We start from the raw sequence: 110,940 nt of genomic DNA, 5'->3' as shown, positions 1-110,940 counted from the left end.
TGAATATTTTATTTTCAATCATTTTTAATGTTGCTTTATATATATATTTTTCAATTTGTTTAACATTATTGTTCACTTTCTGAGGTCAGCACTTTCTTAACTAGTTGATTTAATGAAAATAAGTGTTTACTTATCGATCCTCCTACGATCTGAAATGTATGTGTCCACTGGTGGTAATACTCACAGACCTTAATTAAGCAAGTGGCAACCACCCGTAAATTAGCGCTCTGTAGCCAGGTATATCAGGTGCCCGTCGGCTTGCATATCATTGTCCTCCGGTTCATCAGGAGGAAAAGGTGACCATATGGTACAAGGGCCCCCTTACATTCACTTTCCCAAATTCACCAGCACATTTCACTCGACAAGCATCTCTTTTCTCGATATCACCCTTTGCACACATCCCCCAACTTTCTGTTACTAGAAGTCCTCAGGCAGTGACAGGAGGAAGCCAGCAGTGATTGGTCAGTGACTGACCTGTTACCAGGTTACTTCTTCTAGTCTGTAATGGTGAGAGCGGGGGATGGAGGACCTTCTCTATCACAGCTCTTACCTGTGCACTTATCAGACCACCCTCATTATACATCCCCTGACTTTCTGTCACCACAAGTCCTCAGGCAGAGACAGGAGGAAGCCAGCAGTGAGTGATCAGTGACTGACCTGTTACCAGGTTACTTCTTCTACTCTGTAATGGTGAGAGCGGGGGATGGAGGACCTTCTCTATCACAGCTCTTACCTGTGCACTTATCAGACCACCCTCATTATACATCCCCTGACTTTCTGTCACGAGAAATCCTCAGGCAGTGACAGGAGGAAGCCGGCAGTGAGCAGTCAGTGACTGACCTGTTACCAGGTTACTTCTTCTAGTCTGTAAGAGCCACACAATGGTGAGAGCGGGGGATGGAGGACCTTCTCTATCACAGCTCTTACCTGTGCACCTATCAGACCACCCTCATTATACATCCCCTGACTTTCTGTTACTAGAAGTCCTCAGGCAGTGACAGGAGGAAGCCAGCAGTGATTGGTCAGTGACTGACCTGTTACTAGGTTACTTCCTCTAGTCTGTAATGGTGAGAGCGGGGGATGGAGGACCTTCTCTATCACAGCTCTTACCTGTGCACTTATCAGACCACCCTCATTATACATCCCCTGACTTTCTGTCACGAGAAATCCTCAGGCAGTGACAGGAGGAAGCCGGCAGTCAGCAGTCAGTGACTGACCTGTTACCAGGTTACTTCTTCTAGTCTGTAAGAGCTGCACAATGGTGAGAGCGGGGGATGGAGGAGCTTCTCTATCACAGCTCTTACCTGTGCACTTATCACACCACCCTCATTATACATGCCCTGACTTTCTGTCACCAGAAGTCCTCAGGTAGTGACAGGAGAAAGCCGGCAGTGAGTGGTCAGTGACTGACCTGTTACCAGGTTACTTCTAGTCTGCACATCTATTCTTTACACTTCACTATCACATTTTTTCCCCTTTTCGTGTGATGCCCTGGGGATGTTCCTAGGCTGGAATTTTTTGGGGTACCTTGCTTCTCGGACGTGAACCCTTTAATGTTAGGGACGCCAGTAGAGGAGCCTTGATGATGGCCTGGCGCTTATTCGTATATTTGCAAATGTATGTAACTAATACCTCTAAATCTCTATTATCATGTAGGATTTAAGTATTTTTTGTTGATATTGCTGCAGTGAGCTGAAGGGAATCTTTTTCTGTGGTTCAGTGTGAACCCCGCCCTTTACAAGCACCTGTGCTGTCATTAAGTTGATATGAGCGACCACCATACTTTTTGTTTGCAGTCTTGAGAGGCATGAAGGGAGCCAGCATTGGGAGGATGTGCTGGTCCTTATAGTGCCATGTGGAGTTTTCTGGGGTACCTCCAAGGTGAGTCAGCTCTCAGCTTATACATGTGCTGTTATTATGCAGTACACCAATTTGTGATTATATGACCCAGAGTGGGTGCTACTATTATGTAGCAATAATTATTTTGGGATGAGTGTTTGGGAGTGGGGCCCCTGGAGTTGTTCTGGCTGGACCTTTTTCAGGGCATCACCACTTAATTCACATAGATATTTTTTATCACTTTTCTAATTGTTTATCTGTCATTTTAATTATTTCTCATTTCATTAACACTTATTGATTTATCTTTACACATCTATTCTTTACACTTCACTATCACCTTTTTTTCTTCTGCCGGCAGTGAGTGGTCAGTGACTGACCTATTACCAGGTTACTTCCTTTAGTCTGTAACAGCTGCACAATGGTGAGAGCAGGGTATGGAGGACCTTCTCTATCACAGCTCTTACCTGTGCACTTATCACACCACCCTCATTATACATCCCCTGACTTCATGTCACCAGAAGTCCTCGGGCAGTGACAGGAGGAAGCCGGCAGTGATTGGTCAGTGACTGACCTGTTACCAGGTTACTTCCTTTAGTCTGTAACAGCTGCACAATGGTGAGAGCAGGGTATGGAGGACCTTCTCTATCACAGCTCTTATCTGTGCACTTATACATCCTCCGACTTTCTGTCACCAGAAGTCCTCGGGCAGTGACAGGAGGAAGCCGGCAGTGAGTGGTCAGTGACTGACCTGTTACCAGGTTACTTCCTTTAGTCTGTAACAGCTGCACAATGGTGAGAGCGGGGGATGGAGGACCTTCTCTATCACAGCTCTTATCTGTGCACTTATACATCCTCCGACTTTCTGTCACCAGAAGTCCTCGGGGAGTGACAGGAGGAAGCCGGCAGTGAGTGGTCAGTGACTGACCTATTACCAGGAGGAAACTCTGACCTGTATAGTCTGGGGTTCAGGCTTTACAATTACTTTATCTCCACCCTAATAAAGCTGTGTACACACTGGGTAATATATTGCGCATTCAGTTGAACAGCCAATATATCACGAACGTATTGGCCTGTGTGTACCCCTGATGTCTGTGAATGACATTGTTCATAGACATATCGCATCGGCTGTGCAGCACTGCAGGTGGGGGATATATATCTGCAGTTATCAGCGCATCTCTGTACGGTCAGTCTGCCGACCGCCCGTACACTTGCTGGTAGGGACTGATGTCACAGCTGGGTAGGCAAATTCAAATGCACTCCCAGCAGTGATATCAGTACAATACGTCTAGTGGGCGATCAGTAAAATGTGTACAGCTTAACTGATCATCCCGTCGGCAGTGGTTACCCATCTTAAGACTGAACTGGGAGGATCTGTACACATTACAGACTGTACACACAATGTATTACATGGATTGTGCCATGTATGTGATACACACAGATGTATCCCTCTGTAGTAGCATTAAGTAACCTCAGTGGTGCTGATATCTGATTTCCATTGTTTCCTCTTGGCACCAGCCATGCTTGTTATTACATCACACCCCCACCAGTGATGTCACACAGACCCCCTTGCTAGTGCTATCATAGACACTAGGGACAGTAATATAACAATATATCCCACATCCCTGAGTGATGACAGCCCATTAATGTAACACAAATATAATATAAAGCAATACAAAAGATGGAATAACACTAGAAGATATTACACCGTATTTATTACACTATCAGTACATATAGCATCGTCCTCTGTGCTCAGGAGAGAAACGCACAGCAGGGAGCAAGCTCTTACTATAGACACATATATATACACAGAGGCTCCACCCAGAGCATCAGGGACACCCACATATAGGGCAGTCCTTATCCCACACTTGTGGTGTCATTGTCATGGTGCCACTAACCAAAGAACGATTTGTGTTGGTCAGTCAATTTCTTTTTGGAAAACAAACCTATGACATCATGTTTCTCTGGGCACCAGGCATCCTTGTTTTATATGACAGACTATTGCTGGCAGGGAGGATTAGCCACTTAAGAACGTGTTTAATAGGTATTTAGACCAAATGTTCAATTACACATCAATATGAATTTACCCTAAGTCCTTTGAGCACTGTCCATATTCTCCTGCACTCATGCCATTTTGGGTGATACAATTGACCACACACACTGTAACGCAACATTTAGTGGATATTATCTTGTGGGATAGTAACAGAAAAGATAACAAAAAAATACAATTTGAACTGTAGCACAAACCATGTCAGCTCTGCCCTTTATATAACAAAAATAAATGAAAGTGAATGAAGAGCACATCTCTGGAAAATTATTGTGCATGAGTTTTGATCTATAGATAACAAAATATCCCTCTCAAAACAGTTTCCAGTTTAAATGTCTGTAAATATTCCACAAGATCTGACTTATGTAATTTCTCTTAATCAGAGCATTAAAATGGTTTCTCCCCTGTGTGACTTCTCTGATGTGTAACAAGGGGATATTTATGTGCAAAACATTTCCTACACTCAGGTCATGGAAAGGATTTCTCCCGTGTGACTTCTCTGATGTGTGACAAGATATGATTTCCGTGTAAAACATTGCTGACACTCAGAGCATGAAAATGGCTTCTCACCTGTGTGATGTCTCTTATGTATAACCAGATCTGATTTGTATGGAAAACATTTCCTACATTCAGAGCATGAAAAGGGCTTCAAATCTGTGTGATCTGTTTGATGTAAAATAAGAACAGATTTGGTACTAAAACATTTCCCACACTCAGAACATGGAAATGGTTTCTCACCTGTGTGACTTCTCTCATGTTGAACAAGCTGTGATTTACTTCTAAAACGTTTCCCACACTGAGAGCATGGAAATGGTTTCTCACATGTGTGCGTTCTCTGATGTGTGACAAGAGCTGTTTTCTGTGTAAAACATTTCCCACACTCAGAACATGGAAATGGTTTCTCACCTGTGTGACTTCTCTGATGTCTAATAAGATTTGATTTGTCTCTAAAGCCTTTCCCACACTGAGAGCATGGAAATGGTTTCTCCCCTGTGTGACTTCTCTGATGTGTGACAAGAGCTGTTTTCTGTGTAAAACATTTCCCACACACAGTACATGGAAAAGGCTTCTCACCTGTATGACTTCTCTGATGTGTGACAAGGTATGATTTCCATGTAAAACATTTCCCACACACAAAGCATGAATATGGCTTCTCACCTGTGTGACTTCTCTCATGTTGAACAAGATGTGATTTACTTCTAAAACTTTTCCCACACTGAGAGCATGGAAATGGTTTCTCACCTGTGTGGGTTCTCTGATGTGTGACAAGAGCTGTTTTCTGTGTAAAACATTTCCCACACTCAGAGCATGGAAATGGTTTCTCACCTGTGTGAGTTCTCTGATGTGTGACTAGATATGATTTACTTCTAAAACTTTTACCACACTGAGAACATGAAAATGGCTTCACATGTATATTAGCTGGCTGGTGGGCAATACCCTTTGTTCTCTTTGTAGAACATGTGGCATCTATATTATTGGGTAATAGATTATCTTCTCTAAGAGCTGTAATAGATGTTCTCCTAGTAACACAGATATTGGTACAAGACACATCAGAAGAATCAGATGACATATCTGTACTGTAAAGAACTGGATGTATAATTGAGGTTATAGGGGTTTCTACTGGAGAATCTTGTCTGATGTTCTCTTTTATTTCAGGATCTGGAGATATATTAGATGTTCCTGCGATATATTTCTTCTGTTACAGCCATCTGTTGGGAATATAATACATTTATGGTAATATGAATGTTTTAATGAAATAAGATTAATTTAAAAAAAAAAAACCTTCAAATTGATAAATTTAAGAAGACTAAAGGTACCATTTGTAACTGAAATTTTAGATTGCACTATACTTGTGTATCTAATTCCCATATTTCTTACCATATTTCCATGCACTCAAATATCTATATTGAAGTAAGAATATTACAAAAGGGTGGGGAACACACCCTGAAAATGGAAATCATTAATAGAATTCATACATCTGCGTGATTACACTAGTCCTAAAAACTGTAATACACTATTTTTTCTGTGTATTATGTACTAGAGTTATACTGTGGATTCTCTAGCCTATGGAAAGATATGAATATATATATATGGGCTGTAGCACTCCGATTCTGTTTGGGTAGAATCAGGTGTTAATTTGGCAGCTTTTTATCCTATTGTGCACGTCTGTACGCCCTACACTTACTGTTCTTTAACCTATTACCAATGAAGGAACCACTTAGCAGAAATACCTAACCAGATGATAAACATAACACTGCAGGCATTAACTAATCCTTTCTTTGTTGATATGATACAGGGGCGGCCAAATCTGCTTTAACATCTTCATTTATTCTCCCTCTCTGTTCAAACAATCTCTACAATAGACACAACCAGAAAGTTGCAGCAATGTCCTCTGCTTACACCAGGAGAAGTTACTATCAGTCTTTGCTTGGAGAGCATGAGCCCCTACTAATTTACTTGGCAAAGAGTTGCTCTGTAAGTGGGGCTGTATTACTAATTGCACACTAGATAGCGTGTTCTTATATATACCGAGAATAAGTATTAAAAGACTTATTAGAAACTCTTCAGAGGCTCAGGGGGTAAATTTACTAAAGTGAGGGTTTTATAAAGTGGAGATGTTGCCCATAGCAACCAGATTCTACATAACATTTAACTACATTTAACTAGCATCTTCTAGAATAGAATAGCTCAAATATGATTGGTTGCTATGGGCAACATCTCCACTTCTAAAAATTCTCACTTTAGTAAATTTACCCCTCATAGTGAACCAACCGGCGAAACCCCCAAATCCACCTAGACTTGAGTTTATTCTGTCTTAATTCGGTTTTATTCGTCTAGACTAAAAATGGGCAAGACATTGTACTAAAGTCTAATGTTGCCCCAGTTGTGGTTTAGTTACAATAAGGTAGACCAGCACCAAAAATTCCACAATATCCTTTAAGACTAGAGGCTGAACTAGGTGTGTTTCATGTTAAAAACTACTAGTTCAACACACAGATTATACAGCCTTTGTCACTCTTAAGGCAGATCTGACAGTCTATAGCAGGGGTGGGGAACCTCAGGCCCTGGGGCCGTATAAGACCCGGGGAATCATTTGGTCAGGCCCTCTGAGCTTTTTTCTGCTAGCCTCATCTGGTTAGCAGGGTTCCCAGAATGGCACCCTGCAGCCAGAATCTATGGAGCATCCTTAGGACCCTTTTGACGGTACACTGCTGTCCTTACACCTCCCTGGGGCATCCTCAGGATGCTCTGGGTATTGCTGTAATCAATGGCAATTGTGGCCCTGCCCCGTGTGACGTCAAATTGAGGGACCGCGGCCTGCACCGGGCCCGCAAATTATGTTATATATATCAAAATGGCCCTCGACAGAAAAAAGGTTCCCCGCCCCTGGTCTACAGCATTAGTCATTCCCTACTATGAAAATCCCTTTGACCTGTAGTGAACTATAAACACTGGATGTACTGCAGGTGTTCTCACACAAAAGCATGGAGATGCTAGTAGTCCTGCAGCATAGTAGGGTGCAACTAAACACAGGGGTACAATTACTCCACACGTGTTTGATAGCATTGGCAGTATATGCTCTTCTCATAGGATAGAATGATGACATAGTTTTGGCTCATGCACTTTGTATACAACTCATGTTTTATCTGTTCATTTTAATTCTCAGATATGTGTCACAGGATTACCAGATGGGAGCGAGCCCTTACAGCACCTGCAAAGTTTAACCAGAAAAAGTTGCAAAACATTGAATCCAGCCACAGTTTTACCATATAAGCCTAATGCTGTCCAGAGGGTGGAGAGGGGGAAATTCAAAGCTTGTACAGATACAGGACTGTTTGAAACATCAAGACCAGATATTGACTGCTAGACCAGATTTGACATTCAAAAAAAATTAAACTTGATATTCTATACAGATAGGAGTGGTCACAAATAGATTCTGGAGAACTCTTTTGGCCAAATCAAAACATTGACAGAAACTCAAGATCCGCATTTGGTGTAGAACATGACTTTTGATCTTTATGGCAATTTACAAAATTGCTAAGTCAAATTTTATCACTAGTTGATGTTCTGCTTTTGAAAAATCTTAATGAACAAAGACAAGTCGAGATGCAAAGATTGCGTTCCTCATAATAAAAAGGTATATGGAAGTTAAAAGGATATGGCCAGGAGTCCACTGGACAAGGATGGACAAGGTAGACCAGTAGAACACAACTCAGTTGGGATAGGATGTTCTGTAAACTGATAGGAGAATATATTGATGTGCACCCGGCTTCTATTCTCAAACAAGTAATAAAGCTGCTTTATGTCTTACATGTCTAAGGAAGAACCCAGGGAAAATAATACCAACAGAGCCATCTTACATTCCTCCTACAGAAGGGATCATTCAAGATAATACAAACTGATTGTATCCCATTTCCATAATACAGTAATCTGCAGCATATATTGGTGTGTGTAGATGTAAACTCAAATTGAGTAGAAGCATCAACAGCCACTGCAAAAACTGCAACATTTTCATCTAAGAAACTAATGCAAGAGTTTCTCTGCAGGTATGGAATCTCGGAAGTCAGTGTCAAAGACAGAAATGTTTTCCATACATTGTGTAAGCTACTGGGTATAAACAGCATATTACATACTCCATGCAGGCTACAAGAAAGCGGTAAGGTAAAATGATAATTGGTACCATCAAGAACTGAGTATAAAGCGGAGTGAATCTTTACTTCTCATCACTGTATTTTCAAAATGGTGATGATGCCTATAAAAACATATATAAATGCCTACAATAGTGCATTATCCAAATACAATCATATTTCTATATTTTAAATTGAACTTGTGAATTACATACAGGGTTTCACTAGATCCTTTCACTTCTTCTTTGCATGACAATTGTGGGGAGATTCCCTTTGGTAATGAGAAGGACAATAAAGACGCTGACATGCCCATAAAATTATAAATGTGAAGCTAGGGTCTTTAATCCTTATAAACTATGATGACGTGCAATTCTCTAACCTATGGATCTTGTCTATAAACACTGGAATAAGGAGATGAATATTCACATTTCTACGGACATTGGGTTTTTGTATTTTTAATTGGATTTGGATAATGCACTATTGTATGCATTATGTTTTTATAGGAATCATCATTTTAAAATTAAAACACTGAAGATAATAAATATTCACTCAAAATTGTATCATTTGTGGGGAATTGGTGCTGCCCTTTTATTGCTTTCTTAGCTGCAGTAAGAAGCTGCTGATTATATCATCTTACACAAATTATAAGAAAAAAGTTTAACCTTGTCTAGAGACTTTACTGCTAGTACTACGGAGTATAAGAACTACTCCTAGGCCACCTCTTATCGATCACCTTTTAAGGTTATGTTCGGGAAAGAACCAAATGTAATTTAAAGTCCAACAATAAAGTAACAATCAAATAACATTAACATGAGTAAACTAAAAAGACAGCAATAAGGTGTAAAACTCCTGTCACAAGATATGACTGAGAAGAACGGTCATGGTATTGAACCGGATTATATCATGGTTAGGAATTTGTTACATTCTGCTTGTCTGATAGATCGATGGGAAGGAACCAATTAGGTAATGCTGACTACTACTTGTCATGACCCTGTCTAGTTTTCACCCTTTTGCCTGTAGACTTACCACTGCCAACTGTCTCCATAGATCTATATGTGTAATTTGCCTAGAGGATCTGCTCTGATCATGCTTGCTGCAGCACTTCTCTGTATGCATTCCCTTCCACGGTGATTATTCACCTGGGCTCTCCTCTGTCTGTGAACATTGCTAGTCTTGATTAGAATCGCAGGTGTGGTTCTGATTCTCAGTGCTGCAGAGGTGATTACTCCCTCTGCATGTTGTGCCTTCCACCACTCAGAATGCTACTGCCAGACCACCTGACTATTTCCACCAATTCCTGCCTGACCCAAGGTATGTACATCCACTTCGGAAAGCATTCTGGGCCTGAACATCTCGTTACTTCCCGTGGTGTACAGCTTGTGTTAGCTGCCTCTCTGTGTACTAGTGTATCCCAGGCTCCTGCTGGTTCCTAGACCAGTTCAATCCCAAAGTCCTGCTTACAGCAATTCCAGGCAAATCCAGAAGTCCTGATTACAGCTATACCTGGAGTATCCAGAAATCCGGCTAGTTCCTAGGCCAGTGCAACTCGTGTGTTTCAGCATCTGCTACAAGTGAGTTCCTGTGCTCCTGACCCGAGTCTTGTGCTCCTCTGCTTACCCTACTCCTGGTTGGTCCCTGGCTCCCTGTAAACCTGCATCATGTTACCCTGCTTTGCTTCCTGCCGTGGATCAACTCCTGCTCCCCAACCTACCCATTCCTCCCTGAATCTGAAGTTCCCAAACCTACCCATTCCTCCCTGAACCTGAAGTTCCCCAACCTACCCATTCCTTACTGAACCTGTTATCTCCAATTACCTATCCAGCTTGTACCTGAGTTCCAGCCATTGTCACAGCATTTCCGGATTACCCTGTTTAGCCCTCATCTCTGCATTACCTGATTTCCTTCCAGCCATTGTCACGTCACTCCAGTCCGGAGTCAAAGCCCAAGTTCTTCAGCGCAATCCACGTTACTCCAGTCCGGAGTCAAAGCCCAAGATCTTCAGTTCAATCCACGTTACTCCAGTCCGGAGTCAAAGCCCAAGTTCTTCAGTTCAATCCACGTTACTCCAGTCTGGAGTCAAAGCCCAAGTTCTTCAGTTCAATCCACGTTACTCCAGTCTGGAGTCAAAGCCCAAGATCTTCAGTTCAATCCACGTTACTCCAGTCCGGAGTCAAAGCCCAAGTTCTTCAGTTCAATCCACGTTACTCCAGTCTGGAGTCAAAGCAAAAGTTCTTCAATTCAACTCGGCAAGTCTTCCTGCCGGTCCAAGTCCAGTTCCTCCAAGTTTTCTACTGGTTCTAAGTTCCTGTCATTTATCACCAAAGGCAGTTCTCACTGCCACATTAATCTCTGCAATAGAGCTATTCACCTCATCTGTGGTTCCTGTCATGCCGATCTCCGCTGAATCCAGTTAATCACCTGAATCAGGTAACTCCCACACTGCTACATCGCTATCAGTTGCTGAGAAATAGATTGGCATCTGTTCCGCATACTGTAAGAAGGCTACAGAGCCAGAAATTAATCCAAGTTATCGCTCCACAGCTTGAGAGCCTATTCCAGGAGGTAGAGGGTGGTTCAGTGCCAGCATAAAAATGAAACATCATAATACGTCAAACTTCTTCGGCTGTTCTCTCTTAACCTTTATGTTTTTCAACATTTTTAATTGTCTGCAACCTGTAGAGGAAAATCCTGACTGTGGTCCTGGAAATTTGGTAAATTATACTAATAATGTAACCAAATCAATATGATTATTATTATGGGTTACTACTGCATGAGTATTGTGTATGTAAGTATTTCTTCTAATATAAGTGTTTATTACTCACCTGTGCTGATAGCTGTAGGAATTGCCTCCTCCTTACACTTCTGATCACTCCTCACATACGTCTCTTCTTCTCCCTCTGCAACTGCAGCCTTCATGTCAGTCACATACTTCTCTTCTTCTCCCTCTATATCTTCTGCCTTCATATCAGTCACATACATCTCTTCTTCTCCCTCTATATCTTCTGCCTTCATATCAGTCACATACATCTCTTCTTCTCCCTCTATATCTTCTGCCTTCATATTGGTCACAAACGTCTCTTCTTCTCCCTCTATATCTTCTCCCATATTATCAGTCACATACGTCTCTTCTTCTCTCTCTACATCTTCTGCCTTTATATGAGTCACATATGTCTCTTCTTCATCCTCCATATCTTCTCCCATATTATCAGTCACATACGTCTCTTCTTCTCTCTCTACATCTTCTGCCTTTATATGAGTCACATACGTGTCTTCTCCCTGTAAAACTTCAACCTTTATAAATGCCAGACCTTCATCCTAAATAACCCACAACACAAAAAAATTATTGAAGTCTGATTAAATTACATGAAATAAAACAAAAGAATATCAGTATATTAGACACACACAGCTTCTCTACAGATCATATAGTGACAGTCACTTTGGTATATTGGAGAGACCCTAAATCCCATCTACCTGATGCTCCTGTGGGATCCTGTGATTCTCCTCTGTACAATCCTGTGAATACAGAGGGCGGGGACATCTCTCTGGGGTCTTTTTGTTACTGGGTCCATCTGTAGGAGACACACAGTGACTGAGTACATTGTATATATGTGATTATCAGGTGATGGGTGTATATAGGAGGCCCCCATACCTAATCTCCCCTGTACAATAAATGACAGTCTCCTCTTACCCAGTGATGTGAGGGGCCTGTGATTCTCCATCATCACGTCCTTGTATAGATCCCTGTGTTTCTCTATATACTCTTCCTCCTGCATGGAGACATAAGACAATGACATCCTAATACCTTATAGGAACCTGACACACACAATGATACAGTCATCACCCACACCCATCCCCTGGTGTTACTGTATAATGTCCCATTCCCAGCAGTCACCATCCAGACACATCCCCTGGTGTTACTGTATAATGTCCCATTCCCAGCGGTCACCTCTCCAGTCATCACCCAGAAACATCCTGTGGTGTTACTGTATAATGTCCCATTCCCAGCAGTCACCTCTCCAGTCATCACCTAGACACATCCCCTGGTGTTACTGTATAATGTCCCCATTCCCAGCAGTCACCTCTCCAGTCATCACCTAGACACATCCCCTGGTGTTACTGTATAATGTCCCATTACCAGCCGTCACCTCTCCAGTCATCACCCAGACACATCCCCTGGTGTTACTGTATAATGTCCCATCCCCAGCAGTCACCTCTCCAGTCATCACCCAGACACATCCCCTGGTGTTACTGTATAATATCCCATTCCCAGCAGTCACCTCTACAGTCATCACCCAGACACATCCCCTGGTGTTACTGTATAATGTTCCATCCCAGCAGTCACCTCTCCAGTCATCACCCAGACACATCCCCTGGTGTTACTGTATAATATCCCATTCCCAGCAGTCACCTCTCCAGTCATCACCCAGACACATCCCCTGGTGTTACTGTATAATGTTCCATCCCAGCAGTCACCTCTCCAGTCAGCGGCTGAATGATCTTGTTGGAGAGTTCCACGATCTTCTGGTCATTATCTCTCTCATGTATTAGTGAGTGAGATGGAGGCACCGTGATGGGGCTCTGAGTCCTGCTCAGTCCTCCTGACACATGGGGACGGCTGCTGGGTGTCTCACACTCACCAGATGTCTTTTTCACTACTGTGTAATCCTGAGTATTGGGGAGACACCATTAAATGGTCAATTAAACCTCACCTAAATGGGGCTATTCATTAATTTGCATAATATACAAGTAGACTACTGCTTAGACTTAAATGGGTGGATGATTTGGGTCCATTAGAGGATGAAGAGTGGTCTTTAATGCTGAAAAGCCACCTGTGCAGTGCGATTTCAACAGATTCAGTTCTTTTTATTACACAGGGTGTATCTTACCCCCTTATTACTGAGTAGATTTGGGTCTGGTGCATCTGGTAGGTGTCCTAAATGTTCTACTCCACAGTGCTCATTTTGGCATCTCCTCTGAGAGTGTTCTGCTGTCCGGGTGTTTTGGTCCCAAGTCACCAACTGTATCACCAACACGGGAGGTGCTATTCCCCTTATATTCCCTGAAATGCGTATTTTTGGTTTGGATCTCTTGAACAGGGTTCATCGTTTAACGGGCCAATATGTAATTAATGCATTGACTCTGGCCAAGTTTTGTATTGCCCGTACTTGGATGGCATCTAGGGGCCCTACCTTTGCTGAGTGGTGTGGGCTGATAAATGAAGTAGTGGGGCATGAACGATTTCTATATACTAGGCAGAATTGTAATCTCAAATATGATCGTATTTGGGGCCCATGGATTGCTTCTTCCCATTACGTTGCTGGTGGGAGTGAGATTTCAGACACTGATGGGTTGGCACCCAGCGGGACGGCACAATAATGTATGGAGTCTTTCCTTGTGATTTTTCTGCTGTTTTGAACGGCTGAGAATTATTTCATGCAGATATAAATTTTGTTTTATTTATTATATATTGGATATGACATACTTGTATTAATGAGTCTATATGTTAATGGCCGAATATTATGATTTTTGGCTGATATATATATATATACATACTACACACAGGTTGAGTCTCCCAAGGGGTCAAGACCAGCGGTTCCTTACCGGTAAGTTTGCGGTCTTTGCCCGTTAGGGCACTCTGGCGTGGGCCTTCCGGTGGCGGTGCTGGAGTATGGAGACTGGCACGGGGTGCATCTTGTGGTTCCTTGTTGGTAGGCCATGCCAGCATGGGAGTGTTGCGCAGCGTTTGTACTCTGCGGTTCTATAGGCACCGCCATCTTGCATTGGCCCATGTGACCTAGGGAACCAATCCCCTAAAGGTCAGCTGTTCTGTCCGGCCAATCACGCTCTGCTGTTGAGGATTTAAGGGAGTTCACAGCTCCCTTACTTTGCCTGTGCAACGTGTATCAGCCCAGTCTGTTCACATTTATCTGAGCTCCTCTACGCTGCTGACTTCGGTTCTGCCTAGCTTCCTGCCGGTTTCAGGCAGCCTCAGGAATCCCCGCACCTATCAGCAACTCCCCCTCCCACTACTGTTGGATTCCCACTCACCAACCAGACTACCTTCTTACCGCATCGACCCCTGTCTACAGCTTGTTTCCCTCTGGACATACCTAAACATTATCGCTCCACTCCTGTTACCTTCATTCAGGATTTTATTATTTGCTGCTGGACTTATTATTTGACTCTGACCCATCTTCACTTTTGTCCTGGGCTTGGTTCTTTCATGTCTACCATTCCATTCATTAAAGAACCCAAGTTTTTCTACAGTTCTGATTCTCTGTCTCCTCCTGTATCCACCCCGGGTCCACAAGAAAACCAACCCCTGACAAAGATCTAACATATTTGTGTCAGTGACAAAAAGAAAAGAACATACAATGTACTAAATCCCAACTCCAGTGAGGACTCTGGGACTGAGACTGGCTACCTGCTGCTCGGTTATTACTATAGCTAGAAGTGATATCACTGTGATACTCCCAGACCCCCTCACTTTCAAAGTCACGTCTCTGTATTATTACTATAGATATAAGTGATGTCACTGTGACACTCCCAGATCCCCTCACCTCCCCAGCCATGTCCCTGTATTATTAGTATAGATATGTGATGTCACTGTGATACTCCCAGATCCCCTCACCTCCCCAGTCATGTCTCTGTGTTATTACTATAGATATAAGTGATGTCACTGTGACACTCCCAGATCCTCTCACCTCCCCAGTCATGTCCCTGTATTATTACTATAGATATAAGTGATGTCACTGTGACACTGCGAGATCCCCCTTACCCCCCAGTCATGTCCCTGTATTATTACTACAGATATAAGTGATAACACAGTGACACTCCCAGATCCCCTCACCTCCCCAGTCATGTCCCTGTATTATTACTATAGATATAAGTGATATCACTGTGACACTCCCAGATCCCCTCACCTCCCCAGTCATGTCCCTGTATTATTACTATAGATATAAGTGATGTCAGTGTGACACTCCCAGATCCCCTCACCTCCCCAGTCATGTCCCTGTATTATTACTATAGATATAAGTGATGTCACTGTGACACCCCCAGATCCTCTCACCTCCCCAGTCATGTCCCTGTATTATTACTATAGCTATAAGTGATGTCACTGTGACACTCCCAGATCCCCTCACCTCCCCAATCATGTCTCTGTATTATTACTATAGATATAAGTGATGTCACTGTGACACTCCCAGATCCCCTCATCTCCCCAGCCATGTCCCTGTATTATTAGTATAGGGTATGCAATCGGGAAGCCGACTGCCTAAATACCGGCAGCCGGCTTCCCGACTGTCATATCCCGGCAAGGGTGAAATGCCGGGCGTCTAGACGTAGACGCCCGGCATTTCCCCGACGCCAGGAGACCGGTGCCCGGCATCCAGATCGTAGTGATGCCGGGCGCGGCCAGCGGACAGCCGCGGGGGTGGGTTAGGTTTAGGGCTCCCGGGGGAGGTTAGGGTTAGGCACCCCCCCAGGAGGGTTAGGCTAGGGGGAGGGAGGGTTAGGGTTAGGCACCCCCGGGGGGAGGTTAGGGTTAGGCACCCCCCCGGGGGACTTAGGTTTAGGCAACGGGGAAGGGGGTGGTTAGGGTTAGGCACTTAGCGGGGGGATTAGGGTTAGGCACTTGGGGTGGAGGTTAGGGTTAGGCACCCCTAAGGAGAGTTAGGGTTAGGTTAGTAGATACTCACCTATCCACGATCGGGATTTCCAGCGCTGTCGGGGTTCCGCTGCCGGGATCTCTGCTGATGTCTGGCTGCCGCGAATCGGCCGGCGGTATTTCATACCAATTCCTTAGTATAGATATGTGATGTCACTGTGATACTCCCAGATCCCCTCACCTCCACAGTCATGTCCCTGTATTATTACTATAGATATAAGTGATGTCACTGTGACACTCTCAGATCCTCTCACCTCCCCAGTCATGTCCCTGTATTATTACTATAGATATAAGTGATGTCACTGTGACACTCCCAGATCCCCTCACCTCTCCAGTTAGCTCGTAAATGATCTCCAGGATGAGATGTAAGATCCTCTCAGTCCTGTGACTCCCGTCCTTGTCCATCCTCAGTGAATCAGAGAGAATATAGAATGTGTAATAAATAATAATAAAGACTCTGGTTCCTCAGAGCAGGGCTGTCTAGGAGTAAATAGAATAAATATAACAGACATCACAGAGAACACATGTAACACAGACATGTAACACTAAGTGACCGGTAAGTCTCCCCTTTCCCCCCAGTGTCATTCCATGTCAAATCACCCAGAAAAAAATTATTATGACACCCACCGACTCATATTTTCCTGAAACTTTGTACACTTGATACTACCACATAGCAACTAACCCATGTACATTTTTTCTTCTCTAGCCCTCATAGTTTTTGAGATATAGGGGGGACAAAGTTAAAAACAATGCATCATGAGTGGTATTTCTGAGCAATTTTTTTAATGTGAGGTGTATGTGGAAAAACATTCCTATCTCAGTGCCTAATCCACATATCACTTTGAAATTTTAGCCCTTTGTCAATCAGAATATGGAGATTCCAGAAAAGAATGTTTTATCAACCTTGCCCGACTCTGAGAGTCATTATACATTCCTTTGCTAAAATAATGGGATTTTGATTGCCTGTATGAGTATTTTAATGTTTAATTAAAAATCTCTCTTTAAAAACAAAAATTACCATTAGGTATATATTTGCACATCAGGGGAGTATTTTATTTTAATTTGTATATTTCTATATACAGTATATATGTGCATGTTTCCCATTACACATAGGGGGGTATTCAATTAGCCCGCGATTACACATTTTCATGCAATAAACTGCTATTTTACAGTGAAAAACCCCTATTTAATTAGCCACAATAATTTATCAGCAGTAAAGTCTTTTTTTTGGGATGGTAAAGAGAAAAGTGATGGAATTTTGGATTCAAGGTATGGGGCAGGTATATTTGGGTGCTTTTATGAGTGAAACAAGTGTTTTTAGTCTTGCAGGTAGGAGTAGTCTTTTTGCACTTTTTTTTTTAATTCCCCTAAAATCACGTAAATATATATTTATACCCATTTTTATGTATCCTAAATGTAATGAGAGCACTTATTTTGCTGAAAAAAAAAGCTTTTTATCATTTTGTTGTATTTTTTCAAATGCAAATAACAGCCATTTGACTGAATTTAAGTATCCCAAGTCTATTTAATATGACCTCTAATACATTTCTATACTGTTATCCTACGTTAGTTTTGCAATTTTTGGGGCACAGGCTGATATCCCCATTTTTACCTACACTTTTCACAGCAAGAATGTTTACTCAAATCCTGTTTTTACGATTTTGGAAGTGAATAGGTGCGAAAACAGGAGCGAGCACACACACTAAAAGCCGTTTTAAATACATCAGCTTATTAATCTTACTTGTTTTTGACCCGAGATGCCTGATGTCTAACTGAAGATGAGACTGTACTGCCATTGTACATAATCAACTTCCTTTTCAGGGAAGTAATACATCCTCCCAGTACCCTTCATGATAGGAGGACTGACAGAGGAAATTATAGAGCACATAGGAACATAACAGATGTCTTCTTTCTTCTGTAGAGGCCAGTGAAATGATCGCGGAGGGCCATAGGTGTGCATGAACTTAACTTCAACATCACATTCCTCCTCATCTTATCCAAAAAACACAACGATTATCGTAAACACATGCTATGTATGAATCTGTACAGATCTGTGACATAATGACTGGTGTTGGATTGTTCTGATCTGAGAAATGGAAAATGGAACAGAAGTTTTTATCTGACCAGAGTCACTTTGTTCCTATGGAGACTTCAGATATAGGGGAGAAGTGATGAAATCCTCTTGTACCAGGTACGGTTTTTGCCTGGGAAAATCGGTCTTGCAGCTGCTTGCGTGTTTCTTTTGATATTAGACGTAACTTTATATTTGCAATTCTTGACTTGCAGACATGTAAGACTTTTTCAGCTGAGTCAATCAGATCACCTGTTAGTCTCTGTGGGCTCTCTCTGGCAACCAGAGGATTAATTGTTGCACCAATGCCATCACAACATTTATCGTGGCTGGTGGCAATAAAGTGCGTTTAGGAGAGACATAAAAAAGCCCTGGACTCTCATGCTCTTTCTAGTCATTTTAAACAACATAATAATTGCTCTACCTCTGCTATTAAATGCTTTTTGGGCTTGTAATGGGTGAAAGGACATTGGCTACGAAGAGATTTAACTAGCCAATTGGCCAAAGCAAGGATGAGCACAATTTATGATTTGGGAACCTTACAACCAGGAGGTCTCAACATAGATTTTGGGATAAAGTGGTTTTTATGATGCTTTTTAGATATTTATGGTTAGAAATATAGGGAATACAGAAATAATATTGGTGCTATCTTCATATTTAACATTTTATACACAGATGCTATATTATATGTACTATATTTGGATGTTTTATGTGTACTTATATTAAATTACTCTTGTTTTATATACGATGATATATATGATGCACTTTAATGAAATCCCGATCTGAGACTAAAGCTTACCTCCTCCTAAGAAAAAGGGATCAGTAGAAATATATGAAATCGAGTTAGTGATCTCTTTACATACGTGGACTGTTTGCTAACAATGTGAGAGGCAGGAGGATAAGGGACGCCTAAGAGCGCTATGGCAACAGACAGGTATCGTGAGAACTTCTCACTCTTGTGTAAAGCGTCTGACGTTTAGTATTGTGACTAGAGACCACCGAGATACAGACAAACGGCCGCGTCTAAGCCTCACCATGGCAACTATAGACGTAACATGTCACGTGATCGGGAGGAGATAGTCATGTGACCGGAGACCGCTGAGATCTAGATGAGCGGCCGCGTCTGAGCCTCACCATTGCAACTATAGACCTGTTGCTGCAGCCGGGGAGATTCTCTTGATACATACGCTCATAAGAACTGACCGTTGCCAGTTCTCACCTACAGCCGGTAATAGTTAACATTCTAGCCACATATGGATACAGTATAACCTGTGGATGACTACCATTTTATTCTGTTTTTATGTGACCTCTCTGTAATTTACCTAGATTGTTATTACATTTCTTCTTTGTCCATTTATAATACTGCACTATGTATGGTATTTTTTTATCTCTCTTTTCTCGGTTGTGAACTACATGTTTGAGAGGTGGAGTATATCAACCCTGGGAGTTGGAAATCATTAAATGGAACTAAAGAACTTATAATATGTATTGACCCTTCCAGCGCTAGTGGAGTGGTATTTCTTTTATTTGTATAGGCACTGGTTGCAAAAAATGCCCATGATGCTTTCAAAGTGAAGTCTCGACCATGGCAGCACAAGTTGAGAATTTTATTTGCAATTGTTATACTGCCCACCACACCCATGACTGAAGTAACACAATTTTTTGACGGCAGGAATGTTTTCCTTGATGTACTGAATAATTACTTACTGTGTTCTGTGCACAAATGCTACATCATGCTCCAAATCATCAGACAAGACTCAGGCACTTGTGATGACCAGGTCATCAGACTGGGGAACATGAGCGTAGATTACATCTGGGTGCAGTGTACAACCATTGTTCGTCCAATGATACCCTTGAACTTCATTCTGAATCACGTAAGAATAGTTTTCGCTGGCCCGTCGTTGCTGGGTTGGTGATGGGCTGGATGATGGATATCGATCATCCAGCACACCATGAGGGTGCAGGGCAATCAGTCAGTGATATCATTATCGCTGACTGATCGCTCCGTGTGTGCGCACCATTAGAAGCTGGGAGGAGGCATGGCCATAATTACATCCCCTGATCATGTCCATGCCTCCTCCCAGCTTCAGTGAGGAGATACGGAGCGGAGCGCTGGGCTCAGGAGGAGGTAAGTATTATGAGGCAGGGGGGTAAGTATTATGGGGCTGGGGGCCCCCAAGGAAATTTTGCTATGGGGCCCCCATACCTCTGGCTACGCCCATGTAAATAAGTAACTAGGTCCTGGTAAGTCTTTTATATATGATTTTCGTGGGTGTGCGCGCTCCCGTTTTTACACCTATTCAATTCCAAAATCACAAAAACAGGATTTGCGCAAAAGTTCTTACTCTGAAAAGTGTAGATGAAAATGGGGAAATCAGCCTGTACCCCGAAAAATGCCAAACTAACATAGGATAACGGTTTTGAAGTGTATTTTTTCAGCAAAATAAGTGCTCTCATTAAATTCAGGGTACATAAAAATGGATACAAGCATATATTTGTGTCATTTTAGGGGACTTTAAAAAAAAAAAGTGCAAAAATGGGATTTTGGCACTAACCGGTAAATCCTTTTCTCTGATTCCACAGGGGACACTGGAGGTGCTTACGCTGGGGTATAGAGGCGTGGATAGCTGGAGCTGGCACTTTAATTAATTTAGAAGTGTGAAGCTCCTCCCCCTCTATTCCCCACCAGCCCTCAGTTTAGAAAATGAAGACCGAGAGGAGATGCAGAAAAAAGGGAGTGAAAGGAAGAGAATATCACACAACAACAAAACCATACAACATATGGAACAAACGGAACAGACAGGCGAAGAGCGCTGAGGTGGGCGTCCAGTGTCCCCTGTGGAATCAGAGAAAAGGATTTACCGGTAAGTACCAAAATCCCATTTTCTCTTTCATCCACTAGGGGACACTGGAGGTGCTTACGCTGGGGACGTCCCAAAGTTTTCCCCACGGGCGGGAGCGCTCTGAGGAACCTGCAGTACAAGGCAGCAAAACATGATGCTGAAACCGCAAATGTATCAATCTATAAAACTTTACAAAAGTGAGCACCGATGACCAAGTGGTTGCACGGCACAATAGTAAAGTTGAGGCACCCCTACGTGCCTCTCACGACGTACCCACAGAACGTGTGGAATGAGCCGACACGGACATAGGAGACTGACGATCATTGCTGAGAAGAGCTTGACAGATTGTCAGTCTAAGCCAACATGCCAATCCTGTTTGGATGCTGGCCAACCCTTCCGAACAGCCTTATAAAAAGGACAACTAAGACTCGCGTAAGGACGTCGTCCAAGCAACAGAGGCGAAGAGCTCTAACCACATCTAGGGTAGAAGAAACACCAGAGTCCCGTACCAAAGAAGGTACCACAATAGGCTAATTTATGTGAAAAACAGACACAACCATAGGTAGGAAAGTAGCGTGCATCTTGAGTTCCACCCTAGCATCATGAAACACAAGGCCTATAAGACAGAGCACCCAATTCAAACTCCTGCGAGCCGTAGCTAAAGCCTGGAGGAGGACCGTCTTCCAAGACAATACTTAATATCAACCTCTTGGGAGGTTCACACATGGAAGACTGAAGAAACAAAAAATAAAAATACCAAGACTCAGGGAGCCATAGGTGGTACAAAAGGTGGCTGCACCCGCAACACCCCCTGAAGAATGACTGCATCGCCGGAAGGAGGCCCAACCTGCAGTGAAAGAAAATAGAAAGAGCAGAAATTTGCAATTTTAATGATCCTAGGCAAAGACTAGAATCTAATCTCATTTGGAAAGACGTAAAAACGGGAGAACGAAACACCCCTAACGGAAGGCCCCAACTGTAACACCCTATGCAATGATAATGCGCAGCCGAAACTGGTTTCCTGGCGCGTAGCATGGTGGGAATACCCGAGTCTGGGATGACCGTCTGTCTTAAGATATCGGATTCAAGAGCCACCACGTTACACGCAGTTGTGCTAAGTTGGGGTGGACTAAAGGACCCTGCTGCAGAAGGTCCGGACAAAGAGGAAGTGGCCCGGATCGACTGCCAAGAAAAACCGAAGAACCAACTCCTCCTAGGCCAGGTTGGTGTCACGAGAATGACTAAGGCCGATTCGTGTTTTATTAGTTTTAGTAGACGAGGAATTAGTGGAATCGGAGGAAACAGGTAAACCATGTCGTAGGTCCATGGAATTGCAGCCTCTGCCTGCGGATCCAGAGTTCTTGACACGTATCTTGGTCACTGATGTTTAAATCGAGACGCCCTGAGGTCCGCCTAAAGACGACCCCAGTGCGTGAAACGCGTGTGGATGAAGCTTAGGTAATCTGCTTTCCAGTTGTCCACTCCAAGGATGAATACTGCCGACAAGATTACTTGACTGACTCTCATCCCACTAGAGAATCTGAGATACTTCTCTCATTGCCATGCGACTACGATTGCCGGTCCGGCGTGGATGTAAGCAACGGCCGTCGCGTTGTCTGACAGAACTCGTACAGGAAGAGACCTTAGACACTGCGCTGCTTCTAGCAGAGCATGGGAAACTGCTCTGAGTTCCAACATTTATGGGCCACTGTCTTTTCTGTAGGGACCACCAATGAAAGTGATAGACGAGGACAACAGCTCCCCATCCTCGGAGGCTGGCGCCTGTCATATCCACCCAAGGAGTACCACCCTGGTTACCGGGGCCAAATGGATTAGTTGATATAGATGCAGGCGAGACCCTGACCCCTGTGTTAGCAGGGCCAGTTGGAATACTCGGAAGTAGAATTGTCCATATTGTAGTGCCTTGAAAGCAGCTAACATCCTCCCCAAGAGACGAAGACCAAGAAGCAAGGACACCCTCCTTGATCCTAGGGCTAGCTGAAAGAGCAACTGGATTTTCCGGGCCTTGTCTTCCGGAAGGAAAATCCTCTGTAATGTCATATCTAGGACCATCCCCAGAACTGGAGTCTTTCGGACGGACTCAGATTGGGTATCTAGAAATTGATGATGTCAGTAAGTCATAGTCCAAGAGAAGTGATTCCGACGGAGCCTTGATTAACTAGTCGTCATGACAGACAAACTTAGTGGAAACACGGGGAGCCGAGGATAACCCGAACAGCCACGCCCGAAACTGATTGTGAGTTTGCAAAATCGCAAAATGCTGTAAAGCCTGATGCGGTTCCCAATTTGGGACATGGTGATGCGCATCCTTTATATACAGAGAAACTCTGCCGGTTCCAAGCTTGCAATGACAGACTGAAGCGACTCCATAGTGAAATGCTACAGTTTAAGATATTGGTTTAAGACTTTAGGTTTAATAGGGGCCTTGTCTGTGGACACCGGCAGACTCGTAGAAAAGAACCGATGTGGAGTGGAAAGCTCGAAAGCTATTCGGAACCGCACGGAAAGCAAAGTCCCATCGCAGGAGATCCCAGGCGGGATGGGAGACAGTCAGCCACCTGTTGGTCGACTGGTCTTTGATCCTGTCGACGTGTAACTGTATGTGGGCAACCTTTTCCTCTGCCACCCCTAATGTGCGAGGGGGTATCTCTGGCCCTTTAACAAAAGGGATGGGCACGAAAGGAATGAAATGAGGGACCTGTAAGTCCTCCTGCGAAGCATTCAAAGGGAAGAGAGAAGACTTACTTGTCTTGGGATATCCATTTGTCCAGTTCTGGACTAAAAAGCATATGTGAACCGTAGACCCTCAACAGCCCGTTTGGATTCTGCATCCGCCTGCCAAGAGAGTAAGCAGAGAACACTGCGGGAAGAAATAGCAAAAACGGACATACGAGCACTGATCTGTCTCTCTGGAAACCCTGGTCATTTTTAAAACCCATTAAGCTGGTGCATGAAAATATTGAGACAAAACTCAGTTTTGCTTTTCTCCATGGAAATCTTTAGTAAAAGGCGAACGATTTGTGCGTTCTAAAGAGAAGCCAGAGCATGTAAACTGCTGACTCACAGAGTTCTGCTAGTAATCGTAACCCTGCTCTGGAAGTATCCAAGCCCCTAATCAACTGGTCCACCCAGCAAATTACAGCATAGATAACCGAAGCGCTAACAGGCGTAGGTCTAAATTGGGCTCCTGCTGCAGTGTAAATTGGATCGCAGTGTTGTTCCAAATCACTAGCAGAAGAGTCCTAAATTAACGTAGCACCTGGCAAAGGAAGCGTTTTCTACAGGAGGAGGTGTTTCCCAATGTTCCATCATGGATGATGGAAATGGATAGCTGGAAGGGAAATGACATGGATTTGGAGCCGCTTATCCAGTTGTTTCCAGGCCACAGAAAGCTGTTCTAGAAGCTCTAGCTGAGCTGCAGGGACTACTTCCTCAGGTACATTAAGGATCTGCCTGACCGCTAGAATTAAAAAGGCTCCACTGCCTGAGAGGCAGATTCTAAGTAGAGCGGCGCAGAGCTGTGAGGGGTTCCTCATTTGACTGGAGGACAGTCGGCAGAGGATGCTTAGTGCAGGCTTATGATAGGCAGTGGAGGACAATGTAGAAGCGGTACACAATCTGTACCAGTTCAGATAGTTGGTTAACCTCCTATTGGTCGTTAATTCAGACAATACAGCCGCCATAACTCCTGCCATGTCAGCGGCACATGCAGGAGTAGGTGAGACCGCAATAGCCACAGAGGATTATAATGGTATCTATAGTGGGAGGAAACCCACGGAAGCACAGCGAGAACACACAAACTCCACACCCCAGGGCGTAGTGCACCGTCTGCGCTGCCCCTTCGGTTACTAAACAAGCATCACATAGCGTGGTGCCAGCAGCATTCGGCTTAGTATGTTGTTACATTTGGAACAAACATTTTCTAATAAGCCATAGTCCAGACATAGGTATATACACATACAGCCACTCACACAGAATCAGACTCTATGAATAAACAGACAGAATACAGAGACAGAAGGCTAGTGAGAAACAGAGGAGTTCACACCACTCCTCCCAATAATTCAGATTCCCTGCACTTTGTACACCTCAGTCAGCCCCTTTTGGAAAGGATCCTGTAGAAGGGGTGTGTGCTAGGAGAATCAATCCTTCTGCCCAGTGTGTGGCTTCTGCACTCTCCTGTAATGAGGATAGTTGCAGTTAGTGTGTTAAAAAAAAACCGGCAGCCACGCTGTTGTAACAGCCGCTTGCCGCGTATAGAGAGATAGAGAGCCCGCCTGGTCCGCCCCTGAGGCATGCAATATGGTTGCTTAACGCTGGCCATATATTAACTATTCCTCTCTGACTGCCCCGCTACTTGCCGCTCTACTAGCGGGGGGAGGGGCGCCTGTGTAACGCTGGCTGCGGCACCTGTCAGCCCCTCTACATTGTAAACTAACGGGGAGAGGGGAGACTTGTTAGATAGAGAGCCTAGCGCTGCTCTAACCAGCGTTGTAGGGAAGAGAGCCCGCGCTGCTAAGCTCCGCCCCCCGACTTCATCCAGGCTTGCCGCGCTAACCTGGCTGCCCACCGCTTAACGGGGGAGCCCGGCGCTCACAGACTCCGTCAATTAACGGCTGCTCGCCGCGACTGAAGGAGTGAAGCAGCGCTATAGTGCTGCATACAACATAGGGCGGTTAGGCGCCGGAGGGGGGGGAGGGAGGGGGGAGACGCGCAGCCATACTCACTGCGCTCCCCGGCGGCTCTCTCAGCTGCAGCACACTCTGCTCTTGTGTTAGAGATGTGCTGTGGCGATAAAGGAGCTGTCAGTGCTTTTTTAATAAGCCCTGTGCACTCCTTCCTGTTCTTCTAAGAACAGGGCGCCAGGTACCCGGACCCCACCTTTAGAGAGGTGGCGAAGGGTACTTAGTAAATGTAAAAGATGTAGGAAAATAAATAAATAAATATCCTAAATAAAAGAAAACAATAAACATATGTGTTGCTGGAGCACAGCAAATTGTGACCAGCTCCGATGGCACATTTTGTAAACTGAGGGCTGGTGGGGAATAGAGGGGGAGGAGCTTCACACTTCTAAATTAATTAAAGTGCCAGCTCCAGCTATCCACGCCTCTATACCCCAGCGTAAGCACCTCCAGTGTCCCCTAGTGGAAGAAAGAGAAAAGACTGACTACTCCCACCTGCAAGACTAAAAACACTTGGTTCACTCATAAAGCGCCCTAATATACCTGTCCCATAGTTGAACCGAAAATTCCATAACTGTGCACTCTTTTAACCCAAAAACGACATGTCGTTATTGGCCAATTAAAAATGATTAAAAACGTCAAAGTGCCCAATTAGTCATTGGAGGGGGGGTAGCTGTCCCAGTGGTTCTGAACCAAATCCTGACATTTTTACATTAAAATAGGTATGTTTCCCAACTTTGCACCTGCTTATAGTAGGTGAAGTGAAATTTGAGGTAAAATTCACGATGATAAATTATTGCGGCAAATTGAATACGGGGTTTTCACTGTAAAATAGCAGTTTTTCCCATGACAACGTGTAATCGCAGGCTAATTGAATACACCCCAAAATATACAAATTAAAATACTCCATAGGCGAGCAAAATTATACCTAATGGTAATTTTTATTTTTAAAGAGAGATTTTTAATTAAACATTAAAATACTCATACAGGCAATCAAAATCCCATTTTCTTTCATAGGCTTATAAAATATACTTTAAGGTTCAATTTAAAAAAAAAAGGGACATAACTCATCTGCCTTAGGTTGATAATGCATATTGAACCCACCTTTTTATTAGCACCAAAAAATTATTAAGAATGAAGTAAAGGAACGTATAATGAATGTCAAAGTCGGGCAAGGTTGATAAACATTTTTTTCAGGAATATCCATATTCTGATTGACAAAGGGCCAAAATTTCAAAGTGATATGCGGATTAGGCACTGAGATAGGAATCTTTTTCCACATACACCTCACATAAAAACGGAGCATCAGGAGTGGCATTTCTGAGCAATTTTTTTTAAACTTTCACCCCCTATATCTCAAAAACTATGAGGGCTAGAGAAGAAACATTTTACATGGGTTTGTAGATATGTGTTAGTATCAAGTGTACAAAGTTTCATGAAACGCTGAGTCAGTGGGAGTCATGGCCTGGGTGAACTGACATGGAATGATTACCCTATATAATAATAATACCACATAGTGTGTGGCGGGAGCTGTGTTATTCCCTCTGATATATCACTGTACAGTCCCCTCTCCCCTATATAATAATACCACAGATCAGTGTGTGCCTGTACCTGTGTTATTCTCCCTTAAATATAACTGTATGGTCCCCACTCCCCTATATAAAATACCACATATCAGTGTGTGCCAGGGGCCGTACGGTCCTCTCCCCCCTATATAATAATATTACCACATATCAGTGTATGCCGGGAGCTGTGTTATTCCCCCTCATAGATCACTGTATGGTCCCCTCTCTCCAATATAATAATACCACATATCAGTGTGTGCCAGGGGCTGTACGGTCCCCTCCCCCCTATAAAATAATAATACCACATATCAGTGTGTGCTGGGAGCTGTGTTATTCCCCCTCATATATCACTGTACTGTCCCCTCTCCTCTATATAATAATAATATCACATATCAGTGTGTGCCGGGAGCTGTGTTATTCCCCCTTATATATCACTGTACAGTCCCCTCCCCCTATATAATAATAATACCACATATCAGTGTGTGCTGGGAGCTGTGTTATTCCCCCTCATATATCACTGTACAGTCCCCTCTCCCCTATATATGAATAATACCACATATCAGTGTGTGCTGGGAGCTGTGTTATTCCCCCTCATATCACTGTACGGTCCCCTCCCCCTATATAATAATACCACATATCAGTGTGTGCTGGGAGCTGTGTTATTCCCCTTCATATATCACTGTACAGTCCCCTCTCCCCTATATAATAATACCACATATCAGTGTGTGCTGGGAGCTGTGTTATTCCCCCTCATATATCACTGTACGGTCCCCTCTCCCCTATATAATAATAATACCACATATCAGTGTGTGCTGGGAGCTGTGTTATTCCTCCTCATATATCACTGTACAGTCCCCTCTCCCCTATATAATAATAATATAATATATACTGGACACGTTACCTGGCTGGAGGGCTGTCAGGAATGTCTATAACAAAATGGCAGCTAAAGCCCCTGTGGCCCCGCCCCCTCTGCTCTGTGACTGGGAGACTATAAGAATATGGCCGCCGGTCACCGTACATGAGGACACCATGAGACTATTCAGCTGTTACTCTAGTGATGAAGCTGTGAGCGGCAGGTGCTGGTGGCTGTTAGTTACAGGACGTCCTTCCTACTTTGTGCCGCCTGATTGGCTACTCGCTGCTGCCAATCACCGCACTGAGGGGAATGAGAGGAGGGCGGTCCCCATGAGAGGAGGGGCGGGGCAGATAGAAGCCATAACAACACGGAGAAGAGAAGGAAAGGGCGTGGCTATCTAGAGGGGCGTGTCTTCTATAGCTGCAGTTACCGGATGATCCCAGGAGGAAGAGGCAGCAGGTAATCGCATTTGTAATTGTTATACGGGGGAGTGGCCTTTGGTATCATACTATACAGGGGGAGCAGCCTGCGGTGTCCAACTATACAGGGGGTGCAGTCTGCAGCGTTCTATAAAGGAGGAGCAGTCTGTTGTATCCTAGTATGCAGGAAGGGTAGGCTGTGGTGTCCAACTATACAGGACGAGTAGCCTATGGTGTCTTTCTTTCAAGGATAGCAGCCTGTGGTGTCCTACTATACAGGTGGAGTGGCCTGTGGTGTCCTACTATACAGGTGGAGTGGCCTGTGGTGTCCTACTATACAGAGGAGCAGCCTGTGGTGTCCTACTATACAGGGGTGTAGCCTGTGGTGTCCTATACAAGGGGGGCCTGCAGTGTCCTACTATAAAGGAAATGCAGCCTGTTTTGTCCTACTATGCAGGAAGGGTAGTCTGTGGTGTCCTACTATACAGGAGGAGTAGCCTACGGTGTCTTTCTTTACAAGGGAAGTGGCCTGAGCTGTTCTACTATACAGGGGGGAGTGACCTGTGGTGTCCTACCATACAGAAGGAGTGGCCTGCAGTGTCCTACTATACAGGACCTACTATATAGGGAACTGGTCTGCGGTGTCCTACTATAAAGGGAGTGGCCTGTGATGTCCTATACAGGGGGAGCAGCGTGCACTGTCTTACAAAACAGGGAGAGCAGCATGTGGTGCAATACTGTACAGTGGGAGCAGCTTGTGGATTCCTGTTAGTAGTTATACAGGGGGAGCAGTCTGTAGTGTCCTGTTATTATTATACAGAGGGAGCAGCCTGTAGTGTCCTGTTATAGCAGCAACTGCAGAGTAATAATGAGTGGTCGAGGAATAACACATAATAGGTATAACATGTATGTACTGTATATACCAGATGATACATAACAGGAGCTGGGGAAGGATGTGTGAGAAGGACACAGACAGGACATGTAACAAAGTGCTGCACTCCCTGAGCTGAGACTGTCTGTCAGGACGTCTTGTTATCCTGAGCAATAGAGACTCTCTCAGAGACAGCCAGTGGCTGTGACAGTCCCCAGATCCTCAGAGTGTCACTGATTATCCCCCAGGACATGTCTCACCCCACCCTACGCTGCACACACACGGCCGGCAGGCTGGTCACACATGTAACATACATCTGAGGTGCGGTCATTTGTCATTTCATCATTTGTGCAGAGTGACTGATGGGATTCTGTATTGTGTAACCCTTTGTGTGTCCCCTGGGCTGCCTGCTGTCCTATCCCTGTGTTACTAACCTCTTCTGTTCCCTTCCCCCTCCCCTGTGTTACTGACACCTCTGTACAGCTGTTACACCCCCTGTTGTGCGCTCTGTATTCCTACGTTACTTCCCCTCTCCCCATATCTGCACCCCTTCTGCTCTCCTATGTACTCTCCCCTCACACCCCTGTTACCTGTATGACCTCAGTATAGTCACAGACTCTCTCCCCATATCTGCACCCCTTCTGCTCTCCTGTGTACTCCCCCCTCACACCCGTGTTATCTGTATGACCTCAGTATAGTCACAGATTCTCTCCGTATCTGGAATAAATGTAAAACAAAAGTGAAAATTCCCAACATCCCTAATTCATGTGTTTGTTAAAGATTCACGTGGAGCAAATTGCACCAAATCTGTGTCTGGGAGGAATAAGACCCCCGGCCAGGAGAGGAGCATTGGTGTAACCTTATACAGTACAGCGTTGTGTGACGGCCTCTGAGGAGCCTTATGGGGCTGGGTCACAGGAACCTCTGACAGACACTGACCAGGGCTCTATGGCTGGGGGGAAAGGGGAGACTTACTGGTCACTCAGTGTTACATGTCTGACTTTGTTACATGTGTTCCCTGTGATATTTATTATATTTATTCCTAGATAGTCCTGCTGTGAGGAACCAAAGTCTTTATTACACCTCACACATTCTGTATTCTCACTGATTCATTGAGGATGGACAAGGACGGGAGTCACAGGTCTGAGAGGATCTTACATCTCACTCTGGAGATCATCTATCTTCTGACTGGGGAGGTGAGAGGGTCTGGGGTGTCACAGTGACATCACTTATATCTATAGTAATAATACAGGGACATGACTGGGGAGGTGAGGGGATCTGGGACTGTCACAGTGACATCACTTAAATCTATAGTAATAATACAGGGACATGACTGGGGAGGTGAGAGAATCTGGGAGTGTCACGGTGACATCACTTATATCTATAGTAATAATACAGGGACATGACTGGGGAGGTGAGGGGATCTGGGAGTGTCACTGTGACATCACATATCTATAAATAATACAGGGACATGGCTGGAGAGGTGAGAGGATCTGGGAGTGTCACAGTGACATCACTTATATCTATAGTAATAATACAGGGACATGACTGGGGAGGTGAGGGGATCTGGGAGCGTCACTGTGACATCACTTATATCTATAGTAATAATACAGGGACATGACTGGGGAGGTGAGGGGATCTGGCAGCGTCACAGTGACATCACTTATATCTATAGTAATAATACAGGGACATGACTGGGGAGGTGAGAGGGTCTGGGAGCGTCACAGTGACATCACTTATATCTATAGTAATAATACAGGGACATGACTGGGGAGGTGAGGGGATCTGGGGGTGTCACACTGACATCACGTATATCTATAGTAATAATACAGGGACATGACTGGGGAGGTGAGGGGATCTGGGAGTGTCACAGTGACATCACTTATATCTATAGTAATAATACAGGGACATGACTGGGGAGGTGAGGGGATCTGGGGGTGTCACAGTGACATCACATATCTATAGTAATAATACAGGGACATGACTGGGGAGGTGAGGGGATCTGGAGGTGTCACAGTGACATCACTTATATCTATAGTAATAATACAGGGACATGACTGGGGAGGTGAGGGGATCTGGAGGTGTCACAGTGACATCACTTATATCTATAGTAATAATACAGGGACATGACTGGGGAGGTGAGGGGATCTGGAGGTGTCACAGTGACATCACTTATATCTATAGTAATAATACAGGGACATGACTGGGGAGGTGAGGGGATCTGGGAGTGTCACAGTGACATCACTTATATCTATAGTAATAATACAGGGACATGACTGGGGAGGTGAGGGGATCTGGGAGCGTCACTGTGACATCACTTATATCTATAGTAATAATACAGGGACATGACTGGGGAGGTGAGGGGATCTGGGAGCGTCACAGTGACATCACTTATATCTATAGTAATAATACAGGGACATGACTGGGGAGGTGAGAGGGTCTGGGAGCGTCACAGTGACATCACTTATATCTATAGTAATAATACATGGACATGACTGGGGAGGTGAGGGGATCTGGGAGCGTCACTGTGACATCACTTATATCTATAGTAATAATACAGGGACATGACTGGGGAGGTGAGGGGATCTGGCAGCGTCACAGTGACATCACTTATATCTATAGTAATAATACAGGGACATGACTGGGGAGGTGAGAGGGTCTGGGAGTGTCACAGTGACATCACTTATATCTATAGTAATAATACAGGGACATGACTGGGGAGGTGAGGGGATCTGGGGGTGTCACACTGACATCACGTATATCTATAGTAATAATACAGGGACATGACTGGGGAGGTGAGGGGATCTGGGAGTGTCACAGTGACATCACTTATATCTATAGTAATAATACAGGGACATGACTGGGGAGGTGAGGGGATCTGGGGGTGTCACAGTGACATCACATATCTATAGTAATAATACAGGGACATGACTGGGGAGGTGAGGGGATCTGGAGGTGTCACAGTGACATCACTTATATCTATAGTAATAATACAGGGACATGACTGGGGAGGTGAGGGGATCTGGAGGTGTCACAGTGACATCACTTATATCTATAGTAATAATACAGGGACATGACTGGGGAGGTGAGAGGGTCTGGGAGCGTCACAGTGACATCACTTATATCTATAGTAATAATACATGGACATGACTGGGGAGGTGAGGGGATCTGGGAGCGTCACAGTGACATCACTTATATCTATAGTAATAATACAGGGACATGACTGGGGAGGTGAGGGGATCTGGGAGCGTCACAGTGACATCACTTATATCTATAGTAATAATACAGGGACATGACTGGGGAGGAGAGGGGATCTGGGAGTGTCACAGTGACATCACTTATATCTATAGTAATAATACAGGGACGTGACTGGGAGGTGAGGGGATCTGGGAGTGTCACAGTGACATCACTTATATCTATAGTAATAACCGAGCAGCAGGGAGCCGGTCTCAGATATAGTATCAGTCCCACAGTCCTGGCTGGAGTTTGGATTTAGTACATTGCACAAGTATGAGGTTTACACTGACCCAAACATGTCGGAGCTGCAGGATATACTATATACTCATTTTACTGTATATAGAATATTGTTACAGGACAAGTATTTGTAAATATAGTTTTCTTGTATATTATGTAAAATGAACACCTGAATAAACAGTGTAATTTAAATGGAGTTTAACTGACCTTTCCATTGATGTTTCCCCCAATACACAGGGTTATACAGTAGTGAAGAAGACATCCGATGTGCATGAGACACCCAGCAGCCGACTCCATGTGTCAGGAGGACTGAGCAGGAACCAGAGTCCCATCACGGTGCCTCCACCTCACTCACTGATACATGAGAGACACAATGACCAGAAGATCCTGGAACTCGCCAATGAGATCATTCAGCTGCTGACTGGAGAGGTGACTGCTGGGAATGGGACATTATACAGTAAAACCAGGGGATGTGTCTGGGTGATGACTGGAGAGGTGATTGCTGGGAATGGGACATTATACAGTAACACCAGGGGATGTGTCTGGGTGATGACTGGAGAGGTGACTGCTGGGAATGGGACAATATACAGTAACACCAGGGAATGTGTCTGGGTGATGACTGGGGAGGTGACTGCTGGGAATGGGACATTATACAGTAACACCAGGGGATGTGTCTGGGTGATGACTGGAGAGGTGACTGCTGGGAATGGGACAATATACAGTAACACCAGGGAATGTGTCTGGGTGATGACTGGGGAGGTGACTGCTGGGAATGGGACATTATACAGTAACACCAGGGGATGTGCCTGGGTGATGACTGGAGAGGCGACTGCAGGGAATGGGACATTATACAGTAACACCAGGGGATGTGTCTGGGTGATGACTGTATCATTGTGTGTGTCAGGTTCCTATAAGGTGTCAGGATGTCACTGTCTATGTCTCCATGCAGAAGGGGGAGTATATAGAGGAACACAGGGGTCTGTACAAGGACGTGATGATGGAGAATCACCGGCCCCTCACATCACTGGGTAAGAGGACACTGCCATTTATTGTACAGGGGAGATTAGGTATGGGGGCTCCCTATATACACATAATATAATAATCACATATATACAATGTACTCAGTCACTGTGTGTCTCCTACAGATGGACCCAGTAACAGAAATAACACAGAGAGATGTCCCCATCCTCTTTATTCACAAGATTGTACAGAGGAGAATCACAGGACCCCACAGGAGCATCAGGTAGATGGGTTTAGGGTCTCACCAATATACCAAAGTGACTGTCACTATATGATCTGTAGAGATGCTGTGTGTGTCTTATACACTGATATTATACTGTGTAATCTCAATGCAATCAAACATTATTTAAAAAAAAAAAATTTGTTTAGGGTGCAGCTCAGGCTAATATTAAGGTAGAAGATATAGAGGGAGAAGAATAGACATATGTGACTGATATGAAGGCAGACGATACAGAGGGAGAAGAAGAGACATATGTGACTGATATGAAGGCAGACGATACAGAGGGAGAAGAAGAGACATATGTGACTGATATGAAGGCAGAAGATACAGAGGAAGAAAAAGAGACGTATTACACTGATAATAAGCCGTGGGGTGATCAGCAGTGTAAGGAGGACAAAATCCCTAAAGATATCAGTACAGGTGAGTAATAATCACTTATTACAGAATAGTCACATTCTCCTTGTCAAGTCTCCTCTTACACTCTCCTCTGTCAGTACAAACTAATGAAGTAAATGTATCTGCCCAGTGTGGAAGACGGGAGCCATCAGCCTTTATGATTCTCCTGCTATCCCCCTCACATCATGTCACTGTATGTTACCAGCCCAGAGATCTGACCAGTCTCCTCCCCACACTCTCTGGTGTATCTCAGATACTGAGATGGTGATAACAGTAGAATGCAGCTAGTTTGACTTGTGTGTGATATAATGTATAGACCATGCCTACACTCTGTTACACACACTGAGATGGAGATCCAGAGAGTGTGAGGACACAGCAGGGTGCTGCTAGTATGACCTGTGTGTGATATAATGTATAGTCCAGTGATTCCCAACCTCAGTCCTCGAGGCACACTAACGGTCCTGGTTTTAGTGATATCCATACTTAAGCACAGATGGTTAAATCAAAATAATTGAGGTACTAATTAGGTCACCTATGCTCAAGTGTGGCTAGCCTTAAAACCTGGACTGTTAGTTGCCTTGAGGACAGTGGTTGGGAATCCCTGGTATAGACCATGCCTGCACTTTGTTACGCATACTGAGATGGAGATCCGGAAAGTGTGAGGACATAGCAGGGTGCAGCTAGTATGTCCTGTGTGTGATATAATGTATGGACCATGCCTGCACTCTGTTACACATACTGAGATGGAGATATGGAGAGTGTGAGGACACAGCAGGATACAGCTAGTATGTCCTGTGTGTGATATAATGTATAGACCATGCCTGCACTCTGTTACACATACTGAGATGGAGATCTTATTATAGTTACACAGTAGGAGATGTTGGGGTACAGCCGGGCACGTCTTATTATAGTTACACAGTATGAGATGTAGGGGTACAGCCGGGCACGTCTTATTATAGTTACACAGTATGGTATAGTTCTGCAGAGAGGCTAATTCCATATAATTATTCTGTTCCCAGCAGATGGACACAGCAGCAGTAATAACTTGGGGAGACGTCTCATATTATCTCTAGATTGTGACCTGGACGATAATAACTTCTCACAGAACTCTCCAGGAGAAAACTCCATTACCCCCACTATGCATCCAGCATCTCATAAAGCAAATATATCATCTGTTCCCTCTAACCATGAGGAATGTTCCCCTGATAATCCCAGCTCAGATCACACAGGTGATAATCCATTGTCATGTTCTGAATGTGGGAAAGGATTTACCAAGCAGATCAGTCTTTCTATACATCAGAAGAGAGTTCACAAAGCTGAAAGGCCTTTTCTGTGTTCTGGGTGTGGGAAATATTTTGCACGTAAATCATATCTTGTTACACATCAGAGATGTCACACAGGTGAGAAACCATTTCCATGTCCTGAGTGTGGGAAATGTTTTACATGGAAATCAAATCTTGTTACACATCAGAGAAGTCATACACGTGAGAAACCATTTCCATGTTCTGAGTGTGGGAAATGTTTTAAACATAAATTAGCTCTTGTTACACATCAGAGACGTCACACAGGTAAGAATCTATTTCCATGTTCTGAATGTGGGAAATGTTTTATACTTAAATCATATCTTGTTATACATCAGAGACGTCACACAGGTGAAAAGCCTTTTTCATGCTCTGAGTGTGGGAAATGTTTTACACAAAAATCAAATCTTGTGAAACATCAGAGAATTCACACAGGTGAGAAACCATTTCCATGCTCTTGAGTGTGGGAAATGGTTTACACAGAAATCTGCTCTTTTTAGTCATCAGAGACATCACACATGAGAAAAACAATGTTTATGAGCATCTAGATATATATAGAAATTGCAGCGGTATTTGCAGTACTTGGGAATTATCAGAAGAAGCATAAATACAATGTTAGTCTAGATTGCTGTCCCTGCATAGTGAAGGATAAATGACATTTACATCATCACACTATGGGCCTGTTTCAGAAGCAATGTAGCTGCAGTCTCTTACAGATTGCAGGTGCTAATATATGCTAATGCCGAGGCACAGCCGCCATAACCACGCCCACTGCTGCCTTCTCATCGGTACCATTGTCGCACATCAAGCAGTCACACAGCATTTACATAAGGTCTGACCATCCACAAACACTGCAGCTCTCCTGACATGCAGAGAGGTCTCATGCTGCAGCTGCCATAGCGATTAATTTATACACTCCCATGACATGACGATCACACGGATAGACACGCCTGCAGTTTTCTGTCCATCCCAGTGTTACCTCCTCCCAAATGCTATCACCCTGCCATTCACTAAGTGATGTATTCCTCTGTGCGTCCGTAATAGCAATGTAATCGCTGTGTGTGCGCAGTGTGACTTATACGCAGGCGTGATGGCAAACATTCGCTTTAACTGTGTAACTATTGTCATTGTGTCCTCTGCTGAATCAGCCCCTATATACTAATATATTACACTTTATTATATATCCACACAGATGTCGCCAACATAGGGCTCCAACAGGTTCCTCATGTAATGGCTTTCATATTCCTTATTCTATCAGATCAGACGTTCCCAAACTCCGCTATTACAGTCCGGGTATTAAGGATATCCATGCTTGAGCACAGGTCACTTAGTGCCTCAGTCAGTTTTATTAACCATTTGGACTCAAGCATGGATATCCTTATACCCTGGCCTGTAATGGCGGAGTTTGGGAAGCTCTGTATTAGATTAGTATTGTGTTTTTGGCCTATTTGTGCAATAACAAGACCACATGATGTAATATAGGGACATAACTAATCTGTCACCATGGCCATTTACAGATTGTCCTCAGTATGTCCTGCACTGTGAACCTCCCACAGTGGTGACACCACCAGTAATGTGCAGGGTCAGGAGATGGAGATTATTTGGTAGTGACAGAAAGGACAATACAAGCTTTGTTATAATATGAAGCAAAAAAGAGAGAAGTAGAGTATATGATATGGTGCACTATAAGGATTGTTATTCCGTTTATTCTTCTGTCAATAAGTATTAAAATATATCCATCTTTATTTATATCATTAAAAATGTGTTCAAGAAAAAAGGAAAGGTGAAATATTGGTTATAATTATAGATCGTGCTTGTAGTTAGAATGTGAAATAATAAGAAATAGATTAGAATTCCCTGTCACTGCTAGTCATATATAGTATAATAATCTACCAATGTTTATTGATCTTACTATCAATGTATAAGATCAACGTTGTTACTAAATACTATACGGTATATAGCTGTTTAATTATCTCAGTGATCAAACTTATATATGTCACTGGTAGCGTAGTGTATTATACAGCTAATTATGTAATGTGATATTGTAGCTGGAGTATACATAAATATAATAGGTCCTTTGCAGTTTATAGTGAGAGCACGATATAAGGTGGTTTTCTATAAAAAGATCTGTCACACTGCAGATATATTATCAGAATGTACAACTTTGTATCTCACTGTCCCCAGTATGTAATAATGGACAGTATGTAATAAGGGACAGTATGTAATAAGGGACAGTCTGTTGTCTTTCTAAATGTTTTCTCACATCCAACCAATATATCTATCACGTTGCTGATTTATTTCCTGTAACTCAGTGTCGGCAGTCTCCCCAGTAACTATTAGTGGAATATGTTACTTTCTTTAGTACTGTCCACAGGATCTATTTATATATCTTGGAGGTTCAGACCTCTCTTATGATCCCGGCTCAACTGCGCAAAACGTCATTTTTTTCGCTCTAAGCCCAATCCTATATACTGTCTCTTCTAAATCAGATTATTATAACAATAGACAAAGGTATACTGTCAAATTACTGTATAGTAAATGGTGACTAATTGGGAAACGCCGACGCACGTTTTGCCAGAAGGCTGCTTTATCAAGGCAGTGTTTATGGTGAATTTATGTTCTTTCCACTTACGGATTATGGCCCCAACAGTGCTCAATGGAACATTCAGAAGTTTAGAAATCCTTCTTTAACCAAATGCCATCATTATGTTTTGCAACAATAAGTTTGCAAAGGTCTTCAGAGAGTGCTTTGCGGTTACCCATAATGAGATATATCTTGTGTGACACCTTGATAATGAGACACCTTTTTATAGGTGGTCAGTTGGGATTGAACCAGTTTATATTCATTTGCACTGACAAGAGGCAGGTTTGCTTTCTAATTACTGATAGATGTCAGCTGGTGTCTTGGCTTTCCATGCCTTTTTGCACCTCCCTTTCTTCATGTGTTCAATACTTTTTTCCCTGTGTCATTTCATATTATTACACATAACTTAATTTATGGACATCTATGGTTTGATTTCTTTGCATGTGTGGATTGCATGGGTTGTTGCTGACATTTGGTGAAAATTTCATTACAATAGCCCCATTACAGATATATTTCCTGAGAAAAATGTTAATGTGCGCAATACTTATTTACCCGCTGTGTGTATGTATGTATGTGTATGTATGTATGTGTGTGTATATATATATATATATATATATATATATATATATATATATTGGGGCTGCACAAGCTCTTTGTATTCCCAGGTTCTTGTTATGCAGTTTTTTATTGTTTGTGTTTTAGCTTTATCCTAACTTTGCTCTTAGTACCTTTATACTGTGACTGTCTTAGTGTCCATTTCTCATACCCAAACAAGAAAGGTTTTGTCTTACACGTGTGCCCCTCTTTCCTGTCTCCTGTCACTGTGACACCGCTCTGGTGTTGGGGATTTGCTCTCTGATGGGCACCTGCATGGATACACTGGCCTGTCCTGTTATTACCTCCTATCATGGTATATATCAGCATTTTGTTAGTACATATGTATTAGATAATATGTCATCTCTATTGTATGTGTGCCATGGAGGGAATGACAGCACTGTGCGAGTATCATATCCTGCAGCTTATAATACATGAGTAATACAGAAATGACACATTGTACACAAGCCATGAATAATAACAGGAATTGCTCTGTATGAGTAACTGGACGTTACAGGACTATTATGTGCAGGATGTTACTCTCATCATTAATGTAAGGACCATATTATACCAAAGAGAGAAAGCCAGGACAGCTATTCCTCATGGATGGCTCCTAATACGTACAGACCCCACCTGATGGAAAATGCCAGGATGCTGCACATCTCTGAGCGTTGGATGTATGATCTGTTATCTATATACAGGTGCACAGCGCAGCGTCACTACACCAGTATGCCGGGAGCCTCACATCATTACTCTGTACTGTTACCTAGCTGTATCCATGTCAGTCTTGTCTGCTCATAGTTGTAATGGAGTTACATTAACTGAAATACTCTGTGCTGCTGTTACCATTCTCTTTTTAGTTACAGATTTCCAGCACCACCCACATTATATGCTGCTTGTGTGTCTGCCCCCAGGTTTGCAGGATACAGCAGCTGCTCATTTTATAATCTGCTTTTCTTGCCGCATTCACACAATATTATAGTAATCTGTAGTATTAAATATTCAATAAATAACATTCCAAGTGTTACTACAGAAGGAAACTATATTCTTGTAATCTTGCAATAAAATGACTCTGATGTAGAAAATTCTGCCTCACTGCTGTGTTTAGTTATAACTTGTGTATAAAGGAAAAGGTGGGGTGTGGGGGGAATGAGGGAGAAGGTGATACATAATAATATAATGGTCAGTAATCAATAAATATAATTCATGGGAAAAAAAACTACAAATGTAAGTAAAGTCCATGATGTGGTGTAATGGGTACAAGGACCTGTGTATAATGTGGTGTAATGGGTACGAGGACCTGTGTATAATGTGGTGTCATGGGTACGAGGACCTGTGTATAATGTGGTGTAATGGGTACGAGGACCCATGTATAATGTGGTGTAATGGGTACGAGGACCCGTGTATAATGTGGTGTAATGGGTACGAGGACCCGTGTATAATGTGGTGTAATGGGTACGAGGACCCGTGTATAATGTGGTGTAATGGGTACGAAGACCCGTGTATAATGTGGTGTAATGAGTACGAGGACCCGTGTATAATGTGGTATAATGGGTACGAGGACCTGTGTATAATGTGGTGTAATGGGTACGAGGACCTGTGTATAATGTGGTGTAATGGGTATGAGGACCTGTGTATGATGTGGTGTAATGGGTACGAGGACTCGTGTGTACGAGGACCCGTGTGTAATGTGGTGTAACAGGTACGAGGACCCGTGTGTAATGTGGTGTAACGGGTACGAGGACCCGTGTGTAATGTGGTGTAACGGGTACGAGGACCCGTGTGTAATGTGGTGTAACGGGTACGAGGACCCGTGTGTAATGTGGTGTAACGGGTACGAGGATCCGTGTGTAATGTGTAACGGGTACGAGGACCCGTGTGTAATGTGGTGTAACGGGTACGAGGACCCGTGTGTAATGTGGTATCCTTCACAGTGGGGTAGGGGATAATGAGCTGCAGCTGATAAGACCTGCTGTCATGGCCGCCACAGGGAGGCCAATCCTGGGCCATTTTTTCAATCATGGGATCCCTGGCATTGAGTTGGTCAAGTAAAATATTTTTTTCTTTTGGGCTTTTGCTGGGCCATGAATGTACTTTTATTTTTGTATTGTTAGGGCTCAGCCAGAGGTCCCCAACACCACAGGTACTATAAAATAAACATTATTCATGGCCCAGCACAGGCCCACAGGAAAAAATAAATCTTTCATGGCCCCTGGCCGGGCCCCAACAGTCAGCAGCAGAAGTATATTAACATATATGGCCAACCCTGTCCCCAGCCTCCGACAGGAATAAATTACTTTCAGCAAAGGTCCCCAGCCCACCCTTTTCACCATATCACAGCACAGCAGGCGTATGATGAATTTGCAAATATAATGTACATCATCCTCAGAGAGGAAACTCACCTAGGCCAGTAACGCATGTATAACTCTCCAGTCTCCTCCAAACCAGCAACCAGGCAGCAAGGGGTGCTCCAGCAGGCACTGTGTGGGGGTGCAGGCTTCTTGGTGATGCAGCAGCAGGGCTCCTTTCCTGGGGGGGTGCAGCAGGGCTCCTTTCCTGGGGTGGGGGTGCAGCAGGGCTCCTTTCCTGGGGTGGGGGTGCAGCAGGGCTCCTTTCCTGGGGTGGGGATGCAGCAGGGCTCCTTTCTAGGGGTGGGGGTGCAGCAGGGCTCCTTTCCTGGGGTGGGGGTGCAGCAGGGCTCCTTTCCTGGGGTGGTGATGCAGCAGCAGGGCTCCTTTCCTGGGGTGGGGGTGCAGCAGGGCTCCTTTCCTGGGGTGGTGGTGCAGCAGGGCTCCTTTCCTGGGGTGGGGGTGCAGCAGGCTCCTTTCCTGGGGTGGTGGTGCAGCAGGACTCCTTTCCTGGGGTGGGGGTGCAGCAGGGCTCCTTTCCTGGGGGGGTGCAGCAGGGCTCCTTCCCTCCTCCTGAATAGTTTGGCCCTGGCACTTTTATTTTTGTGTCAGAGGCTTTTATTTTCACAGGGGCCAGGGCTGGCTGCCTGACACCACACTAGCCCCCTCAGCAATGCTGCTCCATCCTCCTTCACTTAAGATTGTTGCGGGCATGGCTGAAGGAAGACAGGCTGCATTGTGCTGCACTGCGCGATGCTGCGTGACCTCTGACGTCACACCAAGGTGCCGCGCACAGCCGGGCAGCATCTGAGCTGAGTGCGCAGGGCTCAGCACTGCCCGCCAATAAACAAAGACAAAGACCTTTTTTTTATATTTTGACTCAGTGCCGCCCTCCAGGGATCGGTGCTCCGGACGACGGCCCAGTTAGCCAAACCCTAGAACCGTCCCTGGTGGGTTGGTTGGTATGAACAAATATTGTAATGTGCACAATGACACAAGTGGGGCTATCTCGGACATGCAGGATGCAGCAAAACAAAACAAGTCAATGTGACAATGTCCAGTATGCACTCATACTCCCTGAGGAAGGCCCGCACTGGGCAGAAACGTGTTGGAGTTGCATCCACATCTTCTATACCAAACACTACACTATACCACAGCTAGCATGAACACCCACACCCACAGCGGGCTGTGCTACCGACCGGTCTGAGCCGATATCAACGCAGAGCACCACCCAGCAGGAATCAACCCGCAAAACCCCAGGATTGGGGAATCATGCCTCATCACACCGTGCCAGGAACGTACCTGGATGTTACAAACAAGAAGGATGGATACACCACGGTCAGGCTACATTTCAACTGCCGGAGGAAGCATCTCCTGAAGGTCCCCATTGTGCAAGATCAACATCACACGGTTACCACACAAGGCCACCCGTGCCCACGTCTCTCTGCTACACATCCACAGGTATCCAGGCACTGACCACGCATAACCAGGACGACCAGACAGGTAAGCTGGACGCTGCCCCTAACTCTAAAAAGACCGCAACACTAGGTGGAAATTACACTCTGCTTAACCACGTATTGGACTCTCTGAATACCGGAATAGACCATTCCGGGTACTGATAATACCCACTACCACCTTCCACTTTACCACACTACCATTGTTACTGGACATGCCACATTGACTTGTTTTGTTTTGCTGCATCCTGCATGTCCGAGATAGCCCCACTTGTGTCATTGTGCACATTATAATATTTGATCATACCAACCAACCCACATCTATTATTGCTACATCTCTCTGTACATAACCAATATTCTGTGTACTGCTGCTGTCTATTGAGACCAGTAAACTATTACTGTATCTTACAACATTTTGGGTCCATTCTTCTTTTACACATCACCCAATCATTTATAACAATACCACTTAGCAATATGTCTGAGCGCTACACAACCCAATTTTCTAGTATCCCCACTCATGGCAGAAGCACTTACCTTAGTTACACAAACACATACTCTGTGCGCAAGGGTATCCATCCTGAACTATTTCTTGCCTATTTATCGGAACTACTATTGTTTTGCTTTATTACACCTCATCTGCTACTAGTGGTGCTCATAATCTATATAGTACATTCCTAATTATCAATACGGGACATGGGGAAATTCCTAATCGCCCCTACCCCATGAAAAACCGTCAGAAACAAATCGGGTAAACGTGGAGATATTGCTATCCCTGCAGAGCCTTCATCGCTAGTCGTGATGTCCTCTCAGCCTTCTCAGACGTCCTCTAAGTACCACTAACTCACCACTCTCCACCCTGCCCCAAGCAGATGCTCCCCTGCATTTCCATTAGTCTATGAAGACATGGTGAGAGCAATTAAGGATACAATGGCCCCAATTATGCAACAGCAGTCTGCTACGTCTGTGGCAGCTCTGAAAGAGGTAAAATCCCAACTTGATTCCACCGGTATCTAACGAACAGAAGATTAGTGAGAATGAACAAGATATCTTCGAATTGAAACAACAGGCAGCGTCCATGCAAAAATCCAGCTACCAGCTGATCGGCAAAGTAGATGACTTGGAAAATCATTCCCGCCCGAATAATTTGCGTGAGGTAGGCCTTCCAGAAAGTCTGAGGGGCCCTGACCTCATCAAATTCCTACCCTCTGATCTACCACAGATTTTGGGAGTTGCTGATGTTATACCTGACTTTACTGTTGAAAGGGTGCACAGTTTAGGATCTTTCTCCGATTCCTCACGCCCACGCACAGTGATACTTTGTTGCTTGAACTCCTCATAAAATGACTTTTTGGTCTGCTGCTCGTAAGATGGACAGGATCCATGTGGAATGACCATCGCCTGCTCATTTTTCTAGACTAATCGGCCGAAGTCACTAGGGCCTGCAAGGAGATGAACCCTATCTGCTCAAAGCTTGTCCAGACACAGAGGAAATTCGCTCTTCTTTATCTCGCTAAGCTCAGAATCTTGCAAGGTAAAGATTTTAAAGACTTTACTGTGCCCGCCGATGCCCGAGCATACATGGAAGAGGAGGAGGAAGAGCGCATGGCTAATCCTGACTGATAGATTTCCTTTATATACCTACTAAATATCATTTTCTGCTTATTGTCAGATTCTTGTACTGGACTCTCAGATACTGCTTTGCTCTAATACAATTAATACTTTGATTCTGTTGTGTGTTTTCCGATGATGGTGTTTCTATATTATTGCACTTTTATGTTGCTGCCCTGGGATATCATTGTTGGAACTTTGCAGCATATTTAAAATTGGTTTAATTCTAACCGATTTTTCTCTTTAGACTTTTGTGCTTTTCATGTTAGAAATATTCCGGCATATTATTATTTGTACATCTGATATTGATATGCCTATGTATATATTTCTTTCTTATACTCTATATCAGTGGTGTCAAACTCGGGCCCTCCAGCTGCTGTGGGACTATATATCCCAGCATGCCCTGCCACAATTTTAGCAAGTCCTAATAGCAAAACTCTGACAGTGCATGCTGGGATGTGTAGTTCCATTGCAGCTGAAGGGCCCGAGTTTGACACCACTGCTCTATATATTTTTATCAACATTATTACGGGGGGGCGCGGCTCTTCCTTGTTCTCATATGTCTCTAACTGTATTCATACCGTGGATTATTTCTGTTTTATTTACATTTTTTCCTTTTTTTTTCTCTGGTTCCTTTTCCTTTTTTTTATTCTGTTTTCATCTTTTTTCCAAGATTGGGGAGATGTTACAACTAATAAAATCGATGTTTTTTGTTCTATAGCAATGCGATGGTGTGCTTTTTTGGGTGGGATGTCTGCGCTATTTTCTCTAAACTCCCTAAATATTGAATAATATTAGAGTGTGTTCTTGGAATGTCCAAGGCATTAAGAGCCTGATTCAGAGGCGCTCGCTGTTTGCTAGCGCTCGCTCTGAATCAGGGCGGGATTTTTATTTTTTTTCTCCTGCCCACTCGCTAAGCTGTGGGTGCCCACCCACAGCTTGTGAGAGCGGGCTGGAGATGGTTGCGATTATCACGACCATCGGCATTGCGAGGAGACCCTAAGGTAGAGTCTCAGCACTCTCAATGCCGAGTGGAAATCCTGCTGTAATAGAGCAGGAAGTCCACTACCCGCCTACAAAATGGGGCGAGTCCCTACCTCCCTATCCGCGGGTAGGGGCGAGCCCCGACCCGCCCACAAAATGGGGCGAGCTGTCGATCAACATCGACAGCTGCCCCATTTTGTTGCGAGCCCCGTAGCGAGTGAAGTTCTCACTCGCTACGGGGCTTGTGCACCGCACGTGTGCACTGGGCCACCATCGACCCGCTTGCGAGCGCTATGCTATGCGCTCGCAAGCGGGTCTGAATCAGGCCCCAATTCCCCTGTGAAATGTCACAAAATAACTTCATATCTCAATTTGAAAAAAGCCGATAAATCTTTTTTACAGGAAACACACCTGACAGATTTGGAACATGTGAAATTATCTGTGTTGCGACAACGGGTTGTAGCTTTTTCATCGTATACCTCTAAAGCGCGTGGAGTTGCTATTCTTATACGGAAAGGGCTCCCATTTGTAGTTGAAAAGCAGATATCTGACCTAAATGCCCGATTTGTTATTCCTCAGATTACGCTTTCTGGTGTTCTTTACACTTTATGTGATATTTATGCCCCTACAAATTATGATCGTTCCTTTATTAAAGTATTGAGTAATAAGTTGTATCCCCGAGGCTCACCTCTTGGACTTACTGCGGCACCTGTCACCGGTCTATGTGTATTTCATCACAGTGGATCGCCACATCCGGAGTGATGAACTTACTATTCCCTGGCTACATCTGGGATTGATATCTACACACTGACGTGGATGCTGGGCGCAGTCACTCATTGGATTTGTTACATGCTTTTTATTCATATATTTCCTGTAAGTGTACATCTGTTATTAAAACCATCGTTTTCAGGGCATACTGCACTATTATTTTACTCTCTCCTTATATTTCTCCATGTTTATGGTGTTACAAGAAGGAAGATCCAGCGGTACCTCTTTCTAGTGCTATATCAGTGGTATCCAGCCATTTGGAACTATCAAGTCCAATTTGATTTGGTGACTATTGATTGTATCTTTGTGGAAAACACATTGGTGTCCCAATACATTTTAAAAAAGCAATGAAATTCCATAGACAAGAAAACCTTACGGTTTCACATGTCCCATTAGGGCTTCTTAGACATGATCTGAAATTTCACAAAACCTATTGAATTTCTGCCACTCAAACTTTAAAAAGCAATGAAGTTATGATCATTAAGGCTGACGCATTAGTGGAAGTGTTCCTTGGGTAATACAATGGCGATGCAATTATTAGCGATCGCATATTTCACCATACCCCATACACACATTAAAAATACGCACTTTAGCGAATGCATAATATCCTGTATGCGAACGCTGTTTATTAGCTTCATGCGTACACATCTGCCCCAAGTATAAAGTCCTCACTACATAAATCTAACTAGCGTCTTTTCCCAAACCCCATACTTACACACTGCACACTCACATAAAAGGTTCCATAGCTTCAAAGTGAAATATTCAAGGTTTATTCATTTATTACTAATGTTGTGAAATAAAGACTATTTTAGATCTAAGGTTTAGTACATGATAAGCTAACCATGTTTGGTGTTGTACTGATCTACTCTGTCTCAACAGCTATCCGGTGTCATTGGGGGAGAAGATTGCAACATGCGTTCTCAACTTATGGACTGTAGAGAGTTAAAGCACTAAAATGTACTTTGTAATGTTAGCAGCTTAGATTTGCATGCGGCAGGAAAAAGGAGACAAAAGGCTGTCGGAGGCTGATCTGTGTCCATTTGAATCGACCTGTTAAATGTCCTGTAACAGAAGCACCGTGACGGAGAAGCAATGGAATCATGCCAAACTTGCCTATTGTATTGCTTATCCCTGTAAGGGTATAAATGTGCATACAGACTCCAATCTAGAGTCTTCATGCTGATGCTGTTGACGGAGGTTTCTTGTTGATGCCGGTAACTTGTCCCAGTGCGCGTGCGTATGTATAGCTGTACCTTGGGTCTGTATAATTTCTTTGCCCTAAATTGTCTTTAGATCACAGCGTGTATCCTACTGTTTTTATGTTGAATAATATCCTTTGTGCGTTGGAAACACATTTCAAAGTCTGAAGGCATTAATTTACTGTATGACTGCGTACGCAAATAGCGACAATTTTAGAAGGTATAGGCAGGAGCGTATAAAGGTTTAGAAGGTATAGGAAGGATTGTACAAAGGGCTAATTACGTTATAACACACCCTGTGGTTAATGGCAGATTCAGCACTCTCACAGAATGAGATTGCTGTCAGTCACAAAATGGTGGAGCTGCTAATTCACAGAATTGTGTGCTCATTGGAATACACCAGAGCCTTAACTAAACTTCTTGGTTCCCTTTGCCAGATAGAGCATTGGTGCCCTCCCTCCACCATTTTATAAATAGAGACATTAGATAGTGCACCTGAAAAAAAGGCCATGGCCTCATGGGGAAGGGCTAGGGAAGAGAGTGCTGCATCTGCAGTTAACCACATGGTGTGATGGCATACCATATCTGTATTACGCAAGGAACACGTCCATTAAGGCGTCAGCCTTAATGATCGTAATTTTATTGCTTTTTGAAGTTTAATGGGACATGTGAAACCGTAAGTTTTTTGTCTATGGAATATTTCTTAACAACCAAATGATAATCTCTTTCTATGCCATTTGTATCTATAGTAAAGTAACAATATAAAGTTTCTTCAATTTCTCTCTCTCTCATTTTTTCCCTTATTTTTATTTGTCCCTCTTTTTTTAATGTTGAAATATTGGTATTTGCACCTTATTTTTATGGTTGCTATGGAGTGTGAGATAGAGGATAATACTAAACCTTCTTTCGATTTTCATCATACGCCACTAATACTCCATATTGTATGATTTGCAATGATTGTTATTACTTTAATTATATACTGGTGTATTTTGTTTATACTACTGTGTTTCTAGTAAAAAAATATTCTTTTTTTAATGTATATTACCCATTATGTTGACTAATCTCCATGTTTTTTTTTTCTTTGCATTGTATTTTGGATACCAATAAAAAAAGGTTTATAAAAAAAAAAAAAAAAAAAAACATGATGGAAACCAAATGAGCCATGAATGGACCTAAAGGCTTTACCTCACCAAATATAGCTGAGTGGCTATAACACTATGGTCAGCTATAAGGTAATGATGGGAGTTGATTGGTTTGTTTTTAGTGGTTAATGGTTAATCCAAAGATGGTGAGGTTCCGATGTTTCCTCACAATAGTGTTGTACCAATGTTGGGTCACTGTAACTCGCTCCTGTGGCCTCTCCCTGCCTAATGCAGAGGATTATCAGTCAGGCATGCAGCACAGGAGCAGGGATCTTGGGTGGCGGGCAGTCACTCTGAGCCTGTCACTGTGTCTATGACGTGAGGGTGGCACTCAGCGTATCACTGCCTGCCAATGACTGAGTGCCCGGATGATTGGTTATGCTCTCAGTCTGTCAGGGCAGTCACATGGGTCGCGGAGCAATGTGTGATCACTGCAGAGCATGAAGCACAGCAGCAGCCAGTCCACCACTATTAGTAACAGGAGGAGTCAGCTCAGCCAGCCCTGAGGAGACGACGAGGAGTCTTGTGTGATAACATCGGAAACCATCGATGTTCCGGGATCAGTGCTTAGGCCTAAACAATGTTGTGTAATGAATGCTAATTACACTGACACTATGTTCTCCTTATGTCCAATCCCTACTATAATACAAACATCTGTAACACTAGTTATTAACGTTATCATGTGAGAAAATGTGATTTACCATACATGGTTCCAGCAATAATGTAACTTCCTCCAGTCCTGTAACTAAAGGTGGGGAATGTGCAGAGGGGCAGCTACATGTGTCCCTGTATAAGGTGGTATTGTCCTATTATATCTGTATGACTGACATAGAGCAGATACACATTACTGACATAGGAAGACGCTGTGACCCAGACAGGCTTATACACAGGTCCTTAACCATTACACCACATTATACACAGGTCCTCATACCCATTACACCACACTATACGCAGGTCCTTGTACCCATTACACCAACTTATACACAGGTCCTCGTACCCATTACACCACATCATACACAGGTCCTCGTACCCATTACACCAAATTATACGCAGGTCCACGTACCCATTACACCACATTATACACAGGTGCTTGTACCCATTACACCACATTATACACAGGTCCTCGTACCTATTACACCACATTACACACAGGTCCTCGTACCCATTACACCACATCATACACGGGTTCTCGTACCCATTACACCACACTATACACAGGTCCTTACCCATTACACCACATTATACACAAGTCCTCGTACACAATTCACCACATTATACACAGGTCCTCGTACCCATTACACCACACTATACGCAGGTCCTCGTACCCATTACACCACACTATACACAGGTCCTTACCCATTACACCACATTATACACAAGTCCTCGTACCCAATTCACCACATTATACACAGGTCCTCGTACCCATTACACCACACTATACGCAGGTCCTCGTACCCATTACACCACACTATACGCAGGTCCTCGTACCCATTACACCACACTATACGCAGGTCCTCGTACCCATTACACCACATTACACACGGGTCCTCGTACCCATTACACCACATTACACACGGGTCCTCGTACCCATTACACCACATTATACACGGGTCCTCGTACCCACTACACCACATTATACACGGGTCCTCGTACCCACTACACCACTTTATACACGGGTCCTCGTACCCATTACACCACTTTATACACGGGTCCTCGTACCCATTACACCACATTATACACGGGTCCTCGTACCCATTACACCACATCATACACGGGTCCTCGTACCCATTACACCACATTATACACGGGTCCTCGTACCCATTACACCACATTATACACAGGTCCTCGTACCCATTACACCACATTATACACAGGTCCTCGTACCCATTACACCACATTATACGCAGGTCCTCGTACCCACCTGTACCCGTTACACCACATTTATACACAGGTCCTCGTACCCGTTACACCACACCATACACAGGTCCTCGTACCCATTACACCACACTATACACAGGTCCTCATACCCATTACACCACACTATACACAGGTCCTCGTACCCATTACACCACACTATACGCAGGTCCTCGTACCAATTACACCACATTATACGCAGGTCCTTGTACCCATTACACCACATTATACACGGGTCCTCGTACCCATTACACCACATTACACACAGGTCCTCGTACCCATTACACCACATTATACACAGGTCCTCGTACCCATTACACCACATTATACACAGGTCCTCATACCCATTAGACCAACTTATACACAGGTCCTCCTACCCATTACACCACATTATACACAGGTCCTTGTACCCATTACCCCACATTATACACAGGTCCTCGTACCCATTACACCGCATTACACACAGGTCCTTGTACACATTACACCACATTATACACAGGTCCTCGTACCCATTACACCACATTATACACATAGTACCCATTACACCACATTATACACAGGTCCTTGTACCCATTACACCACATTATACACAGGTCCTCGTACCCATTACACCACATTATACACAGGTCCTTGTACCCATTACACCAGATTATACACAGGTCCTTGTACCCATTACACCACATTATACACAGGTCCTCGTACCCATTACACCACATTATACACAGGTCCTCCTACCCATTACACCACATTATACACAGGTCCTTGTACCCATTACCCCACATTATACACAGGTCCTCGTACCCATTACACCGCATTACACACAGGTCCTTGTACACATTACACCACATTATACACAGGTCCTCGTACCCATTACACCACATTATACACATAGTACCCATTACACCACATTATACACAGGTCCTTGTACCCATTACACCACATTATACACAGGTCCTCGTACCCATTACACCACATTATACACAGGTCCTTGTACCCATTACACCAGATTATACACAGGTCCTTGTACCCATTACACCACATTATACACAGGTCCTCGTACCCATTACACCACATTATACACAGGTCCTCGTACCCATTAGACCAACTTATACACAGGTCCTCCTACCCATTACACCACATTATACACAGGTCCTTGTACCCATTACCCCACATTATACACAGGTCCTCGTACCCATTACACCGCATTACACACAGGTCCTTGTACACATTACACCACATTATACACAGGTCCTCGTACCCATTACACCACATTATACACATAGTACCCATTACACCACATTATACACAGGTCCTTGTACCCATTACACCACATTATACACAGGTCCTCGTACCCATTACACCACATTATACACAGGTCCTTGTACCCATTACACCACATTATACACAGGTCCTTGTACCCATTACACCACATTATACACAGGTCCTTGTACCCATTACACCACATTATACACAGGTCCTTGTACCCATTACACCACATTATACACAGATCCTTGTACCTATTACACCACATTATACACAGGTCCTTGTACCCATTACACCACATTATACACAGGTCCTCGTACCTATTACACCACATTATACACAGGTCCTTGTACCCATTACACCACATTATACACAGGTCCTCGTACCCATTACACCACATTATACACAGGTCCTCGTACCCATTACACCACATTACACACAGGTCCTTGTACCCATTACACCACATTACACACAGGTCCTCGTACCCATTACACCACATTATACACAGGTCCTTGTACCCATTACACCACATTATACACAGGTCCTTGTACCCATTACACCACATTATACACAGGTCCTTGTACCTATTACACCACATTATACACAGGTCCTTGTACCCGTTACACCACGTTATACACAGGTCCTCGTACCCATTACACCACATAATACACAGGTCCTTGTACCCATTACACCACATTATACACAGGTCCTTGTACCCATTACACCACATTATACACAGATCCTTGTACCTATTACACCACATTATACACAGGTCCTTGTACCCATTACACCACATTATACACAGGTCCTCGTACCTATTACACCACATTATACACAGGTCCTTGTACCCATTACACCACATTATACACAGGTCCTCGTACCCATTACACCACATTACACACAGGTCCTTGTACCCATTACACCACATTATACACAGGTCCTCGTACCCATTACACCACATTATACACAGGTCCTTGTACCCATTACACCACATTATACACAGGTCCTTGTACCCATTACACCACATTATACACAGGTCCTTGTACCTATTACACCACATTATACACAGGTCCTTGTACCCGTTACACCACGTTATACACAGGTCCTCGTACCCATTACACCACATTATACACAGGTCCTTGTACCCATTACACCACATCATACACAGGTCCTTGTACCCATTACACCACGTTATACACAGGTCCTTGTACCCATTACACCACATTATACACAGGTCCTTGTACCCATTACACCACATTATGGGCTTTACTTACATTTGTAGATTTTTTTTTCAATTAATTATATTTCCCGATTACTGACCATTATATTATTATATATCACCCTCCCCCTCATTCCCCCCACACCTCGCCCTTTCCTTTAAGGGGCCTATCCATTAGCAGATAAATTTGAAAGATGAACTTTTTTTCGTTCAGTCGTTCAATTTATCTGCTAATGGATAGTAGGCTCTGAACGATAAAATTGCGCACTCCCGCGGCCGACAAATTTGGTCTTTTGTCTCTCCAACATGTTGGTCAATTATCGTTTATCGCTGACAGATATTAGATATATCTGTTGCGGTAAACGACGAAAGATTTTTTAATGTAAATGAATAGAAACATAAAAAAAAAAAATCCACTCCCAGAATGATGTCATGCGATATCGTTCGTCGTTTGCAAAAAATCTGTCATGTACATGTCAGATATCTGTCACAGCAGCCCCAGGAGTTTTCAAAAGATAAATCTTTTGTCTTTTGTCTATCAGAAAGATCTTCTAATGGATAGGCCCCTTTACACCCAAGTTATACTAAACACAGCAGTGAGGCAGAATTTTCTACATCAGAGTCATTTTATTGCAAGATTACAATATAGTTTCCTCCTGTAGTAACACTTGGAATGTTATTTATTGCATACGTAATAACACAGATTACTATAATATTGTGTGAATGCAAGAAAAGCAGATTATAAAATGAGCTGCTGTATCCTGCAAACCTGGGGGCAGACACACAAGCAGCAGATAATGTGGGTGGTGCTGGAAATCTGTAACTAAAAAGAGAATGGTAACAGCAGCACAGAGTATTTCAGCTCATTCAACTCCATTACAACTATGAGCAGACAAGACTGACATGGATACAGCTAGGTAACAGTACAGAGTAATGATGTGAGGCTCCCGGCATACTGGTGTAGTGACGCTGTGCTGTGCACCTGTATATAGATAACAGATCATACATCCAACGCTCAGAGATGTGCAGCATCCTGGCATTTTCGATCAGGTGGGGTCTGTACGTATTAGGAGCCATCCATGAGGAATAGCTGTCCTGGCTTTCTCTCTTTGGTATAATATGGTCCTTACATTAATGATGAGAGTAACATCCTGCACATAATAGTCCTGTAACGTCCAGTTACTTATACAGAGCAATTCCTGTTATTATTCATGGCTTGTGTACAATACGTCATTTCTGTATTACTCATGTATTATAAGCTGCAGGATATGATACTCGCACAGTGCTGTCATTCCCTCCATGGCACACATACAATAGAGATGACATAATATCTAATACATATGTACTAACAACATGCTGATATATACCATGATAGGAGGTAATAACAGGACAGGCCAGTGTATCCATGCAGGTGCCCATCAGAGAGCAAATCCCCAACACCAGAGCGGTGTCACAGTGACAGGAGACAGGAAAGAGGGGCACACGTGTAAGACAAAACCTTCCTTGTTTGGGTATGAGAAATGGACACTAAGACAGTCACAGTATAAAGGTACTAAGAGCAAAGTTAGGATAAAGCTAAAAGACAGCAATAAAAACTACATAACAAGAACCGAGGAATACGGAGAGCTGGTGCAGCCCCAATATATACCTATAATCACCCCAATATATACCTATAATCACCCCAATATATACCTATAATCACCCCAATATACACCTATAATCACCCCAATATACACCTATAATCACCCCAATATATAGCTATAATCACCCCAATATATACCTATAATCACCCCAATATACACCTATAATCATCCCAATATATACCTATAATCACCCCAATATATAGTTATAATCACCCCAATATATACCTATAATCACCCCAATATATACCTATAATCACCGGTACCTAAAGTGACAGAGTAATACAGCTTTATGTCAGTTTATATCCAGTTCAGAATGAGACATAGGGCCATATTCAATTTGGAGCGAAAAGTCAGTTGCCGGACTTTTCGCGTCATCACAGGTTGCAGGGTCGAAAACTTATCGCGCTCGTCCCCACGTATCCCCGTAATCATTCCAAATAGTTGAAAACGGGACCCGGCAAAAAAACGAAATCAGCAAAAAGTCATGTCATTTTTGCCCAAATCAGTCTGACACCCTCCAAAAGATGCTCTGACATGGGGGTTCACTATGGGTACCCCCGAATAGCCCTGCTAAAAGGTATTTTGGGTCTTTAAATGGTCTCAATAGGTGATATTTAGTGTCTTTGCACAAGTGGTGAAGAATAGCATTTAGCAGTATTTTGGGGGTGAAAATAAGGTGTCCCATCAAATTTGGGGTACAAGAAAATGGGTACTAGCATATTTTAAAGTGGCTAATGTGAAGTTTTAAAAATTTTTAAAAATCCACCTGATGCAACCACCTGCAATTAAAAAAAACACCTGGGGCATACTTGGGGACCCCCCCCTGAAATCTATTTTGCTAGTTAGAAGTTTGTCCCCCAACTTTTTTTTTTTTCGCCCCCAAAATGAAAGTACCTTTTTTGTGGATTCCTGTGGTACTTTTAAATTTTTCTTTAACACAGAACATCTTTTGGGGACTGTCCAAGGGGTGTATGGTGTTTTTTTTTTTTAAGTTTGTACCCCAAAACCCCAGTTCTGCACTTTATTTTGCCACCTTTTCGCTCCGGTGAAAAGTCATGAAAATTGAATACAGGGATAAGTCAAACCTGCAAAAATGATGTCTTTTCGCAGCCTAATTGAGTATGGTCCATAGTAATTGTCTGACTGACCAATACTGACCCGGCTTATGCCTGACATTTGTTCTTCGGTGGCCCTGACCTTGGCTTGTACCCTGGTCAATAGCTAACTGCCCTGTCCCTATCTCTGTTATTTTCTTTTGCCAGCTGTGGCCTAGTGTGACCAGCCCATGAGACACAACTCACCCTCATGCAGAAACCTCTATACTTCCTTTCCACTAAATCCCGTCTTACAGCAAATCACTAGATCTTACACCTAGGCCATCACAGAACATGTGCACCACCAAGAGGACAACTGGGCACTATTTCAGCTTTACTAACAATGTACAAAAACATTCAGGTCAAAAAGTGTGGTAAATACTAACAAACAAGCGCCACACGCAGCTGTGTTACCCCACATGGACGTCAGACAGGTCCGTGCGGTGTCTGGTTTTCTTGTTACCAAACTCTTTGAGCTCATATTTTTGTAGGTTTATAACAGTGCAGGACATACTGAGGACAATCGGTACTGATCCTACTTAACCTGTGATGTCCCTGTATTATTCCTCCATTACTATGTACCCTGCTCACATCTGTATTCTGCTGGGCTTATCAGGAGCCTGATGCACCTAATGGACATTACTGTTAGTGGTTTATACCAGGACCAGCAGCTTCCCATGTCCCTACACTAACAACATTACCTAATAATGTATAAATTACATAAGTGATCATGATTTTAATGTTCTTATCCTTTGGAATAGTGTAACTGCTTAATTCTAATTAGATCCTCTGTAACCTAGACATCAGACTGCTGTAAGGAGATTAGAGATCCATTTACCAGGAAACCCAACCAGAGAATACTGGATCCAGTGAGATAAAATCAGAGGTTACATATTTCATTATATCACCCATCTCACCCTGTCACATACAGCCCAGTCATCACATGATGTCATAGTTTCCCACTTTCCATATTACATCCCCAACACATTGTCATGGTGACAGATTAGTTATGTCCCTATATTACATCATGTGGTCTTGTTATTTCACAAATAGGCCAATAGCACAATAATAATTTAATACAGAACTTCCCAAACTCCCCCATTACAGGCCAGAGCTTAAGGATATCCATGCTTCAGTCCAAATGGTTAAATTAAGTAACCTGTGCTCAAGCATGGATTATCCTTAATACCTGGCCTGTAATAGCGGAGTGTGGGAACCTCTAATCTTATAGAATAAGGAAGCTGAAAGCCATTACATGAGGAACCTGTTGGAGCCCTATGTTGGTGACATCTGTGTGGATATATAATAAAGTGTAATATAAAGTATATAGGGGCTGATTCAGCAGAGGACACAATGATGATAGTTACGCAGATAGAGCGATTGTCTCCCATCACACCTACGTATAAGTCACACTGCGCACACACAGCGATCACATTGCTATTACGGACGCACAGAGGAATTCATCATATACAGAGTGGCAGGGTGACAGTGTTTCAGCTCGGTAGCAGGGGGGTGGACAGAAAACTGCAGCCGTGTCTGTCCGTGTGATCGCCATGTCATGCAGGCGTGTCTGTGTGTGTGATCACCATGTCATGGGCATGTATAAATTAGCCATAGCGATGGCAGCTGCACCTCTCTGCATGTCAGGAGAGCTGCAGTGTTTGCGGCTGGTCAGACCTGATGCAAATGTTGTGTGACTGCTTAATGTGCGGAGATGGTACCGATGATTACACAGGAGGGTGACATTGGATGATAATGAGAAGGAAGCAGTGGGTGTGGTTATGGTGGTTGTACCTCGGCATTAGCATATATTAGTACCTGCGATCTGTAAGAGACTGCAGCTGCATTTGGTTCCGCTGCTGAATCAGACCCAAAGTGTGATAATGCAAATGTAATTTACCCTTCAACAAGCAGGGACAGCAATCTAGGCTAAAACTGTATTTATGCTTGTTCTGATAATTCCCAATGATATTACAGTACTGCAAATACCGCTGCAATTTCTATATATTTCTATAGGCTCATACACATTGTTTTTCTCCTGTGTGAAGTTTCCGATGACTAAAAAGAGCAGATTTCGTTGTAAAACATTTCCCACAATCAGAGCATGGAAATGATTTCTCACCTGTGTGAGTTCTTTGATGTGTAACAAGAACTGATTTAAGTATAAAACATTTCCCACACTCAGAACATGGAAATGGTTTCTCACCTATGTGATGTCTCTTATGTCTAACAAGATTTGATTTAAGTGTAAAACATCTCCCACATTCAGAACATGGAAATGGTTTCTCACCTGTGTGACTTCTCTGATGTACAACAAGATATGGTTTACGTGTAAAACTTTTCCCACATTCAGAACATGGAAATGGTTTCTCACCTGTGTGACTTCTCTGATGTCTAACAAGATGTGATTTCTGTGTAAAACATTTCCCACACTCAGGACATGGAAATGGTTTCTCACCTGTGTGACATCTCTGATGTGTAACTAGATATGATTTCTGTGTAAAACATTTCCCACACTGAGAACATGAAAATGGTTTCTCACCTATGTGACTTCTCTGATGCGCAACAAGAGCTGATTTCTTTGTAAACAATTTTCCACACTCAGGACATGGAAATAGTTTCTCACCAGTGTGACATCTCTGATGTATAACAAGCTGTGATTTCTGTGCAAAACATTTCCCACACTCAGGACATGGAAATGGTTTCTCACCTGTGTGAAATCTCTGATGTACAACAAGATATTGTTTACGTGTAAAACATTTCCCACACTCAGGACATGGAAATGGTTTCTCACCTGTGTGAGTTCTCTGATGTGTAGCAAGATCTGATTTAAATGTAAAACATTTCCCACACTCAAAACATGAAAATGGCCTCTCACGCGAGTGAGTTCTCTTATGAGAAGCAAGTATTGAATAGCATGTAAAATATTTCCCACACTCAGAGCATGGAAATGATTTCTCACCTGTGTGACGTCTCTGATGTTTAACAAGTTCTGATTTCTGTGTAAAACATTTCCCACACTCAGAGCATGGAAATGGTTTGTCACCTGTGTGACGTCTGTGATGTATAACAAGATGTGATTTCTGTGCAAAACATTTCCCACACTCGTGACATGTAAATGCTTTCTCACCTGTGTGACGTCTTTGATGTCGAACAAGTGCTGATTTCTGTGTAAAACATTTCCCACACTCAGAGCATGAAAAAGGTTTCTCACCTGTGTGACGTCTCTGATGTGTAACAAGATCTGATTTAAATGTAAAACATTTCCCACATTCAGTACATGGAAATATATTCTCACCTGTGTGATTTCTCTGATGTGTAACAAGAGCTGATTTATGTTTAAAACATTTCCCACATTCAGAACATGAAAATTGTTTCTCACATGTGTGACTTCTCTGATGTTCAACAAGATTTGATTTCCGTTTAAAACATTTCCCACACTCAGGACATGGAAATGGTTTCTCACCTGTGTGACGTCTCTGATGTGTAACTAGATCTGATTTCTGTGTAAAATATTTCCCACACTCAGAGCATGGAAATGGTTTCTCACCTGTGTGACATCTCTGATGTCTAACAAGGTCTGATTTAAATGTAAAACATTTCCCACACTCAGAACATGAAAATGGCCTATCACCTGTGTGACGTCTGTGATGTGAAACAAGACTTGATTTCTGTGTAAAACATTTACCACACTCAAAACATGGAAATGGTTTCTCACCTGTGTGACTTCTGTGATGTCTAACAAGATATGATTTCTGTGTAAAACATTTCCCACACTCAGAGCATGGAAATAGTTTCTCACCTGTGTGACTTCTCTGATGTGTAACAAGAACTGATTTAAGTGTAAAACATTTCCCACACTCAGAACACAGAAAAGGCCTCTCAGCTGCGTGAACTCTCTTCTGATGTATAGAAAGACTGATCTGCTTGGTAAATCCTTTCCCACATTCAGAACATGACAATGGTTTATCACCTGTGTGTTCTGAGCTGTGTGTAACACTACTGGGATTATCAGGGGAGCATTTATCATGGTTAGTGGGATCAGATGCCATATCTGCACTGTGAGATGCTGGATGTATACTGGGGGTAATGTGGTTTTCTCCTGGAGAGTCCTGAGAGAAGTTATCATCTAGGTCACAATCTGGAAATAATATGAGACGTCTCCCCAAGTTATTCCTGCTGCTTTGTCCATCTGCTGGGAACAGAATAATTATATGGGAATTAGCCTCCCTGCAGAGCTATACCATACTGTGTAACTATAATAAGACATGCCCGGCTGTACCCAAACATCTCCATACTGTGTAACTATAATAAGACGTGCCCGGCTGTACCCCAACATCTCATACTGTGTAACTATAAGACGTGCCCAGTTGTACCCCAACATCTCCATGACGTGTAACTATAATAAGACGTGCCCGGCTGTACCCCAACATCTCCATACTGTGTAGCTATAAGACATGCCCGGCTTTACCCATACATATACATACTCTCTAATGATAAGATCTCCATCTCAGTATGTGTAACAGAGTGCAGGCATGGTCTATACATTATATCACACACAGGTCATACTAGCTGTATCCTGCTGTGTCCTCACACTCTCCGGATCTCCATCTCAGTATGTGTAACAGAGTGCAGGCATGGTATATACATTATATCACACACAGGACATACTAGCTGTATCCTGCTGTGTCCTCACACTCTCCATATCTCCATCTCAGTATGTGTAACAGAGTGCAGACATGGTCTATACATTATATCACACACAGGTCATACTAGCTGTATCCTGCTGTGTCCTCACACTCTCCATATCTCCATCTCAGTATGTGTAACAGAGTACAGGCATGGTCTATACATTATATCACACACAGGTCATACTAGCTGCATCCTGCTGTGTCCTCACACTCTCCATATCTCCATCTCAGTATGTGTAACAGAGTGCAGGCATGGTCTATACATTATATCACACACAGGACATACTAGCTGTATCCTGCTGTGTCCTCACACTCTCCATATCTCCATCTCAGTATGTGTAACAGAGTGCAGGTATGGTCTATACATTATATCACACACAGGTCATACTAGCTGTATCCTGCTGTGTCCTCACACTCTCCATATCTCCATCTCAGTATGTGTAACAGAGTGCAGGCATGGTCTATACATTATATCACACACAGGACATACTAGCTGTATCCTGCTGTGTCCTCACACTCTCCATATCTCCATCTCAGTATGTGTAACAGAGTGCAGGCATGGTCTATACATTATATCACACACAGGTCATACTAGCTGTATCCTGCTGTGTCCTCACACTCTCCATATCTCCATCTCAGTATGTGTAACAGACTGCACGCATGGTCTATACATTATATCACACACAGGTCATACTAGCTGCACCCTGCTGTGTCCTCACACTCTCCGGATCTCCATCTCAGTATGTGTAACAGAGTCCAGGCATGGTCTATACATTATATCACACACAGGTCATACTAGCTGTATCCTGCTGTGTCCTCACACTCTCCATATCTCCATCTCAGTATATGTAACAGAGTGCAGGCATGGTCTATACATTATATCACACACTGGACATACTAGCTGTATCCTGCTGTGTCCTCACACTCTCCATATCTCCATCTCAGTATGTGTAACAGAGTGCAGGCATGGTCTATACATTATATCACACACAGGACATACTAGCTGCACCCTGCTGTGTCCTCACACTCTCCATATCTCCATCTCAGTATGTGTAACAGAGTGAAGGCATGGTCTATACATTATATCACACACAGGTCATACTAACTCTGCTGTGTCCTCACACTCTCCGGATCTCCATCTCAGTATGTGTAACAGAGTGCAGGCATGGTCTATACATTATATCACACACAGGTCATACTAGCTGTATCCTGCTGTGTCCTCACACTCTCCGGATCTCCATCTCAGTATGTGTAACAGAGTGCAGGCATGGTCTATACATTATATCACACACAGGTCATACTAGCTGTATCCTGCTGTGTCCTCACACTCTCCATATCTCCATCTCAGTATGTGTAACAGAGTGCAGGCATGGTCTATACATTATATCACACACAGGACATACTAACTGCACCCTGCTGTGTCCTCACACTCTCCGGTTCTCCATCTCAGTATGTGTAAAAGAGTGCAGGCACGGTCTATACATCACACACAGGTCATACTAGCTGTATCCTGCTGTGTCCTCACACTCTCCATATCTCCATCTCAGTATGTGTAACAGAGTGCAGGCATGGTCTATACATTATATCACACACAGGTCATACTAGCTGCACCCTGCTGTGTCCTCACACTCTCCGGATCTCCATCTCAGTATGTGTAACAGAGTCCAGGCATGGTCTATACATTATATCACACACAGGTCATACTAACTGCACCCTGCTGTGTCCTCACACTCTCCGGATCTCCATCTCAGTATGTGTAACAGAGTGCAGGCATGGTCTATACATTATATCACACACAGTTCATACTAGCTGCACCCTTCTGTGTCCTCACACTCTCCGGATCTCCATCTCAGTATGTGTAACAGAGGGCAGGCATCATCTATATATTATATCACACACAGGTCATACTATCAGCACCCTGCTTTGTCCTCACACTCTTCGTATCTCCTTCTCAGTATGTGTAACAGAGTGCAGGCATGGTCTATATATTATATCACACACAGGTCATACTATCTGTATCCTCCTGTGTACTCACACTCACCGGATCTCCATCTCAGTATGTGTAACAGAGTGCAGGCATGGCCTATACATTATATCACACACAGGTCATACTAGCTGCACCCTGCTGTGATCTATATCTCAGTAAGTGAGATACACCAGAGAGTGTGGGGAGGAGACTGGTCAGATCTTTGGGCTGGTAACACACAGTGACATGATGTGAGGGGGAGAGCAGGAGTATAATAGGGGCTGATGGCTCCTGATGTATGAGATACACCAGAGAGAGTGGGGAGGAGACTGGTCAGATCTCTGGGCTGGTAAAACACAGTGACATGATGTGAGGGGGAGAGCAGGAGTATAATAGGGGCTGATGGCTCCCAACTCCCCAACTGGACAGATACATTTTTCTCATTAGTTTGTACTGACAGTGGAAGGTGTATGATAAGAGATTGTTGAAGTGACTTAGAAAGGAGAATATGTGATTTTTTTCTGTAATGTGTTTATTACTCACCTGTGCTGATATCTGTACGGATTTCCTCCTCCTTACACTGCTGATCACACCTCACATACGTCTCTTCTTCTCCCTCTATATATTCTGCCTTCATATCAGTCACATACGTCTCTTCTTCTCCCTCTATATCTTCTACCTTCATATCAGCCACATACGCCTCTTCTTCTCCCTCTGTATCTTCTGCTTTCATATCAGTCACATGCGTCTCCTCTTCTCCCTCTATATCTTCTGCCTTTATATCAGTCACATACGTCTCTTCTTCTCCCTCTGTATCTTCTGCTTTCATATTAGTCACATATGTCTCTTCTTCTCCCTCTATATCTTCTGCCTTCATATCAGTCACATACGTCTCTTCTTTTCCCTCTGTATCTTCTGCCTTATCAGTCACATACATCTCTTCTTCTCCCTCTGTATCTTCTGCTTTCATATTAGTCACATACGTCTCTTTTTCTCCCTCTATATCTTCTGCCTTCATATCAGTCACATACGTCTCTTCTTCTCCCTCTGTATCTTCTGCTTTCATATCAGTCACATACGTCTGTTCTTCTTCCTCTATATCTTCTGCCTTTATATCAGTTGCATACATCTCTTCTTCTCCCTCTATATCTTCTGCCTTCATATCTGTCACATATGTCTCTTCTGCTCCCTCTATATTTTCAACCTTCATATCAGTCACATACGTCTCTTCTTCTCCCTCTATATCTTCTACCTTATTAGTCTGAGCTGTACCCTAAACAGAAATTGTGTTCTTGTAAAAATGTTTGATTTCATTGATTGAGAATAAACAGTACAATATCAGTGGATAAAACACACACAGCATCTCTACACATCATATAGTGACTGTCACTTTGGTATACTGGTGAGACCCTAAATCCCACCTACCTGATGCTCCTGTGGGACCCTGTGATTCTCCTCTATACAATCCAGTGAATAAAGAGGATGGGGACATCTCTCTGGGGTATTTCTGTTACTGGGTCCATCTGTAGGAGACACACAGTGACTGAGTATGTTGGATCTATGTGATTATCAGATGATGTGTGTATATAGGAGGGCCCCCATAGCTGCTCTCCCCTCTATATTAAATGTCAGTCTTCTCTTACCCAGTGATGTGAGAGGCTGGTGATTCTCCATCATCATATTCTTGTACAGACCCTTGTGTTCCTCTATATCCTCCCCCTCCTGTATGGAGACATAGACAGTGACATACTGACACCTTATAGGAACCTGACACACACAATGATACAGTCATCACCCAGACACATCCCCTGGTGTTACTGTATAATGTCCCATTCCCAGCAGTCACCTCTCCAGTCACCACCCAGACACATCCCCTGGTGGTACTGTATAATGTCCCATTCCCAGCAGTCACCTCTCCAGTCATCACCCAGACACATCCACTGGTGTTACTGTATAATGTCCCATTTCCAGCTGTCACCTGCCCAGTCAGCAGCTGAATGATCGCATTGGTGAGTTCCAGGATCTTCTGGTCATTGTCTCTCTCATGTATCAGTGAGTGAGGTGGAGGCACCGTGATGGGGCTCTGGGTCCTGCTCAGTCCTCCTGACACACAGGGATGGCTGCTGTTTGTCTCACACTCACCGGATGTCTTCTTCACTACTGTGTAATCCTGTGTATTGGGGGAGACTCAAAATATCACTGAATACAGATCCCCTCATCTCCCCAGTTATGTCAGCACACAGCAGAGGGTGTAACAGCTGTAGAGGTGGCAGTAACACAGGGGATGGGGAAGGGAACAGAAGAGGATAATAACAGAAATAGGAGAGCAGGCAGCCCAGAAGACAAAGGGTTAAGCAATTCAGAATTCCATCAGTCACTCTGCACAAATGACAAAATCACAAATTACAGCACCTCAGATGTAGGTGTCATGTGTGACCAGTGATCACGCTGACCGCAAAAAATTTGTGGGTACCAGGGTCCCCTCACTTTAAGAAATTGGGGTCCTACTCCATGGTTTCTGGGTCCCATCACATATTATGGGGATGAGGGCAGACAACAGATGGGACAGCTCTGGGAGTTAGGGGGAGGGATAGGGTTAGCTACTAGGGCAGTAATGGGGGCAAGCAGGGGGTTAACGGCAGGCACTACTGGGGGTAGGGAGGAGGTAAGGATAGATAACAGCTGGGGCAGTACTGGGGGTAAGGGGGGCTTAAGGGCAGGCAATACTGGGGTTAGGATGAGGAGTAAGTATAGATAGCAGCTGGGGCAGTACTGGGGGTAAGGGGGTGTTAAAGGCAGGCAGTACTATGGTTAGGGTGAGGTATAAGGGTAGGATAAGGGTAGATAGCAGCTGGGGCAGTAGCAGTACTGGTGGCAAGGATGGGGTTAGCAGCAGGCAGTGCAGGGAGTAGGGAGGAGTTAAGGATAGATAACAGCTGGGGGTAATGGGGGAATAAGGGTAGGCAGTACTGGGGTTAGGGTGAGGTGTAAGGATAGATAGCAGCTGGGGTAATGGAGGTTAAACGCTGGGGGTAATGGGGTTAGGGCGAGCGGTAAGGGTAGATAGCAGCTAGGGCAGTACTGGGGGCAAGGAGGGGGTTAGCAACAGGCAGTGCAGGGAGTAGGGAGGAGGTAAAGATAGATAACAGCTGGGGCAGTACTGGGGGTAATGGGGGGATAAGGGCAGGCAGTACTGGGGTTAGGGTGAGGGGTAAGGATAGATAGCAGCTGGGGCAGTAGTGGAAGGCAAGAAGGGGGTTAACTGCTTACTTTTGAGTTTTGTCCATGGACTGTGGGGAGAGGCCGAAATGCTGATAAGTCTGTAGCCTGGGAGTCTTCGCATAATGGCAGGAGGGGCGCAATGCCGGCAGCCAGGCCCAGACAGAGGAACTTGAAGCTGCAGGGCAGATGGAGGCAGAGTGGGCTGGGCAGTGGCGCACTGACAATGTCACCTGCCCTGGACCCTCGTACTGTTGTTGACAGTTGAGGTTCAGCACAAGTCAAGGTCTCAGTGGTGGCTGTCCTGTGTGACCAGAAAATTCTGAGCCAACTATGATGCAGCCGCAGATGAAATAGGCAGTGCCCTCAGGGAGCCGGCTTACTGGAGAGGCGCAGCAGTACCAACAATCCCAAGGACCAGCCTGCAATAATATCCTAGCGGCTTCCAGGGTGGGCAGACTGGAGGCAGAGTAGGCTGGCCAGTGGCACACTGACAGTGTCACCTGCCCTAGACCCCAGCACTGTTGCCGGCGGCTGGGGGGTTATCACAAATCATGTGCCCAGGTGTAGGCACACTGGAACAGCCCTCGAACCGGCCCTGCATGACAAGACACTGCAGGGCCGATTACAATACAGCCATGGCCCGCGGGTCATACAGGCAATCCCCCCCAGTTAGCTTACCAGGGAGGAGGCAGCAGTCCCTGCAGTCACAAGCGGGAGCCCGCGATAACATCATAGCAACTGCCGGGGGAAGGGTAGGAGGCAGAGGGAGGTTGTCTGCAGGGTTCGGGCGGCAATTGGACAAGAAAACTGTGCCACCTGTGATTGGTTGGGAAGACTTTGAGGGCTGTTATTGCCATTGGCTGTTGCGGTGAGCACAGACCAGTGACTGACAGCACGTCCTGCGGGACCCACTCATTTTTAGAAACTGAGTCCCACAGTGCCTGTAGCGCGTAAAAACGTGATATAGTGCGTATTTTGCGATCCCTGGTGACCAGCCTGCCGGCCGTGTGTGTGCAGCGTAAGATGGGGTGAGACATGTCCTGGGGGATAATCAGTGACACTCTGCGGACTGTCACAGCCACTGGCTGTCTGAGAGTCTCTATTGCTCAGGATAACAAGACGCCCTGACAGACAGTCTCAGCTGAGGGAGTGCAGCCCTTTGTTACATGGCCTGTCTGTGTCCTTCTCACACATCCTTCCCCAGCTCCTGTTATGTATCATCTGGTATATACGAGGGTGGTTCAATAAATAAAGTAACCAGACCTCTCATTGCGTAAATGTATTCACCTTGTACATATACGTATAATAAATAGTATGGCCTTGGTACAGATTGTTTATCCACAGTTGGCTGTGAATCGCCTTCCACCCAGGTACTTCTTCCATGGTCCAAAGAGATGGAAATGACTTAGTGCCAGGTCAGGGCAGTAGGGAGGATGGTCCAGAACCTCCCAATGGTAGCGCTGTAACAACACACGTGTGTGGTTGGCTAAGTGGATGTTCTTGGCTTCTCATCTTGAATGTATGTCCTGCCATTATCACCAAACCCAAACCTGTTACCATGACATTGTCACCGTACACCCCAATAAGCTGGTGATGAATTACAGCTGCTGATGTGCCCTTTATACACAGAAATCTGATCACACTATGCACCTTAATGTGTGACCATGTTACCACCAGCCCCGCCATCTTACAATCCAGGCTGCTCCTCCTGTATAATGATAACATGACACCACATGCTGCTCCTCTTGTATAATAATAATAACAGGATACCACAGTCTGCTCCTCCTGTATAATGATAATAACACAACACCACAGGCTGCTCCTCTTTTATAATAATAATAACAGGACACCACAGGCTGCTCCTCCTGTATAATGATAATAACATGACACCAGAGGCTGCTCCTCCTGTATAATAATAATAACAGGACACCACAGGCTGCTCCTCCCGCATAATAATAGTAATAACAGGAAACCACAGGCTGCTCCTCCTGTATAATGATAATAACATGACACCACAGGCTGCTCCTCCTGTAAAATAATAATAACAGGACACCACAGGCTGCTCCTCCTTTATAATGATAATAACACGACACCACAGGCTGCTCCTCCTGTATAATAATAATAACACGACACCACAGGCTGCTCCTCTTGTATAATGATAATAACATGACACCACAGGCTGCTCCTCCTGTATAATAATAACAGGACACCACAGGCTGCTCCTCTTGTATAATGATAATAACACGACACCACAGGCTGTTCCTCTTGTATAATGATAATAACAAGACACCACAGGCTGCTCCTCCTGTATGAAAATAATAATAACAGGACACCACAGGCTGCTCCTCCTGTATAATAATAACAGGACACCACAGGCTGATCCTCCTGTATAATGATAATAACATGACACCACATGCTGCTCCTCCTGTATAATAATAACAGGACACCAAAGGCTGCTCCTCCTGTATAATGATAATAACATGACACCACAGGCTGCTCCTCTTGTATAATAATAATAACAGGACACCACAGGCTGCTCCTCCTGTATAATGATAATAACATGACACCAGAGGCTGCTCCTCCTGTATAATAATAATAACAGGACACCACAGGCTGCTCCTCCTGTATAATAATAACAACAGGATACCACAGGCTGCTCCTCCTGTATAATGATAATAACATGACACCACAGGCTGCTCCTCCTGTAAAATAATAATAACAGGACACCACAGGCTGCTCCTCCTTTATAATGATAATAACACGACACCACAGGCTGCTCCTACTGTATAATAATAATAACACGACACCACAGGCTGCTCCTCTTGTATAATGATAACATGACACCACAGGCTGCTCCTCCTGTATAATAATAACAGGACACCACAGGCTGCTCCTCTTGTATAATGATAATAACACAACACCACAGGCTGTTCCTCCTGTATGAAAATAATAATAACAGGACACCACAGGCTGCTCCTCCTGTATAATAATAACAGGACACCACAGGCTGCTCCTCCTGTATAATGATAATAACATGACACCACATGCTGCTCCTCCTGTATAATAATAATAACAGGACACCAAAGGCTGCTCCTCCTGTATAATGATAATAACATGACACCACAGGCAGCTCCTCTTGTATAATAATAACAGGACACCACAGTCTGCTCCTCCTGTATAATGATAATAACAACACCACAGGCTGCTCCTCTTTTATAATAATAATAACAGGACACCACAGGCTGCTCCTCCTGTATAATGATAATAACATGACACCAGAGGCTGCTCCTCCTGTATAATAATAATAACAGGACACCACAGGCTGCTCCTCCCGCATAATAATAGTAATAACAGGATACCACAGGCTGCTCCTCCTGTATAATGATAATAACATGACACCACAGGCTGCTCCTCCTGTAAAATAATAATAACAGGACACCACAGGCTGCTCCTCCTTTATAATGATAATAACACGACACCACAGGCTGCTCCTCCTGTATAATAATAATAACACGACACCACAGGCTGCTCCTCTTGTATAATGATAATAACATGACACCACAGGCTGCTCCTCCTGTATAATAATAACAGGACACCACAAGGTGCTCCTCTTGTATAATGATAATAACAGGACACCACAGGCTGTTCCTCTTGTATAATGATAATAACAAGACACCACAGGCTGCTCCTCCTGTATGAAATTAATAATAACAGGACACCACAGGCTGCTCCTCCTGTATAATAATAACAGGACACCACAGGCTGCTCCTCCTCTATAATGATAATAACAAGACACCACATGCTGCTCCTCCTGTATAATAATAATAACAGGACACCAAATGCTGCTCCTCCTGCATAATGATAATAACATGACACCACAGGCTGCTCCTCTTGTATAATAATAACAGGACACCATAGTCTGCTCCTCCTGTATAATGATAATAACACGACACCACAGGCTGCTCCTCTTTTATAATAATAATAATAACAGGACACCACAGGTTGCTCCTCCTGTATAATGATAATAACATGACACCAGAGGCTGCTCCTCCTGTATAATAATAATAACAGGACACCACAGGCTGCTCCTCCTTTATAATGATAATAACATGACACCACAGGCTGCTCCTCCTGTATTATAATAATAATAATAATAATAATAATAATAACAGGACACCACAGGCTGCTCCTCCTGTATAATAATACTAACAGGACACCAGAGGCTGCTCCCCCTGTATAATAATAACAGGACACCACAGACTGCTCCCCCTGTATAATAATAATAATAACAACAGGACACCACAGGCTGCTCCTCCTGTATAATAATAACAGGACACCACAGGCTGCTCCACCTGTATAATAATAACAGGACACCACAGACTGCTACCCCTTTATAATAATAATAACAGGACACCACATGCTGCTCCTCCTGTATAATAATAATAACAGGACACCAAAGGCTGCTCCTCCTGTATAATGAAAATAACATGACACCACAGGCTGCTCCTCTTGTATAATAATAATAACAGGACACCACAGTCTGCTCCTCCTGTATAATGATAATAACAACATCACAGGCTGCTCCTTTTTTATAATAATAATAACAGGACACCACAGGCTGCTCCTCCTGTATAATGATAACATGACACCACAGGCTGCTCCTCCTGTATTATAATAATAATAATAATAACAGGACACCACAGGCTGCTCCTCCTGTATAATAATACTAACAGGACACCAGAGGCTGCTCCCCCTGTATAATAATAACAGGACACCACAGACTGCTCCCCCTGTATAATAATAATAATAACAACAGGACACCACAGGCTGCTCCTCCTGTATAATAATAACAGGACACCACAGGCTGCTCCACCTGTATAATAATAACAGGACACCACAGACTGCTACCCCTTTATAATAATAAAAACAGGACACCACATGCTGCTCCTCCTGTATAATAATAATAATAACAGGACACCAAATGCTGCTCCTCCTGTATAATGATAATAACATGACACCACAGGCTGCTCCTCTTGTATAATAATAACAGGACACCATAGTCTGCTCCTCCTGTATAATGATAATAACATGACACCAGAGGCTGCTCCTCCTGTATAATAATAATAACAGGACACCACAGGCTGCTCCTCCTTTATAATGATAATAACATGACACCACAGGCTGCTCCTCCTGTATTATAATAATAATAATAATAATAACAGGACACCACAGGCTGCTCCTCCTGTATAATAATACTAACAGGACACCACAGACTGCTCCACCTGTATAATAATAACAGGACACCACAGACTGCTACCCCTTTATAATAATAATAACAGGACACCACAGACTGCTCCCCCTGTATAATAATAATAACAGGACACCACAGTCTGCTCCCCCTGTATAATAATAATAATAACAGGACACCACAGGCTGCTCCTCCGGTATAATAATAACAGGACACCACAGGCTGCTCCACCTGTATAATAATAACAGGACACCACAGTCTGCTCCCCCTGTATAATAATAATAATAATAATAAATACCATTACCTGCTCCCAGCCGCTCTCTGCCTCTTCCTGTAATAGAAAAAACGCCCCCAATACATAACCACGCCCCTCTCTATCCCCCGTGCAGCTATGGCTACTACCTGCCCCGCCCCTCATATCATAGTCACCGCCCTCCTCTCATTCCCCTCTGTGCGGTGATTGGCAGCAGCGAGTATCCAATCAGGCGCCACATAGTAGGAGAGACGTCCTGTAACTAGCAACCAGCTTCATCACTAGAGTAACAACATTATAGTCTAATGGTGTCCTCATGTACGGTGACCGGCGGCCATATTCTTATAATCTTCCAGTCACAGAGCAGAGGGGGCGGGGCCACAGGTGATTTAGCTGCCATTTTGTCATAGACATTCCTGACACAGCCGGAGCCAGGTAACGTGTCCTGTATATATTATATTATTATTATATAGGGGGAGGGGACCGTACAGTGATATATGAGGGGGAATAACACAGCTCCCAGCACACACTGATATGTGATATTATTATTATATAGGGGTAGGGGACTGTACAGTGATATATGAGGGGGAATAACACAGCTCCCAGTACACACTGATATGTGGTGTTATTATTATATAGGGAGAGGGGACCGTACAGTGATATATGAGGGGGAATAACACAGCTCCCAGCACACACTGATATGTGGTATTATTATTATATAGGGGAGAGGGGACTGTACAGTGATATATGAGGGGGAATAACACAGCTCCCAGCACACACTGATATGTGGTATTATTATTATATAGGGGGAGGGGACTGTACAGTGATCTATGAGGGGGAATAACACAGCTTCCAGCACACACTGATATGTGGTATTATTATTATATAGGGGAGAGGGGACTGTACAGTGATATATGAGGGGGAATAACACAGCTCCCAGCACACACTGATATGTGGTATTATTATTATATAGGGGAGAGGGGACCGTACAGTGATATATGAGGGGGAATAACACAGCTCCCAGCACACACTGATATGTGGTATTATTATATAGGGGAGAGGGGACTGTACAGTGATATATGAGGGGGAATAACACAGCTCCCAGCACACACTGATATGTGGTATTATTATATAGGGGAGAGGCGCATATATATATACCTATACTATCCTATTACCATCTCACCTGGCTTTTCTCAAATCCACAGTGGAGAGTGCATCTCCCTTCATTTATGTAGCGTTCCCGCTAGGCTGTTTTAGCGGGGCGCGGCGCCCTGCCCTCCTCCCGGAGGGCATAAAGCACCCTGCCCTCCAGGAGGAGGGCAAAAAGCACCCTGCCCTCACAGCCTGCGGGTGCCGTTCTCACCCGCGGGACGCAGTGTCCTGCGGGTGGAGAAAAATGCGGTGTCCCGGTCACCACCGGAGAATAGACGCCGGGCGCATGCGCCCGGCATCTATTCTCCCTTTCTGCAGCGCTTGGGGGCTGCCCGGCGTGTCCGTAAGCGCCGGGCACGCCCCCAAGTATGACGAAAAGGGGGCGCGTATTATAGACACGCCCCCTTTTCATGACCAAGCCCCCTTTTCGGGCGCATAAGGTTGCCCTCTCTAGCTCCGGCGCCCTGCTAGAGTGAACACTATTATGTATACATGTAGTGTATGTCTTTTTGTTTGTTGAATTATTTTCAGTTGCTAATTTTTATATTGTGTTTAATAAAAATTGATTTTTAATTGCTAATCTCTATACCTATTGTATGCCCCCACCAAGGGTCCTTTTTCTCTTTTTTTGGCTCATATGTTTTTACATTGACTCTGGGGAGCACCATAGACTTTCCTAGTGACAGGTCTTGACTGTGGTCTTATGATCCATATTAGGAACATTGACACGTATATGTGTGGTATTTATCAAGTCTATCTTAGGTATATTTAAGAGATATTAATTCAAATAATCCAGCAGTATTTTTTCAGTGCGGTTCCAGTATATTACTCTTTGCACGTATTAAAATAATATATAATAATATTTTATTTAAAAAAAAATGTAGACTCCCATTGGGGATATTACTACTTCACCCCCATGGGCATTACTCCCCCACTTGCAGAGCGTAGTGGAGCGTGTGTCGATGGGCTGATGATCAGCCCCCCTGCTGCATCGGCAGTGTTCACAAAATATGCACTATAGCGCGCATTTACGCACTACAGGAAGTTGCGTACCCGATTTTAAAAACTGTGAGGGTCCTGCAGGAGGCGCTGTGTGGGGCTGTGCTCTGTGCAGAAGTCAGTCACCGCCGTCGGCGTCTTCTCAACCAATAGCCGTCGGCGTCTCATTAAATAGTCTCCACCATGCGGCGTCTCCTCTCCCAATCTCTGGCTACAGCAGTTAAGTCTGACCTGTCAGTCATACACCAGCCGTCCCACCACGCTCCGACCTGGGACTGTCAAGCCTCGCCCACTACCCGGGAGCAGCAGCAGCAGTGAGGCAGCGTCTCCACCCTGCATTCCCCCTGTCCCAGGTCAGACTCAGAGTAACGTCTGCACGCGGTCACTCATTGCAGAGCTGGGAGCGGAGCGCAGAGCGGTGATTACAGGGAGCTCAGCTCTCTCTCCCTAATCTCAGCCGGACTCTCCCCTCCTCCTCCTTTCCACCTTCCGCGGCTTGCAAAGCCGAGGAAGGTGAGCGTCTGAGCTGGCTCACATCAAGCACACAGAAAGTATCCGTCACCAAGCCTGGGCTGGAGACAGTAGTTAGTTTTAATTAGTCTGTCTGAGGCTCCGCCCATTAACCCCCCACTGCCTGGCCACCACCATGTGCTGCCCCCCTGCCCGCCCGGTTAAGTCTCGGGCATAATTTCAATAAGCCGTGCAGTGCAGTGGAAGGCTTTACAAGCCCTCCCTGCGCTGCAGTGAAGCTCCTCCTCCCGAGCCGCGCATGACGCCACATAGGTGATACAGTCGGAACCGGTCCCACATACACAGGATGTGCAAAATAACACTCCACAGAGGACAGGGCGCTGATCCGCTTCCTCCATGCGGCAGCTGCACCTACTTGCTGGGAGCAGGAGGCTTCTTATTGACTGAGAAAGTCCTGCTGCTCCTCCCAGCTGATGATCTCATTAGGATGGGCTGGCTGCTTGGAGAAAAACTAGTGCCCACGTTTGTAGTAGCATATTTGCTGCCCTTGCACACTGGGCTGCAATGGAGGTGAAAAATCACAAGTGAGCCCACTTTGGTGAATACTGTATATTCTCAGAATACTCTTCTGGTACCAAGCTGGTATCTCCCATAAGTCCATGCACGTGTGTACATGCATGACAGCATTAATGAGTTCCTGTGTCAGGGTGCACAAGGTTGTGTAGGCTCCCAGTGTATGTGTGTGCGATGTGGTCTGTGGAGGGTGAATTGTAGCAAGGATATCCCAGATTCCCCTCTTCTCCAAATCCACCGCTCTCCCCTCATTTTCCCATCCTGTCTGAATTCTACACACCCCTCACGGGTTATAGTCATTATCCTAGCTGTTGGGACGCCGGAATCCCAATAGTAAGTATTACGATTATGGCTTAGGGCCTGATTCAAACCCGCTCGCAAGCGGGTCGATGGTGCCCCAGTGCGCACGCACGAGCCCCGTAGCGAGTGAGACCTTCACTCACTCCGGGGCTCGCAGCAAAACGGGGCGGCTGTCGATGTTGATCGACAGCTCGCCCCGTTTTGTAGGCAGGTAGTGGGGGTGGCTGAACAAACGGAGGCGTTCCCGAAGGCGGCCCTACTGTGGGCGGCCCTACTGACATCACTCGGCATTGCGAGTGCTGATACCCTACCTTAGGGTCTCCTCGCAATGCCGATGGTCACGATAAACGCGACCATCTCCTGCCCGCTCGCACTACCTGTGGGTGGGCACCCACTGCTTAGCGAGTGGACAGGAAAAAATAAATAAAACACTCCTCGCCCTGATTCAGAGCGTGCGCTCACAAACAGCGAGTGGCTCTGAATCAGGCCCTTAGTTTTAGGCACTAGGGGGAGGTTAGGGCTGGCAAAACACACACACACCAATCACAGGGCACAAGTGGTAGGGGAAAATATGGGGGGGCGCCAGTCCCTTCCTTTGCCAGGGGCACTAGGACCCCTAGCTACACCCCTTTGTCCTGCCAGTCTTACTTTGTTCTCATTAAACACATCATCAGCCTGGTGTTTAGGCATCTGCAGGAAGAGTTGTAGTTCTAGCAGCTTGTAGCCTGTGTAATGTTTATGTATAGAGTGCTCCATGAGTAAAATGTTTTTAGAGTGCGGCTTGATGGTACACTGCTAGAATATGTTGGTGTTTAAAATCATAATACCTCATCATTTGCCATATAAGTAAACTTTGGCAGAAGTGTGAAAATAAAAAGTAAAATGTAACTACATAGTATAAGCAGTGGTCGCAAAACACGCCCTATACTGCCCTAAATGCGATCTACCCTTACTCCATCATTGCCCACCAGTACTACACACGCCCTATATCACCCTAACTGCTATCTACCCTTACTCCATCCTTGCCCACCAGTACTACACATGCCCTATATCGCCCTAACTGCTATCTACCCTTACTCCATCCTTGCCCACCAGTACTACACATGCCCTATATCGCCCTAACTGCTATCTACCCTTACTCCATCATTGCCCACCAGTACTACACACGCCCTATATCGCCCTAACTGCTATCTACCCTTACTCCATCCTCGCCCACCAGTACTACACACGCCCTATATCGCCCTAACTGCTATCTACCCTTACTCCATCCTTGCCCACCAGTACTACACACGCCCTATATCGCCCTAACTGCTATCTACCCTTACTCCATCATTGCCCACCAGTACTACACACGCCCTATATCGCCCTAACTGCTATCTAGCCTTACTCCATCCTCGCCCACCAGTACTACACACACCCTATATCGCCCTAACTGCTATCTTCCCTTACTCCATCCTTGCCCACCAGTACTACACATGCCCTATATCGCCCTAACTGCTATCTACCCTTACTCCATCATTGCCCACCAGTACTACACACGCCCTATATCGCCCTAACTGCTATCTACCCTTACTCCATCCTCGCCCACCAGTACTACACACGCCCTATATCGCCCTAACTGCTATCTACCCTTACTCCATCCTTGCCCACCAGTACTACACACGCCCTATATCGCCCTAACTGCTATCTACCCTTACTCCATCATTGCCCACCAGTACTACACACGCCCTATATCGCCCTAACTGCTATCTAGCCTTACTCCATCCTCGCCCACCAGTACTACACATGCCCTATATCGCCCTAACTGCTATCTACCCTTACTCCATCCTTGCCCACCAGTACTACACAAGGTTCTTTCTACACTTGCCCCCTAGCACTGTCACAACTGCTGTGTGCGCTTACCCCTTCCTACCCGTGGCACTGCCTGCCCTTAGTTCGCTCTACCCCCAGCTCTACCCCAACTTTTCCCTGCCTATACCTCCAACTCTACCCCAACTGCTTTTTGCCCTCAAGGCCCTCTACACCAACTGCAACCTGCCCGCAGCACTGTCCCAACTGTTGCCTGCCCTCACTCCCCATAATATGTGATGGGACCCAGAAACTGTGAAGTAGGACCCCAATTTTTTAAAGTGAGGGGTCCCTGGTACCCACAATTGTTTTCACTCAGCGCGATCACTGTAATACACAGACGGCCCGCTATTCTGAGTGACAGAATGTGCCGTTTGTGGGTGGTGACAGGGGAAGATCCAGGAAAACGGGGGAGTGGTGGTGCGAACTCAGTTGTGTCTGAGCGTCAAAGCGGCTTTTTTTTGGTGTCCATAATTACAAGGCTGCGTCACTGTACACGTCACCTGGCTTGTTTAAACACTGAAGCACTCGCAGTGCTTGCGGCGGGGTAGGGTCAACCACAAGTGATGCGAGCGGCTCCGATGGCACTCGATGTTACTGATTTTACACATACTTCCTGGAGATGACGTGTGCTACAAAGGAAAGGGGGGCGTCATTAAACTGTCTTGCGATAGCACTGCCGTCGCACGCTAAGACATAGTGGGCGTACTAATGTCTTACCGTGCGCTCACAGCCTATGAAAATATTAGCAGCTGAGCGGCTGCATGCGAACGCCTCTAGCGAGCGGTTTGAATCAGCTCCCAGCACACACTGATCTGTGGTATTATATTATATAGGGGAAAGGGGACCGTACAGTGATATATGAGGGGAAATATTACAGCTCCCAGCACACACTGATATGTGGTATTATTATTATATAGCGGGAGGGGACTGTACAGTGATATATGAGGGGGAATAACACAGCTACCAGCACACACTGATATAGTGTTCCTTCTAGCTCCGGCGGGAGGCAGGGCGCCGGAGCTAGAGAGGGCACGCGCGCGACCGAGAAGGGGGCGTGGTCATCGGAAAAGGGGGCGTGTCTATAAGACGCGTCCCCTTTTCGTCACTCTTGGGGGCGTGCCCGGCACTTACGGACACGCCGGGCAGCCCCCAAGCCCTGCAGACAGGGAGAATAAATGCCGGGCGCATGCGCCCGGCGTCTATTCTCCGGCGGTGACCGGGTCACCGCATGTTTCTCCACCCGCGGGACACTGCGTCCCGCGGGTGAGAACGGCTCCCGCAGGCTGTGAGGGCAGGGCGCTTTTTGCCCTCCTCCTGGAGGGCAGGGTGCTTTTTGCCCTCCAGAAGGAGGGCAGGGCGCCGCGCCCCGCTAAAACAGCCTAGCGGGAACGCTATGATATGTGGTATTATTATATAGGGGAAAGGGGACCGTACACTGATATATGAGGGGAAATATTACAGCTCCCAGCACACACTGATATGTGGTATTATTATTATATAGGGGAGAGGGGACCGTACAGTGATATATGAGGGGGAATAACACAGCTCCCAGCACACACTGATATGTGGTGGTATTATATAGGGGGAGGGGACCGTACAGTGATATATGAGGGGGAATAACACAGCTCCCAGCACACACTGATATGTGGTATTATTATATAGGGGGAGAGGGGACCGTACAGTGATATATGAGGGGGAATATTACAGCTTCCAGCACACACTATATGGTATTATTATTATATAAGGGGAGGGGATCGTACAGTGATATATGAGGAGGAATAACACAGCTCCCAGCACACACTGATATGTGGTTTTATTATATAGGGGGAGAGGGGACTGTACAGTGATATATGAGGGGGAATAACACAGCTCCCAGCACACACTGATATGTGGTATTATTATATAGGGGGGAGGGGACCGTGCAGTGATATATGAGGGGGAATAACACCGCTCCCAGCATACACTGATATATGGTATTATTATTATATAGGGGAAAGGGGACCGTAGAGTGATGTATGAGGGGAAATATTACAGCTTCCAGCACACACTATGTGGTATTATTATTATATAGGGGGAGGGGACCGTACAGTGATATATGAGGAGGAATAACACAGCTCCCAGCACACACTGATATGTGGTATTATTATATAGAGATGGGACTGTACAGTGATATATGAGGGGGAATAACACAGCTCCAAGCACACTATGTGGTATTATTATTATATAGGGGAGAGGGGACCATACAGTGATATATGAGGGGGAATAACACAGCTCCCAGCACACACTGATATGTGGTATTATTATTATATAGGGAAGAGGGGAGCGTACAGTGATATATGAGGGAGAATAACAGCTTCCAGCACTCACTGATATGTGGTATTATTATTATATAGGGGAGAGGGGACTATACAGTGATATATGAGGGGGAATAACACAGCTCCCAGCACACACTGATATGTGGTATTATTATAATATAGGGGAGAGGGGTCTGTACAGTGATATATGAGGGAGAATAACAGCTTCCAGCACTCACTGATATGTGGTATTATTAGTGTTCATTCTAGGTTCGGCAAGGGGTATGGCACTTGAGCGCTCGCCTGCAAAGGGCGCATGATTCGCCCCCTGTTCATCACTCTTGGGGACCCAGTTAGGCTGCCCCCAAGCTCTCCCTTCTCTGTGAATATTCACCAGTGGTGAGCGCTGCACCGCAATTTTTCCCACCCGAGGGGCACTGCAGTCCGCAGGTGGGGTCACCACCCGGCATGTTGCTTTAGCGGTTTGCCAACAGGGCGCCGCCAAAGGGGCAGGGTGCATTCTGCCCTTTGAAATCGGGCAGGTCACCCACTAAAACAGCCTAGCCAGAACGCTATATTATTAATATTTAGAGGATAAGGGACTACAGTGATATATAAGGGGGGTTAAATCAGCTGTTACCACAGACTGATATGTTGTAATAATATAAAGAGAAGAGGGGACTGTTTAGTGATACTTCAGCTTGGAAAAACAGCTCTCACCACACACTTATATGTGGTAGTATTATTATATAAGGGAGAAAGGACTTGACGGAACAGTTTTTTAACTTAAGCGCGAAAAATGCAACCTTGCATTGTCAAACAGAAGAAGGTAATGGCATCTTACTGTACAGAGGGAGTGGCCTGTGGTGTCCTACACTATATAGGTGGAGCTGCCGGTGGTGTCCTACTATACAGGGGGAGCAGCCTGTGGTGTTCTATACAGTGGTAGCAGCCTGCATTGTCCTACTGCACAGGGGGATTGGCATGATTTGTCCAATACTATACAGGGGGAGTGGCCTGTGATGTCCTACTATACAGGAAGAGCGGCCTGTTGTGTCCTGCTATACAGGGACAGCAGCCTGTGGTGTCTTATTATACAGGGGGAGCAGTCTGTAGTGTCCTACTATACAGGGGGAGCATCCAGTGGTATCTTACTATACAGGGGAAGCGGCCTGTTGCACTCTACTATACAGGGGGAGCATCCTGTGTTGTCCTACCATATAGGGGGAGCAACCTGTCGTGCCTTCCTATACAGCGGTATCAGCTTGTTGCACTCTTCTATACAGGGGGAGTGGCCTGTGGTGTCCTACTATACAGGGGAAGTGGCCTGTGTTGCCCTACTATACTGGTCGAGTGGCCTGTGGTGTCCTACTATACACTGGGAGTGGCCTGCGGTGTCCTACTTTACATGTGGAGCGGACTGCGGTGTCCTATTATACAGTTAGAGCAGCCTGCAGTGTATCCTACTATACAGGAGGAGCAGCCTTCGGTGTCCTATACAGGGAGAGCGGCCTGTGGTGTCCTTATATACCAGGGGAGTGACCTGTAGTGTCCTACTATACAGGGGGAGTGTCCTGTGGTGTCCTACTATACTGAACAAGTGGCCTGTGGTGTCCTACTATACAGTGGGAGCAGACTGCGGAGTCCTACAGTACAGGGAGAGCAGCCTGTGGTGCCTATTATGGCCTGTTTCTCTTTACTATTCAGGGGGAACATCCTATGTTGTTGTTCTATACAGGGGGAGAGGCCTGAGTTGCCTTATACAGGAGGAGCAGCCGTGGTGTCCTATTATACAAGGGAGTGGCCTGTACAGCTGTTACACCCCCTGTTGTGTGCTCTGTATTCCTACGTTACTTTCCCTCTCCCCATATCTGCACCCCTTCTGCTGTCCTGTGTACTCTCCCCTCACACCCCTGTTACCTGTATGACCTCAGTATAGTCACAGACTCTCTCAGTATCTGGAATAAATTTAAAACAAAAGTAAAAAATCCCCAAATCCCTAATTCATGTGTTTGTAAAAGATTCACGTGGAGCAAATTGCACCAAATCTATGTCTGGGAGGAATAAGACCCCCGGCCAGGAGAGGAGCATTGGTGTAACCTTATACAGTACAGCGTTGTGTGATGGCCTCTGAGGAGCCTTATAGGGCTGGGTCACAGGAACCTCTGACAGACACTGACCAGGGCTCTATGGCTGGGGGGAAAGGGGAGACTTACTGGTCACTCAGTGTTACATGTCTTACTGTGTTACATGTGTTCTCGGTGATATTTATTATACTTATTTTATATATTCCTAGACAGTCCTGCTGTGAGGAACCAGAGTCTTTATTACACTTTATTACACATTCTATATTATCTCTGATTCACTGAGGATGGACAAGGACGAGAGTCACAGGACTGAGAGGATCTTACATCTCACCCTGGAGATCATCTACCTGCTTACTGGGGAGGTGAGAGGGCCTGGGAGTGTCACAGTGACATCACTTATATCTATAGTAATAATACAGGGACATGACTGGGGAGGTGAGAGGGTCTGGGGGTTTCACAGTGACATCACTTCTATCTATAGTAATAATACAGGGACATGACTGGGGAGGTGAGAGGATCTGGGAGTGTCACAGTGATATCACTTCTATCTATAGTAATAATACAGGGACATGACTGGGGAGGTGAGGGGATCTGGGAGTGTCACAGTGACATCACTTATATCTATAGTAGTAATACAGGGACATGACTGGAGAGGTGAGGGGATCTGGGGGTGTCACAGTGACATCACTTATATCTATAGTAATAATACAGGGACATGACTGGGGAGGTGAGAGGGTCTGGGGGTGTCACAGTGACATCACTTATATCTATAGTAATAATACAGGGACATGACTGGGGAGGTGAGGGGATCTGGGAGTGTCACAGTGACATCACTTATATCTATAGTAATAATACAGGGACATGACTGGGGAGGTGAGGGGGTCTGGGGGTGTCACAGTGACATCACTTATATCTATAGTAATAATACAGGGACATGACTGGGGAGGTGAGAGGGTCTGGGAGTGTCACAGTGACATCACTTATATCTAGTAATAATACAGGGACATGACTGGGGAGGTGAGGGGATCTGGGAGTGTCACAGTGACATCACTTATATCTATAGTAATGATACAGGGACATGACTGGGGAGGTGAGGGGATCTGGCAGTGTCACAGTGACATCACTTATATCTATAGTAATAATACAGGGACATGACTGGGGAGGTGAGAGGATCTGGCAGTGTCACAGTGACATCACTTATATCTATAGTAATAATACAGGGACATGACTGGGGAGGTGAGGGGATCTGGGGTTGTCACGGTGACATCACTTATATCTATAGTAATAATACAGGGACATGACTGGGGAGGTGAGGGGATCTGGGGGTGTCACAGTGACATCACTTATATCTATAGTAATAATACAGGGACATGACTGGGGAGGTGAGGGGATCTGGGAGTGTCACAGTGACATCACTTATATCTATAGTAATAATACAGGGACATGACTGGGGAGGTGAGGGGATCTGGGAGTGTCACAGTGACATCTCTTATATCTATAGTAATAATACATGGACATGACTGGGGAGGTGAGGGGATCTGGGAGTGTCACAGTGACATCACTTATATCTATATTATTAAGCAAGCAGCAGGGAGCTGGTCTCAGATATTAGTATCAGTCCCACAGTCCTCACTGGAGTTGGGAATTATATGGCCGCAGTATGTTGTTTTCTTTCTGTCACTGACACAAAGTTGTTGGAGCTGCAGGAGATACTATATACTCTACATTTTTCTGTATATAGGAGATTGCTATAATATTTGCTTTAGTGAAATAGAGTCTTCTTGTATATTATGCAAAGTGATCATCTAAATAACCAGCCCCATTTAGATGGAGTTTAATTGACCTCCTCATTGATGTCTCCCCCAATACACAGGATTACACAGTAGTGAAGAAGAAATCCGGTGAGCATGAGACTCCCAGCAGCCATCCCCGTGTGTCAGGAGGACTGAGCAGGGCCCAGAGCCCCATGATGGTGCCTCCACCTCACTCACTGATACATGAGAGACACAATGACCAGAAGATGCTGGAACTCATCAACAATAACATTCAGCTGCTGACTGGAGAGGTGACTGCTGGGAATGGGACATTATACAGTAACACCAGGGGATGTGTCTGGGTGATGACCGGAGAGGTGACTGCTGGGAATGGGACATTATACAGTAACACCAGGGGATGTGTCTGGGTGATGACCGGAGAGGTGACTGCTGGGAATGGGACATTATACAGTAACACCAGGGGACGTGTCTGGGTGATGACCGGAGAGGTGACTGCTGGGAATGGGACATTATACAGTAACACAAGGGGACGTGTCTGGGTGATGACCGGAGAGGTGACTGCTGGGAATGGGACAGTATACAGTAACACCAGGGGACGTGTCTGGGTGATGACCGGAGAGGTGACTGCTGGGAATGGGACATTATACAGTAACACCAGGGGACGTGTCTGGGTGATGACCGGAGAGGTGACTGCTGGGAATGGGACATTATACAGTAACACTAGGGGATGTGTCTGGGTGATGACCGGAGAGGTGACTGCTGGGAATGGGACATTATACAGTAACACCAGGGGATGTGTCTGGGTGATGACCGGAGAGGTGACTGCTGGGAATAGGACATTATACAGTAACACCAGGGGATGTGGCTGGGTGATGACTGGAGGTGACTGCTGGGAATGGGACATTATACAGTAACACCAGGGGATGTGTCTGGGTGATGACTGGAGAGGTGACTGCTGGGAATGGGACATTATACAGTAACACCAGGGGATGTGTCTGGGTGATGACTGGAGAGGTGACTGCTGGGAATGGGACATTATACAATAACACCAGGGGATGTGTCTGGGTGATGACTGGAGAGGTGACTGCTGGGAATGGGACATTGTACAGTAACACCAGGGGATGTGTCTGGGTGATGACTGGAGAGGTGACTGCTGGGAATGGGACATTATACAGTAACACCAGGGGATGTGCCTGGGTGATGACTGTATCGTTGTGTGTGTCAGGTTCCTACAAGGTGTCAGGATGTCACTGTCTATGTCTCCATGCAGGAGGTGGAGTATATAGAGGAACACAGGGGTCTGTACAAGGACGTGATGATAGAGAATCACCGGCCCCTCACATCACTGGGTAAGAGGAGACTGTCATTTATTGTACAGGGGAGAGCAGGTGTGAGGGCCCCTATATACACACATCATCTGATAATCACATATATACAATGTACTCAAGGCCTGATTCAGCTTTGGGAATAGAGTGAGAATTAGCACGTAACTGATCATCTTGGTGAAACCATGCTGCACTGCAGGTGGAGCAGATGTATAATGAGCAGAGAGATTTAGAGAAGGGAGGGAGGTGTCCAAACTGACATCTAAATTGCAGTGTAAAAATAAAGCTGTGCAGTATGTGTGGGCTACTTGCAAAAGCAGCTAGTATTTACCCTACATGCAAAATAATGTATGTATTTGCACCCCTTGCATTGCAACTTGGATTGTACTGGTACACAGTTACGTGCTCTTTCTCACTTTATTCCCAAAGCTGAATCAGGCCCTCAGTCACTGTGTGTCTCCTACAGATGGACCCAGTAACAAAAATACCCCAGAGAGATGTCCCCGTCCACTTTATTCACAGGATTGTACAGAGGAGAATCACAGGATCCCACAGGAGTATCAGGTAGGTGGGATTTAGGGTCTCACCAATATACCAAAGTGTCTTTATATGAGCTGTAGGAAGCTGTGTGTGTCTTATTAACCAGAATTCTTCTAATTAATGTAATTTTAATGAAATCTGACATTTCTAAAACTGTTATTTTATTGTTTTGTGGGTTACTTAGGGTGAAAGTCTGGCTAATATAAAGGCAGAAGATATAGAGGGAGAAGAAGAGACGTATGTGACTGATATGAAGGCAGAAGATATAGAGGGAGAAGAAGAGACGTATGTGACTGATATGAAGGCAGAAGATACAGAGGGAGAAGAAGAGACATATGTGACTGATATGAAGGCAGAAGATACAGAGGGAGAAGAAGAGACGTATGTGACTGATATGAAGGGAGAACATATAGAGGGAGAAGAAGAAACGTATGTGACTGATATGAAGGCAGAAGATATAGAGGGAGAACAAGAGATGTATGTGACTGATATGAAGGTAGAAGATATAGAGAGAGAAGAAGAAACGTATGTGATGGGTGATCAGCAGTGTAAGGAGGAAATCCCTACAGATATCAGCACAGGTGAGTAATAAACACTTACTCAGAAAAGAGTCATATATGCTTCTTGCTCAATCACTACAACAGTACAAACTAATGAGGGAAATGTATCTGTCCAGTGGCGGAGTCAGGAGCCATCCTTCCCTATTATACTCCTGCTCTCCCCCTCACATCATGTCACTGTGTGTTACCAGCCCAGAGATCTGATCAGTCTCCTCCACACACTTTCTGGTGTATCTCATACATCAGGAGCCATCATCCCCTATTATACTCCTGCTCTCCTCCTCACATCATGTCACTGTGTGTTCCCAGCCCAGAGACCTGACCAGTCTTCTCCTCACACTCTCTGGTGTATCTCATACATCAGGAGCCATCAGCCCCTATTATACTCCTGCTTTCCCCCTCACATCATGTCACTGTGTGTTCCCAGCCCAGAGACCTGACCAGTCTCCTCCCCACACTCTCTGGTGTATCTCATACATCAGGAGCCATCAGCCCCTATTATACTCCTGCTCTCCCCCTCACATCATCTCACTGTGTGTTACCAGCCCAGAGATCTGACCAGTCTCCTCCCCACACTCTCTGGTGTATCTCATACATCAGGAGCCATCAGCCCCTATTATACTCCTGCTCTCCCCCTCACATCATCTCACTGTGTGTTACCAGCCCAGAGATCTGACCAGTCTCCTCCCCACACTCTCTGGTGTATCTCATACATCAGGAGCCATCAGCCCCTATTATACTCCTGCTCTCCTCCTCACATCATGTCACTGTGTGTTACCAGCCCAGAGATCTGACCAGTCTCCTCCCCACACTCTCTATACAATGTGCTGGTTTAAGGTACCTGGGTATTGAAACTTAGCTTATTATGTACCCCTATGTAATATTACAATTCATGGATCGCACAGACAGGACATCAGGGAACTATATCTTTATTGTGTGTTATGGTAGTAATACAATACAGTACATCACACTAAGTGGTACCTAAAGCAGTCGCCATGTTCTTCTCCAGTCCCTTAGATCAGATTTTAAGCACACAGTGTACCTGGGAGGGGGCAGCGGCCCACATCCCAAGTACTGACGGATGTCAGGCACTGCAATCACCTCCTGTATGCCCATCCAGAGACACAACTCTCAGGTGCAATGTTCTGCAGAAGTGTGAGGGAATCCCTAGTCTAGAGCCTATCACCACCAAGTCCGGGACTTCTTCCCACTGTACCATCTTGTAATACTGTCCTGCTGGCAGGAGACAAAGCTCCGTTCTCCAGTATCTCCTTGTAGAAGCCTAAACTCCACACCCCAGAGGACGTTACACAGTACTGAGCCCCAACCCCCTCCTGTCCTGTCCTTGTAATACAGCTCAGTGCCCACAATGTAGGTGTACACCCCTGTGCAGGTAACTCATTAGTGTGTCCCCTGGTATTGGGTATCCCTGCAGGGGGGCTGGGTGTGATGTACACTCCCCCTAAATACTAGATACCCCTGTGGTGTGAGCGCCTTAGTGTCTGAGAGTTACCGGGATAGGACAATGGGACTCAGAGGATTGGTAATGAGGAGGGGGATCTATGATAATAAGGGGTCCCTCCTCTAGTTATCTCCTCGTAGTCATGTGTGACATCCGCACCCTCCAGCTGTTCTGTGATACCTGCCTCAGAGACAGACAGAGGACACGGCCACAGATAGACTTCCTCTAATACCTTTCATATGTCACCTGGTAATGTTACATATACACAACATGACACCCTAACTGCATACATTACTGCTATACACCCCCTTATGTGCTGTCTATACCCCTCACCCACAGTATATGCTGCACATTACTACTGTACACCCCCTTATGTGCTGTCTATACCCCTCACCCACAGTATATGCTGCACATTACTACTATACACCCCTTATGTGCTGCCTATACCCCTCACCCACAGTATATGCTGCACATTACTACTATACACCCCTTATGTGCTGTCTATACCCCTCACCTACAGTATATGCTGCACATTACTACTATACACCCCCTTATGTGCTGTCTATACCCCTCACCCACAGTATATGCTGCACATTACTACTATACACCCCCTTATGTGCTGCCTATACCCCTCACCCACAGTATATGCTGCACATTACTACTATACATCCCCTTATGTGCTGTCTATACCTCTCACCCACAGTATATGCTGCACATTACTACTATACACCCCCTTATGTGCTGTCTATACCCCTCACCTACAGTATATGCTGCACATTACTACTATACACCCCTTATGTGCTGTCTATACTCCTCACCCACAGTGTATGCTGCACAGTACTACTATACACCCCCTTATGTGCTGTCTATACCCCTCACCCACAGTATATGCTGCACATTACTACTATACACCCCCTTATGTGCTGTCTATACCCCTCACCCACAGTGTATGCTGCACATTACTACTATACACCCCCTTATGTGCTGTCTATACCCCTCACCCACAGTATATGCTGCACATTACTACTATACACCCCCTTATGTGCTGTCTATACCCCTCACCCACAGTATATGCTGCACATTACTACCATACACCCCCATATGTGCTGTCTATACCCCTCACCCACAGTGTATGCTGCACAGTACTACTATACACCCCCTTATGTGCTGCCTATACCCCTCACCCACAGTGTATGCTGCACATTACTACTATACACCCCCTTATGTGCTGCCTATACCCCTCACCCACAGTGTATGCTGCACATTACTACTATACACCCCCTTATGTGCTGCCTATACCCCTCACCCACAGTGTATGCTGTACATTACTACTATACACCCCCTTATGTGCTGTCTATACCCCTCACCCACAGTATATGCTGCACATTACTACTATACACCCCTTATGTGCTGCCTATACCCGTCACCCACAGTATATGCTGCACATTACTACTATACACCCCTTATGTGCTGCCTATACCCCTCACCCACAGTATATGCTGCACATTCCTACTATACACCCCCTTATTTGCTGTCTATACCCCTCACCTACAGTATATGCTGCACATTACTACTATACACCCCTTATGTGCTGTCTATACCCCTCACCTACAGTATATGCTGCACATTACTACTATACACCCCCTTATGTGCTGTCTATACCCCTCACCTACATTATATGCTGCACATTACTGCTATACACCCCTTATGTGCTGTCTATACCCCTCACCCACAGTGTATGCTGCACAGTACTACTATACACCCCCTTATGTGCTGTCTATACCCCTCACCCACAGTATATGCTGCACATTACTACTATACACCCCTTATGTGCTGTCTATACCCCTCACCCACAGTGTATGCTGTACATTACTACTATACACCCCTTATGTGCTGCCTATACCCCTCACCCACAGTGTATGCTGCACAGTACTACTATACACCCCTTATGTGCTGCCTATACCCCTCACCCACAGTATATGCTGCACATTCCTACTATACACCCCCTTATTTGCTGTCTATACCCCTCACCCACAGTATATGCTGCACATTACTACTATACACCCCCTTATGTGCTGTCTATACCCCTTACCCACTGTATATGCTGCACATTACTACTATACACCCCTTATGTGCTGTCTATACCCCTCACCCACAGTATATGCTGCACATTACTACTATACACCCCCTTATGTGTTATCTATACCCCTCACCCACAGTATATGCTGCACATTACTACTATACACCCCCTTATGTGCTGTCTATACCCCTCACCTACAGTATATGCTGCACATTACTACTCTACACCCCTTATGTGCTGTCTATACCCCTCACCTACAGTATATGCTGCACATTACTACTATACACCCCCTTATGTGCTGTCTATACCTCTCACCCACAGTATATGCTGCACAGTACTACTATACACCCCCTTATGTGCTGTCTATACCTCTCACCCACAGTATATGCTGCACATTACTACTATACACCCCTTATGTGCTGTCTATACCCCCCACCCACAGTATATTGCTGCACAAACCTACTGTCCATGAAATACCCAATGCCAACTGATGAGGGCTGTCAGAGCTGGGTGATGTGGTTCTCATTATATTTTAAGACCAGGGTCATCTTTGTTATTTTGTAAATGTATCAATTACTTGTAATCTGGCAAAAAGAAAAAAAACCACTAAACATTGAGAACTTAGTAATAGTAGGAATTTTATACATATATTTTATTTCCTACAGATGGACGCACAATCAAGACCTCGGAGGGAGATTTAATTTTGAGTCCATATTTTAAAATAGAAGATAACATCAGACAGTTTTCTCCAGGAGACATCTCCTTTACTATAAATTTGCACCCAGTACGTCACAGTGCAAATATATCATCTGGTTTCTCTAATCATAATGAATGTTCCCCTGATACCTCTAATATTGCTACACGCAGTACAGCTCACAGAGGTGATAAAAGCTTTCTCTGTTCTGACTGTGGGAAATGTTTCACAAATAAATCAGATCTTGTTAAACATCAGAGACGTCACACAGGGGAGAAACCATTTCCATGCTCTGAGTGTGGGAAATGTTTTACAGACCAATCAGATCTTGCTAGACATCAGAGAAGTCACACAGGTGAGAAACCATTTCCATGTCCTGAGTGTGGGAAATGTTTCACAGAGAAATCAGATCTTGTTATACATCAGAGAAGTCACACAGGTGAGAAACCATTTCCATGCTCTGGGTGTGCGAAATGTTTTACACAGAAATCAAATCTTGTTACACATCAAATAATACATAAAAAACATGAACTGATAGACCTAAAACAATCCTTTAAATAATTCCAACACTCCCAATGGTCTCCTCTACTCATCAGGAGGGTCACTGCCTTGTTCTGCTAACACCAAGGAAGAACTAGAAGAGGTTGTCTGTCATTGGTGCACATGTATAATATATAACTTATTGTTAGCTGTAACATGGATAGATTATATACAGTCAGTGAGATATTAAGAGAATTAGAAATGTGACTATAGAATGAAGTGAGTGCAATAAGGAAGTTCTGAGCCGTACGGCCCTACCATTAATTACTCATATTTATGTGTATATATACGTGCCTTTCTCACTTGTTATATATAGTTATATATTGTGATAATAAATTCTTTATTCCAAATCCCTCAATACTGATCAGCGTTTTATTTATGTCTATTTATTTCACATTCATTGGTGATCCCAAAACATCTTTCACAGAGAATATCATCTGATTCCTTTTACAGTACAGACAAATTAGCCATAGTATAATATTTTGTACAATGTATCTCCTGATAGAATCCTTGTCACGACCAGGGCTGTGCAGCGCCGGAGGTTGCGGACCTTACCTGTCCGGGTGCTCTGGTAGGGTCCCTTCGGCGGGGGTGCAGGTGAGTCCTGAGGGAGGGTGGCTGGACTGCAGGCTGTGGCTCATGACAGGCAGCTACTGGGTGCCGCCATCTTGGATTTGGGCATGTGACCTGTTCTGCCTATCCAGTTACAGCATCATCCTGGGAGTCCTAGCAACTAATCATGCACCTTCCTTGGGTACTTAATGGCTGTCTGGAAGTCCTTTAGTTGCCAGTGTAATGTTATACACAGCGCTAGCTGTGCGCTAGCTCTGTGCTCCCTTGTGTTATTGCTGTGTCCTGCAGCTCTAGCTGCCCTGTGTCACTGCTCAGTCTGCTTTATCTCCAGCTGCAATTGGTCACCGCTCAGCTCTGCTTTATCTCCAGCTGCAATCGGTCACTGCTCAGTCTGCTTTATCTCCAGCTGCAATCGGTCACTGCTCAGCTCTGCTTTATCTCCAGCTGCAATCGGTCACCGCTCAGCTCTGCTTTATCTCCAGCTGCAATCGGTCACCGCTCAGCTCTGCTTTATCTCCAGCTGCAATCGGTCACCGCTCAGCTCTGCTTTATCTCCAGCTGCAATCGGTCACCGCTCAGCTCTGCTTTATCTCCAGCTGCAATCGGTCACCGCTCAGCTCTGCTTTAGCTCCAGCTGCAATCGGTCACCGCTCAGCTCTGCTTTATCTCCAGCTGCAATCGGTCACCGCTCAGCTCTGCTTTATCTCCAGCTGCAATCGGTCACCGCTCAGCTCTGCTTTATCTCCAGCTGCAATCGGTCACCGCTCAGCTCTGCTTTATCTCCAGCTGCAATCGGTCACCGCTCAGCTCTGCTTTATCTCCAGCTGCAATCGGTCACCGCTCAGCTCTGCTTTATCTCCAGCTGCAATCGGTCACCGCTCAGCTCTGGTTTAGCTCCAGCTCTTAAGCTGAGCATACACTATACAATTTTCTGTCAGATATCTTTCCACCTGGCTGGTTGGAATGAAAACCTGGTAATGTATGGGAGCACATGACAGTCCATCATATGGTTTTAAATACTGAAAAAAGAACAAAAAAAAATTGTTCACATTTATTACATTTGTGTGTTTTAACCAATGTACAACATACACAATCCAGAAACGTATGGATAACTTCTGTGTGTACTGGAATAACTCCACTTGTAATAATGTATTTCAGGGGATAATGTTCTTATGTATAAATATCAGAATATCTGGTGGTGATACGCTTAGTGCGTGATACGCTGAGTGCGTGATACGCTGAGTGCGTGTTATACGCTGAGTGCGTGATACGCTTAGTAGATTTTATCACTGATAAATGTCATATTAGATTACTGAGACTTTGAGTCATACATTTTATGAATGTAACGAGTTGGATATATGCCTATATACTGTAAGGTATGCGCTAGGAATTACTGTCTTTTCTGTATATGAATATTCAAGAACCTGTTGAACCATCACTGCAAACACAGGCTGACAAATTTATGGGCGCAATAGCGGACATAAAATCGCAGTTGTCTGGTATATCACATCAAGGGGCATATGTATCAAAGCTTGATGTGAGATAAAATTGTGAAATATATATCACCAACCAATCAGCTCCAAACTATCATTTCTTATACACAGCTTGCAAACTGTAAGTTAGAAGCTGATTGGTTGGTGATGTATATCTCACAATTTTATCTCACATCAAGCTTTGATACATATGCCCCTAAGTCTCTGAAAATGAGAACCGTATTGGGGCTAATTTTCATGATATAACTGAATTGAAATAAGTTTCTTCGCTAACTACCAAACAACAACAGCTGCTCTCCAAGGTTGATGACCTCGAAAATCAGTCAAGACGCAACAATCTCCACCAGGTGGGACTAAGCCAGTCTGTCAAGGACCCCGATATTACCAAATTTCTATTATCTGATCTTCCTGAGCTTCTTGGCCTCTCGGAGGAATTAAGGTCCATGGAACTTTTCGTGATTCTCATCATAGAAGACCTCGTGCAGTTAATATTTAAGTATCTGAACTTCCGCCATAAGGAACTAATTTGGTCTACTGCCAGGAAACAAGGCTCGCTCTCCTGGCATGGTAAACGTATTTCCATATTTCAGGATTATTCTGCGGAAGTATCCAGAGCCTGCAGAGAAATGACTCCGGTCTGCTCTCAGCTTGTGTAGACTGGCCAACGTTTTGCCATCCTCTATCCTGCTCGGCTGAGGTTATTCACATCGCAAGGTCCTAGAGACTTTGTTTCAGATGTATTAAATGAAGACAGACAACGCATGTTAGTTCCAAGTAGCCATGTTCATAAGCAGCACATAATACAAAAGCCACAACCGCATCACACGTAGCTGCACCTTATACAATTCTACATAGCACCACTAGGTGGTGCCAAATACAGAAGATTAACATTACACTAACATCTCCCTTTTTTAACATATGCTGTAACATAACTATAAATTAAGTCTGTAGCATGCATCACCCCCAAGATGGCTTGAATGTATGCGTGCCAACATCTCGGATTTTAAGGATTTTGGTATTATGACTCTTGGTCCCTTGTACAAAATGCCATTCTGTATGCTGATCTCGTCTCTAAATGACCAATAGTCCCTCACAATGAGTGGGGTCTCTTCTTTCAAGGCTGGCCATCCAGCCAATACAATGGATTTGAAAATCTGCAAGCTCTCATCAGTCCTGGTACGCTGCCGAACCTGATGCAGACGCTGATCAGTGACATTCAGATAATCTGATTGGTTAATCTGTGCAAAATCAGTCATCACCTGATGCATGGTGCAGACTGTATGATAACTCTGGACTGCTCCAGACTTCCCATGATCCAGAGCAATAGCTCTACTAAGAGTGTCACCTATGTACATCTCAGGGCCTGGCTTGTAAGTGACACAGAGATTATAATGCTGTAAAGCTAACATCATACTCTGAAGTCTTTAGGTGCACAAAGAAGAGGCTTCTTAGAGATGGCAATTAGTGGTTTATGATCAGCAATCATGTCCCGGCCATATAGAAAGTAATGAAAACGGGAACAAGCAAACACAATACTCAAGCTCTCCTTTTCTATTTGTGCATAGTTCTGCTCAGTAGGAGTCAATGCCCTTGAAGCAAATGCAACTAGTTGTCCTTCTTGAATCAGGAAACATCTCAGTCCATTGTTACTGGAGTCACTGTGTATAGTGACTGGCTTGGTGACATCATAATACTTCAGCACAGGTGTAACTGTGACCAAATGCTTTGTTTCCTCCACTGCCTTATCGTGTTTTGGAAGCCAGTGCCATATCGTATCTCTGTCCAGAAGTCTGCGCAGAGGTTCACATACTTCTGAAAGGCGAGGCATAAATTTGGCTAAATAGGTCACAAATCCAATCAAACGTTGCACAGACTTTACATCTGTGGGCGTTGGCATTTCTAAGACAGCTCTAACTTTTTCAGGGTCAACATTCAAACCTTCAGAGGACAGGATATGACCATGAAAATGAACCTCTTTCAATTTAAATTGCAGTTTCTTCACACTAAAGAGCTTATTCAGAGTCGGTCGCGAGCGCTGTTTGCTCGCAACTGACTCGATGTTGGTCCACAGCGCATGCGCACGACGGAGACAGCTCCATCGTGTGCATGCGCGAGCCCCCGCTAATGACGGGTGATCCGTCGTTAGCGGGCTCGTAGCAGATGGAGCGAGCTGTCGATGTTGATTGACAGCTCGCTCCGTTTGCTGGGCGGGCAGGGGGCGTGCCTGCCCAAATGGAGGCGTTCCCGCCAGAACGCTAGCCGTTTGGGGGCGGCCCCACTGACCTCACCAGTGACGTCAGTGGGGAGCTTCCTGCTGAAATACAACAGGAAGCTCCCTGGGGCTTAAGGTCCCTTAGCGGTCGTTAGAGCTGTGGGTGTTAACCCACAGCCTAACGACCGGCATAGAGGCGGCCGTTCAGGATGCAAGCGGCCACCCTGTCTCTGAGCGACCGCTTGCATCCTACAACCGCCTCTGAATGAGGCCCTAAATCTTAATTTCACTTGCCTGCAACGATTCAACAGCGCTAGTAACTTGCGGTCATGATCATCCTCTGCTTCCTTTTCTCTCCCCACAGCCAACAAGAATATCATCTGCTATAGGCTCAATGCCGCAAAGTCCAATCAGCAATTCAAGTTGTTTTCGCTGGTAAACTTCAGGTGCCATGGAAACACCAAATGGAAGTTTAAGCCATCTTTTCCTACCCCAGGGGGTCCAAAAGGTGGTCATATAGCTGCTTTTTTCATCCAGCTTACATTGCAGAAATGCGTCACGTGCATCAACCAGTGTAAAGACTTTTGCTTTGGGAAGCTTATATAAAACATCCTCTAATGTTGGCATAATATAATGAGATCTCCGCAGTGCTTGATTTAAAAATGTAGGATCAATACAGATTCTTAACTTGTCAGGCTTTGCCACAATGACCATATTGCTAATCCAGTCAGTTGGTTCAGTCACAGGTGCAATATGCCCATCTGCTTCATACTGATCCAGTAAAGCCTTCACTCTTGGCTTGAGGGCTATAGGCACATTGCGTGGAGCACACTGGAATGGTGGAACACTAGAGTTAAGTTCAAAATGTACTTCCCCAGGAACAGACTTCACTGGCCTATTGAACACATCATCATAGACATCTATTATTTGCGCTTTCCTTAATGGTCCAGACAAATCATGTTCCATGTTATGTAGCTCAGCAGGAATAGTAAATTGCATCAACCCCAAACGCTCACACTCACACCTGATGGATTACCCCCGTGTGATACATTGTATCTTCTCTGCTGGATTACAGATCACCCGGGAGGGAGGAAAGTGACTGTACAGCCGGAGTCTCAGTCAGCTAGGACGCTCTGTGTCTCCTATAGTCCTATTACCTATGCTGCCTGATGGATTACCCCCGTGTGATACATTGTATCTTCTCTGCTGGATTACAGATCACCCGGGAGGGAGGAAAGTGACTGTACAGCCTGAGTATCAGTCAGCTAGGACGCTCTGTGTCTCCTATGGTCCTGTTACCTATGCTGCCTGATGGATTACCCCCGTGTGATACATTGTATCTTCTCTGCTGGATTACAGATCACCCGGGAGGGAGGAAAGTGACTGTACAGCCGGAGTCTCAGTCAGCTAGGACGCTCTGTCTCCTATGGTCCTGTAACCTTTGCTGCCTGATGGATTACCCCCGTGTGATACATTGTATCTTCTCTGCTGGATTACAGATCACCCGGGAGGGAGGAAAGTGGCTGTACAGCCGGAGTCTCAGTCAGCTAGGATGCTCTGTGTCCCCTATGGCCCTGTTACCTATGCTGCCTGATGGATTACCCGTGTGATACATTGTATCTTCTCTGCTGGATTACAGATCACCCGGGAGGGAGGAAAGTGGCTGCACAGTCGGAGTCTCAGGCAGCTAGGACGCTCTGTGTCTCCTATAGTCCTATTACCTATGCTGCCTGATGGATTACCACCATGTGATACATTGTATCTTCTCTGCTGGATTACAGATCACCCAGGAGGAAAGTGACTGTACAGCCGGAGTCTCAGTCAGCTAGGATGCTCTGCCTCCTATGGTCCTGTAACCTTTGCTGCCTGATGGATTACCCCCGTGTGATACATTGTATCTTCTCTGCTGGATTACAGATCACCCGGGAGGGAGGAAAGTGGCTGTACAGCCGGAGTCTCAGTCAGCTAGGATGCTCTGTGTCCCCTATGGCCCTGTTACCTATGCTGCCTGATGGATTACCCGTGTGATACATTGTATCTTCTCTGCTGGATTACAGATCACCCGGGAGGGAGGAAAGTGGCTGTACAGCCGGAGTCTCAGTCAGCTAGGATGCTCTGTGTCTCCTATGGCCCTGTTACCTGTGCTGCCTGATGGATTACCCCCGTGTGTTACATTGTATCTTCTCTGCTAGATTACAGATCACCCGGGAGGGAGGAAAGTGACTGTACAGCCGGAGTCTCAGGCAGCTAGGACGCTCTGTGTCCCTTATGGCCCTGTTACCTATGCTGCCTGATGGATTACCCGTGTGATACATTGTATCTTCTCTGCTGGATTACAGATAACCCGGGAGGGAGGAAAGTGGCTGCACAGTCGGAGTCTCAGGCAGCTAGGACGCTCTGTGTCTCCTATAGTCCTATTACCTATGCTGCCTGATGGATTACCACCATGTGATACATTGTATCTTCTCTGCTGGATTACAGATCACCCAGGAGGAAAGTGACTGTACAGCCGGAGTCTCAGTCAGCTAGGATGCTCTGTGTCTCCTATGGTCCTGTTACCTATGCTGCCTGATGGATTACCCCCGTGTGATACATTGTATCTTCTCTGCTGGATTACAGATCACCCGGGAGGGATGAAAGTGACTGTAGAGCCGGAGTCTCAGTCAGCTAGGACGCTGTCTCCTATGGTCCTGTAACCTTTGCTGCCTGATGGATTACCCCCATGTGATACATTGTATCTTCTCTGCTGGATTACAGATCACCCGGGAGGGAGGAAAGTGGCTGCACAGTCGGAGTCTCAGGTAGCTAGGACGCTCTGTGTCTCCTATGGCCCTGTTACCTATGCTGCCTGATGGATTACCCCGTGTGATACATTGTATCTTCTCTGCTGGATTACAGATCACCCGGGAGGAAAGTGACTGTACAGCCAGAGTATCAGTCAGCTAGGATGCTCTGTGTCTCCTATGGTCCTGTTACCTATGCTGCCTAATGTGTTACCCCTGTGTGATACATTGTATCTTCTCTGCTGGATTACAGATCACCCGGGAGGGAGGAAAGTGACTGTACAGCCGGAGTCAGTCAGCTAGGACGCTCTGTGTCTCCTATGGCCCTGTTACCTGTGCTGCCTGATGGATTACCCCCGTGTGATACATTGTATCTTCTCTGCTGGATTACAGATCACCCAGGAGGAAAGTGGCTGTACAGCCGGACTCTCAGTCAGCTAGGATGCCCTGTGTCTCCTATGGCCCTGTTACCTATGCTGCCTGATGGATTACCCCTGTGTGATACATTGTATCTTCTCTGCTGGATTACAGATCACCCGGGAGGGAGGAAAGTGACTGTACAGCCAGAGTCTCAATCAGCTAGGACGCTCTGTGTCTCCTATGGCCCTGTTACCTATGCTTCCTGATGGATTACCCCCGTGTGATACATTGTATCTTCTCTGCTGGATTACAGATCACCCATGAGGGAGGAAAGTGACTGTACAGCCTGAGTCTCAGTCAGCTAGGAGGCTCTGTGTCTCCTATGGTCCTGTTACCTATGCTGCCTGATGGATTACCCCCGTGTGATACATTGTATCTTCTCTGCTGGATTACAGATCACCCGGGAGGAAAGTGACTGTACAGCCGGAGTCTCAGTCAGCTAGGATGCTCTGTGTCTCCTATGGTCCTGTTACCTATGCTGCCTAATGTGTTACCCCTGTGTGATACATTGTATCTTCTCTGCTGGATTACAGATCACCCGGGAGGAAAGTGACTGTACAGCCGGAGTCTCAGTCAGCTAGGACGCTCTGTGTCTCCTGTGGCCCTGTTGGGTTCAATGATCACTTTGTTACAGGACCGTCTCTGACTTCTCTGGAGTGTAATATGGGGGGTATCTATGAATGCCTTCCTGTTGCCCCCCCATCTGGATGCTGTTACTTCGGTATCTGCTGCTGTTGGATTATACCAGTTATGCTCTGGGAGCTGTGCTGGTGGTGGGCCCAGTGGCTGCCATTTATCCCACCCATTTCCTAGTTATTGTTATCACTATTTATATATACTGTACTTTGCCGTCCGGTGCTGAGTGCAATAGATTTACAATATGGTTTTAATTGCTCCTGAGTTTTCTTCTATTTATCTTCTTCTATACCTATCCATTATATGCATAGTTTTGTTTTTATAGATCCTATATGGTTTATACTACATTTCACTGCAGTGTTTACTTACTAGGGAACCCCTTGCTTTAAGGTCTTTACAGCTATATTTTGTTACATCCTCTTTTCTATCTGGGTGTTTTTTTTTTAAGGTAGTGTAGTTTGGGGGGAAGAGAGCTGTTTGCGGATCAGAGTATACCTAGCTTGGGGTTGGGTTATATAGGGTGGGGGTTTATTATCGTGTTGGATGTGGTTCATTTACATTTTGGAATTTTCCTTTGTGCTATGTGGTATCACAATTACACCTACAGTACATAACCCCTCTGCCTATGTGTCTCTTAAACCCCATTATTGTTTTCAGGATCAGTATACGCCAATGGCGCCATCGGCTATATTCCTTTTTTATATTAGGGGGTTCTGCTTCCATCCTGTTTTGATTATTACAACCTTCCATTCTTTTCATGTACTGCCATGTGGAATTACATATGCCGCATTTAATGTTTCCTGTCTGCCATGTACACTTTATTTTATTATGTTGTTGTACTTTAAAAAAAAAAGATTCTCTATGAAAGATCTGTGTTGGGATCACCAATGAATGTGAAATAAATATATAATAGACATAAGAGTACAGAGAATAAAAAGCTGATCAATATTGAGGGATTTGAAAATAAAGAATTTATTATCACAATATATAACGATATATAACAAGTGAGAAAGACACGTATATATACACAAAAATATTAGTAATTAATGGTAGGGCCGTATGGCTCAGAATTTCCTTATTACACACACTTCATTATATATTCACATTTCTAATTATCTTTCCTTTATTATCTCACTGACTGTATATAATCTATACATGTTACAGCTAACAATAAGTTATATATTATACATGTGCACCAATGACAGACAATCTCTTCTAGTTCCTCCTTGGTGTTAGCAGAACAAGGCAGTGACCCTCCTGATGAGTAGAGGAGACCATTGGGAGAGGCTGAGAGAGGAGGTTACAGAGAGTAGATTGGAGACATGAGGTGATTGGGGACTGTCAGTAGTGATACTGATATCACCCATGATGATGGTGGAGATGTCTGAGGATAGGAAGTGAGGGAGCCAGGCAGAAATGTGTTCCAGAAATTGTTAGGGTGGCCCAGGTGGGTGATAGACAGCAACACGCAGAGAGAAAGGGGTGACAGTCCTGATAGAATGTACAAATTATGTAATGTGAGTGATGGTACCTGTGGGAGAACTGTGTATGTGATAGATTGGGACAGTAATATAGTGCTGCAGGGGAGGGAGTGACTGATTGTGTGACAGTGCTGCAGGGGAGGGAGTGTCTGACTGTGTGACAGTGCTGCAGGGGAGGGAGTGTCTGTGTGACAGTGCTGCATTGGAGAGAGTGTCTGATTGTGTGACAGTGCTGCAGGGGAGGGAGTGTCTGATTGTGTGACAGTGCTGCAGGGGAGGGAGTGTCTGATTGTGTGACAGTGCTGCAGGGGAGGGAGTGTCTGATTGTGTGACAGTGCTGCAGGGGAGGGAGTGTCTGATTGTGTGACAGTGCTGCAGGGGAGGGAGTGTCTGATTGTGTGACAGTGCTGCAGGGGAGGGAGTGAGTGTCTGATTGTGTGACAGTGCTGCAGGGGAGGGAGTGTCTGATTGTGTGACAGTGCTGCAGGGGAGGGAGTGTCTGATTGTGTGACAGTGCTGCAGGGGAGAGAGTGTCTGATTGTGTGACAGTGCTGCAGGGGAGAGAGTGTCTGATTGTGTGACAGTGCTGCAGGGGAGGGAGTGTGTGACAGTGCTGCAGGGGGGGGGGGAGTGTCTGATTGTGTGACAGTGCTGCAGGGGGGGAGTGTCTGATTGTGTGACAGTGCTGCAGGGGGGGGGAGTGTCTGATTGTGTGACAGTGCTGCAGGGGAGGGAGTGTCTGATTGTGTGACAGTGCTGCAGGGGAGGGAGTGTCTGATTGTGTGACAGTGCTGCAGGGGAGGGAGTGAGTGTCTGATTGTGTGACAGTGCTGCAGGGGAGGGAGTGTCTGATTGTGTGACAGTGCTGCAGGGGAGGGAGTGTCTGATTGTGTGAGCCATGTTTCTGTTATCGCCAGAGGGTTAATGTTCTATGAGATAAGAGTCATGGATGGATGTAAATTTCTAGCAGACAGAGCAGCATTCCATAAGGCACATTATAGTGACTGGGAGGGTGATGGGAGAAACATAATGTGTATGAGGTTTGCTGGATTTATAGTCTGTTATAAGTGGGGTCCAGATTTGGAGATGTCACCAGCTAATATAAGCAGGAGGCAGGAGAGAGATAATTATAGTTGTATGAGGTGTATGAAAGAGTTTTATGGTAACAGGATAAGGATATTTGTCAGTGTATAAAGATTGGAAAATAGCTCATTTGTGTACATAAGAGGGGAGAAATGAGGTGGCAATGTGTACAGAGGGGTGATATACAGGGAGAGTGACAGATGTAATAGCCTTAGAGAAGATACCATGGAGTGATATAGGAAAAAGCTCATGTGTGTATATAAGAGGGGAGTAGAGTAATGAGGAGGCAATGTGTACAGAGGTGTGAGATACAGGGAGAGTGACGGATGTAATAGTCTTAGAGAAGATACCATGGAGTGATATAGGAAAAAGCTCATGTGTGTATATAAGAGGGGAGTAGAGTAATGAGGAGGCAATGTGTACAGAGGGATGACATACAGGGAGAGTGACGGATGTAATAGCCTTAGAGAAGATACCATGGAGTGATATAGGAAAAAGCTCATGTGTGTATATAAGAGGGGAGTAGAGTAATGAGGAGGCAATGTGTACAGAGGGATGACATACAGGGAGAGTGACGGATGTAATAGCCTTAGAGAAGATACCATGGAGTGATATAGGAAAAAGCTCATGTGTGTATATAAGAGGGGAGTAGAGTAATGAGGAGGCAATGTGTACAGAGGGGTGACATACAGGGAGAGTGACGGATGTAATAGCCTTAGAGAAGATACCATGGAGTGATATAGGAAAAAGCTCATGTGTGTGTATATATAAGAGGGGAGTAGAGTAATGAGGTGGCAATGTGTACAGAGGGGTGATATACAGGGAGAGTGACGGATGTAATAGCCTTAGAGAAGATACCATGGAGTGATATAGGAAAAAGCTCGTGTGTATATAAGAGGGGAGTAGAGTAATGAGGAGGCAATGTGTACAGAAGGGTGGCATACAGGGAGAGTGATGGATGTAATAGCCTTAGAGAAGATACAATGGAGTGATATAGGAAAAAGCTCATGTGTATATAAGAGGGGAGTAGAGTAATGAGGAGGCAATGTGTACAGAGGGGTGAGATACAGGGAGAGTGACGGATGTAATAGCCTTAGAGAAGATACCATGGAGTGATATTGGAAAGCTCATGTGTGTATATAAGAGGGGAGTAGAGTAATGAGGAGGCAATGTGCACAGAGGGGTGAGATACAGGGAGAGTGACGGATGTAATAGCCTTAGAGAAAATTCCATGGAGTTATATAAGAAAAACCTTTAATTTAAAACATGTTGATTTTGGAATAAAAGTTGATATTTGCAGGATACTAAATAAAGAAATGTCAGTTTTGATTATGAAATTACCTGGTCACAGATGGTGTTCAATGTTCATAAAACCCACTTAGTTATTTGCCCCCTCCGCTAGCTTCCCCCTAAGACTGAATGGTAAGATATAGTCTGGCTGATAAGACTACATCTGAGCCAGTTGGTCAGTGGAATGAAATGCAGAGTGATGAAAGGACATACATAGCACTGTGTGTGTGAGTATATAACAGGCAGTGTGCTACTATAATCTATGCTTCACTGATCCCCATCACACACAGGTAATGACAATTACAGCAACTCATTACATCACATACGTATAACATCAGATGGAAGATGTGATGTTCTCCACGATGGACTGACATTGGGAATATGTCACCACATGGATCTCTTAGCTAGAGTACAAGGAGACTGAGGACTAATTGCTTTTGGTTAACAACACAAAATCCATCTTTCCCTCCCTGTTCTGTCCTTTGTCTGGTCCCTTCTGTTGTCCATGACTGTGTAGTCTATACTTTCCTTTTATTAAAGGTTGTTGTGTGGAAAATATACCAATAGTCTACTGATTTCTCTGTGAACCATTTCCCACACTCAAGTCATTGAAATGGTTTCTCACCTGTGTGATATCTCTGTGTATTGTCCATTCTACTATTGCTGGTACTCAAAACACAACAGATTAGCCAAAAGATTTGAAATATTTAAAGTATTATGTTTTATGTCTATCAGCTCATGTTTTTATGTGTTATTTGATGTGTAATAAGATTTGATTTCTGTGAAAACCATTTCCCACACTCAGAGCATGAAAATGGTTTATCACCTGTGTGACTTCTCTGATGTATAACAAGATGTGATATCCGTGTAAAACATTTCCCACACTCAGGACATGACAATGGCGTCTCACCTCTGTGACATCTCTGATGTGTAACAATATCTGATTTCTGTGTAAAACATTTCCCACACTCAGAGCATGGAAATAACTTCTCCTTTGTGTGACGTCTCTGATGTGTAACAAGCATTGATTTAAGTGTAAAACATTTCCCACACACAGAGCATGGAAATGGCTTTTCCTCTGTGTGCTGTCTCAGATGTCTAACAAGTGCTGATTTCTCTGTGAAACATTTCCCACACTCAGAGCATAGAAACGGTTTTTCTCCCGTGTGAATTCTCTGATGTGGAACAAGATTTGATTTATGTGTAAAACATTTCCCACACTCAGAGCATGGAAATGGCTTCTCCCCTGTGTGACTTCTCTGGTGTCTAACAAGAGCTGATTTCTCTGTGAACCATTTCCCACACTCAGAACATGGAAATGGTTTCTCACCTGTGTGATATCTCTGATGTGTAACAAGATGTGATTTCTTAGAGAAACATTTCCCACACTCAGGACATGGAAATGGTTTCTCGCCTGTGTGATATCTCTGATGTGTAAAAAGATGTGATTTCTTTGAGAAACATTTCCCACACTCAGGACAGAAAAAACTTGTATCACCTCTGTGAGCTGTACTGTGTGTAGCAATATTGGAGGTATCAGGGGAACATTCCTCATGATTAGAGAGACCAAATGATATATCTGCACTGTGAAGTACTGGATGAAAATTTAGATTAATGGGAATATCTCCTGGAGAACCCTGTCTGACGTTATCTTCTTTTTTAAAATGTGGACACAAAGTGAGATCTCCCCCCGAGGTATTCTTGATAGTACATCCATCTGTAGGAAATAAAATAAAATGTATGGAAAATGAGAGATATGGTAAGAACTTACCCTTGTTATCTCTCTTTCTTCGAAGTCCATAGGGTCCACAGGGAGACCTTGGGGTTTAAAAAAAGTGGGGAATCTGCGCTGTCTATATATATATATATATATATATATATATGTATATATAATGATTAACTGGTAAGTGAATTATAACACAAGCAGATGGTAAATACAAGCATAAATCAATATTAAATTTAATACATGTTAAAATACACAACAATATCAATATACATAAGAATAAAAACAAAAGATTGTGTGAATTATTTCACCAATCAGATAATAAACAGTAAAAGTAGTTGCCAGTGACCATGATTAAACACCAAGCAGTTACATTTTTACCCTTAGGATGCACTGGGCCTCTCCCTATACCCCACCCCAAACCAGAGGCACCGCAGTTCGTAGTAAGCCAAAGGCCGGAGCAGGATAAGAGAGAGAAGAAAGTCTGGAACACACAAGAATCACATTCTCACATAGAAGGAGATGGAAAACCTATGACCAGACCAAAGTCCATATGAAGCCAGGTGTGTCAGGTTGGGTGCTCTGTGGACCCTATGGACTTTGATGAAAGAGAGATAACAAAGGTAAGTTCTTACCAGATCTCTAATTTTCTTCAGGGTCCATAGGCTCCACATGGAGACCTTGGGGATGTCCCAAAGCAGTCCTTTTAAGGGTGGGGACGTTCCTGTGCTGAGAGGAGAATCCGGCACCCAAAGGAAGCATCCTAGAGGCAAAGGTATGAAATGCACTGAACCTTAGAAAGGTCTGGACAGAAGACCACGTGGCCGCCTTACAAAGCTGAACAGCCAAGGCGCCACGGCGGACTGCCCACGAGAGACCCACAGACCAACTAGAATGAGCAGTCACAGAGGGAGGAATAGGAACGCCTTCCTGAGTGTAAGCCTCAGGGATCGTCATATGAAGCCATCTAGCCAAAGTTTATTTATTGACTGGCCTTTCCTTCTTGTGAAATCCGTAGAGGACAAACAAGGAGTCTGATTTCCGAAGGGAACTAGTACGATCCACATAAAGTTGAGGGCCCGCACCACATCCAATGAGGCCTCACCTGCCAAGAGGTCTGGAGAGTGAAAAGCTGGCACAACATTTTCCTCAGTAATGTGGAAACTGGAAACCACCTTAAGAAGGAAACCAGGGCGAGTCTGAAACATTGCCCTGTCCTGGGGAAAAAACAGAAACAGGGAGCGACAGGAGAGTGCCCCCAAGTCTGACACTCTTCTGGCGGAAGCTATAGCCAGAAGAAAAACAGTCATAGCTGGAAGCCATTTGAGATCCACCGAAGCCAGGGGTTCAAATGGAGGGCCCTAAGTACAACCGCCAAATCCCAAGGAGCCACAGGTGGGATGAAGGGAGGCTGAATCCGGAGGACGAACTGGAGGAAGGTGCGGATATCAGGAAGAGGATCAATCCTTTGCTGGAACCAGACTAATAAAACCATAGAGACATGCACCTTCAGTCAGGCTAGGCAGAAACTGAGATCTAAACCCGCTTGAAGGAAAGCCAACACTCTGGAAACACAAAATACCTGGGGATCGTAACCTCTGGGATGACACCATTGAAAGTAGGTATGCTACACTCCTGGCAGAGGCTGGTTTATGTGCTCTGAGCCTAGTGTCAACTACAGAGCTGAAAAAACCTTTGGACTTTAGGAGGGATGTCTCAAGAGCTACGTCGTCAAAGACAGACAACCCAGGTCCGGGTAAAGGCAAGGACCTTGAGACAACAGGTCCGAATGTTGAGGCAACAGCAACAGAGTGTCGATGGAGAGACTCTGAAGATCTGAGTACCAGCAACGTCAGGGCCACGCTGGAGCCACCAGCAGTACAGTGCCTCCTTCTTATATGAACTTCCGAATTATTCGAGGAAGCTGAGAGAGTGGAGGAAATAGGTATGCCAATTGGAAGGTCCACTTGACTGACAGAGCGTCTACCAAGAGTGCCCTGGCATCTCTTCTACTGGCCCCATACACAGGCAGCTTTTAGTAGTGTCGGGATGCCATTAGGTCTACCTCTGGGTGGCCCCACTTGTCCACTAGTTGAAACACCTCTTGGTGAAGAGACCATTCCCCTGGATGCACGTCGTAATGGCTGAGAAATTCTGCTTCCCAATTGAGACTCCCGGAAGGAACACTACTGATATGGCTGTGAAATTACCTTCTGTCCATGTCAGAATGCATGACTCCGAATGCCTCCTTGATAGCCACAGCCCCAATATGTAAATCGGGAGGGCTGATTCGACAGCTGTCCAACTGTCCTGAAAGGAGTGCAGATCGGTCACTGTACTTCAACCCTGGAGACTGGAATCCGGGGTCAGGATCACCCATTCCAGGATCCAAAAGGTTGTTAGATGAACTGTCTGGAGCCACCAAGACAGAGACATACGCATCTCCGGAGAGAACACCATCATCTGAGACTTTATCCGATGGGGTAATCCATTCCAACTAGAGAGAACTGGCTTCTGCAGAGGCCTGAAATTAAACTGGGCATATTTCACCATGTCGATGGATAAAATGGATCCCAGAACCTGCATCGCAGAGTGAATGGACCCTCTGCAACTGTGAAGGCCTCTGCATACCTGCATCTACAGTGCGGAAATCTTTTCAGCAGTCAGGAAGAGCCTCTGCTGTCCAATAGGGCTCCAAGATGAAACATTTTCTGAGAGGGAGACAGGGAGGATTATTTCAAATTGATTAACCTTCCGTGCGTCTGAAAACCAGTAATTGTAAGTTGCAGACGGTGGTGGAGCACTTCTGGAGAACCCGCAGGAGGTTGTCCAGAGATGGTAGCAGATGGGCACCCTGTCCCCAAAGATGGGCCGCCCTGATAGCCATAACTTTGGAAAAAACTGAGGTGCTGTGGAGGGACCAAAAGGCAGGGCCCGAAACTGGAAGTGTTGCTATTGTATAGCAAACCTGGAGATAATGCTGGCGAGAGGACGCTATAGGCAAATGTATGTATGTATCCTGAATATCCAGTGATACAATAAAATCCACAGGTTCCATAGCCAGTAATATGGAGCGTAGGGTTTCCATCCTGAACCGTAGCACCCTGAGGAATTTGTGCGGGGATTTGAGGTTGAGGGCAGGCCAATGAGACCCATTCTGCTTTCGAACCAGAAAGAGAGTAGAATAACCACCAATCCCCTGTGGAGATAGCGGGACTGGCACAATAACCCCTGCTTGCAGCAGGGATTGTATGGCTTTCTGGATCAGTAAGTCCCTGTTCATGTCCGAAAGAGGGCCGGTGCAGAAAAGCCGGTGATGAGGTCTTCTAAAGAATGAGAGGACCTACCCGTGAGAGTCCATTTCTCTTACCCAAGTCCCTGTGGTCGTTTGACACCCACACTGGGCGAACTGAAGAAGTGGGCCTCCCACCCTGGGATCCCCAAGAGGGAGGCCCTTCCCATCATCCTGAGAGTATATCCTTGGACTTGGAAGCAGGACGTCCTCTACTCCAGGTCTGTTTCTTGGGTTTGACAGCCTTTCTGGAAGCTGATGGCCTTGGGAAGGCCTGACCTTTGGGGTTACGCTCGCAAGCGGGTCGATGGTCGGCCGGTGTGCACGCGCAATGTGCGTGCACGAGCCCCGGAGCGAGTGAGAACTTCACTCGCTCCGGGGCTCACTACAAAGTGGGGCAGCTGTCAATGTTGATCGACAGCTCTCCCCGTTTTGTAGGTGGGGAGGGGGGGTGGCTGGACAAACGGACGCATTCCCGAAGGAACGCCTGCAATTTGTGGGCGGCCCTACTGACCTCATTCGTGAGGTCAGTAGTGAACTTCCTGCTCTATTAGAGTAGGAAGTTCACTCAGGCTTGCGGGAGCCGAGACCCTACCCACAAGGGTCTCGCTCTGTGGGTGACCACAAGGTGGTCACCCACAGCTATGCGAGTGGCCTGGAGGCGGATTTTTGAAGAAAAGAAAAATCCGCCCTGATTCAGAGCGAGTGCTCGCAAATAGCGAGCGCCTCAGAATCAGGCCCAGTCTTCACCTCCTGTGGAGGGGACTCAGGGTTAGAGACATCTGCAATCTCTCCGTCATCAGATGACATCTCAGACTGTGAGATCTGTGTGGACTGTGATGATACCATAGGACGCTTAGATGGCTTTACGGCTTTCTCCCCCAGCAACATGTCTGTAGAGCAGTAGAAGTAGCATCCAGGCTTTGACATCTACCCATGGTGGGGGCACAGGAGGAATCTGCATAGTAGTAATCTGTTGTGGTAATTCCTGAGGGAAAAACAGACCGCTGTGGTAACCCCATAGAGGGGAAAACAGCTGCACCGCTAAGCGGCCCGCAATAGTAGCCAGGAAAAAGGAAGCCCATAGGGGGTTCCTGCACAGGGACCGGGACATTAGAAGGGCCTAGTGGATTATAACACCTTGCACATAATCCATCCTGTACCGTCTCCTCCTCTCTTAGCACGTGCCACACTTAACCTGCAAGACAGCAGAGTGGGTGCAGCAGAGCGTACTTTATTGTCTCTCTCAGACGTAGCTGTAGGGAAATATCACACAATTTAGCACTGGGTATAATGCAAACACTGAGTATGTATGATACTAGTAGGAAGGCAAAATACTGATCCTTGTCTGATGCTTGGGCAAGCTGCAGGAGCACACTGCTCAGATATGGCACAGTGCAGCACACAACAGTATGTGACCATTCTCACAAATACTTAGCTTTATATATGTGAGATGTCAGAAACAGAGAAAGGTATAGACATATACTGACACTGACTGTGGAAAAAATAGACACAGCACTAGCATAAGTGACATACAATGTAGAAATGACCCTGCACAATGACACTACAATCAACTACGCAGACTCAGTGTCTGGTAGGCAATAGTGCTACATACACTGACCCCAAAAGGGAGAGGTAAGCAGGAGGACTGGGCACACGCTGGCCAGAGAGAGCTGAGACTTTGCCACCAAGAAAATGGCCGCCGGAGACCTCAGAGGAGACGTGCCCGTGGGAGGAGAGCAGCTCAGCAAAGCCAGACCGCAGTAGAAAGGCGCAGTTGAGCTGTGGGGAGGAGCCGCTACACCGGGAAGGCTGCCTCCCCTAGCCGGCAATTAACTCCCGCGACGCTGGTTCCTGCGCCAGCTTCAAGTCCCTGGTGGTCTAGTGGAAGCGCAGGGTATGTAGTGCCTGGATCAACCGCCGTCATCTCCGGTCTGTCCTGTGAGACCCAGGAAAGGTCTGCTAACATGCGGATCACCACCGCCAGTGGTGATCTGCCTTACCTGTCCTATGCATCCGGCCGCAGTCCAGGGAGTTTCCGTGAGGTCCGGTTAAACAGCCCCACCTGTGTCTACAGTGACCAGACTCCAGCCGGGCACCACACGAAACTGAGGTGCCTCTGGCTCGGGGTGGGGTATAGGGAGAAGCCCGGTGCATCCTGTGAGTAAAAATGTAACTGCGTGGTGCCCGGATGTCCAAGCCATCACCTACAGCCCAAGGTCTCCCTGTGGAACCTATGGACCCTGAAGAAGAAAGATACAGTTGCAACTTCCCTGTTCTCTTGTCTGTGCTATCCATGAACTGTAATAATACTCAGTGTTACCTGGTAAGATTACTCTCTATACCGAGGTACCTCAAACTAGCACATTTCATAGATAGAGTGGGGAGGAGACAGGTCAGATCTCTGGGTTTGTAACACACAGTGACATGATGTGAGGGGGAGAGCATGAGTATAATAGGGGCTGATGGCTCCTGATGTATGAGATACACCAGAGAGTGTGGTGAGGAGACTGGTCAGATCTCTGGGCTGGTATCACACAGTGACATGATGTGAGGAGGAGAGGAGGAGTATAATAGGGACTGATGGCTCCTGATGTATGAGATACACCAGAGAGTGTGAGGAGGAGACTGGTCAGATCTATGGGCTGGTAACACACAGTGACATGATGTGAGGAGGAGAGCAGGAATATAATAGGGGCTTATGGCTCCTGACTCCCCCCTGGACAGATACATGTCCCTCATTAGTTTGTAGTGACAGAGGAGGGTGTAGGATAAGAGATTGTTGTAGTGACTGAACAAGGAGAATATGTGACTGTTTTCTGTAATAAGTGTTTATTACTCACCTGTGCTGATATCTGTAGGGCTTTCCTCCTCCTTACACTGCAGAGCATCCATCACATATGTATCTTCTACCTTTATATTAGCCAGACTTTCACCCTAAGTTACCCACAAAACAATAAAACAACAGTTAAAAATTGTCAGATTTAATTACTTCACATTAAGTAAAATAATTCTGGTTAATAAGACACTTATCTATGCATCATATAGTGACAGTCACTGTTGTGTTTTAGGGTCTCACCAATATACAACTACCTGATGCTCCTGTGGGACCCTGTGATTCTCCTCTGTACAATCCTGGGAATAAAGAGGATGGGGACATCTCTCTGGGGTATTTCTGTTACTGGGTCCATCTGTAGGAGACACACAGTGACTGAGTACATTGTATATATGTGATTATCAGATGATGTGTGTGTATATAGGAGGCCCCCATACCTGCTCTCCCCTCTACAATAAATGACAGTCTCCTCTTACCCAGTGATGTGAGGGGCCGGTGATTCTCCATCATCACGTCCTTGTACAGATCCCTGTGTTCCTCTATATACTCCTCCTCCTGCATGGAGACATAGACAGTGACATCCTGACACCTTATAGGAACCTGACACACACAATGATACAGTCATCACCCAGACACATCCCCTGGTGTTACTGTATAATGTCCCATTCCCAGCAGTCACCTCTCCAGTCATCACCCAGACACATCCCCTGGTGTTACTGTATAATGTCCCATTCCCAGCAGTCACCTCTCCAGTCATCACCCAGACACATCCCCTGGTGTTACTGTATAATGTCCCCTTCCCAGCAGTCACCTCTCCAGTCATCACCCAGACACATCCCCCGGTGTTACTGTATAATGTCCAATTCCCAGCAGTCACCTCTCCAGTCATCACCCAGAAACACTCCTGGTGTTACTGTATCATGTCCCATTCCCAGCAGTCCCATCTCCAGTCATCACCCAGACACATTCCCTGGTGTTACTGTATAATGTCCCATTCCCAGCAGTCACCTCTCCAGTCATCACCCAGACACATCCCCTGGTGTTACTGTATAATGTCCCATTCCCAACAGTCACCTCTCCAGTCAACACCCAGACACATCCCCTGGTGTTACTGTATAATGTCCCATTCCCAGCAGTCACCTATCCAGTCATCACCCAGACACATCCCCCGGTGTTACTGTATAATGTCCCATTCCCAGCAGTCACCTCTCCAGTTATCACCCAGACACATCCCCCGGTGTTACTGTATCATGTCCCATTCCCAGCAGTCCCGTCTCCAGTCATCACCCAGACACATCTCCTGGTGTT

General features: G+C 45.0%; 4 protein-coding genes and 1 non-coding gene across 6 annotated transcripts; 2 read left to right on the top strand and 3 right to left on the bottom strand.

Moving 5' to 3' along the window:
• Positions 1-3,534: 3,534 nt before the first annotated feature.
• Positions 3,535-110,183, bottom strand: LOC148504712 (uncharacterized). Its single transcript, XM_088448570.1, has 17 exons — positions 110,109-110,183; positions 109,887-109,987; positions 109,640-109,733; positions 102,518-103,498; positions 94,451-95,020; positions 93,291-93,814; positions 92,971-93,243; positions 92,262-92,435; positions 75,251-75,397; positions 64,028-64,097; positions 63,810-63,907; positions 62,928-63,657; positions 57,754-59,922; positions 23,858-23,972; positions 18,366-18,577; positions 18,023-18,169; positions 3,535-5,530 (listed from the first exon to the last, which is right to left on the bottom strand). Exons 1-17 carry the CDS (start codon positions 110,140-110,142, stop codon positions 4,347-4,349), a joined length of 7,623 nt encoding a protein of 2,540 aa, XP_088304696.1. The 5' UTR covers positions 110,143-110,183; the 3' UTR covers positions 3,535-4,346.
• On the bottom strand, positions 5,444-28,311 carry LOC148504715 (uncharacterized). The gene is made up of 7 exons (XM_088448580.1): positions 28,258-28,311; positions 16,505-16,657; positions 12,985-13,176; positions 12,200-12,278; positions 11,983-12,080; positions 11,334-11,826; positions 5,444-5,592 (listed from the first exon to the last, which is right to left on the bottom strand). The coding sequence occupies exons 2-7, from the start codon at positions 16,580-16,582 to the stop codon at positions 5,531-5,533; spliced, it is 1,002 nt and encodes a 333-aa protein (XP_088304706.1). The 5' UTR covers positions 16,583-16,657; positions 28,258-28,311; the 3' UTR covers positions 5,444-5,530.
• LOC148504716 (U5 spliceosomal RNA) lies at positions 24,043-24,159 on the bottom strand. Its single transcript, XR_015869914.1, has one exon. It is a non-coding gene; the product is annotated as a U5 spliceosomal RNA (small nuclear RNA).
• Positions 34,134-39,142, top strand: LOC148504714 (uncharacterized). Of its 2 annotated transcripts, none has more exons than XM_088448583.1 (3): positions 34,134-34,219; positions 34,366-34,636; positions 35,635-39,142. In XM_088448583.1, the coding sequence occupies exons 2-3, from the start codon at positions 34,432-34,434 to the stop codon at positions 36,372-36,374; spliced, it is 945 nt and encodes a 314-aa protein (XP_088304709.1). In that variant the 5' UTR covers positions 34,134-34,219; positions 34,366-34,431; the 3' UTR covers positions 36,375-39,142. The 2 variants fall into 2 exon arrangements, with proteins under 2 accessions (XP_088304709.1, XP_088304708.1); XM_088448582.1 differs by having other exon boundaries at positions 35,632-39,142.
• Positions 71,487-90,160, top strand: LOC148504713 (uncharacterized). The gene is made up of 7 exons (XM_088448577.1): positions 71,487-71,542; positions 81,044-81,196; positions 82,708-82,899; positions 83,880-83,958; positions 84,401-84,498; positions 84,659-85,055; positions 89,242-90,160. The coding sequence occupies exons 2-7, from the start codon at positions 81,119-81,121 to the stop codon at positions 89,829-89,831; spliced, it is 1,434 nt and encodes a 477-aa protein (XP_088304703.1). The 5' UTR covers positions 71,487-71,542; positions 81,044-81,118; the 3' UTR covers positions 89,832-90,160.
• Positions 110,184-110,940: the final 757 nt, after the last annotated feature.

The sequence above is a fragment of the Taudactylus pleione genome, unplaced genomic scaffold (genome assembly GCF_031769625.1).
Source record: "Taudactylus pleione unplaced genomic scaffold, aTauple2 ptg000459l, whole genome shotgun sequence".
NCBI classification, from domain to species: domain Eukaryota; kingdom Metazoa; phylum Chordata; class Amphibia; order Anura; family Myobatrachidae; genus Taudactylus; species Taudactylus pleione.
This window is presented reverse-complemented; position numbering and strand designations above follow the sequence as displayed.

Bases quoted from the DNA above. Each gene is read 5' to 3' on its own strand.
- LOC148504715 (XM_088448580.1), bottom strand. From the start codon at position 16,582: ATGGACAAGGACGGGAGTCACAGGACTGAGAGGATCTTACATCTCATC. The intron at 11,827-11,982 runs GTAGATGGGATT...TGGGTTATTTAG, and splicing joins GGATCCCACAGGAGCATCAG to GATGAAGGTCTGGCATTTAT. The intron at 5,593-11,333 runs GTGAGTAATAAA...TATTCCCAACAG, and splicing joins TCCTACAGCTATCAGCACAG to ATGGCTGTAACAGAAGAAAT.
- LOC148504714 (XM_088448582.1), top strand. From the start codon at position 34,432: ATGAAGGCAGACGATACAGAGGGAGAAGAAGAGACATATGTGACTGAT. The intron at 34,637-35,631 runs GTGAGTAATAAT...TTCTGTTCCCAG, and splicing joins CCCTAAAGATATCAGTACAG to CAGATGGACACAGCAGCAGT.
- LOC148504713 (XM_088448577.1), top strand. From the start codon at position 81,119: ATGGACAAGGACGAGAGTCACAGGACTGAGAGGATCTTACATCTCACC. The intron at 83,959-84,400 runs GTAAGAGGAGAC...TGTCTCCTACAG, and splicing joins CCGGCCCCTCACATCACTGG to ATGGACCCAGTAACAAAAAT. The intron at 84,499-84,658 runs GTAGGTGGGATT...TGGGTTACTTAG, and splicing joins GGATCCCACAGGAGTATCAG to GGTGAAAGTCTGGCTAATAT.
- LOC148504712 (XM_088448570.1), bottom strand. From the start codon at position 110,142: ATGATGGAGAATCACCGGCCCCTCACATCACTGG. The intron at 93,244-93,290 runs GTATGATGTTAG...GTCACTTACAAG, and splicing joins GTGCACCTAAAGACTTCAGA to CCAGGCCCTGAGATGTACAT. The intron at 63,908-64,027 runs GTAAGAGAAGAC...TGTCTCCTACAG, and splicing joins CCAGCCTCTCACATCACTGG to ATGGACCCAGTAACAGAAAT.